Here is a 144,179-nt window from a genome sequence, read left to right on the forward strand (position 1 = left end):
TTGGAGCCTCATGTAGTCATCTGGTTTCACCAGTCCTCTGTCAAATCGTCCAACCCATGCTAGCATGGAAAGCGGACGTTAAACGATGATGATGATGTTCAAGATGCAAGTACAAGACTCCACCCTGAAGATGGGATGTCAGTCCATCACAGGGCTAACCCCTGGGTACACTGGTGCTAATTTTCTGCAGCACCTATTTGGGCAAAGTGATATTAAGCGCTTTGTTCAAGGACACAACAAACTAATCTTTTACCTTTTACTTGTTTCACATATTCAACTGTGGCCATGCTGGGGCACCACCTTGGAGAATTTTTTGTCAACTGAAGTGACCCCTAATAATTGAATTTTTATTTTTAAACAAGGTACTTATTCTATCAGTCTCTTTAACCAAACTGCTAGGTTACCGGGATGTAAACACACCAACACTGGTTGTCAAGTGGTGGTGGAGAAACACAAATGCAAAGACACAAGCACCATCATCATCATCATCATCATCATATATATGCAATGGACTTTTTTTCAGATTCATTCTACCAGACCCACTCTGTTAAGGGTTTCGCAGGCAGATCCATATGTAAGATAAGGATTAAATCTCTAGCATTCAAAGATTAGTTCTTATTAAGATAAACAATATGCTATAGAGCAGCAAAGGTTTCCAAACTGTACATCACTTACAATCTCTAGATGTGCCATGATAGTGAGTCAAATTTAAGACCAATGTTTGGCAGTGAATTATTTTTGAGATGTGACAACTCTTTGTACAGTTAGTTATACATAATTAGTGACATATGACATAATATGTAATTGTAAACAAAACTGAAATAAGGTATAAAGTAAAATTTTGTTTTGAAAAATTGTGTCACTAATTTGAAAAGTTTGGAAAGTTCTGTTTTAACCGTTTAGCATTCACATTATTCTATCAAATGCAACATCATCGTTTAATGTTCGCCTTCCATGCTGGCATGGGTTGGATGGTTTTACAGGGGCCAGCCAGGCAGAAGCCTGAACCAGACTTCTGTGGCTGTTTTGGTATGGTTTTTATGGGTAGATGCCCTTCCTAACACCAACTACCCAGCAGAGTGGACTAATGCAATGCCTATTTATTCACATTGTTTTGAATTAATCATGCATTATCTTGTAGCCTTGAGCTTTTGATGAGGTAACTGTTAATCTTTAGAATGATACTGTAGGAGAGGTCTGAGAAGCCAGATCTGGCCAGTTTGAACATAAAACAGGTACAATATTTTGGCTGAATATTGCCAGTTTAAATGCTAAAGGGTTAAAGCAATACAGCAAGCTTTACACTTTCAAGAAGTAAGGACACAAAGGGATGAACAATCTATAATAATTAAATACCATAACAAATTTCTGTGTGTCAGTGTGTCCCACTTTGACCCTATCTCACTGCTCAATGACACTTCTAGTATTCCTCATGTTGGGATGAGAGTAATAGTAGGCATAGAGATGGTGAGGGCAGTAGTAGATTGACTGTTGTGTTGGTAATGGGGTAATGGTAATAGTATGAGTTATAGTTGTGAGAGAGGCAGAAGCAATGGTGATGGTGGTGGTGGTGGTAGTTGAGGCGGTCAGGGACGACGGTGATAGTTAGCGATGTGAAAGACAGTGGTGATGGTGGTGGAGGGGAAGGCGGCGAAGTCAAAGGTGTTGATAGAGGTGGCGTCAGAAGTCTGAATGGTGTGTGTATGGCAGTTGTGGTGGCAATGGTGGTGGTACTGGTGATGTTGATGGTTGAAAACAATCAACAGAAAGAGAGAGAGAGAAAGAAAGGGGTTAGACAGAAAAAAAAAATGTACTGACCCCTTCCCCGAATGGGAAGACAAAAACTGTTGTTTATCCTGCAGCTTTGTAATAAGTTCCAAGTGGACAAATTATTTCATTGTTTTGATGAAAATTGTTCATTGCTTGAAAAATATTGGTCAAGTTTAATAAAATTTAATATGTACTCAATGCATCAAGATCCAATGAAGAGCCCTCCACAGGAGCTAGCTTAATGCTGCCTAATAGGGCGGCTTTTATTAGAAAAGTAATTTATAGAAAAGTCTTTGAAGCAGTAAAACTTCTTGCTGTGATAACATCAGAATATCTAATACTAAATCAGTCAGTATTAACCCTTTTGATAACAACCTACTCGAAACCACCCCTGGTTTTATGATACAAACTTCTTTTATGTTAATTTATGTCCCAAACACCAGATTATGAATAGTTCTTTCATAGGCGCAAGGCATGAAATTTGTGGGGAAGGGGCTAGTTGATATAATTGACCCCAGTGCATAACTGCTACTTACTTTATTGATCCCAAAAGGATGGAAGGCAAAGCTGACTTTGGTGGAATTTGAACTCAGAATGTAATGACAAATGAAATACTGCTAAGCATTTCACCTGGTGTGCTACCAATTCTGCCAGTTCGCTGTCTTTGCCAGATTATTAATAATGAAGTTATTTAATTAAATTCATTATTTTCAAAATTAAAAACAAAAACAATGTATTATTTTGTGAGAAATATAGTAACAAAAGGGTTAACTCAAAGAAACTCACAAACTGAATTTACTTCCTCAAATTATAGAATTTCTTGTTGGTTACCACCAGAGCAGATTTTGCATTGACACCTAAGACTTGGTTTTAGTTTAAATATCAATATATTGCCATGAGGATAACAGATTGAGTTACAGCCAGTACCATGGCTGATGACAGTACCACCTGACTGGCACCCGTGCCAGTGGCAAGTAAAAAGTACCATTCGAGCATGGCCGATGCCAGTGCTGGTGGCACATAAAAAGCACCATTCGAGCGTGGTAATTGCCAGTGCTGCCTGACTGGCCCCCGTGCTGGTGGCACATAAAAAGCACCATTCCAGCATGGGTTGATGTAAGTGCGGCCTGACTGGCTCCCATGCTGGTGGCACGTAAAAAGCACCCACTTCACTCTCAGAGTGGTTGGCGTTAGGAAGGGCATCCAGCTGTAGAAACTTTGCCAGATCGGACTGGGACCTGGTGCAGCCTCCTGGCTTGCCAGCCCTCAGTCAAACCATCCAACCCATGCCAGCATGGAAAATAGACGTTAAATGATGATGATGATGATCTGCACCACTAAAACTATGACCCCAGAAGCACGTTAACTTTCTCATCAAAGTCAAAAACAAAAAAGTGAAATCGTGCTTTCAGACACTTTGTTACTCATAATTCTCACCACTCTGAATATTGATCGAAAGACAGTATGATTGATAATAGACCATATTTTGTCCTAGAAAATTCGTTTGACCAAATTATCAATGATTTTGGCCTTGTTTACAAGACGACAGTTCACACAGTTTCAAGATCAGGTTTACAAAAAACCAAACAGAGTTGGACTTGTTATCAATAAGTGGCCATTGCCAGTATCACCTGACTGACCTTCGTGTCGGTGGCACGTAAAAGCACCCACTACACTCTCGGAGTGGTTGGCATTAGGAAGGGCATCCAGCTGTAGAAACTCTGCCAAATCAGATTGGAGCCTGGTGTAGCCATCTGGTCCACCAGTCCTCAGTCAAATCGTCCAACCCATGCTAGCATGGAAAGCGGACGTTAAACGATGATGATGATGATGATGATGATGATTGTATTCAGATGTCAATGCTTCCTTGACAGTTACGAAGATGCAGTTTGACACTAATCATTTACCACATTTGATGGCATAGAAAATGCATAGGCTTCAATCAATCAGCTTTCAACAGAGTTGAACAATTGATTTCAACCAGTCGGGATTCACAGTACTGGGTTGTATTATTTATCTTTTGATTGTTGAATACACATTGTGCCTTGGAAAACCTCTGTTTGGGTGATTTTCCTGCCTCCCCATCTTGGACTAAAGCAACAAGAAATAACGTGTTTTGCTAAAGAACGCAATGCATGGCTCACCTGGAAAATGAAACCACTATCTCATAATCACAAGTGCAACTGTTGCACTTATGAAATTTATTAAACAAACTCTAATTTCACTGGTGCATATTCAGGGAAAAGAAAAATGCTTTTGGTGTATTAAAGCATAAAATAGAGGCCTGATTTGCATTTAGAACTTAGGGTGATTTTTTTTTTTTTTTGAGACATTTTTGGGGTGGTAAAAAGTGTGATTTATATGCCTTCAAATACAGTGCTCTCACATCAAATGCAGAACTAATCATGCCATTCGTACAAACAAAATATCATGGATGATCATATTAATTGCTTGTAGGGACACCATAACTTGTTATGTACCTATAATATACTTCGTAGGTGCAGGCGTGGCTGTTTGGTAAAATATTTGCTTCCCAATCATTAGGTTCCAGGTTCAGTTCCAATGCATGGCACTTTGGGCAAGTGTCTTCTACTGTAGCCTTGGGCCAACCAAAGCTTTGTGAGTGGATCTGGTAGATGGAAACTGAAAGAAGCTTGTCGTATATATATATATATATATATATATATATATATATATATGCACATATATGTATATATATGTTTGTGTGTCTGTGTTTGTCCCCCCACCATTGCATGAGAACCAATGCTGGTGTGTTGATGTCCCTGAAACTTAGCAGTTTGGCAAAAGAGATCGATAGAATAAGTACTAGGCTTACAAAGAATAAGTCCTGGGGCTGATTTCTCTGACTAAAGGTGGTGCTCCAGCATGGCCAAAGTCAAATGACTGAAACAAGTAAAGGAATACCAAGTATAAAGGCTTATAAGTCAGTATCATGTCCTACTTGTGTTAGCAGTGCAATTCAGTCATTGTTTTTAAAGTGTTGGATGTGGTGCTGAAGAAGGAGTAAAAACTTCTGAAAACTCATATACATATTCGCATATAAAATGTAACAATCAGAGCTGGATCTAATTTGAACCGAAAATCTATAGAGATAACTTTAAAAAGTGACCATGTATGCATGCACGTCTTTCAAACAACTCTTTTGTTCTTATGTGAATACACATCCATCCCAGGCAATATATGAAGAAGATCATCATCATCATCATCGTCGTTTAATGTCTGCTTTCCATGCTAGTATGGGTTGGACGATTTGACTGAGGATTGGTGAACCAGGTGGCTATACCAGGCTCCAATCTGATCTGGCAGAGTTTCTGCAGCTGGATGCCCTTCCTAACACCAACCACTCTGAGAATGTAGTGGGTGCTGATGGTTAATTCCATTTCTACTTTGAGTTGGTTGCTTAGGGAATTCACCTGAGTAAATGAACAAATCAGAGAAAAACTTGGAAAGTAACACTAAGTTGAATAATCAGCTTTGAACATATACATAATTTCTATTTACGTACATTTTGTTTACACAACCAAATGTATATTCTTTTCTTGGATTTAGTTACTGGGCTACAACACAGCCATGCTAGGTCATGTCTTCAATTTTAGCAACTCCATAACTTATTTCAGTTTCATGTTTATTTTATTTTTTTAAAAAAGGGTCACCAGTATGGGAAGTTTAAAAAGTTTTGTTTTAAAGCAATACTCTTTTATTTGTTTCAGTCATTTGACTGTAGCCATGCTGGAGCACCGCCTTCAATTGAACAAATCGACCCCAGGACTTATTCTTTTGTAAGCCTAGTACTTATTCTATCAGTCTCTTTTGCCAAACCACTAAGTTATGGGGATGTAAACACACCAACATTGGTTGTCAAGCGATGTTGGGGGGACAAATACAGACACGCAAGCATACACACACACACACATATATATATATATATATATATATATATACATATATACAACGGGCTTCTTTCAGTTTCCATCTACTAAATCCACTCACAAGGCTTAGGTCGGCCCAAGGCTATAGTAGAAGACACTTGCACAAGGTGCGATGCAATGGGATTGAACCTGGAACCATGTAGTTAGTAAGCAAGCTATTTACCACACACCCTCTCCTGCACAGAACCTTTAAAGTAAAGGGATGCAAACTCACAATTAGTAAACATGTTTGCATATTTGCGTTTGTGTTGTATTTGCTCTTGTCACTGTCTCACTGTCCTCAATGTTCACTTGTTATTCCCAGCAGCTTTTTACTGCTGATGGCACCAGAAGTGGACAATATTATCATTAAAGGCATGAAATTGTAAGGATCATTTGGATGAAAGCTGACAAAGAATGAGCAACATCCTGTCTTGTGTGTGAATTTTCTGTCTGTTCCTTTGTTGTGTTTCTGTTTAAATTTTGTAACTTGTTTAATACAATGCTAAACACCATTCTTATTTGTGTGTGTGTGTGTGTGTGTGTATATTTATACATATAAATTTGACATGGGCAATTCTTTCTTGTCTTGGGATTCACAGTCAAACAGCTGGGTGGAATTGAGTGAAAAATTACAGAAATGTGTAGAATGATCCAGTGGTGATGCTGGGTTTTGTATTTTTTTCATAGCTCCCATGGTTACTGAGATAATCTACTATAATAATACTTTTGTGTTTATGAATGAGAAAGGAAGGGGTGATAGATGAATAAGGAAGGAAGGGGTGATATCATACTTGGTAGTGGGATGATGAAAATTGTACGCTGAAAAAAATAAATCAAACAGTGTTTCAACTCTGTGTGAATATATGTGTGTATGTAAAAGGGGGTATATGTGAATGCGTGTGTGTGTGCATGTGTGCGTGCAATGGAAGTAGGATGGTTCATCTTTGTTTGCTTAGTATTTGGGTTTAATTTTTTTGCTTTGGTTGAATCTTGGTTGTTTTTTTATTGTTGGTCAGTTATTTTTAGCATTTTGACAGAAAAAAGTCATTCTAAAATTGTTTTTTAACGTAAGCGTGCCCAAACAAGTCGAATGCTTACACAGATCAAGTTTTACAGCCACATCATCCAAACCGACCAGGTGAAACCGGGCTTAGCTGCTAGTAAAACTATAAGTGTGAGTGCGTATATATATATATAAATATATACACATACACACACACATATAAAAGGACATATATATATATTTTTTCTCTTTCATTATACCTACCTGGATTTGAGAGAGGCATAGCAACATTCGTATATCTATGATATGTTTTTTTTCTGTCCTCTGAAATATTGTGACATGCAAGGTTATTGATGACTTGCATAATGGAAAAAAAAAATGTATATGTTAGGAGCCTTTAACATCTGATACTGTAGTTATTGCAAGACACTGATGAGGTGAAGGGTGAGATTGCATAATGTTTCTGCCACTGTTATGTATAATTATTATGGCATTTTCTGAAACACGTGCATCTATATATATAAAAATGAGAATGTGTGTCTGTCTGTCTGTGTGAATCCCTAAAACTCGAGAACTACGCAACCAATTTCATTCAAATTTTACACATGCCTTACTTAGGGTTCCAGTTGTGTTTTAGTCAAAAAAATTATTAACTTCTTGCAGAGTTCGAGCACACGGCAACATAATATCTCCTCCACTATTTAAGTATTACGTGTCAAAAGTGAAACAAAAACACTCATGTCAAATACTTTCACTTTAAAAATGAAACTATTCCACTAACTGAAACAATCACATTTCGATACTGTAGTGACAGATACTTTCACAGAGAGAGAAAGAGAGAAAGAGAGAGACAGAAAGAGAGTAAGAGAGAGAGAGAGAGATGTATATGTATACATATACATGTATATGTACACCATTTCGATATTGTAATGACAGATACTTTCAGAGAGAGAGAGAGAGAAAGAGAGAGAGAGAGAGAGAGAGATGTATATGTATACATATAGATGTACACGTATATGTATATATATATAGATCTATACATACATGTATATGTATACATATGTGTAGATGTATATATATATATATATATAGATGTACATGTAATATGTACACATATATACATATATACATGCATACAGATATCTATACATATATACACCCATCACACACACATACACATGCACACAAACACACACATTAATCATTTGTTTTCTTATCCAAAACTACGTCAAAAGTACTGAATGGATCTTTATGAAATTTGGAAATTATATTCTTTGCATAACGGCCATAACTCCCATGAAAATTCATATATTTTTGATGTTGATGAAATTTTAACCCGAACATAACAGATGAGCATTATTTAGAAAATGATGTCACACGTTATTGAGGCTACCATTCTTTCTGGATGTGCAAAAGGGGATGACGTCTTTATTCCAAGAATTCCTCTTACCCCATCAGGAGCAGACATTCCTTTTACATTCAGAAGACTACAATTCCCCCTTCGTGTGACTTTTGCCATGTCCATAAACAAATATCAGGGTCAAACACTGTCTGTAGCTGGTCTTCTCTTGGAAGAGCCCTGCTTCTCACATGGACAACTGTATGTTGGCTGCTCAAGAGTGGGCAGCAACAAAAAACCTATTTGTATATGCTCCACAAGGGAAAACAAGGAACATAGTTTACAATGAGGTGTTATAATCACAACAGCAAGAAAGTATGTACATGATCACCTTCTTTTACGAAACTTCATTGACTTTCATATATTTATATTGATATACATATATATACGTGTGTTTGGGTGCATGTGTGCATATACATCTCTATATATAAAGATGATGCGTAGTCTAGACGGCGTTTTTAGATTTCATTATTCTCTTTAACCTGGGCAACGCCGGGTATTTCTGCTAGTATCCTATAAAGAACTGTTTTCTGTTAAGTTATTATTATTTCTATTATTTTGGTTTGAATTCCACACACTAAAATCTCACAAGGTTGAGGTGCTGCTCTGTAATACAATGGATAATGGACTAGAGTGCGGAACTCACTACTGGGCTTGATCGTTGGTCATGTGTTGTGCTTTGCAGAGCCTTTCATGTGTATGCGTGTGTGTGTGTGTAAGCCTTATATACACACAGCTGTATCATATGTAAACACATATATAAACACACACATATATATTGGTCATTTTACTGTCCACTTTTTCATGCTTTCATGGGTCAGCCAGAACTCACTGAGGTAGATTTTCTATGGCTACATGTCCCACCTATTGCCAGCATCCACTTGTTTCCAAGGAAGGTAATATATCACCATGAACAAACATCGACAACTGGAAACAAACGACGTCGCTTGTATGACAGTGATGCTCATTCACAACTATCATGCAATATGAAAATGAGGAGGCAAGTGTGAACACACATATTCATATATACATTTATATGTATGTATGTATGTATTAATTTAATTTAATAACTGCAAAATCGCCGATATATAGTTTAGTCTGTTTTTAAGAGGCCAGCTTTGAGAATTGCATTTCTTCGCGTTTGGTAAAAATGTGTTTATTATGGTAGTTTGACCTTAGAGTCCCTCATAGCTTGAGGCATTCATGTATAGTAATGCCCTTATATAAATAAATATATTTTGGGGAATAAATGATTTTTCCCTTATGAGTTTTTTTCACGCTAGCTACTTGATAAATTCTTATAAAAGATTTTATCCTATTATTGAATTAATTATATATATATATATATATATATATATATATGTATATATATCTGTTTATACAACTATTGACTTATTTCCTTCATTAATTTGTATCACTCACACATATGTTTGTAATCAACTAATAAATAGATATAATTGAATGTTTACTGGCTGGTGTTTGTCGATTGTTTATCCTCTCCATTTTCTTATTTGCCTTATAAATCCTGGGTAAATTTCTAGTTTACCCCCAGCCATACCTAGTACTCAATTGCAATATTGCCATGCAATAGTAAGCACTTGGTTATAAATACGTAGGTACACATCCAGTAGTATATTGGATATTTCATATCCCTTAAATGGTTTCTTAACCTCTAACTCATACAGAAATATATATTATATATACACAATAGGCTTCTTTCAGTTTCCATCAACTAAATGTACTCACAAAGATTTGTATGGCCTGGGGTCATAGTAGAAGACAGATGCTCAAGGTACCAAACTGTGGAACTGAACTCCAAATCACAGAGTAAACTTCTTAACCACACAGTCAAGTTAGTACCTAGCAAACTTTTTAAGAATATATAACTCGAAACAGTATGAGTTCATAACCAGACGGGCATATAACAACATGACAGCCAAAACTCAGGGTCTTTAGCCAGACACAACTTTATGTATAGCTGTACCTGATGAGACCCAGACTGCAAAATGGATGAAACACAACATGGTGGAAAGGAGTCCCAGCCATAAGGAACAGTAGCAGGACGGGTCAAAACGACCATTGTACAAAATAAAGATTAATTTACAAATCCATCTTCTCGTTACTTAAGAAATTATCATTATTATCTCAACTAACACTGTGGAATTCCTGAAGTAGATCCAACGAAAATATACCCCAACCACAGATGACATCAGGTAGCCCAAACTGTCCCAGTGTTCTACTCAACACTTCAATACACCCATAAGTGCAAAACATTAAATATATATATATATGAAATATGCTGTGCGTGAGAAGACCTGGCAAGCCAAGTGAGACCAAAATCCAAGGCCTCTGCCAGGGGTGTAGCCAGCCCACTCATGCGTACCTTTCCTACATTGGACACGAAACTCAGCTTGCGAAGACTTATTGGGGCAAGCGAAATCAGGATGGCACCTGTGCCCAGCGTTGCCTTTCTGGCACTTATGCCCGTGACATGTGTAAAGATTTTTGAGCGAGATTGTAGCTAGTGCCCTGGACTGGCTCTTGTACGGGTAGCACATAAAATACACCATTTTCAGCATGGCCGTTGCCAGTACCCGCCTGACTGGCCTTCGTGCCAGTGGCACGTAAAAGCACCCACTACACTCTCTGAGTGGTTGGCGTTAGGAAGGGCATCCAGCTGTAGAAACTCTGCCAGATCAGATTGGAGTCTGGTGTAGCCATCTGGTTTCACCAGTCCTCAGTCAAATCGTCCAACCCATGCTAGCATGGAAAGTGGACGTTAAACGATGATGATGATGATATAGATATAGATATATATATACACACACACATACATAATTGAATGTATGCTGAAAGATTGTCTTAGACAGTGTGCCTTTGGACAGTTGATTTCTGTAGTTATTATCAGTGTATTTTGGCGAATTAAATAAGAGTTTTGACTGTTATTTCCAGCAGATAGACATACCCAGTATATCCTTAGATTAATTTTAATTCTTCAGCTATATATATATATATACACACATTCGCCATGATAGATCGCTAGCCACTATACATTTTTCTATTTTCTCTCCCTGTTTATTTCTGCTGTAACTGCTGAGGACATACGTAAGCTCGCAAGGAATGAAGCCAGTATGCTCCGTTGGATGTGTAATGTCAATGTGAATACCCGTCAGAGTGTAAGTATCTTGAGAGAAAAGCTGAACATTAGAAGCATCAGTTGTGGCGTGCAAGAGAGACGATTGCGCTGGTATGGACATGTGGTGAGAATGGAGGAGGATAGCTGCGTGAAAAAGTGCCACACCCTAACAGTTGAGGGAACCCGTGGAAGAGGTAGGCCCAGGAAGACCTGGGCTGAGGTGGTGAGGCAAGACCTTCGTACATTGGGCGTCACCGAGGCGATGACTACGGACCGAGACCTTTGGAAATGGGCTGTGCGTGAGAAGACCCGGCAAGCCAAGTAAGATCGTTGCCAGTGCCCCTGGACTGGTTCTTGTGCGGGTGGCACATGAGATGCACCATTTTGAGCGTGGCCGTTGCCAGTACCGCCTGACTGGCTCCTGTAGGATTTTCGAGCGAGATCGTTGCCAGTGCCCCTGGACTGGCTTGTGCGGGTGGCACATAAAAGACACCATTTCGAGCGTGGCCGTTTTCGTGCGGGTGACACGTAAAAGCACCCACTACACTCTCTGAGTGGTTGGCGTTAGGAAGGGCATCCAGCTGTAGAAACTCTGCCAAATCGGACTGGAGCCTGGTGTTGCCATCCGGTTTCACCAGTCCTCAGTCAAATCGTCCAACCCATGCTAGCATGGAAAGCGGACGTTAAACGATGATGATGATGATGATGATGATGATGATTTCTGTGTTCCTTTCTGTCGAAGAGCGTTGGCTCGAAACGTAAAAGACTTTCTCACTTCTCGAGCATTAAACTAATACATCAGTTTGTTGTTTATACAGCCATCTTCGTCTTTTGTTTCTTTGTAAATTCTCACTATATACATATGTAACTTGAAACAGTATGATGAGTTTAAAAAGTAAATGAAATTTTTTTTTTTTGAATTTCAAAATACAGAGAAAAGTTATTTAAATGTATGAATTACAACACAAAATAAATTATTGAAATTTCTTTTTCTTTTTTGCTAATAACTTTTATTTGAAAATTTTCTTCAATTGTTTATTCCATTCTTTGTTTATTCTTAAATATCACTTAAAAAGTTAGTTAACCTGTTACTTTAAAGCGTACGTTATGTACCAATTTCGGGCAGAAAACAGAAAGTTTTAATTATTGGTCCGGTATTCTTGACTTTATCATTTTATCAAACTTAAAAGATCAATAACAAATGACTTAACCATTTCAAAAATTAAACATTCAAAATGAATGTTAGAGAGAGAGAGAGAGAGAGAGAGAGAGAGAGAGAGAGAGAGAGAGAGAGAGAGAGAGAGAGAAGGGAAAGGAAAGAGAGAGAAACAGGAAGACAGTGAGGGAGAAAGGGAAGTGAGACAGTGGTAGAGAGAAGAAAGAGAGAGGGAAGAGAAACAGCAAGACAGTGGGAGAGAGAGGAGAAAGAGAGGGAGAGAGAGAGAGAGAGAAACAGGAAGACAGTGAGAGAGGGAAGAGAAACAGTGAGACAGTGGGAGAGAGAAGAAAGAGATAGGAGAGAGAGAAGAAAGAGATAGGAGAGAGAGAGGAGGGAAAGAGAGAGTAACAGGAAGACAGTGAGAGAGAGAGGGAAGAGAAACAGTGAGACAGTAGGAGAGAAAGGAGAGAGGGGCAGAGAGAGGAGAAAAAGAGGGAGAGAGAGAGAGAGAGCAAAACAAAAGAAAGGTAAAGATAATACGCAAGAACAATTCCTTTTTTTCATTTGTATCCCAGAACTTCAATTTGGCAATTTTCTTAACAAGTTCATCTCCGTATCTTGACAAATTTGGACGAGCTGTGCTTCAAAGATTTCATAGCCATAGCTCTGTTGAATGACCGTTGTGTTTTGACATGTTTGTTACCAGAATTAACAACACCAAAAATGAAAAAACAGACAAGAAGTATAAAGAAACATACAATATATTGCATCACAGGGTGCTCAGGAATCTCTTTTATCTCTTTCAAATGACTTTCAGCCGGTGAAAATCCTGGTTTTAAGTCAAGAACATATTGGAAATGATCATAAGCTTTTGAATATTGTCCTGAAATTTTGAATATTTCTCCGAGTGTAAAATGCTGCGACCAGGCATTTTGATATGCTGGAAGATTCTGGAGAGATATCTTTGTTAAATGATATGCATCATCGAGATAGTGAAGTCGGAGAAATATTCTGCCTAAATTTAACAATACTTCTGGTTCTTGAGGTGTTTGTGACAATACCTTACGAAAGCACTCAATTGCTAAAAGAGTTTTTCCTTTTATTCTTAAGAAATTTCCAATAGAATTCATAACATGAATAGAATGAGGTTTCTGCAACAGAAAAGGAAAACATTATAAGAAAAGAAATAAATATAAATTAAAAAAAAAAAAAAGAAAGAAAGAAAAGACAGACAAAAGAAATCAAAAAGGCTACATAATAATGAATATGCAATTAGTCAACTAATTAATCTGTTTCAAATGGTGTTATCTTCTTACTCTTTGCCATCAGTATGACCATCCTTTTAGAAGAAGGATTCATAGAATCTATAACTAACGAGCATTCTTACTCTCTTTTAAAGTATACAGTGATTACAAAAAGAGACATTCTATCAACGTAGTTATATTTTAGTGAATCCTGAGATCTAATCACTACAATGCTATTTTGCTGTCAATTTCTCATTTTTTAATGCATTTTGTTTTGTAACAAAAAAAGGGGGGGGGGGCAGAATGCTAATGATGAATACATTCTACATAGAAGTCTAAAATATGAATAAATGCTAGAAGTTTACAGCGAGTAACTGGAAATGGTTCAGAAAATGAATACAAGTGTAACAGTCAGATATTATAAATTTGGTCACATCACAAAAATGATTAAAAATATGAAAATGACAAGTTTCTATTAGACAGTTATTATAAAAAAAAGGACTATTATCTAATTATAATGTTTTATATATATTTATATATATATATACATACACGGATCAAAATGGTTTGAGTCAAACTCTTTGGTACTCTGAGTTTCAAGCATGATACTAATCTTTGGCCATTGGAGTTTGAATGAGAGGGCAAGTGGTATCACAGTTCGATGTTGGGTATTTCAGCGACAACAATTACTTGGAAAATACTACATAGGGAATAGGAAATTGGTTGCATGATTGTGGGGGGGGATAGAAGGGGGCAGTGGATATGCAGGTATATATGTACATATGTGTGCGTGTATGCATGTGTATGTGTATACACATGTGTATGCAAGTGAGTGTGTGCATGCACATACATGTGCTGGTATGTATGTGTGCATGCAATGCATTGGTGCATTTCTATGTGCACATATGCACTTATATATGTGTATGTATGCTCGTGTGCATGTATGTGTGTGAGTACAAATACATTCATATGTGTGAGTGCACACACTCACATGAGTACAAATACATTCATATGTGTGAGTGCACACACTCACATAAATGCAGACACATACATGCATATGCATACATATATACTTGCACATCCACTGTCCCTTCTTACTTCTATCCTTACCCCTACCCCAACCATGTGGCCAGTTTCCTGTTCACCATGCAGTATTTTCCAGTTGCTATCGCTGAAATACCAACATCAAACTGTGACATCATATGACCTTTCTCAACCAATCGCAGGCTAACGTCCGTAACAAACATTGACTCTCTTCAACCATCCTCTCATTCAAACTCCAATGGCTGAAAATTAGCGTCATGCTTGAAACTCAGAGTACCAAAGAGTTTGAATCAAACTGCTTTGATCTATACATGTAACTCCCAATAAATGTGTTGAGTGCCCTTCTTTTGTTTGTCTTCTCACTCCTATATAACAGAATATTATTTAAGTATGTAATATATACAATGCAATATTATCTAAATATATTTCACAACCTAAATGTCTAAGTATTAATCCTTCAGTATTCAAATTACTCTGTCAAATGTAATGTTTATTTGTCTATATTGTTTTGAATTAATCATGGATTATCTTGTAGCTTCAAGATTTTAATGTGATTGTTTATTTTTAGAATGTCAAAGTAGGATAGGTGTTATTTCTCTACTACCCACAAGGGGCCACACACAGAGGGGACAAACAAGGACAGACAAACGGGTTAAGTCGATTATACCGACCCCAGTGCGTAACTGGTACTTATTTAATCGACCCCGAAAGGATGAAAGGCAGAGTCGACCTCGGCGGAATTTGAACTCAGAACGTAGCGGTAGACGAAATACCGCTAAGCATTTCGCCCGGCGTGCTAACGTTTCTGCCAGCTCGCCGCCTTAAGTAGGATAGGTGTGTGAGGCTGGACCTGGTCACTTGCAACATAAAACAGGTAGAATATCTGTAATTCAACCACATAACCAATAACAAATCTATGAAAATCACATTCCACCATTAACAAAGACAAAAACTGTAATTTAGTGCAACTAAAATCCTAAATTCTTAAGCATTTAGACAGACCATTGTTCAAACTAGCTAGATCCACCCTCTCACACCTACCCTACAATGTCATTCTAAAACTAAATAATTAAATCATTGAAATCTCAAAGCTACAAGATAATCCATGATTAATCCCAAACAATGTGGATGAATAAGGATTAGATTTGAGAAAATAATCTGAATGCTAAAAGCGTTAATGTAAATCATCCAGATTCGATTGTCAAAGACCATCAGGAAACAAATTATCACTTAACTCTTTAGCATTTAAATTGGCCATAACCAGTCTAAATATTCTACCTGCTTTATGTTCAAACTGCCTCTCTTACCTACCCTACAATGTCATTCTACAAACAATCACATCATTGAAATCTCAAAGCTATGAGATAATGTGTCATTATTTCAAAACATAGGGAATAAATAAGTATTACTTTTGACAGAGTAACCTGAATGCTAATCAGTTAAACCAGCCATATGTGGCCTCTCTCACCTACTCTACAATGTCATTCTAAGAATAAAAAATCACATCATCGAAATCTCAAAGCTATGAGATAATGTGTAATTATTTCAAAACATAGTGGTTAAATAAGTAATTACATTTGACAGAGTAACCTGAAAGCTAAGGGATTAAACCAGCCATATCTGACATCTCATACCTACCCTACAATGTCATTCTAAAACTAAATAACGCCTTTGAAATCTCAAAGCTACATGATAATGCATGATTAATTCTAAACAATGTGAATAAATAAGTATTACATTTGACAGAGTAAACTTAATGCCGGAGGGTTGATGTTGCTATAAAAGCTAGGCTTTTCTATTACTGAAGGTGTCTCTTGGTGATCTCACATTCTTAATATAGCAAAGACTAACCTTCCTATTCAGAACTAGAAAATACTTCAGTTCTTAACAACTATTAGCCATGTACAAAGATCAGGTAAGACCTATAATGTTGCCAAATTTGAGACAATGCTCACACACACACACACACACACACACACACACACACACACAAAACCTAAAATGCATCCACAAAAAGGCCACTTTTTCAAGAACCAAACACACTGCCAAGTCCAGGAATTGAACTCACTACCACATAATTGTGAGCCCAACACTCTAACCACTGAGCCGTGCACATTCATGATGAGGTAACTGTTAATTTTTAGAACGACATTGTAGGGTTAGTGTGAGAAGCCATATATGGCCAGTTTGAACATAAAGCTACAAAGATATTGCAAGATTAATTCAAAACAATATGAATAAATGTTACATTTTAACAGAATAATTTGAATGCTAAAAGGTTAATGCTTTTCTTGAACAACTGCAAGCTGATGCCAACTGATACTGGTAGTGAAAAGATTCCAGCAGGTTGAAGCTTTGGAGGAAAACATTTGGGCTGGATATGGCCAGTTTAAGTACTAAAGGATTAACCATTAATTATACTTATCATGTTTGTCTTGGTAGTTTCTGTAATCATGATGGGCACTGCTACTTTTTTCCAGAGTAGACCAATTGATAAAAATAAAAGCCCTCATACAAAACTTCCTTTTCACCCTTTAACGTAAGCTTTATCATTAGACTGGTGTTATTGTGTTAAATAACTTCTTAGCAGCTTGGAAATGATATGTGACAACATGTACTCTTCATACACGAGTCTACAAATTGTGGAAAGAAAAAGGAAAGGCTTTAACCCCATAAAAGACCCCCTTCAGTCATGAATGACCATGGGGTTGCATCTAGAAAGTTACCCTCCAAAGTACAAGTCTGGACATGGTTGTTTATGGAAGACCAGCAGTCGCCCATGCATACCAGCCTCCCTTCTCCATGCCACCAGTGTTATCCAAAGGAAAGGCAAAGGCCGATACAGCTTGGCACCAGTGATGTTGCAAATCATTTCTACAGCTCAGTGAACTGGAGCAACATGAAATGAAGTGTCTTGCTCAAGAATACAACACACAGCCCAGTCCAGAAACTGAACTTACTACCACATGATTGAGTGACTGACACTCTAACCACTGAACTATGTGCCTTTATCATATTCTGTCAAAAGTAATGCTTGTTTATTTCACACCGTTTTGTATTAATCATATATTATCTTGTAGCTTTGAGATTTTGATGATGCAATAAAATCTATTATTATCAGTACAATTGTTAATAGAAGGACAATCTAATGTAATGACTAATGTGACTTAATGCCACTTCCACAAACCTACCATCATACTGTCTATCATTCAAACTGTACAGGCAGTTTCATAGGTTTGTACTCTTTACCAAATTCTACACTGGTAACCCATCTCCTAAAACCCATTGGTTGTTTGGACAAGACTACTGAAAATAGTCTTTGCAGTAATGATTCAATGGTCAAACACAGCTTTCTGCAAATTCACAGGAGTATGCCGACCCAATGCTATAGTATCACAATACAATTTTACAATTAGAGTACTTTTATTACATAAAACTGAACACTGCATCAACCTGTCTACAAAGTTATGCAGTCAAGCCCATTGAGAGTATTTAAACAGCTGATCGTATTGATTTGGTTAGCTCAAGTACTTATTTGACCTTCCGAAACTCCTACGTGTAACACATCCACTCAGCAATATTTTTTTTCTATTTTATGTATACATGTAAAGCTATAAATTTTTCTTGTACAGAAAAATATCAATGACCAATCAATCACTGAATTAACATATGATTGTCTCCCTTATGATAGTTGCCATCTCTAGAGAAACTACGTGTATCTTCTGTTCTCTGAATATGTATAATTATATATATTTATATATAAATTGGGTCATCCCATAAATAATGTGTTTTTTTTTAATACTTCTTTCATTTTTCAAAATTAAGATAAAGTTCTTTTTTAATATAAAATATACTCTCCATTTTCTACAATACTCTTCCATTTATCCAGTAGACTTTCAAGGCCCCTTTTCCAAAATTCATTTGTCAGTGACAAAAAATACTTCTCCAATACTGTTCTGACCTCATCTACAGAATTCATATATTTTCTGTTCAAATGATTTTGAAGATTGCAGAATAAATGATAATCAGATGGGGCAATGTCTGGCAAATATGGTATCTGGGGCATTGTTTCCCATTCAGACTGCTCCAGCCTTTGGAATGTCATCCTTGCTGTATGTGGCTGAACATTATCCTGATGGAAGAACACCTTTTGTCTTGAAACCAAAGATGGTCGTTTTTCTTCTAGTACTCCCAAGTTGCTCACAGTAGATCTCCTTTGTTATCGTTTGGTTTGGATTTAAAAGTTCAAAGTGGACTAAACTCATATCCCACTGAACAGAAAACAACACCTTACATGAGTGAAGACCTTCTTTAGCCAGAGGTGCCGATGTTTCTTCTTTCCCTACCCACTGTCTTTGGTGCTTGACATTTTTATAGAGAACCCATTTCTTGTCACCAGTTACTATTCGGTCCAAATAAGGTTCATTTGTGAGATGCAACAGCAAAGAAGAGCACACATTCACTCTCTTAGACTCAGAAAATTTGTGAAGAATTCATTGACCCAATTTGGTGACTTTTCCAATGGCATGCAGGTGTTGATGAATGGTTGAATGATTAAATCGAAGGTACAAGGTAAAATTACAATCTGCTTTTATAGCAAGATGATGCAGGTAGTTTATCCCGACCGACCTCCCTCTGACTTAGTACATGCAATTGAAAAAAAACACATTATTTATGGGTTAACCCAATATATATATATATATATATATATATATATATATATATATGAAATTCTTCCATGGTCAACTTTCCTTTTCATCTTTTTGAGGTTGATAAAATAAGTACCATTGGGGATCATGAAATCACATTGTATAACCTGCCCTAAAATTGCTAGCATAGTACCGAAATGTGAAACTAATATTCACACACACACACACACACACATTGTGCTACTTACTTGGCTTCAGTTACACAAATACTACCTCGTTACTTTCGCTATGGAAAATACAATGAAAAAGTATGTCTTCACAGATGCCTACATACAATCAATAACGCTATAGTTCACAAATCAGATAAAAAAAATAAAAAAAATAAATAAATAATCCTCATACATCTGTGATTCTGTCTGTCTATCTCTCTCTTAACGAAAAACAATGGTTCTATCTTCTAAATTACAATACACTAGAGTGTCACTAAAACCTATTAGAAAACAACAGTAGTCTAAATACAAACTTATCAACTGAAACAGATGTTAATTTTTAAGACTACAACAGATTTCAACAAAAAAATTAATAGAAAAAAAAAAAGAAATCTATTTATTTATATATAATATATATTTAGAATATATACAAAAAAAAAAAAATATCGAGAAGTTTTTTGCATACTTCTTTTCTAGCTTTTATGAGTTTATTTTCAAATTTTTTATTGTCCAAAATTTTTTTAGTGAGAAATATGGCAACTTCTGGCTCAGCAATCTGTGGATGACTATGTCTGTGGTGGAGTCCTTTCAAGTGGTCATAAACAGTGTAATTAACTGGTTTCCCACAGGAGAGAGGCTGCGTGTTCTCATCACTCTCTGAATCCTTATGCTTCCTGAAACAGGAGATCATAGAACTTTCTAACTCAGAGTAAAATTTTTAGGCTATTAGAAAATAAATAAATAAGATATAAATATAATAAACAAGATAAAACGAGCATAAGTATTAATGTGCATGCATGAGAGAGAGAGAGAGAGAGAGAGAGAGAGAGAAAGTGTGTGTGTGTGTGTGTGTGTGTGTGTGTGTGTGTGTGTGTGTGTGTGTGTGTGTGAGTGTGAGTGAGTAAGACTATACATAGATGTATATGGTTTCTTTCTAACAGATCCAAAACCAAAAATTTCCAGCAGATCCAAAACCCAGAAAATTATGGGAAATTACAGAGGCATTTTATGAAAACCAGAAATTTGAGATATAAAGTCTGTAAAGTTAATTAAATACACGGATTTAGAGATTTCCTTATACATATTGATTAAGGCAATAAAGCACTTGAAATTCGCGACTCCTATTTCTCAGTGACCCTGAGACAATACTGCAAATTCAATGTACACATTGATAAGGAAACCATTAAACACTTGTTGCTTAAAAGATTACAATGTTAAAACAATATAATATTATGAAATGTAATAATATAATATAATCATCATTGTTTAACGTCCATTTTCCATGCTGGTATGGGTTGGACGGTTTGAAAAAGTTGGCCAGCTTCCTGCTTTGGACTACGGAGTCACATGCACCCCCATCGCTGAGAACACAGAGTTTTGTTGTCACCAGACACCAATAACGTGTGTGTGTGTGTACATAACATCATCATCATCATCATCATTTAATGTTTGCTTTCCAAGCTGGTAGGAGTTGGATGGTTCGATAGGATTTGGCCAGCCTGAAAGCTGCAGCAAGCTCCAACTGTTTGTACAGTTGGAAATCCTAACACCTACCATTTTACAAAGTATACTGGGTGCTTTTATTATGTAGCACCTGCCCAGGTGTACATATATATGTTAGTTCTCATGTCATAAAAACAATCTAACATTAAACTGAACAATTATTCAATGATTTTTGGTAAAATGTGTATTTATTAACTTCTACAAAGGAAAGATCAACAGTAACTTCTAAGTTTAGGCACATCACTCACTTTCATCAGGACTGTCTGAAGAAGGCAAGCAAACCAAAACTTTGAAGTCACCATCAACTTTTACATTGTGTGTGTGTGTGTGCGCGTGTGATAAGTACATATTGACATGTAATGAACAAAATTCAATGCATCTAAAAAAATAAAAATAGACAAGAAAAACACTGTAAAACATGGATTCCTCCAAATTTTCAACCATGATACATAATTTGACCCTTGTCGGATTGATAAAGTAAGTATCAGGGAGTGTATTGGAGTTGATAAAAGCAACTAAAACTGGTGATGGTGGAGCCCCCGTTGTGTGTGTGTGTGTGTGTGTGTAGCTAAACAGAGGAGTGTACCACACTTCAGCTAACTACCTTTTTACCAAGATATAAAACCACTCCACACTATCACCCCGCCATAATGTCTGCCTATCAGCCTTAAAACACTTCCTAGACCACTACCCCCCCCCCCCCCACTCCCTTTACCTAGCAGCACCATTACACTACTTCTTGGCACAGCTGAACTCGTTCTAAACCCGGAATTGGTTTTCCTTATCTAGAAACATTTTATAAACAGGACGACAGGGTCACCATGGGAACCAAAATGGACCTCAATTATGCAACCCTTGTAGGCAACACTGAGGAGCAAAATTTTTTTCTTTTCACAATTCACGAGACCCAGTCCAGAGCTGCCATATGATGCTACTACCCTCAGCAGGTAACAGCTTCATAGCTTCACCTCCACCTTCTCCAACACCTCCATTAGTTTTCTTACCGTATCCTTTACTATCAGCAATATCTTTCTGAAAGGCGGCGAGCTGGCAGAACCGTTAGCACGCTGGACGAAATACTTAGCGGTATTTGGTCTGCTGTTACGTTCTGAGTTCAAATTCCGCCGAGATCGACTTTGCCCTTCATCCTTTCAAGGTCAATTAAATAAGTACCAGTTACGTACTGGGGTTAACGTAATTGACTTAATCCCTTTGTCTGTCCATGTTTGTCCCCTCTATGTTTAGCCCCCTGTGGGCAATAAAGAAAAATATATCTTTCTGTTTACTACAAGCTTACTGACCCTCACTTAAAAATGCTACAGCTCTTCTCACTCCAAGTACACCAAGTCATGAGCAATGTTTCTTCCTCAACTGAGGATGTCTGTGATTGGTTGTGAACCCTGAATTAGTCAGCCCCAAATCATCAACTGTTCCACCGCTCTCCTACCCACTTTACACACAACTACAGATTGGATTTCATTGTGCCTCATCTCCTACCCCTCCATGGACCCACTGAAGCAAAATGCTCATCAGTAACTTCCAAATCCTTTCACAACCCCACCCCCCATCAATCTGCCCTGAACCACCTATCCTCACCTTCAAAAGGGATATGTCCTTCAACAACTTCTTAGTTATAAGCGCCATCCATGCCCTTCCACCCCAACAACTAAGTGCTTATAAATGCATTTGCTAATGAAGCAACGTGCTTGCATTAACAATGCTACAACCATCACTGGGCCTATGTCACTATACCACAATACCCAAAACTTCTGTAGCACATTTCCCAACCTCAAATATAGCATCTCTGCAAACTTTGTGGAGCATATAATATTGAGAAAACAGGCTGTTTGCCTTGCTGATCACATAATCAAAGCACAGTAAAAGCACACAGCTATGTACGCAGCACCAACCTGTTGCCACCTACTTCAGTACAATGGGCCATTCCATTATCCATTTATCAGCGTATGGTAACCCTACATGTCATGGAATTGCACACTTGGAAAAATAGAAAGAATGTTACAAATTCTGAATTCTAGAGACTGACAGAAAGGCAGGTAAACCGGTAGGTAGACAGAGCTAATAGTGATGGTAGTTTCTCAGCAGTACGAGAAAGACGGTTCTGCAGCTTCTTACTCAATGACCCCTGCATAAATGATTTGTTTATAGAGATCAAATATATGTGCTGTACATTAGTTCACCTCATTCCATCAAATCAACACATTCTGTACAGGTGTACGGTGTGCCATACATCAGGTGTTAATGTGATCTCAAGAGCAACATATCTATATCTATATGTGTGTGTGTGTGTATATATATATATATATATATATATATTTTGTTAGAATTTACAAGAGAAACAAAACAAGACAAAAGACGAAGACGGGTGTGTAAACAACAAACAGATGTTTAACTTTTGGGAAGTGAGAAGGTCTTTTACATTTCGAGCCTATGCTCTTCAACAGAAAGGAACACAGAAATAAGCAGAGAGAGAAAATTAAAAAGGTTTAATGGCTAGCAAGTAATCATGGTGAATGCCGGACAGAGGTGGTTAGACAGGAGAGCTAGAAAGAAGGGGAGATAATAAAGTGGTGGTGATCCCAAAACGAAGGTGCATGTGCATGTCTATGTGAGAGCATATATGTGCACGTGGATAGTAAAGTTATTTTGCATCGCAACACTAATGTATATTGTGACTTCATTTTTAAGAAAGCCTTCAACTGTTTAATAAAGTTAAATTTAAATTTAATTTCAAGCTTAAGCTTTGCCGAGAATTATTTTTATTATTAGTATTTTTATTTTTATTCATGTATTTAATTATGTTACATCAAATTAATGTACAATTTCTTTATTTTACAATTATTATACACACCGAACAGTATTTAAAATAAATTGTTAGCATATATACGTTATGGTGTATATATGTCTGTATATATTTATGTGTATGTATGTACTGTAGGTATGTATATGTATGTATATGCATGTGTGTATGTGTACATATATACATGCACGTGTGCATGTGTGTATATATATGTATATATACATATAATAATATTAGGGACAAAATCCAAAATTACAGGTAAAAACTCAATTATACTCATTTATTGTGCTTTTAATTGTTAATTTTTCTATACATGATAGTGGATTTTCATCGATGAGTTCTTGAAACTTGGTTATTTTCCCTAAAACTATATATTTTATATATATACATATATACATATACATATGCATACTTATATAAATGTGTATGTATATGTGTGTATACTTTTATATATGTGTATATGTATTTCTGTACACATTTTTGTATTTTTCTATATTTGTATGCATATCCATATGTGTGTATATTTGTATGTATATTAATCCTTATGTAGATATGTAATTTTATGTGTGCGTTTTTATGCGTTCCCTGTGCAAGCCATATGAAGTATCCAAATGTTGTTGGTGACTTTCAGGCGTCATTATGTATCACTCCCTGCCCCTTCCTAACGCCAACCACTCTGAGAGTGTAGTGGGTGCTTTTACATGCCACCGGCACGAAGGCCAGTCAGGCAGTACTGGCAACGGCCATGCTCAAAAAGGTGTATTTTGCGTGCCACCTGCACAGGAGCCAGTCAAGCGGCATTGGCAATGACCTCGCTCAAATGTCTTTTCACGTGCCACCAGCACAAATGCCAGTAAGGCGATGCTGGTAACAATCACGCTCAAACGGTGCTATTTACCTTTGATATTCCTTCTTGCAACATTTTGCTATTTTCCTTAGAGAGCACTTTTTTATAACCTGGTTGTTATCAAACCAGTCTCTATTCATTGCTGGAATTGTGCCAAGAATCTCATGAGCTGCATTCTAAAGTTCATCACTGACAACATTTCATGATGATGTGTCATTTGTTGTTGAAATATGTTTGTGTAGAATGTCTTGTACTTCTAGTGGATGTAGTTCTCTACCAAACACTTCGAGAATTTGACTCTACTATGAATTTTGGCAGCTGGTTTTATTACTAAATGTAGCCTGACTTACTAAAACATGGCCAGTCTAACATTCAGCACCATGTAAAGAATGGATATTGCAGACATCTTGCAAATCTTCTGTGGAAATCTGGAGAGCTGGCAGGGTTGCATCCAAGTTGTAACACAATCACACCTGTGTTTGAATTGTGTACTTGAGTGATATACAGGTGAAACTTGGTAACTAACTCCAGGAAAAGTCAACTTTACTGACATCATACCTTTCCAAGCAACACCACAGCTCCTAGGATTTTCTAAGAAGTTTCAGGTGTGGAAGTGAGGTCAAGAATCAAAGAGCCTTAGGGTTTATTTAGTAAGTAGGAGAACAGACAAATTATTAATCTCTTCAGATAGATGGCCCTGTTTGATGTGTAAAAAAAGGTGTACCCAGTGTAAGCTATGGTCACACGAAGTGCAGCAGTATAATAAAAGAGTTCACAGATAAAGTAGTCTTAGTGTACATTGTCCCTGCCACACACAAAGAATGTACAGGAAACAGACATGCTGAAATGGTGTGTGTGTGTGTAGGCGTGTGTACTTAGAAATAATAGATAGCTTCTGTTACCTAAGCAACCAAGTTAGTTGAGGAAGAGGAAGCTCTGAAAGAATAGATAAGGCTGGGCAAAGTTCAGAAAGCTACTACCTTTGTTGGTAATAAAAAGCTTCTCTCTCAAAGTGAAAGGCAGATTGAATGATGCCTGTGTACAAACAGCTATCCTACATGTCAATGAAACATGGGCTGTGACTGCAGAGGATGTGTGAAGGCTTGAAAGAAATGATGCCAGCATACTCTGCTACATGGATAATGTCAGTGTGCATGCATGACAAAGTGTAAGTGATTTAAGAGGAAAACTGGGTATAAGAGGCATCAGATGAAGTGTGCAAGAGAGAAGACTGTGCTGGTTTGGTCATGTGATGCATATGGATGAGGACAGCTGTGTAAAGAAGTACCGAGTTCTAATTGTGGAGGGAACCTGTGGAAGGGGTAGAACCAGGAAGACAGATGAAAAGGTGAGAAATGATCTTCAGGTGTTGAGCTTCACAGAGAAAATGACAAGGGACTGAGACTCGAAGCAATTTGCTGTGCTTGAGAAGAAACATCAAGCTAGGTAAAACTGTGGACATTCATACATACAAGCACCGTCTTTGTGGCCACGCCCCCATCCAACAACCCATCTTCCCCAAACCCTCACCACCCTCTCCATGCCCTCACATACCTCTCATACGCCCCCCCACCTCTCAGTCACTCCAATTCCTTTTACCACCACTTACTATTTCTAAACATTTCCTTTACACTCTTATGGAACATACTCCTCTGTCCCTTCTGCTACTTACACCTCATCCCCCACTGTTCCCAATGGGCAGGTCCTCTCTCTCTCTCTCTCTCTCTCTCAATTCGACTGTCTCTCTATCTTTCTAACTCTCTCCCACCTTCCTCTCCTTTGTCCAACTGGGGCAGCCAAGTATTTCCTCTACAATGATACAGCTACCGGCCCCTTTATCATACTCCAACCTCTCACCAAGGACATGACCACTTCTCTCGGTTCTTCCGCCTTTCCCAGATCAGACATTTTTGTCTTGAAAGTCACTTGTTGAACCTGCAGATCTTGGTGCCATGTAAAAAGCACCCAGTACACTCTGTAAAATGTCTGGAGCTAGGAAGGGCATCCAGCTGTAGAATATAGGTCTGTGGAGTCGAAGCAAAAAACTTCGACTCTGACCCCTCTACTATTGGAACTTCTGACTCTGACTCCTCTTTATGTAATTAAATGGTTGTGGTCTACACATCTCATAAAGCATATGTATACACTTGTACTTTGAGTAGGCCTATATGTTATAACTTGGTTTATATTAAAGAATAAAGACATTGTGAGTCAGAGTCGGAATCAGTATAGTTTTACCAACTCAACAACCCTATTAGAACAGACAATTGTCCAGCCCATGCCAGCATGGAAAACGGGTGTTAAATGATGACCACGATGATGATGATGAATTAAAGTTTCCAGGAAGAATAATTTTATCACAATCAGGAACAGATTGCAGCACGTTCTTTAACCTTTTAGCATTTGGATTAGTCTGTCAAATGTGGTGCTTATTTCTTTGCATTGTTTTCAATTGACCATGAACTGTCTCATAGCTTTGAGATTTCAATGATATGGTTGTTTTATTTGTAAGATGACATTCTAGGAAATGTGTGAAAAGCCAGATCTTGTTGGTTTGGAGATAAAACAGGTAGAATATTTTGGCTGAATATGGCCGGTTTAAATGCCAAAGGATCAAAGAGTCATAAAAATGAGTTTTGTAGCTTCATTAGTAGCAAGAGTGGGAGCATATACGCTTTCAAGAGTTGTACTTGGAATGAAGTGAAAACCAATCTTGTGACGTTGAACTTTGTAAAGGTTATGGCAACTGATTGCAGTAACATTTGGCAACACACTGTGCTGGATATAATCCACTCTCTTAACACTTTAAGCATCCAAATTCTTTTTGTCAACTGCAATGCTTATTTATTCACATTGCTTTGAATTAATGAGGCATTATCTCATAGCTTTGAGATTTCAATTATGTGATTTGTATATCTTTAGAATGACATTGTATGGTAAGTGACATAAGCCTGATCAGGCCAGTTTTAACATAAAAAAAGTACGATATATTTGGGCCAGAAATGGCTGGTTTTTAAGTGCTAAAAGAGTTCAGCAAGCATAGCAGAAAAAATGCTAATGAGGAAAGTGTTCTTGTTGCCTTTACCTTCTGTTCTCTCTGTACAGACTATCCCCAGTTTTCATTCTCTCTCCCCTTATTTCTTTACTGCCCACAAGGGGCTAAACATAGAGGGGACAAAGGGATTAAGTCGATTATGTCAACACCAGTGCATAACTGGTACTTATTTAATTGACCCCCGAAAGGATGAAAGGCAAAGTCGACCTCAGTGGAATTTGAACTCAGAACGTAGCAGCAGACGAAATACCGCTGAGCATTTCGCCCGGCGTGCTAACGATTCTGCCAGCTCGCTGCCTTTCTCTCTCCTCTGCTACACTCCACCCTCACCTTCCATCATTGCATTCACTCACTGCCCCCTCCTCCCCTACATCCACTGCCTCTTCAATGCTCTCTCTCTCTTCTCTCCTATCTCTACCTTCCTCCAACCCCCGTTCTCCCCCCCCCCCCCCGGGTGGCACTCTTCTCACTGACTTCCACCCTCACCCATTCCTCCCCTTTTCTCCTTCATTCATGTTCCTTTCTCTTCACACTTTCCACACATTCTTACCCTTATAAGATGAAATAACAGTGGATACCTCCTCTACACAAACCACTATATAACCGTAAACACTTTCTCCTCCCTTTTCTCACTAATACCAAATCCCAACTCTTCCTTCTTTACCCTGTCCCTTACATTTTCCCTCCCCACTACAGTGTATAGTCTATTACACTTTCCACAGACTTTTAGTCTGTTCCTTTCTTCATACTTTGTTATCCTATCTATTTTTTTATTTCTGTCACAGAGACAGCTCCCCCTCCTCCCCACACACTTTAGGGCTTTTAATATTGCATTTGCAATGCTACCTTAATAATAGTGAAGCCATGAAGAAAAAAATGCACCCAGAACACATAGTAGAATGGTTGGTGATAGGTAGAGCACCCTGTCATAGAAAACAAGTTAAAATACAGATATGGTCCCCTGACTCAGTAGATCAATACCAAACTGTCCAAACCCTTGTCAGCATAGGAAATAGACATCAAAATTTGATGATATTCATATATATGTGTGTGTGTGTGTGTGTGTGTGTATGTGTAAAATAACCAGTCATAAAAACTGAATTACCATCCCACTCAAAGCCACACACCTAAACATCCAAAGATGATTTCAACTCAACAAAGACATTATAAAGGCAAGACTCATTCTAATGCACCAAAGTCTGGTAATGGCTTAACTGGCCGAAAACTTTGAAGCCCCTGTCAACAACATTCTTGTTTAAGACTAATAAATTTGTACTCTACAAAAGTATAGAGTGACCCACCATTTTAATGTAAAATTGCTTTTGTTATTAAATCTGGATATAAAAACAAATGTTAATATATACAAAGTGAGTGCTGAAAAGTTCCTGGCTCTGGGTAAAAGAAAATAGAGGATAAGTTAATTATTATTTTATTCAACATATTCGCCTCTCAGATTCACACACTTATTGCAGTGGTCCTTCAGTTTTTCTAAGCTCTGTAAAAGAACTTGGACGGTTGGGCTTCCACCCCCTAGTAATGGACATATATATGTGAGTGTGTGTGTAAAATGGTTACCTTCCACAAATACAGGCTCATTCTTTCAAGCGCCGGTGTTGTGTAAATGCACCGGTACCGGTTGCATATAAAATGCACCCAGCCATAGAAACCATGCCACAACAGACAAATGGAGTCTGGACAGCTCCATGTCAAACTGTCCCACGCATGCCGGCATGGAAAGCAGATGTATAATGACAATGATGTGTGTGTATGCATATGTATAATGTGTCTGTATGTGTGTGTGTGTGTGTGTGTGTGTGTGTGTGTGTGTGTGTGTGTGTGTGTGTGTGTGTGCATGCACGCACATTCACTCTCACACACACACACACAAATCTAGACAGGAAAAGAATTCAAAGCTAATCATTTTCATGACCTGGACATCGCAATGTCGACAGATGTTCCCTAAACATATTTCACAGACTGTCAACAATTACCTGATCTATCAACTACAGATATCTGCTTGCATTTAAAAATTCAACAAAAACATTAAACCTTACACATACAGAGTTGACATAAAATATACAGAACATTCCACAGACAGCAGCGAATGTTCTGTATCTTTTGTGAAATTTATCAATAGGAATGGGACATCTTTCTAGTAGGTTATTGTATAGAAAGATTTAAAATGAGTTTAAACTGCTGTCTACATATATTTTTTACTTTTTCTTTTTTTAATATTTTATTGATTTACAATTGAAAAATGTAATATACTAAACAGGCATAAGTTCTTGCTGGTCGCCTGTGAAGCAACTGAAAAAGCAAAGCATACGACAATATAGCTGTATATGGTTCTGAGTGCCAAAGCAAACATGACAGATGGTGTTTTCCAGAGTGGTTGAGAATAAAGCAGTGAGGTGAACGACAAGCCTAACACACTTTCTTTTGCAAAGTATTTGCGGCACAGGTCACTCAATCGATGCACGGTATGGCCTTTATTGCAGAATTTCAAATGTTACGGATGTAATCGGAAGATTATGCATTTGGAGTCAGTCATTGCACCTAAATTTCAGCAACACCACCAACAAATAACATATTGTGATGCGGTGCCGAAATCTTGTAATTTATAAATGAAACAGTGATAACGTAGCTGTGACTAGGGCCTGTAACTGACAAGAAACAAGGCGGTGAGCTGGCAGAACCATTAGCACGCCGGCCGAAATGCTTAGCGGTATTTTGTCTGCCGTTACGTTCTGAGTTCAAATTCCGTCGAAGTCGACTTTGTCTTTCATCCTTTCGGGGTCGATAAATTAAGTACCAATTACGCACTGGGGTCGATGTAATTGACTTAATCCCTTTGTCTGTCCCCTTTGTGAGTAGCCCTTGTGGGCAGTAAAGAAATAAGAAACAATGTCAGGGATTGAAGTTCTGTTCTTAAAGCAATCGTATAAATAACTACTGAGACATGAAGATAATGCAGAGTAAGCACATAAAAAGAAAATTAATAACTATGACAGGTAAGTGTGTGTGTGTGTGTGTGTATGTGTACCCTTGTGTAGGTATCATCATCGTTTAACGTCCGCCTTCCATGCTAGCATGGGTTGGACGATTTGACTGAGGTCTGGCGAACCAGATGGCTATACCAGGCTCCAATCTGATTTGATGATAGTTGTAAATGAGGATCATTGTTAAACAAGTGATGTCGTCTAACAAAAACATGTCTAACCATGGGGTCATATTATTACTTTGCCTGGAAACAGGTAATGGTTTGTGACAGGAAGAGCATCTGGTTGAAGAAAATCTGCCTTCATACAAAGCAACCAATTAGAAAACAGCATGTCTTAGCACAAAGTCATCAATTTTCATAGCATTAAAATACACAACTGAGAAGAGTATTTGCAGACTATTTGCTGCAGATTTCATTCTCTCACCTACTAATTGCCAGTTCACACAAGTAAAGGTGGTGATGGGGAACAATTTGCATGGTTAGCCATGTGTCTGAATCACAAGGGATGGGAGTTTGGGGAATGTCTGCGGCATGGTTGCTGAAATTCAACTGCTATTGCTAAATCCAAAAGCATAATCTTCTAAACATAGTTTTTAATCGTCGACTTGTTTCACTCATTGGATTCTGATCGATCAAATTTGATGCCAGTAACCATTTTTTTTAAAGCCTGTTCCTTATTCTATTAGTCTCTTATGCGGAACTGCTACCTGTTGTCAAGCAGTGGAGTATGTGTGTGTGTGTGTGTAAGGGAGGGGGAAAAACACACATGCGCGCTTGCGATGCCAAATTAGACTGTAACTTGGTGCAGCTCTCCAGCTTACCAGTGCCAGTCAAATTGTCTAATCCATGCCAACAGAGAAAGCGGATGTTTAATGATGCTGAAGATCATATATATATATATATATATATATATATATATATATATATATACACACATATATATACATATATATATACATATATATACATATATATACATGTATGTATCTGCTGGGTTCGGCTGCTCTACATTGATAAGGAGCAAACACCCTGAAACTAGTCTGTAGATGCCAGACCAGCAAGGGAAAGTAGCTGACCTCCCCTGTTTGAAGGTTATAATGAACACAGGTTCATGTGTCATAGCTAGCTAGAGGCGATGGCCTCTTGGAGCTAATCAATGGCAGCATTCGTCCTATTTTCCTGGACTGCCATGTTGGCTTGGCGATGACTATTAATATCCAGTACCGCTGCCATAGTCTCCTTTAGAGAAACTTAGAAATATTAATATTTATATATATATTTATTTACATGTATATATATCATCATCATCATCATCATCGTTTAACATCCGCTTTCCATGCTAGCATGGGTTGGACGATTTGACTGAGGACTGGTGAAATCGGATGGCAACACCAGGCTCCAGTCTGATTTGGCAGAGTTTCTACAGCTGGATGCCCTTCCTAACGCCAACCACTCAGAGAGTGTAGTGGGTGCTTTTACGTGTCACCCGCACGCAAACGGCCACGCTCGAAATGGTGTCTTTTATGTGCCACCCGCACAAGCCAGTCCAGGGGCACTGGCAACGATCTCGCTCGAAAATCCTACAGGAGCCAGTCAGGCGGTACTGGCAACGGCCACGCTCAAAATGGTGCATCTCATGTGCCACCCGCACAAGAACCTGTCCAGGGGCACTGGCAACGATCTTACTTGGCTTGCCGGGTCTTCTCACGCACAGCACATTTCCAAAGGTCTCGGTCAGTAGTCATCGCCTCGGTGAGGCCCAATGTACGAAGGTCTTGCCTCATCACCTCAGCCCAGGTCTTCCTGGGCCTACCTCTTCCACGGGTTCCCTCAACTGTTAGGGTGTGGCACTTTTTCACGCAGCTATCCTCCTCCATTCTCACCACATGTCCATACCAGCGCAATCGTCTCTCTTGCACGCCACAACTGATGCTTCTAATGTTCAGCTTTTCTCTCAAGATACTTACACTCTGACGGGTATTCACATTGACATTACACATCCAACGGAGCATACTGGCTTCATTCCTTGCGAGCTTACGTATGTCCTCAGCAGTTACAGCCCATGTTTCACTGCCATGTAGCATGGCTGTTCGTACACATGCGTCATACAGTCTGCCTTTTACTCTGAGTGAGAGTCCCTTTGTCGCCTGCAGGGGTAAGAGCTCTCTAAACTTTGCCCAGGCTATTCTTATTCTAGCAGCTACACTTTCAGCGCACCCACCCCCACTACTAACTTGGTCGCCCAGATAGCGGAAGCTATCGACTACCTCTAGTTTTTCACCCTGGAATGAGATAGAAGTTGTTTCCTGTTTGTTTGCAGTCTTTATTGCACCTGAACATCTGCCACAAACAAAAACTAACTTGCTAGTTAACCTGCCTTTGATGTTGCTGCACCTCTTATGTGTCCATAGCTTGCACCGGGTACATCTTATAGAGTTACTACCTACTCCTTTTCTACATACTGAGCAGGGCCATCTACCTGAAGGGGTTTGTGTTTTATCTACCTTCCTACTTATTAGGATTTTGGTTTTAGCTAGGTTGACTCTAAGGCCCTTCAATTCTAGACCTTGCTTCCACACCTGAAACTTCTCCTCTAGTTCTGATAGTGACTCCGCAATTAGGGCAAGGTCATCAGCATAGAGGAGCTCCCAGGGGCAACCTGTCTTGAACTCCTCTGTGATTGCCTGGAGGACTATGGTAAATAAGAGGGGGCTGAGGACAGAACCTTGGTGGACCCCTACCTCTACCCGGAATTCATTGCTGTACTCATTTCCAACCCTCACCTTACTGGCAGCATCTCTGTACATGGCTCGCACAGCTCTCACTAACCATTCTTCTATCCCAAGTTTCCTCATTGACCACCAGATAAGGGATCGGGGGACCCTGTCAAAGGCTTTCTCCATGTCAACGAAAGCCAGGTACAGAGGTTTATCCTTAGCTAGGTATTTCTCCTGCAACTGTCTCACTAGAAATAAGGCATCAATAGTGCTTTTACCTGGCACGAACCCAAACTGCATCTCATCTAAATTGATTCGCTCCCTAATTAGTTGGGCTATGACCCTCTCTGTAACTTTCATAACCTGATCTAACAGCTTGATGCCTCTGTAATTATTTGTATCTAAAGCGTCACCTTTACCTTTGTAGCAGTTGACTATGATGCTGCTACACCAGTCATTGGGTATGACTCCTTCGTGTATCACCTGGTTCGTAATACAGGTGACTAGGCTATAGCCGACACTCCCAGATATTTTGAGCATCTCTGCAGTGATTCCTTATGGGCCGGGGGCTTTCCCGGTCTTCATACTCTTAATTGCTTTATCTACCCTGGTACTATCAACTTGGATAGCTGGTCCCTCTATTGGGTCGACATACGGCAGGCTCTCTTTCGCCCATTCATTCTCTTTATTAAGCAATCTATCGTAGTGGCATCTCCAGACCTCTTTCTTTGCATCCTCATTTAATGCAAGCGTACCATCATCCATGCGAACACATTTCTCTCCTACAACATCACTATTCTCTCTCCTACACTGTCTTGCAACACGAAATACCTCGAGTCTTTGGTCCTCACGGCGCAGAACATTGGCAAATCTTTCCTTATCTGCTTCCCCTCTGGCTAAATAAACCTGTCGCCTAGCCTCCCTTCTGGCACATTGGTACAATTCCCTGCTACCACCGTTCTTCCAGTCCTTCCAAGCCTGTTTCTTTTGTCTAATAGCCCTGTCTACCTCCTTGTTCCACCACCACGTTACTCTGGGTCGGGAGGGGACCTTACACCACCCACAAATCTGGTCGGTGGCTTTCAACAGGTTGTCCCGCAGAAATCTCCAATTGTCTTCCACGTTGTATGATGCTATATCCCCTTCTATTTCGTTAAATGCTTCAAGTAACTTGTCTCTAAGTCTCTGTCCGTTTGCAGGGTCTTTAAGCTTCCACACCCTTCTCCTCCAAGCCTGTCTAATTCTGGGCACCCATTTTGCCTTGATCCCAAAGTCGCTAACTACTAATCTATGTTGTGGGGTACATTCTTCGCCAGGGTAGGTTTTGGCATTTATAAGCCGCCCTCTTTCCCTATTTCTGGCGAGGATGTAGTCGATTTGGCTAGAGTGTCTGCCGGAGCGGTAGGTGACTAGGTGACTGGCAGGTTTCCTGAAGTTGGTATTGCAGACCATAAGATCGGTTGCATCACAGAACTCCAGCAGTCTGGTTCCCTCCTCGTTGCGGGAACCGAAGCCATAGCCTCCATGTATGCCATGGAAGCCTCCAGCACGACGTCCGACATGACCATTGAAGTCTCCAGCCACAAAGAGAAGGTCCCTGTCACTCGTCGACGAGGTAGTTTGCAAGAGGGTGTTATAGAATTGGTCTTTCAGACCATCTGGTAGCCCCGGTTGAGGTGCATAGGCTGAGATGACAGTAGCTAATCTATGATGAAGCACTAGTCTGATCTTAAGTACTCTGTCACTTACTCTAACGACCTCGATTACCTTATCCACCCATTTCTCCGCTAGAAGTATTCCTACGCCCCCAACCCCGTCAGTGTTCCCTGCCCAGAAAATCTTGTACCTGTGTTCTTTGCCTGTGAGGAACCTCGCAGAACCTCCTCTCCATCTTACTTCCTGGATGCAGCACATATCTACGCGTCTCCGTTCAAGCATCTCAACAATTTCACCAGATCTACCTTTCAGCGTGCCGACGTTGAGAGTGCCAATCCTAACAGTATGGGTGTTGGGGGTGTGGGCCTGTAGCCTGGGAAGGGGAAAAGCAGTGTCGTGTACCTGAAAAGAAAACTTGCAATTGGAAGAATTCATAAGCAAAACAGTACCTACAACCTGCAAACATTTCTCAAACTTAATGCGCTACCCAAAGGTAGGGGAGAGGATGGCCAAGGCCACTAGATGGGTTCCGGGAGACAGCCGAGGTTGACAGGATGACAGAGGAATGAACTTCCGGTGGAGGGGGTGGGAGGGCGGGTTACCGTCAGCGAGTAGATAGGGCTCTTAATTGTAGATTTTAAATATTTGAGAGACAACAATGCATAAATCGTAATTTTTAAAAGAGCAATGAATTTAGGAAGCTTAGAAAATGAATAAGTATGAATTTAAGACAACAACTGAATTCAATTGAATTTCATGGAGAGAAACAAGATAAATAATAGAGTGCAGACTAAAGCGCAAAAGGTATGAGATGTTGAGGCCGTAAATAAATAAAAATCTCTATCTTATCTGTATCTTGGAGATTTCGTTGTAGTATGTCAGCGAGATAATTTAGAATGGATTTCTCATTTATATATAGCCAGAACCTGAAGACCTTAAGGAAAAACTACGAGAGAGAGAGAGAGAGAGAGAGAGAGAGAGAGGAAGAAGGGGTAGACAGAGGCATGGCGGGAGAAAAGATCATCATCATCATCATCATATATATATATATATATATATATATATATAAATATAAAGAGAGAGAGAGAGGGGGGACCAGTCAAGCAGCACATCACGCTGTAATTCTTTGGCTGAGAAATCAACACTTAAAAGCCATAATTTTAAGGAGCAATAAGAATTTTTGAATAAAGGAAAATGGGTAGGGGTGGGTAGGTACCACCAGCGAGTAGATAGGGCTCTTAATTGTAGATTTTAAATATTTGAGAGACAACAATGCATAAATCGTAATTTTTAAAAGAGCAATGAATTTAGGAAGATTAGAAAATGAATAAGTATGAATTTAAGACAACAACTGAATTCAAATATATATATATATATATATATATATATATATACGGGTTGTGTCTATCACCCGATGAGACACGTCTGCACCGCCAGATGCTCCTGAACCAGTTGTTAGATGTTCCACCCATAATGGATTGAGGTTAGATGTGTCGAAACAACTCTCATAATTAATAATAAAAATTCTCATATATTCTATCTTGCATCTTTCATTTATCACACACACACACACACACACACATATATATATATGGCAAATATACATACATATATATATATATATATACACACACACACATGATGGCCTCCCACAGAGTTTCTGCCTACCAAATTCCCTCCCAAGGCATTAGTTGGCCTGAGGTTATAAAAGAGGGCATCTGCCCAAGATACCACCCATGCAGTGGGACTGAACCCAAATCGACATGGCTGTAAAGTGAACTTCCTAGCCACATAGTCATGACAAAATTATGCACCGGGCATCAGTTAACTGGACAACACAGAAAGCTTTGAAATGGTTTGGACGAAAAGTTCTCATGGGTTCACAAAAGAAATAATAATTAACAGGGAAATGCCTTTATTAATATAATAATTTCACTTTTGTTTAACTCCGAAAACCAGGAAAGTAAGTATCTCTTGCATGTTTACAAAAGACTAAAAAAAGATAATTTAGCAAGGTCGTCTGTAATACTGTGTTGTGCATATGAAAAAACAAGTTTTGATCAGAAAATAGAACTATTACAATAGTGAAACTAAAACACTGATAGAACAGCAAGAAATATGCAAATCATCATCATTATTATTATCGTTATTCAATGTTTGCTTTCTATGTTGGTATGGGTTGGATAGTTTGGCAGGAACTGCACCAGGATCCATAGTTTGGTTTGGCTTCATGTCCTTCCTAACTTCAACCACTTTACAAAGATTACTGGGTACTTTTTACATGACATTAACACCAGTACCTTTTACGTGGCACCATCACCAGTGCCTTTTACGTGGCACAATCACCAGTGCCTTTTATGTGGCACCATCACCAGTGCCTTTTACGTGGCACAATCACCAGTACCTTTTATGTGGCACCATCACCAGTGCCTTTTACGTGGCACAATCACCAGTGCCTTTTATGTGGCACCATCACCAGTGCCTTTTACGTGGCACAATCACCAGTGCCTTTTATGTGGCACAATCACCAGTGCCTTTTATATAGCACCATCACCAGTGCCTTTTATGTGGCCAAACTGGCAGCGTATCATTGGAAACATCAAGAAATAGATTCGTATTAGAAGAGAGTAAAAGAGTACAAAAATGTGAGACATCACAGTTGTATGTTGTGAATGCAAAAGGTATTGGTTTGTACATACAGAAGGAATACAAATTTTCATCCATCCATCTTCTCCACTCACTATCCCTGGGAAGGGTCATGGCAGGAGATGTCCCCAGGCACCTCCTCCATAGGATCCTATCAGAAGCAACCAATCATTACATTTTCTTGCTGGATTTCCAAGAATGACCAACTGAGATTATGGATATTATTTTGACCATCTCGTTCTTGGTCTCCAGCCAGTTGGATTGGCTTGAAGAATCTGTCTTTTGATTCTTTCTTGTAACATCCTAATATGTCCATAACATCAGAGCTCTGATCTCTCAATGATTCAAAAAGACGGCTCAACCTGGAAATAGTTCACTGACCTCTGATCCATGCACCCACCCCTTCAAATAACATTACTCTCAAGGTTCATCAGAGGAACCACATTTTGGCCACTTGTATTTGTGATTCTACTCTTTCACTCATTACTCAAAATCTGTCACCACAGGTTAGTATACGGCATGAAAACCAAAAATCAAAGATAGCAATTTTGGCATTTCTTTTTCTTTAACCAGCTTCTCCTCTTTTGAAGACTTATTACAGGTGTTGGCATATTACTGAGCCAACACCTGCAAGCAGCACCATGTCGTCTGCAAGTATCACCTGACCAATCTTACAACCAGAAATTGTGATACCACTTCCACAACAGCTGTACATGTCAATCCAATTCATAAAAATTATGAAAAAGGGAGATGAAAATACACACCCCCAGTTGAAGTCCAACACTCATGTTGAAAGGTTTCACCATGGCACCATTTACCCAAACACAGACGTATGAAAGAGGTTAATTGTTTCCAAAAATTTCAATGAATAATTTTTGCTTTGCCAGTTATCTCAGAGTTCAACATACTTGCTGATATGTTCATTAATATGCTGAATTGAAATTAATGAGTTTTTGATGTTATTTATGTTAAACAGCTAATGAGACATTATCAACAAGAACTTTATCCCTTTAGGATTCAGATTAGTCAAATGCAATGCTTATTTATTCACACGCTTTTGGAATTAATCATGCATTATCTTGTACCTTTGAAATTCCAATTGTTCAATTTTAGAATGACCTTGTAGGCTAGGTGCAAGTGATTGAATCAAGTGAGTTAGCAGATTAACCTTTTAGTATTTAAAGCAGCAACATCCAGCCCAAATTTTCTATGGGCTTCATTGCTTTGATTCCCAGTTATCCAAACTGCCACATAGTATGTGCAGCACTCCTGTGACTGGCAACGAATGACTTTGCTGCCAAAGTTTGTGTCACACCATTCAGATGTATTATTGAATAGTATTTTAAAAAAATCTCAGCTTCCAAGTGCCATCAGACTTCTTCTGATTTACAAAATCCTCAGCAAAAATTGCATCACAACGGACGGCAACAACTCCAATTGTAGTAGCAATCATCAATAAATATTTCACTGCAGCAGAATGTTTTATCAGCTCTCATGAATTTTTGGAGAGGCAGTTTCCATTACATTATCCAGTCACTCACTTTTAACCCTTCAGCATCCAGATTACTCTATCAAATGTAATGTTTATTTATTCACGTTGTTTAATCTCATAATCTTGAGATTTCAATGATCTGAATGTTTAGTTTTACAATGAAATTGTTGGGTAGGTGTAAGAGGTTGGATCTGGCTTGTTTGAACATAAAATGGATTGGATATTAGGGCTACTCTGTTAAATGTAATCCTTATTTATTCACATTTTTTTTGAATTAATCAGGCATTATCTCATAGCTTTGAGATTTCAATGATGTAATTATTTATTTTTAAAATAATATTATAGGGTAGGGGTAAAAGGCTGGATATAGCCAATTTGAACATAAAACAGGAAGTATATTTTGGCCAGACATGGCTGGGGTAAATGCTAAAAGGTTAAAGCAGCTAATGGTTGACTTCACAACCATTTTCTCATGTTTAAACTTGACCCAGTGCATCAGTTCTTTATAATTTTGTTATTTGGGGAATTTTGAAAATCTTTTTCATAAATTTCCAAATGGTGACAGACTTCTCAGACCATGTCCACTTGCACCAGAAGCAATATAGAAATATAGAAGCAACAATGGGATTGCTCGATTATCATTGGTTGCTCATCAAGAGTAGCTACTTGGGTTTTATCACACAAGTCACTGAAACCTCAGTATTGAGTATTGAGTATTAGTTTACCATATGTTAGTACAGGACTTGTTATGTGCCTTTAGGGTTCCTAATGAGGATGAAACTGTGGAATATAGGAATGAAAAGATCTAACTGGTCTTCCTCAGAGACACATAAGTCTGTCAGGTAAGCCTCCATTTCTCATTCCAAAGAATATGATTATTTACATCTCCATACCTACCCCCTTACTTTTTAGAAAAATAATCAAGTAGCAGTAAAGATTATTTGCCAACATAATGTGACAGTCCTGGTTAGGATGATTGTTACTGTTATTTAGTGTGTCACTTTGGAAAGTATATATTTCAAACAAGAGTTTAGTTGTGTCATCTCTAGCTGAGCAGTTGTTCTGTGCACAGATATTGCTTTTGAGCTGAGTGGGGATGCGAAACTCCTTTGTTCAAAAATATAAGGACGCAGATAGTGTGTCATATAGCCAGCAGGAGCTGATGTTTCCTGGGGCTAAATAACAGTAACAATCGTCCTAACCAGGACTGCCACATTATGTTGGCAAATAATCTTTACTCTAGAGTACTGTTAGGGTTAGTTACTGAATGTCTTTTGTTCAGAGATTTAGAAATAATTTTTCTATTAATTAAATAACAGTTTACCTATAGACTACATAAGCATTGGGCACTTTAAGAGACATAATGGTACTGAATATTGATAACAAAAATAAACTGATTATTATTTTTATTAATTACTAGCAGTAATACCAGTCATTAATTGGCTAATTACTTTTACTGTTTCTTGGGCTGAGAAGCTAGAAAAATGGGTATATCATATAGAAGAATAGCTTTATTTACATTATTTACATTCAACAGATATTTGTCCTCATCTTGTTTGTGGTTAAGACAACGTTTCAGCTGATATACCCTCCAGCCTTCTTCAGGTGTCTTGGGGAAATTTTGAACCTGAGTTCTCATTCCTAAGTTATTTTTCAATGTTATTATTATTATCATTATTATTATTATTATTATTATTCAGGTCACTGCCTAGAATTGAACTCAGAATCTTGGGGTTAGTAGCCCATGCTCTTAACCACTGTGCCATATGCCTGTAGGCATAGTGGTTAAGAGTGCGGACTACTGACCCCAACATTCCAAGTTTGATTCCAGGCAGTGACCTGAATAATAATAATAATAATAATAATAATAATAATAATAATAATAACATTGAAAAATATCTTAGGAATGAGAACCCAGGTTTGAAATTTCCCCAAGACCCCTGATGAGGGTTGGAGGGTATATCAGCTAAAACATTGTGTTAACAACAAACAAGATGAGGACAAATATCCGTCAAATGTAAATAATGTAAATAATGTACATAATTCCTCATCTCTTAAATATAGAACTGAACAACAGCTTTACGGAATCCAGTTGACTGCGATGGCACTGAAAAGGCTGCAGGTCAAGTGGAACATCACTGTTCATATAGAAAAAGCATTGCACACCATGTTTGTTTGACTTTTTTTTTAAATCTTTTTTCGGAGACATTTTTTAAAATTAGGAATATCAGTAAGTAATAGTGAAATGAAATTACAAATGCTGTGTCCTGTCAGTCAGATTTAGGTTTACTCGTCTTGTATGCGTGTATTATATAAGAGAAAAACATGAAATAACTGAAGCAGAAAAAAGATGGATTTCATAAACGAACTTATGTTTGTTGTTCAAATTGCAATCCAGCAACTTATAGTGTTTGGCCCTGACTTTTATTAATGCTCAAGGCAAAAGAAACACGGATAGGAAACTGTAAGGGCTTAAATTTGAATGTGAGGAACGAAGATGGAGTTACGTTTACCACAACCTGTGAGAATATTTGCTTCAATGCAGTTTGTCGTGGGTTTGTGCACAATTAGTGTTGCCTCCCTTGAACCACTCCCTTTCATTTTATGGGTCAAACACACAAACAGACAGAATCTCTCTTTTATATACTACTCTTTTACTTGTTTCAGTCATTTGACTGCGGCCATGCTGGAGCACTGCCTTTAGCCGAACAAATCGACCTCAGCACTTAAAAAGTGTTCAGAGCTATCAGACCATCAGGACATTATTTAACCCAATGAGGCAAAACTGATAACATACTTTTCTGATTTATTTTACTTGACTGAACAAGTACCAACAATGACAGGTCCACAGAATACACTACAAACCATGGCAAAGCTATGTGTGCAATTATAAAAGTCATTGACAAATAGTTGATATCACAACTTTCTTTTGTTTTAGGGCAATTATTATCAAATTATACTCTTTTAGTTGTTTCAGTCATTTGACTGCGGCCATGCTGGAGCACCGCCTTTAGTCGAGCAAATCAACCCCAGGACTTATTATTTGTAAGCCTAGTACTTATTCTATCGGTCTCTTTTGCCGAACAGCTAAGTTATGGGGATGTAAACACACCACCATCGGTTGTCAAGCGATGTTGGGTGGGAGGAGGGACAAACACAGACACACAAACACATATATATATATATGACAGGCTTCTTTCAGTTTCCGTCTACCAAATCCACTCACAAGGCTTTGGTCGACCCGAGGCTATAGTAGAAGACACTTGCCCAAGGTGCCACACAGTAGGAATGAACCTAGAACCATGTGGTTAGTAAGCAAGCTACTTACCACACAACCACTCCTGCGCCTTTTTCTTTGCTTAAAAAATTCAATTTCATTTTGTAAACCTTGTGTGTGCACATTTTTCCTTTGTGTCCGAGTTATAAAACGTGCATATCTTTTATCTTTTGCATGTTTCAGTCATTACACTGCGACCATGCTGGAGCACCAAATGCCTTGAAGAATTCTTAGTCAAATGAATCAATACCTGCATTTCTCTTTTCTTTCTTTTTTGAATCTGGTACTTATTCTATCAGTATCTTTTGCAGAAGCATGAAGTTACAGGGACATAAACATACCAACACTATCAAGCAGTGGTGGGGGACAAACAGACAGACAGACACACACACACACAATCATCATCCCTTAATGTGTGTTGTCCATCGTGGCATGATATATCATCAACATCATCATCATCACCATCATTGTTTTAATGTCCGTCTTCCATGCATGCATGCATGGGTAGGATGGTTCACAGAAGCTGGCCAGGTTGAAAAACTATCCTATGCACTACATATATGACCAGCTTTTTTTAGTTTCCATCAAACCAAATCCACTCACAAGGCTTTGGTCGACCCAAGGCTATAGTAGAAGACATTTGGCCAAGGAGCCATGCAATAGGACAGAACCCAGAACCATGTGGTTAGGAAACAAACTTCTTACCACACAGCCATACCTGCACCTATGGTCACTGACAAATAGTCAAAATCACAACTTTCTTTTGTTCTGGCACTATTAAGAAATTGTACAATTAATTTCATTAAAAATTTAATTTCATTTTGAAAACCTTATGTGTGTACATTTTTTCTGTTTGTGCTCTGGTTGTAAAAATGTGTGGATGTGCATTTGTATGTATGTGTGTTACAGTCTTCTTGCCATGATATCATGTAATAGCTGTAAACAAATGTCACCATCATACAAGAGGTGTCCTTCATTTCTGATCTTCTGTGGAAACATTCCTGGCCACAGGGAATATTATATTGCTTGGAGGTAAGAAGGTGAAGGTTGGTGACAGGAAGAGCATCCGATTGTAGAAAACCCATCTCAGCAAATTCCGACTGGCCCATCTGAGCATGGAAAACCATCGTCATCATCAACATTTAACATCTGCTTTCCACACTGGTATGGTTTGGATGGCTTGACAGGAACTGGCAAGGCAAGGGGCCACATCAGGTTCCGTAGTGGACATTAAAACAATGATGATGATGCCCAAGTGTACAGCTTAGAGGTAACACTAGCATGAAGTGTTCCACATTACAAAGAATTGTGACTGAGAGAATGAAGAAGTTCTTGGAAGAAATAACAACGGTAAAATGTTTGTGAATGACAGTGGTACAATTAATTTCATTGATAAAAAGACAAAAAAAAAAAGTTTTGGAAATGCTATTATGACAGATTGCATAAACATGGGGAAAATGGGTAGAGGAAAGAGGAACTATATCAAGTGAAAACAGAGAAACTAGTTACTTAAATCAACAGCTTTATAACCGAAAGGGCCATTACACATTCACCATTTCAACCAACCATATCTGGGAAAAATATCTTATCTGCATCATGTTCAACCCAACCAGATATGGCCTCTCACACCTGTCCTACAATTATCATTCTAAAACTATAAACGATCACATCATCAGATTCTTGAAAGCCATGAGATAATGCAGGATTCATTTAAAACAATGTGAATTAATGAAAATTACAGTTGACAGAGTAATATGTGAATGCTAAAAGGGCCATTAAGGGCAGTGAAGGGGGAGAGCATTCTTTACTACCTGACTGACTATATCTAATAAGGCCTAACCATCTAATTCATTCACTTCACAGTCCAAAACCTTTGTTGCTTTTTAGTCAATCCTGTACTAAAGTAATCTCCTTTGACTACAAAGCTCTGAAAAATCTGTTGTACCATATGTTCCCAACAAACATTGACTTGCAATTGTTGATACTGGATAACAATTGTTAGCTTCGTAGATGACAGATCCACACCACACAAGACAAGACTGTATCAGTTAGCTAGTCCTGAAACACATGATATCACACAAATTGTACTAACTTTGTTTACCTTCATTTCAGAGGAAGGGAGATGCTAATATAAAAGAGAAAACACTAAACTATTTTTCAAACATTCATTTTCATTCTGTAACGGAATCATCACATGACTGGGTTTTCCCCTCAAAAATTTTCAAACAGAATATCAAACATTAATCATACTAAACAACTTGCTATTCCAGTTTCTGTTGAGGAAAATATAACAAAGGGGGAGATCTGTGTGTGTATATATATGTGTGTGTGTGAAAAGGTTGAATTATATTTCATCCTTTAATTTGGAGAGTCCCAAAAGGCGAATTCTAACAAAGATTCCTCATATTTTGCTGGTAGCTTACTGGCGTAAGTTTTTGTGAATATGAAAATAATATTTGTATATGGTGTGTTATGAGAATTTATGGAAAGTTACCCCATAGAACTCAACAAATTTGTTAAAAATGGAAAAGAGATGTTAAAATTTGAAAGAATTTTAATTTTAATTCTTTGAGAACATAATCCAAGACCTCTACCATGGGTGTAGCCAGCCCACTCATGAGTACCTTTCCTTCATTGGACACTAAACTCCACGTGCGAAGACCTGTTGAGGCAAGTGAAAGCAAAATCGTGATGGCACCTGTACCAGTGGAGCGCTAAGAGCACCGTCTGAGCGTGATCATTGCCACAGCAGCTGTCTGGCTTCTGTGCGAGTGGCACATAAATAGCACCATTTGAGCGTGATCGTTACCAGCGTCGACTTACTGGCACTTATGCTGGGGGCATGTGAAAAGACATTCAAGTGAGGTCATTGCCAGTGCCGCAGGACTGGCTCCTGTGCAGGTGGCACATAAAGTACACCATTTTGAGCATGGCCATTGCCAGTACCACTTGACTGGCCTTCGTGCCGGTGGCATGTAAAAGCACCCACTACACTCTCAGAGTGGTTGACATTAGGAATGGCATCCAGCTGTAGAAACTCTTCTAAATCAGATTGGAGCCTGGTGCAACCTCCTGGCTTGCCAGTCCTTAGTCAAATCGTCCAACCCATGCTAGCATGGAAAGCGGATGTTAAACGACGATGATGATTTTCTCTTCTCTATTTTTAACAAATTTGTTGAGTTTCTATGGGATTCCTTTCCGTAAATTCTCATAACACACACTAATATATATATATATATATATATATATATATATATATATATATATCTGAAATTGAACTAAAAATATTCCACACTAACTTTGTATCTCCAAGGGCCGAACAAAATTATCCAGACAAATCAACTTAGAACTTCAGTTTTTAGAAAAGAGATTCTGCTTTCCTTTTATATTGATCAGTCATCAAGTAGAACCCATGAAGCACTGGGGTTGATGCAATTAACTAGTGCCCTCTTCCAAAATTTCAGGCATTATAATAAAAAAACATTATTATTATTTGCATCATCATCATCATCATCATCATCATCATCAGTGTGTCTTATACTTTTGAAGAATTACCATTTGCTATTTGGTCCCCCATTTGAATGGCTACCTCTTTCATTGACAATAAACTTAGTTAAGTTCTATGTAAAAATGAAGAGGTTACCCCCCCCAAAAAAAAATAAAAAAATAAAACAAACTTGCTACCTTCAGTTTGGTTTATACCTATCCTACCTATGGTCAGGAATGTTGGGTAGTGTCTAAAAGAGTAGAGTCAAGTATACAAGTAGCCAAAAAAAGGGTTCTTAAGGATTTCTGGAGAAATGTTATTTAACATGATGAATAATTTGGAGATCAGGGAGTCTTTTGAGATCAGGTCACTACTTCTCTGCATTGAGAGGTCACAGCTCTGGCACTATAAATTTGTGACTATAATGTCATGGGGTAAAAAAAAAAAAAACAAGTGCAAGATATATTCTTCAAAGTGATTCAACCAGCAGGAGACCTAGTGGTAGACAAAGAATGAAATGGTTGGATAATATCCATGGTCTCATTCTTGATTGGGGATCCAGGTGGAAAATATAATGATTGTTGTTATTTGTGATAAGCCCCTGTGGAGGAAGAGTCTGAGAACCCTTACCCACCAGGAATAATGGGTGGAGAAGATGGATGGATGGATGGATGGAATTACTATTCTCCCATCTCTCTCTCTCTCTCACTTACTTGTTTCAGTCATTTAGTCGAGCAAATCAACCCCGGGACTTATTCTTTATAAGCCTAGTACTTATTCTATTGGTCTCTTTTGCCGAACCACTAAGTGACGGGGACATAAACACACCAGCATTGGTTGTCAAGCAATGCTAGGGGAACAAACACAGAGAAACACACACACATACATATATATATACATATGTATATACGACAGGCTTCTTTCAGTTTCCGTCTACCAAATCCACTCACAAGGCTTTCGTCGGCCCAAGGCTATAGTAGAAGACACTTTCCCAAGGTGCCACGCAGTGGGACTGAACCCGGAACCATGTGGTTGGTAAGCAAGCTACTTACCACACAGCCATGTCTGCACCTACAGATTTTACTACCTCTTCAATCAGTTATTGTAATAATGAATACTGATTGGTTATTTCTTGTTGTTCCACTCCTCGTCCGTTTACTCACTTTAATTCCTTGACATCATCTGCCCGTGTTCCCTTCAGAACACGGGAAATTTGCAAAGCATGATAAAATGAAAAATAATTTCTTTAGCAAGATTAGGATGATTTTAGTTAACTTTAGAGTGGTCTTTCTGAATATGAAGTCAGTTTTGCTCCATCACATCTAGATTTCGATGTACAAGATACTCCCCACCCCTATTGATCAAATTTACAAAAATGTAATGCAGCATGCAGTATGTCAAGTGTTTTGTATTTGTCTTTTAAGAATGCCTTTGATTGTTCCTTTTTTGACAACTTTTAATGGTAGAGCAGCTGTAAATGTAACACATATTACACCATGTCTATTTTCAGAGCACTCTCAATAAAAGAGAGCTGTAAAAGTAGATATAAACATATTAGATCATGTCTATTTTTAGGACACTTTGATTTAAATACATGTTTCAAATGTTACTGACTTGTTGCACCAAATTGGTAATTGCTCTGTTCACTGAGGACGGGTGTTTTTTGTTTTTTTAGTCACTTCAATTTGCTTTAGTTTGCATGGCTTCAAGATGTGTATGTCACAATGACCCACATTACTTTTGCTACATTCGTGGGGAATACACATTGAAGGAATGTAGGAGAAACATTATGTCACTCGTACAAGGATTTACTTCACAATGAAACTTGGAGACAGGATAAATGTTTTGCTCCACATATTGTACATAAAGTTTGCTGTGATCTGCTTTCCTAGTCCAGTGGCAAGCTGAAGCAAATGCCATTTGCCTCTCCCATGACATGCTGAGAACAAAGCAACAATTCAAATACTGAATGCTACATTTGTATAACTTATATTGAGGGATTCAATACGAAAACTAAAAAGTATATGAAGTATCCTAATTTGCAGTGAGCTGGCAGAAACGTTAACACACTGGGCGAAATGCTAAGTAGTATTTCGTCTGCTGTTACATGAGTTCAAATTCCTCCAAGGTCGACTTTGCCTTTCATCCTTTCGGGGTCGATAAATTAAGTACCAGTTACGCACTGAGGTTGATGTAATCGACTTAACCCCTTTGTTTGTCCCCTCTATGTTTAGCCTCTTGTGGGCAATAAAGAAATTGAAGTATCCTAATTTGCCATCTGCCCTAATAGCACCACTGTATGAAGATGGAATTACTCCTGTGACAAGCAATCAACCATTGAGTGACTCAGCTGATGATTCCAATGTCAAAACTGGATGTGAAGAACAAATGGATGACAAAAATTTTGAAATTCCTCATTCATGCCCTAAAATAAGTAAAAAAAAAACAAAACAACTGGATCATTTTGTTCAAAACTTGGGATTTTCCAAGAATGATGCTCACCTGGCTGGAACAATGCTCTGAGAATTTGGTGTCTTAGCCCAAGGAACCAAGACAACAGCATACAGGCACAGAGAAGAAATTTGTTGAATTTTTCGATATACAAGGTGAACTGGGTTTGGTCTATTGTAAGAACATTACTAGTTTGATAATGGCACTGAGAATTTCCACTGATGTGAAGACAGACCGATGGATACTCATTGATGGCACCATTTCCAGCTTAAAGGCAGTTCTTTTGCAAGTTGAGAATGAGTATGTAGGGATTCATCATCATCATCATTTAATGTCCGCTTTCCATGCTGGCATGGGTTGGACGATTTGACTAAAAACTGATAAGCCGGGGGTGCTACACTAGGTTCCATTCTGGTTTGGCATGGTTACTATGGCTTGGTGCCCTTAACGTCAATGACTCCAAGAGTGTCGTGAGTGCTTTTTACATGCCACCAGCATGGGTGCCATTGATGTGACATCAGCATCGGCTATGCTCTTGAACAGTGTTTTTTTTTTTACATGCCACCAGCACAGGTGCCAGTCAACCTGCACTGGCATTGGCCACAGCTACGATTTTACTTGGTTTGATATGTCTCTCAAACACAGCATATCACACAACATTTGAGGGTGATTTTTATGAGCCAGTTAAACAACACTGGAATTGGCTACGATGACAATCTCACTTGGCTTGATGGATCTTCTCAAGCACAGCATATCTCCAAAGGTCTTGGTCACTTGTAATTGCCTCTATGAGGCCCAACATTCAAAGATCATGCTTCACGACCTCATCCCATGTCTTTCTGGGTTTACCTCTTCCACAGGTTTCCACACCATTAGTGTGTGGCACTTCTTTACACAGTTTTCTCTGTCCATACGCATCACATGACCATACCAGCACAGTTGTCCTTTTTACATACCACATTTGATTCTTCTTATGCCCAGCTTTTCTCTCAGGATACTTATACTCTGTTGTGTATGCACACTGATATTACACATCCAGCTTCTGATATTATACATACTAGCTTCATTTCTTACAAACCTGCACATGTCCTCGATAGTCAAAGCCCATGTTTCACTGCTGTGTAACATCGCTGTTTGCATGCAGGCATCATACAGCCTGCCTTTCATTCTGAGAGAGAGAGGCCCTTTGTTGCCAGCAGAAGTAGGAACTCTCTGAACTTTGCTCAGCCTCTTCTTATTCTAGAAGCTATGCTCTCAGAGCATTCACCCCTGCAACTGACCTGGTTGCCTAGGTGATGGAAGCTATTAACTACTTCTAGTCCCTCCCCCCGCCAACATTTGATGGAGTCTATTTTCTGTACATATTTAGTGTTAACTGTACCTGAGCACCTACTACACACAAAAACTATTTTCCCTGCTAACCTTCCTCTGATATTGATGCACTTCTTATGTGTCCATAGCTTACATGTCTGCTCTCCTACTTACTAAGATTTCGGTTTCTGCTAGATTAACTCTCAGTGGGTTATTTGAGGAAGGAAATAGATGCTAATTTCCTTGATCGGGTATAATGATTTCAAATGAAAAGTATAAAATGTAGACATGATGCAACAAAATGGATTTCATATTCACAAAGAACACCCTTAAATCAATCATTGAACAGCCAATACAATTATATTGAAAATGCTTCATTTTAGAATAAGACATAACTGGGCAAAATGCTTTGCTTATCAACAAGGAAAGAAAACTTTTGTATGATTTTGTATGATCTCACCCTTCAAAATTCACATTATTCTGTCAAATGTAATGCTTATTTATTCACATTGTTTTGAATTAATTATGCTGTTATGTTGTAGTTTTGAGATTTTGAAGAGGTGACTATTAGTTTCTACAATGATATTGTAGGATTGGTTTGATAATAAAACATGTAGAAAATTTTGGCTGAATACGACTGATTTAAACACTAAAGGGTTAAATACTCAAAAAATGTGTTAAATCATCCTCATTATGTCCACTTTACCTACTGTTCTTCCTTTTTTTTTTATTAATTATTCTTAGGTGATGGCACCACTTAAAAAGCACCTACGACAGTGCTGCATTAACACACCTGTGCTGGTGCTGCATAAATGCACCTCTGCTGGTACTGTGTAAAAAGACCCAGCACAGTCTGTAAAGTGGTTGGTGTTAGGAAGGGCATCCAGACGTAGAAACCATGCCACAACAGACAACTGGAGTCTGGACAGCTCCCTGCTAGCCAGCTCCATGTCAAACCGTCCAACTCATGACAGCATGGAAAGCGGATGTTAAACAAGGATGATGATGATGACGACTTCAACTTTTCAAAATTGTTGCACGCCATCAGTATCATCCATCAAATGCATGTTTAGACAAGTTTTGCTTCTAAGTGCTATTGAACGGTACTGCTCAGGTGTCAAAACGATAATGATATCCGTGGGGCAGCTGATGATGGAGATATGGATTGTTGGTAAGGTGGAATAGTATTATAACACATCCTTTTGATTGTATGATTTCAATCTGTTTGTACTAGTGTTTGTCCAAAAGTAGGGGTGGTTGAATAAAAGCATTTTATGCAGGATTTATTATGAATCTTATCAAATTTATAATTGCGGAATTTTTGCTATTTGTGTGTGTGTATATTTGTTTGTGTGTGTTTTGTGTGTGCATGTGTGTTGTGTGATGTGTGTGTGTGCATGCATGTATGCTGTGTGAATGTTATGTGTGACTGGTGTGTGCATGTTCCATGCGTGTATGTTATGTGCATGTTGCATGCATGTGCTGTGTGCATGCTGCATGTGTATTGTATGCATATTGTGTTCATGTTGTGTGTGTGCATGTGTGCGTACCAACATCTACTTTCCCATGCTTGCATGGGTCAGAAAGCTGGATGCTCTTCCTGTCTCCAACACACACACTTGGTTCTCAGTAAGATAATATTTCCTCTTGACTGGATATGTTTATGCATGGAAATGAATGACATCACTTCTATGACAATGCTTGCTTACAACTTTCATGCAATATCAAGACAAGGTCATACACACACACACACCAAACTTCTTTCAGTTTTACCTCTGCCAACTCCATTCACAAAGCTTTGGTCTAAAGTAGAAAGACACTTGCCAAAGGTATCACACAGCGGAACTGAACCTGAAAGCATAGTTGGGAAGTGAAGTTCCTTCACCCCACAGCCATAAATATAACAAAATTAATCAATCCAGCCATGAACCCACCCACCCATCCATCTTCTCTGCCTACAATTCTTGGGAGTGTTGTAGAGGCAGTGTCCTTAGGCACCTCCTCCACAGGGTCCTATCTCAAGCAATCGTCATTTGACTTTCTGCTTGGATTCCCAAGTGTGATCAATTGAGACTATGAATATTATCCAATCATCTTGTTCATGGTCTATACCTAAGTCTCTTGTTAGTCATCTTGGCTTGAAGAATCCGTCTCATGATTCTTTCGTAAGACATTCTAATCAAGTCTGTAGTCCAAGTGCTGTGACCTCTCAATGCAGAGCTGCTCTTAATACCTTTTACTATTAAGATGCTGCAATACATGTTGAAAGACAATACACAGCTTTTGAATCATCTATGATGAGACTGAATCAATTTACCATAAAAACCCATGTAAATTGCACACCTGTGTAATTAACACAGGTGATTTTCAGGATAAAAATTGTTAAAAAAATCTTCTACTCATGTAAAATTTGCACCCAAAAGTTTTCAGAATTGCCAATCTGGCCAGAGGGAAAAGGTTTTCAATTTAGCTGTTATTGAGCATAATTTAACTTACTTATGATTAGATTTTATTAAATTTTCATTAAATAAAAATAATTTCTGTTTAACAGGTATTAGATTAAAAGCTACTAAATTACGAAGTGCTTGTGTTGTCTATATAAATAAAATCGAGTTTGCAGGACTGACACATGTCAGTCCATTTTACCTGCTCAGTATACCCTCCTTTTCCCCCCTTATGAAATTGACAATGGCAGTCTGCTTTAGCCACTCGGTATACCCTCCTCCTCCATCAACATTAGCATTCCAATAATAAAAATAAATATATGAAAAATATGATGCTGATTGTGTGTGTGTGACTGTATGAGACTGTGTGTTTGTGTGTGTACACATAACCATATAAGATTGTGCATGTAACTGTATGAGACTGTGCTGTATTTGTGTATGCGTGTTTGTGTGTTTCCACATAACCGGAAATAATCAAACTATTATTTTACAAATTGTGAGCATGTATATATGATACAATGAAGGAAATTGTTGTATACAGTGCTCAGACGCACTACAAATTAAAATTTAAAAAAATAAAAGGCCATCAGGTAGGGCGGATTTCAGGAAGCATGGAAGTTTTGAAGGATGTAGTGTCTCGACAGCTAACCACTGATGTGGGTAGTTTATTCCACACAAAAGCACCCATTACACTCTCGGAGTGGTTGGCATTATGAAGGGCATCCAGCCATTAAAACCACGCCAAATCAGACTGGAGTCTGGTGCAGCTTTCCAGCTTACCAACCCTGGTCAAACCATCCAACTCATGGACAACAGATGTTAAATGATGATGATGATTATATATATATATATATATATTTATGCGTGTGTCTTTGTCCCCCCATCACCACTTGATAACCAGTAATGGCTTGTTTACATCCCTGTAACTTTGCAGTTTGGCAAAAGAAACTAACAGAATAAGTACTAGACTATAAAAAACAAGTTCTGGTGTTGAACTGTTCGACTAAAATCCTTTAAGGTGGTGCTCCAGCATGGCCACAGTCAAATGACTGAAACAAGTAAAAGAGAAAAAGAAAGAAACAAGATAGAATTATAACAAACACTTAGGCTCTTTCTAAACCATGTCCCAAATAGATTCTATTCTTTGAAAATTGAGTTTCTAAGTGTACATTTCCCCTTAATCGGAGAAGGCTGTAAAATATAGCAATTCTATTAAGTGTTTAGCATTTAAATTACCCTGTCAAATGTAATGCTTATTTATTCACACTGCTTTCAATTAATCATGCATTATCTCATAATTTGAAGATTTCAATGATGTGATTGGTTATGTTTAGAAAGACATTGTAGGGGTTGGTGAGAGAGAGCTTGTGTCTGGGCAGTTTGAACATAAAACAGGTAGAATATTTGAGCCAGATGTGACTGGTTTAAATGCTAAAGGACCAAATACGATATTAAACAGGCAGCTGTTATTCATGCTGGTCTGTCAGTTACTATTGAAACAGACACTACTGATGAAATTATTTCTGCAACATTTTCAGAAGATAGAAGGTCTATGACATCTTTCTGAAAGTCCTCACTTAAGTCATTCCAAAAAAAGTCTCTTGCCACACAGTCACAAACAGAACTTAGGTTAATTATGGATTCTGTAAGGAATCAAAAGCATTTCTTATGTAACATTTTAACCCTTTCGATACCAAACTGCCTAAAACTGTCTCTGGCAATGTAGTATAAATGTTTTGTTTTCAAAAGTTCTGAATTAAAATCTTCCACCAAACCTTAGTCACAATTTATGTTCCTAACACTAGCTGAATGATAACTAAGTTATTTTACTAAATTCTTTGTTATATTTAAAGTAATTGAGAGAAAAACAGAGCATCTCAATAGAAATACAGTACCGAAAGGGTTAAAATATATAATAGAGAAACAATTCTTAACCCTTTAGATACTAACCCAGCTAAAACCACCTCTGACTCTGTAGTACAAATGTCTTGTTTTCATAAGTTTTGAATTAAAATCTTCCACCAAACAAACCTTAGTCACAATTTATGTTCCTAACACTAGCTTAATGATAACTAAGTTATTTTACTAAATTCTTTGTTATATTTAAAATTAATTGAAAAGAAACACAGAGCATCTCAACAGAAATATGGTAACAAAATGGTTAATTAAGTAGATCAAACGTCCAGTTTACTCATGTCTGACAAAACCAGAGGGGGAAACAAAAATTGAAAATTGATAAAATCCAGTATTTGAAAACTTCACTCTCTCAGATCTGGGTCCCTGTGTCTAGTTTTACCCTTCACTTTGGTTCTCAAGCGAAAAAAAAAAATATTTGTCCAACCCATGCTAGCATGGAAAGCAGACGTTAAACGATGATGATGATGATGATTTGCATATACTACTCAAGAGTAAGCAAGCTAATGGGCAAAATCAGAAAAACATTCAGGAGAATAACAATAATAAGCCTATCTCGTCCCAACTACCATATTTGTTCACCTGAATCACTACTTTCGTCATCACTTTCACCAGTTTGATTGTCCAAGTTACTCATTTCTGGTGCAAATGCAAACTCTCTATTTGAAGAGTAAATATCATCAAGGATTTCCTGAACAGTAAAGAGTCTAGACCAGGCTTGGCCAACTCGATTTACGCTGTGGGCCACTTTAAATCACAGAAAGTTTTTTTGAGGGCCACTTGTATACTTTATGCTCTAACAGCCAATCAAATTATAGAATCAAAGATTTTTCATACTTGTCATTCATTTAAAATTGTAAAATTTCTAGGTTATTGCTTTACTGCCGCTTATAAATTTTAAATTCATTTTGAAACAAAAATGTTTTACACAAACAATTTTATTTTGAAATCAAACAGAAAGTATCAAGCTGGCCACAAGATAGGTCTGTGGGCCGCATGCAACCCACGGACCTCAGGTTGGCCAGCCCTGGTCTAGGCCTTGCACGTTTTACAAGACAACATACTGGGATCATCTTATGTTCATTTCATCACAAAATCATTTTCCTGGGTTTTTTTTGTTCAGTTAAAAAAAAATGAAAGTAAACAACGGCTGGGTGGGGGGGGGGCACCATTAACTATGAGTTATAAACACACTTGACTATGAAGCTGCAATGTGATCAGTTGTCTAATTTTAGTGTTTCATCTTCATTTTCTAAATGTGTTGTTCATTATGTTTAAGCTCTACTGCTACAACGGGAACACAGTATGACAGGGTTAACTTTGTCCCTCTCTCGTACACTACAAACTTAAGGCTGGCTCAGAATCTTTTGGCCAGTGCTGTCATTGGGTAGAGGCTCAATTCTGATCTATGTATCCTGTCATTTGCTGTCAATAAATAAATACATGGTCTGATCAATAAGTATCCGGACTGTTGCCATAGTAATGAAGCTAAAGCATGCAGAGTGAAGCCACTTGGCACAGGTTTACCTTGAGCACTGCCATGTATGTGCACTAAGTTTTAACGTTCTAACTCACTTCCACTGTTTACAGCAGTACTTGGAAGGAAGGTGTGTAGCATGTGGTTATTGCATTGACCATGACAGAGAAAGTTGAGCAGAGAATCTGCATCAAATTTTGCCAAAAGCTTGGTGATACCTGCTCGGAGGCCTATGCAAAACTTTCAAAAAGTTTTCAATGCTCTCAACACAATCAAGGAGATTTTGTGCAACTGAAACCCCGAAAGTCTTTTTGGTCAACTGAAAACAATTTTGGCACAAGCTTGGCAGACAAGCATCTCAAATCTTCAGTGATAATGGACTGAACTGAACTGTAACTAATCTACACATCTGATGAAAACATCTTAGAAACGTCTGAACCACTCATACACTTGTGTGTGGCTCATACACTCCTCTCCATACACCTTCTGCAACTTTGCCACAACAGCTTTCTCTGTCATAGTCAATGCGACGATCACGCTACACACCTTCCTTCCAAGCACTGCTGTAAACAGTGGAAGTGAGCAAAATTTTATGATTTGATGATTTCCCCTCACAGCTGCATGCACAATTGTGATGATGTTCTCAGTTCTGCTGGTTGCGGATGTCCCAGATGTTCGTCAATATCAACATTTCTTTGACCATCTTGGAAACATCTGAACTACTCATACACTTGTGTGTTGCTCATACACTCCCATCCATACACCTTCTGCAACTTTGCCACGACAGCTTTCTCTGTCATAGTCAATGCGATGATCATGCTACACACCTTCCTTCCAAAACTCATGAATCACATAAGGATCTCACTCAGTGGAAGTGAGCGAGAATGTTAAAACTTAGTGCACATGCACAGCAGAGTTCAAGGTCAATCTCTGCCAAGCTGCTTCACTCTGCATACATTAGCTTCATTATTATGACAACAGTCCGGATACTTATTGATCAAACCTTGTACAGTAAGGCCCAATGCATTGATTTGCCTGGGGGCCTACAATGCTGCTAAGGCAACCCTGCTTTTGGTTGCCATCTGTCTCATATTTGTGCTACAGCATCAACAGCTTCATAATTCCTCACTGTCTTGTTAGAAGAAGAATACTTCAATTCATAAAACATAAAATATAAAACAACCATTTTCTGCTGAAGTTTGCAATTTTTCAAAATTGATTTCTTTAGTGCCCACAGGTGGGATGGGGTAGTAAACAGAGGGGACAAACAAGGACAGACAAAGGGATTAAATCTATTACATTGACCCCAGTGCATAACTGGTACTTATTTAATTGATCCCAAAAGGATGAAAAGCTAAGTCGACCTTGGTGGAATTTGAACTCAGAATGTAACAGCAAATGGAATACCATTAAGCATTTCACCCGGCATGCTAACGATTCTGCCAGCTTGACACGGAAAAGATTTTCAAAATTAAGCATACCCATGCTAGCCCATCCAACCCATGCTAACATGGAAAACGAACGTTAAATGATGATGATGACGATATTATTGTTTGAAATATGTTTTACTTATAAAAGGTGGTGAAGAAATATCCACTTTTAATCCTTCTTTTACAGGATTATCCGCTGAAATCCACTGCCTTTGTTCCAATTAATTTGGAAAATAATAAAGAATTTACTAAAATAAATCATTATTAAGCAAGAAATTGGAACCCAACATTAAATTTTGATGGAAGTTTTTCGTTTAGACAACTTTAACCCTTTTTTTACCATATTTTTTTTGAAACGCACTGCTTTTATTTCAATTGTATTTGAAATAAATGAAAAATTTAGTAAAATATCTTATTAACCCTTTAGCCTTCAGATTATTCTGTCAAAATGTAATATTTATTGACATTCATCATCATCATCATCATCATCATCATCATTTAACGTCCATTTTCCTTGCTGGCATGGGTTGGACCGTTTCGAATTAATCATACATTCACTCATAGCTTTGAAATCTTGCTGATGTTTTTGTTTACTTTTAGAATGACATTGTACAGTAGGTGTGAGAGGCCAAGTGTGGCTGGTTTTAACATATGACAGGTAGAATATTTGGGCCAGTTGTGGTTGGCTTAAATGGTTACTTGGAACATGAGTTAAAAGGAAATTTTGCTAGATCTTAATTTAGATTTCTTTGGAACAGCAAGTGCTAATCATAGAACTAAGGGCAATTTGGGAGCAGGTTTTGTATCAAAAGGGTTAAACTTGGATAGCATCTTGGTGATACCTGCTCGGAAACAGCTAGTGGAGTGGAATCAGAACTTTTGGAGGATAATCCCAATCAAACTCATGTCAACTCAGTGTTGGATTAACTGTTAAGCAAAATAAACATGTACTTAGGACACCAAGGAAGGTGGTTGGGCATCACAGAAATAGTAAATGGTTTACAGCACAAAAGAAATCACTTTAAACTTACTAAAATAATCTTCAAAATGGTTTATATGAGTAGAAATATAATTTCTAAGTGTTCATGGTATGTCAGAGTGAGGATCTGATCAAAGAATTTGCGATTAAAAAAAAAGTAGGAGAAAACTTTCCAAACGTAAATAAAGTGTAAGTATACAAAAAAATAAACATTATTTTCCCTCTTACTGTTAGTATTGTTTCATTTTGAAAAATAAAAATGTTATTTTATGGTCTATTATTGCTTATATTTTGAATTACATATATATATATATATCATCATCATCATCGTTTAACGTCCGCTTTCCATGCTAGCATGGGTTGGACGATTTGACTGAGGACTGGTGAAACCGGATGGCAACACCAGGCTCCAATCTAATTTGGCAGAGTTTCTACAGCTGGATGCCCTTCCTAACGCCAACCACTCAGAGAGTGTAGTGGGTGCTTTTACGTGTCACCCGCACGAAAACGGCCACGCTCGAAATGGTGTCTTTTATGTGCCACCCGCACAAGCCAGTCCAGGGGCACTGGCAACAATCTCACTCGAAAATCCTACGGGAGCCAGTCAGGCGGTACTGGCAACGGCCACGCTCAAAATGGTGCATCTCATGTGCCACCCGCACAAGAGCCAGTCCAGGGGCACTGGCAACGATCTTACTTGGCTTGCCGGGTTTTCTCACGCACAGCACATTTCCAAAGGTCTCGGTCAGTAGTCATCGCCTCGGTGAGGCCCAATGTACGATGGTCTTGCCTCACCACCTCAGCCCAGGTCTTCCTGGGCCTACCTCTTCCACGGGTTCGCTCAACTGTTAGGGTGTGGCACATATATATATATATATATATATATATATATATTTGAAATTCCACGCTCCCCCTATTCCTCCCCCTGCATCGAGCCCACCCTTGCCCGCACCTCCCGCCTCATCATCCGTTCCACCCGTTCCCTCCTCCACTCCGTTGACCACCAACTCTCCCAAGCTTACCTCCTCCTCTCCTCCCTCTGCCCTCAACCCTTCACCCAACCTATCCTCCGCTTCCTCCTTAATCTCAATCACCAACTCCACAATTTCCTCACACACACAAAAAATAAAAAACTCCACCACCTCCTCAACCCCCACCCTTCCGCACCCCTGACACCCTCCTCTTCAGCTCCCCCTCCCGATTCCATGCTCCCCTCCCCGCCCATTCCACACACTCACACTCCTCCCACCCGGACATCCTAACCCCCACGCCATCACCTCCAACAACCCCAACCCCATCCCACCCCTTCTCCCCCTCCTCCCCCTCCTCCCCAACCTCTACACCTCCTCCTCCCGACCCTACTCACCCTACCACCCCGCTTCCTCACACGGTTGTGACTATACCACCCAATCTCCCCCTGTCCGCCGCTGAGCGCTCGCTCCTTGGTAGGGGCCTCTGCTTCACGCCTCTCACGCCCCACTGTGACGAATTCGGGACTCGCACTGATGTCAGCCAGTTCCTGCGCCGCATCAAACTGTGTGCGTTCTTCCATACGTCAACACAGCATCCCGACAATCGGGACTACTTCTCGGACCTGGGACGCCGCCTCCAGGCCAATTCAGTAGCCTAGACTTGTTCGTGGATGACTGTAAGGCGTTGGTCGAGCATTTCGACTTTAAAAAAAGACCCCTCCGGGCCAATCTCACCCGGGCCGAATCGGTCGCCCTCCGCAATCTCCGCCGCCGTGACGACATCGTCATCAAGCCGGCGGACAAATGTGGAGCAGTGGTGGTGTGGCGCGCGGACCTTTACAAGGGGGAAGCACTCAGCCAGCTTCACAATCCCCTCTTCTACCGCCTCCTCCCCTCCGACCCCACCCCCTCCTACCAACGGCTTGTGTCCTCCACAATCCATGACCTCATCTCCTCCTCTGCTCTCCCCGCTACCACCACCAACCTCATCGTCCGCACACCCCGCACCTCCTCCATCTACTTTCTTCCCAAGATCCACAAACCTAACAACCCTGGCCGCCCCATTGTCTCTGCTTGCAATTGCCCCACCGAACTCATTTCAAAATACCTCGACCATATCCTATCCCCGTTAGTTGCTGCCCTCCCATCCCACATACACGACACCAACCATGCCCTTCGCCTCTTCAATTCCTTTTCTTTCCCTCCCGGCCCCTCACACCTCCTCTTCACCCTGGACATCAAATCCCTATACACCGTGATTCCACACAACGATGGTCTCTCAGCCCTCCAATACTTCCTTGACCGCCGCCCTGACCCCACACCTAGCACCCCTACCCTGCTTCGTCTGGCAGAACTCCTTGTCCAATCCGCCCTCGCCCGCGCTCGTCGAATCGACCGCATCACCGCCCTCTCTCCTCCCCCACACCAATCCCCTAACTGTACCCCCTTCCCACTCCGTTTCCACCCTGCCACCCTACCCCTTCGTCGGAGGATCCTACGGGCCTTCCATCGGCTCCAGCTCGATCCCACTACCCACCCCATTTTCCTCAACCCACCCCTATCCGCTTTCAAATGCGCCCGCAACCTACGCGATCTACTGGTCCGCAGTACCTTCTCCTCTTCCTCCCCACCCCCACCCGGCTCCTTCCCATGCTCCAGATCCCGCTGTCACACCTGCCCCTTCATCACCAACACTACCTCTGTCACCGGATCGAACCTACAAACACTTCACATTCCACACAGTTTCACCTGCACCTCCTCCAACCTTATTTACTGCATCAAATGCACCCTATGCAACCAACTCTATGTGGGGCAGACGGGCCGCCGGCTGTCCGACCGTTTCAACGAACACCTAAGGGACGTTTGGCTAGGTTCGGACTCCCCCGTCGGCCATCACTTCCAACTGGCCAACCACTCTCCCTCTAACATCTCCGTTTTTGGCCTCGCCCTGCACCATGGGTCCACTCCCTTGCGGCTCCACTTGGAGCAACGCTACATTTTCAACCTTAATTCTTCTTTCCCCTTCGGACTCAACGCAGCCCTCTCTTCCTTATGACTCTCCCCTTTACGTTCCTGCAACACTTTTCTTTATTTTTTATTTTATTTTTTATTTTAATTCCCCCCCCCCCCTCGTCCCCTTTACATTATATCCATTATTCTCTTATTACACTCACTACTTTTTTCCACTTTTTATCTCACCCCTACCTACATGCACACATACCCACACACAAAAAATACACACACCCATACACACACATGTAAGCACACCTACCCCCAACACACCACACACACACAACACATATGCATGCACTCACACGCTCAGATTCGCCCACACACTTATACAAACGCACATACACACGCCCACTTGCGCATACACACACACGCTAACAATCACACAAACATACACACACACACCCAAGCATACACACCCTTGCACACATAACCCAAATATACCCCCATTCACAAATACCTCCCACACACCTGACAACCCATACATACCCCCATTCACACATACCTCCCATACACCTACACACACACCTCACACACACACACACACATACACAACACACATACACATATACACACATGCACATATACACACATGCACACACGCACACACACCTCTCACATACACAATACTCACTCATATACATAACACACACGCACACGGAAACACACATACAGACACACATAAACACACACACACCCGTACCTAACACTCACAATCCCACACACACATGCACATCCACACACATACACACACACGCACACACCCACATACACACACACACTTCTCACCAACACTACACACTCACACAGACACGCATACAATCACACACACATGGCCATAAACAACACACGCATATACAATAGCAAACGAACGCACACACACGTACACAGCAACGCACATACACACAACATACACATACACACAAACACACACGCACGCACAGAAAACATACACATACACACACGCGCACATACAAAATACACACACACACGTACACGTACCTAACACCTACAACCCCACACAAACACGAACACACACACGCTCAAATAACCACCTGTTGACCTTCTACCTACACTGTCTATAGCGTCCACTAACCAGTCCTGCTACTAATTTCTTCCACTACGTCATACACACACACACAAACACACTAACAGATAAACCATCAAACCATGCACACACACACACATACATACGCACACACACGTTCTGTTATCACACACACACTCGCAGACTTCCGCACACGCACAGATATTCATCTCCCTTTTTCACTCTCCTGTCTTAGAAAGAACTTTTCCCCCACCACCTCCTCTTCCGGTCTTTTCATAATGGAACCTCGTGGGCATCGGTACCATTTTCCTCTTTCTCCGTTCTTCCATTCTCCGAACTTTCCATCTTTCCGACGAAGGGCTACGCCCGAAACGTCATACACTCTCTGTTTCCTTTCCTGAGCATCCAATAATACTATCCATATCACGTCCTCACTTTGTTGTTCTTTTGTTTTTTTGTTATGGTTTTTTTTAACTATATATATATATATATATATATATATATATATATATATATATATATATATATATATATGTATATATACGGGCACAAAAATCTTAGAGCCTCTTCTATAAATGGCAGGGGAATAGCATTTTGTACAAAGCATTTAGCTCATTGTGGATGAAATGAGATGAAAGCATCTCACCTACTCACAACACAAGGCTAATCCAAACTAAAGAGGTAAACAGGAAACAAATAAAATCAATAATTAAATTAAAACCGCTTAATTCCCTTTGGCACCTTCATCTTATAACTCTAACTAAACCTCAAAGATTCTCAAATGTGCACTACTTTGTAGGTAAACAAGAATTTAGAAGCTGTTTGGAGTATTATGTGCACAGTATGGTGTACAAATCATGGAAGCAACATCTGACAAAGAGCTTTATGGAAATATCCCGGGGGTGTGGCTGTGTGGTAAGAAGCTTGCTTCCCAACTACATGGTTCTGGGTTCAGTCCCATTTTGTGACACCTTGGGCAAGTGTCTTCTACTACAGCCTTGGGCAAACCAAAGCCTTGTGAGTGGATTTGGTAGACGGAAACTGAAAGAAGAGAGCTCTATATACATATGCATATATGTGTGCGTGTGTGTGTGTGTGTGTGTGTGTGTGTGTGTGTATCAATGTTTGTCCCTCCCACCATCACTTGACAACCGATGCTGGTGTGTTTAAGTACCCATGACTTAGCAGTTCGGCAAAAGAAAACCAACAGAATAAGTACTAGGCTTACAAAAAATAAGTCCTGGGGTCAATTTCTTTGGCAAAAAAAAAATCCCCCTTTGAGGCGGTGCTCCAGCACGGTCATAGTCAAATGACTGAAATATGTAAAAGAATGTCAACAGTCATTCAAGAGCAGAAGACAAGAACTGCTGGTGACCGTTATCAAAATGAAGATGAATAAATGAGAGATCCTTATGCGATTCATGAGTTTTGGGGTCTCTTATGTCATCAGACAAACCTAGATTGATATATGTTGGTCAACTCTTTCATGATGTTGAGTTACAAAGGGGATATCTCAAAAATGTCATATAAGACAGGAACACTTGAAGGGAAATAGTGGTTTTTGATCCAGGCAGCCTGCCCCAAAATGATATAATGATAGATATGAATATTTAAATTGTGGTTAAATAGTAATTTTAATAAGTTGTATTTATGATTTTGTTTCTATTAGTCACATAATATCACTACTCCAATTAATAATCAATGTGAACTTGAAAACTAGTAGGTTTAATGACAATTTCCTGATGTGGTGCACGATGGAATCTGGGATGGCACTTGTTGCTTACAAACATCCTAGACTCAATCTGGAAGCCACTCATTTGACTGATCAATGAGGATTCATCTAGTCAAGATGCAAATACATCTGATCACATATTCAGTGTTCTCCCCCCTCTCTCTCCCCTACTTCCTCCCTCTATTTTAGCACAATTACAAAATACTCAGCAACTCAAAACTCATTAGTTGCTTACCATCTCCGTCCATTTTCCTTACTTAGAATAAAAATAAAGTCCATGGATTTAACCCTTTAGCATTCAGGTTTTTCTCTCAAATGTAATACTTATTCATTCACACTCGTTTAAATTAATTATGCATTATCTTGTGGCTTCTAGATTTTGATGATGACATTGTGAGGTAGGTGTGAGAAACAAAATCTGGCTGATTTGAGTATGAAACAAGAAAAATATTAAAGCCGGATATGGCCAGTTTAAATGATAAAGCGTTAATATTTTAACATTTTTAATAACTATTGAATAAAGAATGTATGATATGTGTCTGCAATACCAAGTATGTAATTCAAACAGTTAGTGGAATTGGAAGAACTTCAGGAATTTAATCCAAATTAAGCTCATGTCAACTCAGTGCTGGATTAATCATTAAGCAAAATAAGCAAGTATTTAGGACACCAAGGAAGGTGGCTGGACATCAGAGAAATGGTAAATGGTTTACAGCACAAAAGAAATCACTTTAAAGTATATACATGTAGTAACCATTTACTAAATAGAAAGGGAAAATGTTACAAGAGCTTCTTAACTGTGATACAGTTATGTCCCTTTCATCTTCTGGGACTGTACCAGTATGAAAGCAAACAACATCTCTTTTAAATAGATTATCTTCTTTTATCTTTTACTCGTTTCAGTTAATGGACTATGGCCATGCTTGAAGGGTTTAAGATTAACAGATCAACTCCAGTACACTAAGTTACAGTGACATAAATAAACCAGCACCAGTTGTTAAGTAATAGTAGTAGTAGTAGTAGTCGTAGTAGTGGGACAAACACATCTTGTGTGTGTGTGTGTGTGTAACAAAGGGACAAGAATTTGGTATCTGGGTAGGTACCTTACAAGCACTCTTTGAGGTGGTATCAAAAAATTCCCAGACTAGTTATTATGTTTGATAAAAAAAATAAAAAAATTTAAAAAAGCTTATTTACCTAAGTTTTAACATCATCTCCTTCGAAACAGTCACCTTGTGCAGCAAGGGTTCCTACCATTTTTGGAATCCAGCCTGGAAGTTGTCTTCTGTTAGCAAGTTGAGGCAATTCGCTCTGGATCTCAACAACACTGTTAAAACAACAACCTTTGAGTTGCATTTTCATTTTGGGGAAGAGATTGAAATCCACAGGTGTTAAATATGGTGAATAGGGTGGGTGTGGAAGGGATATTATGAGTGAGAAGAGCATTGTCTTCATGAAGAATCCAGTTTTTCACGCTCCATTGATCCGGTCACTTTCACTGAATGTCCTCCCTCAAACGCTTCAAAATATCACAGAAGAACTCTCAATTCATAGTCTGATCCCGGGGAATGAACTTGTGATGTACATTACCACATTTCCAGGGAGTGAAGCTTATGACAGGACTTCCAGATCACTCACCGTCTTCCAAGGACTCTTCCACTTTTGAAGTACCCATGCCTCTTGAAACATGGCATATATAACCCACTGCCCCATCGCTGTAAGCTTGCCAAAGCATGCTCAATGTCTCTGTAGTAGACTTCCCAAGTTTACTGCAAGATTTCACATTGACTCTTTGTTCCTGTCCATGACAAAATCACAGACAAACACAGTATACACGTGATCACAAAAACACAAATTTCACAACTTGCAATGTAAACACAGTGATGTCATTTGGCATGCTGCCTCATGAAGGTCACTGCTAGCTCTCACAGTGCACGTAATCATGTGCTGGCACCTGTTGTCACACTAATACTCCAGGAACGTTTTGATACCACAAGGTTCTGGTTAACCACACCGAATGATGTAAAACAACAGGAAATTGTTTAAGGTAAACAAGTACGTGGTAATTCACCCAAACGGTAAACCTTGAGTTTGCTTCTTTGAATTTTATACGGTAAACAGTGTGTATATTAAAGACATTAGAAATAAGAATGGAGAATCATACATCCTCAAAAGCTCGTTTATTACAGTTTCATACACAATACATTTGCTTTAAATCTCTGTCTGACACGTGTTTCTACTGCATAGATATCCTAAGTTGAGGCATCCATTTGCACCCTGTTGGCTCAAATGCATTATAAGTTCATCCAGGGTACATGTATCCATGCAGCTTTATTCAAGATGTTACAACTATGGGTATTTGAAGCAAACTGGATATTTTAGTATTTGGTGGTTTTATTGTAGGTATAATTTAGGTGTGGGGTATATATGTGCAGTTAAGGTAGAAGATGGCAAAGATTGTTGTGAAATATGATATGGCACTCTAAGGATCACACTAGGTTTAAGTGATAACAAACTTTATTGCCCTATTGTCTTTCACAATGACCTCTGCTATCTTCTACACAAACCACACATATCCCCCACCTAAATTATACAAGACTATTAAAAACCGAACTCTTCAGTTTGCTTCAAAAATCTGTAGTACTAAGACTTTGAATAAGGCTGCATGGATACGTATATCTTGGATGAACTAATAATGCATTTGAACCAACAGGATGCAACATCTTATATTTTTGCAGTAGAAACACGTATTGGACATAGATTTAACATGGATGTATTGTGTATAATACTGTAATAAACAAGCTTTTGAGAATGAATAATTCTCCATTCTTATTTTTAATGTCTTGTGTGTGTGTGTGTGTGTGTGTTGAACAGTTAATCCCTACACATTTTTTCTCTCTCTCCGTTTTTTTTTTTCTCATTTTTTTCCATTTTTTCCTCGCTCAATCCTTTTTGTCAAAGAGTGTAGGCTCAAAACGTCAAAGACTTTTCCATTCTTCCTGAGCATTAAACGAATACACCTGCTTGTTGTTCCCTCACCTGTTTTCATCTTTTGTTTTCTATAAATTTGAACAATATACAGGGTTGGCCAAAAGTCACCTGACAGTAAATCAAAACCATTTAATTTCAAGATTAAAAAAAAAAAAATAATTTTATATGAGACTTCGCTAATAAATAGACAAATGTTGAAAAAAAAAAAAAAAAGGGTGATTTTTAACTCACAGCATTCAATTATTAAACATTCATAATTGGAATGAATGAATATAATTGAATATTAAGTATTAATGGAATTTTGATTTACTGTCAGGTAATTTTTGGCCATTCCTGCATGTATATATATATATATATATATATATATATATATATATATATATATATATATGCATACAGGAATACTAGGTATAATTTAGGCGCTTCAATGTGGCATTCCAGCATGGCCACAGTCAAGTGACTGAAACAAGTAGAAGAATAAAAGAATAACAAGATCACTCAGAGTGCACAAACCTCTGCCAAAGCAACACCAACGTCCTCTCAACAATTAGCCAGAGATGATTTTTAAAATGCGAATAACTGAAATAAACTCAACTGCTCTCACAAACGAGAATACTAAAAATGAACCCAAACACTCTCAAAAATTAAGTAATAAAAAAAAAATAGGGAAATAATCCAGAATCCTTGTCTGGTACTGGATCAGTCCCAAAATCTAATTGGTCTGTGCCAGTCACGAGGCCAAACATCTCTGTATGCTTCATCTGAATCCATCCAGCAGTTCTTGAGATATCTTGTCTATGCACAAACAAACAAACAAACACAACTGAAAACAATACCTCCACCTTCGCTAAGGCAGAGGTAATAAACAAACAAATTCTGTTGATTTACTGTTCTGTTGGTATCCTTTATTATATTCCTCATTAAAAGAATAGCAGAATAGGTTAGAGTGAATTTTAAAACTGGTTGAATATTAAACCCTTTAGCATTCAAATTATTCTGTCAAATGTAATTCTTGTTTGTTCAAATTGTTTTCAATCAATCATGCATTATCTTATAGCTTTGAGTTTTCAAGCATGTGATTGTATACTTTCAGAATGATATTGTAGGGTAGGTGTGAGCAGCTGGATTTGGGTAGTTTGATAATTGTATTATCTGGATTTGGCTAGTTTGATAATAAAACAGGTAAAATATTTTGGCCAGATATGGTCAGTTTAAATGCTTAAAAGTTAAGCCAGCCATATCAGGCTCAAATGTTGTACCTTGCTTTATGTTTGAACAGTCCAGATGCAGCCTGTCACACCTCCCATACAATGTTCTAAAAACGTAAACAATCACATCATCGAAATCTCAAAGCTACAAGATAACGAATGATTAATTCAAAACAATATCAATAAATAAGCATTACATTTGACAGAATAATCTGTGTGTTAAAGGGTTAAAGCAGTAAATTCTGTTTTTAATAGGTTACGATTAAAACCTATTGATTTATTGCACAATGCCACTTGTAAAATTGATGACTAATCTGAACAAAGTCTCTTTAGCACTAACACAAATCAGTCAACAATCAAGGTTAGTAGAGTTTCTTAATGTAACACTGGTGTGTCTTTCTCTATGCTTTTCTCCCTCCCTCCTTCCTTCCTTCCTTCCTTCTATCCACCATCACACCCACAGCTGTTTGTCTGCATTCACCATCCACATCCTTTCAACTTCAATCCCTTCCCACTGGCAGTCACAACTTAGGTATTCCAAGATAGTTGGGTCTATGGTGTCCTGCTGTTTATACTACCAGCTGCTTGAACTACCCTGGTGGGCAGTTGAAGTAGGTATGCATGGGACAATAGAACAGAATCAATATCATATTGTGTCATATCTATTTTTATTTTTTATAGGACAATGACTGTTTTCTCAGTTTTTTTTTATTATGACAGTTTTCTAAAATACATTAAAAACAACAACATTAAAAGCTATTCACAAAAAAACAGCAGAAATAGTACTAAAAAATCAAAAATATGTTGTTGCTACAATAAGCATAAAAAACAAAAATCAACTGCAAAATTATGTCATTTAAATGCTGAAAGGACTTCTAAATTACTCTTTATATCCAATGACAGGACACAAGTCTTTTGGAATATAGAGTGAACAGCTGTTGCAAATGGCCAGCACCGGTTATAAATTACATACATGATAATAGATATTTTGGACTTGTGTTTATGTCATTGAAAGCAAACCAGAAACATATGTCTCAGTGTGTGTTGGAAGGGTGAGGGCGGTTGCTATCCTAGGCTTTTGATATGAGATATAACACCAAGTTTACATCATTTTTAAATATGTAACTGTTAAGAGTAAGTGAAGAAGTTAGGTTTTGATTAAGTAGTAAACCAAATGTAGAGGTGATGGAAGGGGGTTATGGTTGAGACGAATGTATTTTAACAGGGAAGGTGGGCATCAAACAGCATACTTTCTCAGAGTGTAAGGCTGTCTCTCAATGACTAGTGTTCAGTCAGCCACAACTTTATAATATTAACCAAATTAGAGAGAAATCTCTTCCAAGAGGAAACACCAATTTATCACAGCAACTATTCACAGACAGTTTGGTAGTCACTCTGGACAGCTGAGTGGATGGACTGAGGCAATATAGAACACTCTGGACAGCTGAGTAGATGGATGGACTGAGGCAATGTAGAATTTAGGTGCCCGGAATAAAATGAACACCTACAGTGCATCATTGTTGTTGCCATTGCTGCCGTCATTGTTATCATCATTTTAACATCTACTTTTCCATGCCTGCATGGGTTGGATGGAGTTTAGGCAAATTTTCTACAGTCAGATGCCTCACCTGTTACAAACCCTCCTGACGGCCAGACATGTTCTAGTAGGATATTGGAAATGAATTACACTTCTTGTATGACTCACAATCACTTTACATCTATCATACGATGTCAAGACAAAGAGACACAAACACACACACACACACGAGCTTCTTTCAGTTTCCTCCAACCAAATCCACTCATTTATTTGCAAGACTTTAGCTGCCTAAGTTGCCATACAGAGAGACTGAACACAGAACAAATTGGTTGCGAAGCAAACCACTTATTATATAACCACAGCTGCACCTATACGGATAAACTTTCCAAATAAAGACTTCAAGAGTTTTTACAAAGAAACTTTATGCTCTCATCAATTCCACCTCTTCTTCAAACAAAGTATGAATATAACATACATACAGGCCTGGCTGTGTGGTAAGTAGCTCGCTTCCCAACCACATGGTCCCGGGTTCAGTCCCACTGAGTGGCACCTTCGGCAAGTGTCATCTACTATAGCCTCGGGTCGACCAAAGCCTTGTGAGTGGATCTGGTAGACGGAAACTGAGAAAAGCTTAAAGATAAAGGCAGTGAGTTGGCAGAATCATTAGCACGCCGGGCGAAATGCTTAGCAGTATTTCCTCTGCCGTTACGTTGTGAGTTCAAATTCTGCCGAGGTCGACTTTGCCTTTCATCTTTTCAGGGTCGATGAATTAAATACCAGTTACACACTGGGGTCGATGTAATTGTCTTAACACCTTTGTTTGTCCTTGTTAGTCCCCTCTATGTTTAGCCCCCTGTGGGCAATAAAGAAATAGGAAACTGAGAGAAGCTTGTCATATATATGTGTGTGTGTGTGTGTATGTTTCTCCTCACTCCATCACTTGACAACCGATGTTGGTGTGTTGACGTCTCCGAAACTTAGCGGTTTGGCAAAAGAGACCAACAGAATAAGTACTAGGCTTACAAAGAATAAGTCCTGGGGTCAATTTATTTAACTAAAAGCACTGCTCCAGTATGGCCACAGTCAAATGACTGAAACAAGTACAATAATAAAAGAATACATACATAAGGATAAATTCAGAGTTTAAAACTTATACTTAGAGATATTTTGATGACTGGAATTTTAGTCTTGGAAACATAAAAGACGCACCACATGCTGGATCATGCATCATAAATGCATGTTGGTGGTTACAGAAAGCAGCAAGACATCATTCTATGTACATACACATACACACAAATATATACATATATGTGCATACACATGCACACATGTTTGCACATACATACACACACATATATACACACACACATATGCATATGCGCACATACATACATATATACACACACACATCATCATCGTTTTTCCATGCTGGCATGGGTTGGACGGTTTGACTGAGGTCTGGAGAGCCAGCGACTGCACCAGGCTCCAATTTGATTTGGGAGAGTTTCTACAGCTGGATGCCCTTCCTAACACCAGCCACTCCGTGAGTACAGTGGGAGCTTTTTACAGGCCACCAGCACAGTATACATATACACACACACATATACATACACACACAAATACATACACACATACATATATACACACATATATACATATACATACACAGACACATATATATACATATACACACACATACATATATATGTATATGTACACAATACACATATGCACACATATATGTTTATGTACACACACATGGACATACGCATATACATACACACAAATATATACACACACATATATACATATATATACATATATATATACACACACACACACATATATATACATATATACACATATATACACACACACATATATACACAAGCACACATATACATACACATATACATATATATATACACATGCACGCATATACATATATATACACAAGCACACATATACATATGTATACACACACATACACATATATATACATACACACACATATACATACATACATACACACTCATATATATATATATACACACACACACACACATATATATACAAACACACACACACACACACACATACACACCCTTGTTTAGTTTTATCTAGGAAATTAAAATGTGTGACAAACCAGAAATACTTAACATAAACACTGGGGCATGTGAGTGTGTGTGTGTCTGTCTGTCTGTGTGTGAGTGCAAACCTACATTTAGCACACACACACACACACACACACAGTGATTTACATACTTCTTTACATTGATAAGAATGAGCAAATATTGTTATCCATACCTGAACTTTGCAAACAGGTAGACCAATATAAACACAAAACACTTGCCAAAAATAAGTGGATACTACTTGTGCTACTGCTACTACTTTACAATTACGATAAAACAATGGTTGCCAATCAGAGCCCATAATCAGATTTTGTTGTTAAAATTTGTGTGTGACAAATCAGTTATAATGCTACATTACACAAAACATTATAGCAATTTTTGTTTTATATACAATTTCTAATAATATTCAATTATGATAATATAATAGGATTGTTTTAAACATAGAATTGTAATGGGAGTCCAGTTCACTAAAATAGGAATCAAAGAGGCCCATATGCAAAAAAATCGCTGAGAACCACTGCAATAAAGAAATGCAGTTATTCCGTGCAAGAAAAAAAGTCGAAATTATGAAAATATAGATGTTACTGAAATGTTTGTGGCCAGGAAAGTATAGCAAACTCTAGTGAACTTCCTCTCTCTATAATACATACATACATACGAACGTAGCAGGTAACACCTAACCTTTGGGTGCTGTTTTGGACCCCGTTGTGTCTACCACTCTGATTGGTTGGTATTGGTGCAATTTGTCTTTTACCTTATCATGTGCCAATATGCAACCTAACCAATCACAGCCTCCAAATAAATCACGTGAGACAGTCTGTTCTAAACTACATTTAAGCCTAACGTTAGCTATAAAAACTCACCTCCTCCTAGTCTCGGAGTCTGTTGGTTTCAGACCTTCTAAGGTCTAACCACTGTCCAGGTTACAGCGACCTCCATCTTCGTCGCCACCATCATGTCTCTCACCAATGTCGTCAGCGACATCTTTACACAGCACCAACAACACTGCACTGGTTCTAACATACCGCTGTTCGTGAGCTCCTCACCAGTGTTAACAGCAAACATACAACCTATGCAGATGCATGTAGATATATGAATAAATGTCCATTAACCACTTCCATTTATCATTCAGCTTGTGTACATATACGTGTGGCCGGCATTAAAGATATATAAAGTCACAGTCTTGTATATATATATTCTTTATACCGTGTTCCTGTCAAATGATACTACAGCCTCTACTGAGTAGAGTCACATTAGATGGGATACCTGTCAAATGATACTACAGCCTCTACTGAGTAGAGTCACATTAGATGGGATACCACCTATCTTTCTAAAGAAGTTCACCCAAAACTAGTTATGTTTTTGCTTACTCTTTTACTTGTTTCAGTCATTTGACTGCAGCCATGCTGGAACACCGCCTTTTAGTCGAGCAAATCAACCCCAGGACTTATTCTTTGTAAGCCTAGTACTTATTCTATCAGTCTTTTTTGCTGAACCGCTAAGTTACGGGGATGTTAACACACCACCATCGGTTGTCAAGCGATGTTGGGGGAGACAAACACAGACACACAAACATATACACACGCATACATATATATATATATACATATATATGACGGTCTTCTTTCAGTTTCCGTCTACCAAATCCACTCACAAGGCTTTGGTCAGCCCGAGGCTATTAGTAGAAGACACTTGCCCAAGATGCCATACAGTGGGAATGAACCTGGAACCATGTGGTTGGTAAGCAAGCTACTTACCACACCGCCACTCCTGCGCTTATTGTTAAGGAAATTTTCCTTTAAGTTTTGCAATAAGTCTTGAACACTTTTGTAATCTGCAGCACACTGAATTAGGTGCTAAAAGTGTTAAGACAAAATATCATCTTCTACAGTTTTGTTGAACAAGAAACCCATTTTAAATTACTAAAACCATTTTGAAATAGATAGGTACAAGCACTGCTCTTTTGTGGCAACGAAAAATAAATGCACGGATACCTTGCAATGAGTTTTGAAAAATATCCTGGGTATTTCCTGACTTAACTCATAATATTGCAACACAAGAGAGAGCTTGCAGTATAGTGACTGAAAAACACCTGCTTTACGCTGAACAAGAAAAATTACTTTGTTCTTGAGAAAAAGGGAGGAAAAGAAAAAGGAAAACATAAAAGTGGACTGCCCTGCTAACTCAAAAGCAACAGTAGTAGTAGGAGTAACAAAACATGTCAATGATTAAAAAAAAAAATCGTCCTCTTTATCACACACACACACACACACACACACACACACACACACACACAGTTTGTTTATCATCATAACCATCAATACATTTATAAGCTGCTAAACTTTCCATTCATTAGAGGCAGATGTATCTCTCAAATCTTGCCGACTATGATGTATTATCAGAGCACTCAAGTAAGACACCATTGCAGTGCAGTCTATGTTGTTTGTATTGTCTTGCCAGTGAAACCCAACCTTGAATTTCAATAGTTTTCATCCTGTTTGTTTAGAAAGTTAAGAACATATTAATTATCTGGGCCTCTCTTTCTCTTTCTTTCTCTCTCATTTTCTTTCTCTTTTCCCATTTGTGTTCAGTTGTCGCTGTGTATACTAATGCTTAACACATCCTACCATACGTAGCGTTCAGTTCTATGCTAAGTGTTACATGTGTGGAAACAATTTTCTCAAATATTTATCTTATGCTTAGAAAGCTTACAATATCGTTCATGTACATCTAGGTGTGCTTAACAACAACAACCAAGCTCAAACCTAGACTAAGCCAACCATTTTGCCCCAAAGACAAACTTATTTCAGCCAATGATGAGAACCTTTAATCTAGTGATTCCACTGTTTACATCGATCAGTTTATATCTAGCTTATATCAGGGTCTTATTTCAATTTTCACATTTCTCAATCACAAATGTTTCAAAAGTATCAACATGGCAGATTCCAATCTGACACACAAAAAACGGAAAAGCATGCCATTGCTTGTGACTAACTAACAAGCACAGTGATTCACAGATCACCGATTCCTTGAATGCATTTGAGTACTTTGTGATCATCATCATCATCATCATCATCGTTTAACGTCTGCTTTCCATGCTAGCATGGGTTGGACAGTTTGACGGAGGACTGGCAAAGCCAGGCAGCTGCACCAGGCTCCAATCTCATCTGGCAAGGTTTCTACAGCTGGATACCTTTCCTAATGCCAACCACTCAGAGTGTAGTGGGTGCTTTTTATGTGCCAGCAGCGTGGGAGCCAGTCAGGCAGCACTGGCAACACCCACACCCAAATGGTGCTTTTTACATGTCACCGATACGGTAGCCAGTCAGGCGGCACTGGCAACAACCATACTCAAATGGTGCTTTTACGTGCCACCGGCATGGGAGCCAGTCAGGCAGCACTGGGTCAGGAAAAAGCTGGAAGCCTCTGAGAGTGGATTCATCCATGGCCAAGAGAAATAAACATTAGCAATGATCAGACATTACCAGAACAGCTGAGTTTGCTTGGCATGTCCAGGAAATGAACAAAACAGTCCAGACAGGTTGATTAGGGCCACTGTCAAAAAGCTTAAAAGGTAGCAGTGTCAAGTCTCAGTCAAATGGTGCAGGAGGACAGTCTTATATGATGAGGAAACACAAGGGAATTGTGCAATCATTTGACTACCTTACTGACTAGTAAAAACCTAGACTGATTCATCTGAGACATTACTGGGGAGCGGATGGAATGGTTGGCAACACTATGATATCAAAAACTTGTTGAGAGTTACATTCATGGGTTTCAGGGGTAGCATGAATGAGGACTGAGTTTGATCCTGGTATGCACCAGCACTGTCATCATCATCATCGTCATTATCATCATCATTTAACGTCCGCCTTCCATGCTAGCATGGGTTGGACGATTTGACTGAGGTCTGGTGAAACCAGATGGCTACACCAGGCTCCAATCTGATTTTGGAGAGTTTCTACAGCTGGATGCCCTTCCTAACGCCAACCATAGTGTAGTGGGTGCTTTTTACGTGTCACCGGCACGAAGGCCAGTCACATGGTACTGGCAACAGCCACGCTCAAAATGGTTTATTTTACATTTACACGCCACCTGCACAGGAGCCAGTCCAGCGGCACTGGCAACGATCTCGCTCGAATGTCTTTTCCCGTGCCACCGGCACAAGTGCCAGTAGGGCGACGCTGGTAATAACCCATTTCTTAACGTATCTACTTCACATGTTTTGCTTTTCATGGTGCATGCTATTTCCTGTCAGCTATCCAGAGTTTTCACTTACCTATTGTTTTGTCCTTGTTTGCCTAGTAATACTTGTACATACTGCTATTGAGATAAGTGTGCTTATACAGAAAGAAATTTAATCATATGTACACGCATTCAAAAATATTACACACATACACACACACACACACATTCAAAAATATTACACACATACACACACGCACGCATTAAAAAATATTACACACATACATTATTGTTTTAAAGAATATTTTCTCATGGCTTGCATGGGACAAAATTCATTCAGGCAGATTTTCTATGGCTAAATACCTTTCCTATCATTGACCCTCACCTACTTCCATTAGGTTATTGTAAATTTTATATAATGTTACTGCCCATCCATCTAATAAGCTGACCTGCTAATTTTTGTTATTCTAGATTGAAGGGGACCACTGCAACAGCACTTTGAACACACTCTATTAAACATTACTTGTCACAACAGACTAATTTGCAGAGTGCAGTTGGGATTTTTGGAAGCTTGCAATGCAATAAAGTTTTGTGTTAACCCTTTTGTTACTGTATTTATTTTGAGATGCTCTGTGTTGCTTTCAATTACTTTAAATATAACAAAGAATTTAGTAAAATAACTTAGTTATCATTAAGCTAGTGTTAGGAACATAAATTGTGACTAAGGTTTGGTGGAAGATTTTAATTCAGAACTTTTGAAAACAAGACATTTGTACTACAGAGCCAGAGCCGGTTTCAGGTGGGTTGGTATCTAAAGGGTTAAGAATTGTTTTTCTATTATATATTTTAACCCTTTTGTTACCTTATTTCTGTTGAGATGCTCTGTGTATCTTTCAATTAATTCCAAACATAACAAATAATTTAGTAAAATAACTTAGTTATCATTAAGCTAGTGTTAGGAACATAAATTGTGACTAAGGTTTGGTGAAAGATTTGAATTCAAAACTTATGAAAACAAGACATTTGTACTCAGAGCCAGAGGTTGTTTCAGGTGGGTTGGTATTGAAAGGGTTAAACTGGGCAAAAATTCCACAGTAACTTATGAAATGTTCCAGACTGCTTATGGATTGACTTTTTTGCTGGCACAAGAGGTTGCAGAATGCTAGAGACGAGGTGAGAAGCAATGAGAAGTCTGGGAAGGAGAGGAAGGACTGACAATCAGAGATGTTTGAGAAAATGCACAACTTTCTGGAAGAAGACTTGTGTGTCTATAAAGAAAATAAACATACAGTTTTAGAGTTGGTGCAGCAACTGTAAATGGAATTATTCATGACAATCTAAACATGCAAAAAATGTGTGCCTAATTTGTTTCCAGGGTGCTCTGTGGCAAGCATCCTGGTAACCAACTACTTAATAAACTGTCCCTCACCCTCCCTGCCATTCAGACCACACTCCCTGTAACTTTTGGTTATTCTCCAGGCTGAAGGAGAAGATTAAGGAAGCTGTGATAGGGATCATGGAGCTTAAACAAAGGGGCTGGAGTGCTACAACATGTATATTGTAGTGAACAACCAACAAGTTTATTATATGGCTGGTCTATGAGACTAAAATAAACTCAGCCTCTCCCATGAAAAAGAAAGGGAAGAAAGAGAAACCAGGGCAGTCAAAAATATAAAATTGAACCCTCAGGTTATCTACAAATTTGCAAAATAATCCGTCTCAGTGCTACAAGATAGGGACACTATTTGAAGAAAATGGCTCACAGACTGCAGACCCCATGTAGTCAAGTAACATGTTAAATAAACAATCCCAAAGTGTTTCCATTTTCCCACTGAGAGATATGCAAATAAGCAAGCTTGATGATTCTGTAACACCACAAATGCACACAGGAGAGAGGCATCAACATAAAAGACCATTGGTGAAGTCTGTAATGGGCCCTGGTGGCCTTTCCAGTTATTCTGTTAAGAACAAGAAAGTTCTCACAAAGCCACTGCAAAACTTTTCCTCTGTTTTCTGGTCTGCAAAAAACTTTGCAAAGTATTAAAATGAAGGTATAATTATGCCTTATAAAGAGAAAGCAGAGCAGATGCTATCTCTTTGACTTCCCATGTGAACAAGGTAATGGAACAGATTGTCAGAAGGAAGCTGATCATGGTCCTAGAAGAAAATGACTTCCTCACTAACATGCAAAGGCTTCTGCCCAGAGAGGAGCCACCTTACATAGATACTACAAGCATTATGAGTGGGTGGTACTTTAACAACAGTGCAACCATTTACATATAGATATGATATATCTTGATTTTGTCAAGGCCTTCGATAAAGTTATCATGTAATGATATGTCACAAACAATATGACTTTGGAATAATTGGAAAACTACAGGAATAGCTGCATGACCTTTTAAAAGATAGGAGTCAGACAGTTACAGCTAATGGAGCTCTTTCTGAGGAGATATTAATTCTAAATGGAGTCCCTCAGGGAACTATACTGGGACCACTGCTGTTTTTGGTGGCTCTCTCGGACGAGCCGTCAATCAGACTGTCACAACGGAATTGAGAACCTAAAATCAAGGTGCTACGTAAGAAGCATTGATGCTGGTTCCATGTAAAAAGTTCTCAGTATGCTTGGTGGAGTGGTTGGCATTAGGAAAGGAAATCAAGCCAAAACAGACTATAGAACATCCTGTCGAGCCATCCAACCCATGCCAGCATAGAAAACAAATATTGAATGGTGATGATAATGACAATTTTATATATATATGTTACAATCGAGAAGGTGAATCACAATGACCTTTTCATGTGTACAGTTTGCGACAGACCATGTCTTTCTTTTGCTGGGCTCAAATCTCATTTGCAAACCCATGGAAAATGAACCTCCACCAATTATTTTGCCTATATGTCTGTGCACACCTTTCAATGCAGTGTATGGCAGAATGTCTACTATTCTCAAAAGATATTTTAAGATCCACAAAGATCAGAACTTAACTGCACCTCTTGGTGGTCCAAATCGGATATGCAACGTATGTGGGTGTCTTTTGAAAACATTGTCTGGTTTAAAAAGCCACATCAGATGCCATGATGGTTCTAAGGTGTAGGTACAGGAGGTGGTCAAACTCTGCATAAGGAGTAGGTAACCACCATATATATGAAATTACTGGACCAGTTTATGAATGTCACTGAAAGAATCATAGCCCAATTAATCAGATAGAAAGTAAACCTAGATCAGATGTAGTTTGGCAAATGCAGGGGAAGTATTTGACAAAATGTAAACCACAATACATAGCATTCATCGATCTGGAGAAAGTGGTGTGTGTCACTTCCGAAATTGTGTGAGAACCTGCCTGGCTAGGGGAAAATATCTTGCCTGGGAATAGGTAAGGGTTGGTGATAGGAAGGGCATCTGGCCTTAGAAAATCTCAACAAAATTCCGTCAGCCCAGGTCAGAATGAAAAAGTGCATGTTAAAACAATGACACACACAAAAACTAAAAGTTACTGTCAATATTTTCTTCATACAAATTAATATGAAAGTATTAGGTTTAATACTGCTGTTTAATGTTAAATTGTTTTCATATATAACTTAAAAACAAACATACATCCACACACACATATATACATACATATAAATACACACACATATACATACACATATTCATACACACAAACCCATATACATACACACACACATACATACACACACATACATACACACAAACACACATACATACACACAAACACACATACATACACATAAACACACATACATACATACACACACAAACATACATACACACCCACACAAACAAACACATATACATACACACAAACACATATACACTAACACATACTTATATACACAAACATATATACACACATACATACATACAAATAAACATATATACATACAAACACACACATATATGTACATAAAAACACAAACACATATATACCTACACAAACACATATACATACACATGAACACACACACATATTATATACTATAAACATATATACATGCATAAACGCACACACACACGATAGCTGTGACTCGATTGTCCTCTTAAACACGAACAGCACAGATATGGCTTTTTAATCCTCTAAAAAATTGTTATACACTTTTGTACAGATGTAGCAATAATGGGCACCTCTTGCAGTAGGTGTTACATTATTGCTCAGGTAAATCTTCATATATTTCTATCTGCCTCATGATGCACATTTTATCCCACTTTCCCTGCAAGATGAATACTATGCAACTTTCCTCTGTGTATGTGGCTTCTATGACAACTTCTAATGTCTACCTTACTTAGACAGACATGCCACCCCGGTTACAGGTGTATACCAACATACTCAGGTAAATCAACAGCAAAACTTTTACAAGTATCTCTTGCGAGCACCCTGCGCTCCATGACGAACAATTTAGAATCAAGTTTTCTCCTTCCATTTTCCGAGATTTTGACTTTCTCCAGTGTAGTTCTTATACCTAAATTTTTCCAGTGTAGTTCTTATACCTAAATGCTAGTCTTTTATAAGGGGTTAACTCTACATATGGAAATTGCTTAGAGATCTGATTGTCTTCCAGCCAGAACATATAACTACTCTAACATAATTGGTGCTGACGAACTAGAAGCTCTTTACTAGTAAACTGATAGTGTTCAGGCTTCAATGCTGCTACTTATGTATATTTGTCATGGGGTAGCCAGTATACAGCAGAGACAGAGCTGGTGAAATCACTCCAGCTTTTCCATATGTCTCAATTAAAACAATATACAAGTATTGCTGACTTTCAGTTTTGTCTCAACTGAAATTCAATGCAATCCAATTTTCCGAATACATCACTGGCTTGATTTGGTAAGAGATTTCATCATCAAGACTATTTGTCATGTTCACAATTCTGCCTCAAAACGCAAATCTATCCACAACATGCAATTTCTGTCCACACACAAAGATGTTTGGCCTAGAGTTAAGTTGTACCTGGAGCAGGTTGATATATCAGGACTCTCTTTTACAGGTGGTTGTCAGACCCAATGAAATGCATGCTGCCAAGGAATGCACAAGATGCTGCCCACCACTCTGGGAAACACCAGCAAGATCACAGTTGTCAAAATATAGGAATTTTCATATTAGTAATGAAAAAAGCTTTGATTTGACAACAAACCATCTTATATGCAACATTCTACCTATTGTTTGGTATCTGATGTAGGCCTCATATAAGCAACCCTCAAAAACCATTAAGAAAACAAAGTAGCAAAGTACAATATGATCAGAAATGGTGCTGGTATACCTCCCTTGATTAAAACCATTAAAACCATTTCCAGCATGCAAAATTGGACATGTACTTTTATTCCATCATGAAAACATCCAAGCACAGACACAAACTTACTAGGAGGCCCAAACTTTCTCAGAATGTTTCATAAGGTACTTCTATTCATGGTACCAAACTTCTTTGGAATGTTTCACAAGGTACTTCTATTCATGGTACCAAACTTCCTTGGAATGTTTCACAAGCTACTTGTATTCATGGTACCAAACTTCCTCAGAATGTTTCATAAGGTAATTCTATTCATGGTACCAAACTTCCTCAGAATGTTTCACAAGGTACTTCTATTCATGGTACCAAACTTCCTTGGAATGTTTCACAAGGTACTTCTATTCATGGTACCAAACTTCCTTGGAATGTTTCACAAGGTACTTCTATTCATGGTACCAAACTTCCTTGGAATGTTTCACAAGGTACTTGTATTCATGGTACCAAACTTCCTCGGAATGTTTCATAAGGTAATTTTATTCATGGTACCAAACTTCCTCAGAATGTTTCACAAGGTACTTCTATTCATGGTACCAAACTTCCTTGGAATGTTTCACAAGGTACTTGTATTCATGGTACCAAACTTCCTCAGAATGTTTCACAAGGTACTTCTATTCATGGTATCAAACTTCCTTGGAATGTTTCACAAAGTACTTCTATTCATGGTACCAAACTTCCTTGGAATGTTTCACAAGGTACTTGTATTTATGGTACCAAACTTCCTTAGAATGTTTCATAAGGTAATTCTATTCATGGTACCAAACTTCCTCAGAATGTTTCAAGGTATTTCTATTCATGGTACCAAACTTCCTCGGAATGTTTCACGAGGTACTTCTATTCATGGTACCAAACTTCCTTAGAATGTTTCACAAGGTACTTGTATTCATGGTACCAAACTTCCTCAGAATGTTTCAAGGTACTTGTATTCATGATACCAAACTTCCTCGGAATGTTTCACAAGGTACTTCTATTCATGGTGCCAAACTTTCTCAGAATGTTTCATAAGGTATTTCTATTCATGGTACCAAACTTCCTTGGAATGTTTCACAAGGTACTTGTATTCATGGTACCAAACTTCCTCAGAATGTTTCACAAGGTACTTCTATTCATGGTACCAAAATTCCTCGGAATGTTTCATAAGGTACTTCTATTCATGGTACCAAACTTCCTTAGAATGTTTCATAAGGTATTTCTATTCATGGTACCAAACACCTTAGTCAGATCAACAAAAACTTGGTACAGCTTCATAGTAACATGTAATGCAGTCAGGCCCTTGGCAACTAAACATACAAAGGAAGTACATATACTCTTTTACTCTCTTTTATTTGTTTCAGTCATTTGACTGCGGCCATGCTGGAGTACCACCTTTAGTCGAGCAAATCGACCCTAGAACTTATTCTTTGTAAGCCTAGTACTCATTCTATCAGTCTCTTTTGCCGAGCCGCTAAGTTAGGGGACATAAACACACCAGCATCGGTTGTCAAGCGATGTTGAGGGGACAAACACAGACACACAAACATATACACACGCATACATATATACAACGGGCTTCTTTCAGTTTCCGTCTACCAAATCCACTCACAAGGCTTTGGTTGGCCCAAGGCTATAGTAGAAGACACTTGCCACGCAATGAGACTGAACCCGGAACCATGTGGTTGGTAAGCAAGCTACTTACCACACAGCCACTCCTGTGCCTATATATATATATATATATATATATATATATATATATATATATATATATATATATATATATAAATAAATACACACATAAATATCTGTTGGTTCACCAGAAGTGATAACTCCCAAGACTCAATACAAATGTAGAACACTCTCTATTACATTATAATGGAAAGGCTCCACTTTCCAGTTCTCACAGTTGCTCATTTCCAATCATCAGCTGGTAAACCAAACCCCTGGTTTTCTTTTGTATAACCACTGCCTGAATATTTCATTGAAATTTGAAATGTAAGTTTGATGAGAATGCTTATTGTTATGTTCTTTTATGTAAAAACCTTTGTGAATGACCCATGCAAAAACAGCTGCCTCAAGCTCACCATTTTGATTTTGTTACTGGTTCTTGTGTTAATGTTATTATCAACATCTTAAACTCGAGACAGGCGAAGAAGTCATGAAATTGTGTTGCAGATATGCGCGCGTGTGTGTGTGTATGTGTGTGTGTAAGTGTATAAATATGTTCATATATATGTGTGTGTCCACACAGGCACATATAAAATGAATACCCACATACACATGCATTGTTTGTAAAAAAACATTGATTAAAAATAGAAATAATACATTTCTAAATCTCTCAGAGAGACTTATGCAGTAGTGATGTGATGAAGTATGCTGTCAACTTAATGTGACAGTCCCATGACGGGAATAATACTACTGCTATTTAGCCCTAGGAATTAGCACCACTTCCTGTCGGCCTTGACACATTTCCTGTGTCCTTATGTTTACAAGGGGGAGACAAGCACCTCCACTTAGCTAAGCCTGCATCCAGAGACATGTTTCTGAGTCTTTGCTCGTCGTCAGTCTGGAGTAGCAATGGCCTGCTAGTTGGAGATGCCTGTGAAGCTCTCTTAAACATATAATTCTAGTGAAACACATTCACTGATTTCAAAATTAGAACTGTGAGTGGATTTGGTAGACGGAAACTGAAAGAAGCTCGTCGTAGATATGTATATGTATATATATATATATATGTGTGTGTGTGTCTGTGTTTGTCCCCTCAACATCGCTTGACAACTGGTGTGTTTATGTCCCCGTAACTTAGCGGTTCGGAAAAAGAGACCGATAGAATAAGTACTAGGCTTCCAAAGAATAAGTCCTGGGATCGATTTGATCAACTAAAAGGTGGTGCTCCAGCATGGCCGCAGTCAAATGACTGAAACGAGTAAAAGAGTAAAAGAGTACATATATATATATATACACACACACACACACACACACACACACACACACACACACACAGAATATATATATCTAGGACTATAGCAGAAGATATTTGCTCACGGTGCCACACTAGTAATGGTAGCTCAAAGAATTTTCAAAATTTTTACCAATCCTTACCTCATTCCAAATGTGATTGGGGCAAAGTGAAATATCAAGATCAGAAAAAAAGGAAAAAGTGGGTATTAATATCAGGTTTTGGAAATGATAATGCCAATTATACGAAGACTAGGCAAATATGTTCCTGTAAACTATAGCTGATGGTAGCTGTTCTTTGTAGGCAATGCTTTCTGTGAGTTTATCGGTATTTTTGTCAAGGAAGGTTTAGACACTAGCTTGTCTTTTTCACCTATCAAAATGCAGTGTATAGTTGGCCCTGTGCAAAAATGGACTCTGGAAGGCAGATTCCCCAGATCTTTACTTATTGTCACTGTAAGCACAAGAATGGCAGTGCGGTCCAGAAGATTGCTTTCTTTTAACTATGCGGTCTTGGGTTTGGTCCCACTGCATGGCATCTTGGGCACATAAGACTAAAATGCAGGTCAACTAAAACATTGTGAACGGATTTGGTAGACAGAAACTGAAAGAAGGCGGCGAGCTGGCAGAAACGTTAGCACGGTGGGTGAAATGCTTAGTGGTATTTCATCTGCCATTATGTTCTGAGTTCAAATTCCGCTGAGGTCGACTTTGCCTTTCATCCTTTCTGGGTCGATTACGCACTAGGGTCGATATATTTGACTTAATCCGTTTGTCCTTCTTTGTCCCCTCTGTGTGTAGCCCCTTGAGGGCAGTAAAGGAATAAGAAACTGAAAGAAGCCTGCATAGTGTATAGATATATGTGTGTGCACGGGTCTGCGTGTGGGCATGTATGTGTGTGTGGTCTAGGCATCAAGTGATGATTGTAAATGAGCATCATTGTTATACAAGCAACAATGTTCCTTCCCAATATTCTGGGAGAACATTTCTGGCCAAGGGGCAAATATTATTTGCTTGGAAACAGGTGAGGGTTGGTGACAGGAAGGGCATCCAGCCATAGAAAATTCTGCTTCAACAATTTCTATATCACCAATGCAAGAATGGGAAAAGGGGATTTCAGTGAGGTGAGAAACAAAGGCAAACACACACACACACACACACACACACACACACACACACAGATGTATATACATATCTATATATATAAATAAGTAAATAAATATTAAGTAATATAAACATACAAACACACAAATATGGCAGGTTCCTTGTCATTTCTGTCTATCAAATCCATTCACAAGGCTTTGATTAGCATGAGGCTATAGTAGTGACACTTGGCCAAGGTACTACACAGTGAGACTGAATCCAGAACCATATGATTGGAAAAGCAAACTTTTTACCACACAATCACACTTGTGTCTATATATATATATATATATATATTGTTAGCATTCCGTCGCTTACGATGTTGAGGGTTCCAGTTGATCCAATCAATGGAACAGCCTGCTCGTGAAATTAACGTGCAAGTGGCTGGGCACTCCACAGACACGTGTACCCTTAACATAGTTCTCGTGGATATTCAGCGTGACATAGTGTGACAAGGCTGGCCCTTTGAATTACAGGTACAACAGAAACAGGAAGTAAGAGTGGGAGAAAGTTGTGGTGGAAGAGTACAGCAGGGTTCACCACCACCCCCTGCCGGAGCCTCGTGGAGCTTTAGGTGTTTTCGCTCAATAAACACTCACAACGCCCGGTCTGGGAATCGAAACCGTGATCCTATGACCACGAGTCCGCTGCCCTAAACACTGGGCCATTGCGCCTCCACACACACACACACATATATATATATATATATATATACACACACACACACATTCATATACAAACATAAACGTACATATACATACAAATACATATATATGCTTATGCCCACACACACATGTGCACTTGCATATTTGTACATACATATGCTTCAACACACATGCCTGTACACTTGTACACATTCACAGAAACATGTAAACACACACACACACACACACACACACACACACAAATACTTAAGAGACTTACATGGAAATAATCCCAAAACAACACAAACAACTAACAAAAATCGAAAGTTAAATTATTTTCGTTTCATAGTGGAACGAAGAAATCTCCTTGTACAAATATCTTGTATTTTGGACCCTTCATTCTTAACCCCTTAGCTTTTAAGCTGGCAATATCTGGCCCAAATATTCTACCTTGTTCTATGTTCAAATTGACCAGATCTGTCTTCTCACACCTATTCTACAACGTCATTCTAAAAATAAAGATCATCAAGGCTATGTAATAGCTTTGATGATATGATGTGGGTTGGCTATGTCCTGTTTAACACTTTTGCTTTCACATTATTCTGTCAAATGTAATGTTTATTTACTCTCACTGTTTTGAATCAATCATGCTGTTATTTCTATTTTGTAACTTAGATTTTGATTATGTGGCACCTTAGTTTTAAAATGACATTGTAGGGTAGGTGTAATAAACTAGATCTAGCTAGTTTGAACGTAAAACAAGAATATTTGGGCCAGATATGGTCAGTTTAAATGCTAAAGCATTAAACTGGCTTATTTAAAAAACGGAGAAAAGTCTGATTAGAGAGGCCAGGGGAAGTGTTGGGTCAAATATGAAGAAATGGTTGTGGTAATAGGATGGAGTTTAGGAGAGATAACATGGAGAGATGGAAGTGAAGGGAAACAGATGTAATATAGTTGGTGTAGGGCAGTGAAATGGCAGACATGATGGTGCCATTATGGTGCTGGTGGTTTTAGCTACAGTTGGGGTAAGAGAGTGAAATGTGCTGAGATTAGATCTCAGAGCCATGGATGGTCACAACTGCAGAGGTAGTGGAAGAGAAGGAGCTGGGAGGAAAGAATGGTATGTTTTGTGTGAGTGAGGGACGGGATAAGAGGAAGTCAAGAGAGGAGTGCAGGTGGGTGGGTTTGTAGAAACAAGTGAATTCTAGGGAAGGATAGTAGATGAAGATCATGAATAAGTTGAGCTGTTCAAGAATGGGACATCTGGTACTCGTATAATAATCCTTTCTATTAAAGGCACAAGGCCTAAAATTTGGGTGGAAGTGGGGGGGGGAATTATTAGATTACATCAACCCAGTGTTTCACTGGTACTTAATTTATCAACCCGAAAAGGGTGACAGGCAAAGTCAACCTTGGTGGGATTTGAACTCAGAATGTCAAGGTAGACAAAATGCTGCTAAGCATTTCACCTGGCAAGCTAATGATTCTGCCAAGTGGTAAATCTGGGCCATATTTTAGTTATGTTATATTCCTTTATTTTGTTAGAAATAGCTAAACAATCGACTGTGTACAAGCTTATGTCCAAAGAGTGAGAGCTAAATTTTAGCTTACTTAGGACAAACAATTCGAACAGAACTCAAACCTCTGCTCCACCAAAGCAACCCATCATGACATCAAATGAATTGTTAATACCGTTTATCCATTTAGGGCAGTGAGCTGGTAGAATTGTTACTATGAACAATATAAAAAAAAAGTGCCTAGCAGCATTTCTTCCAGCTTTACACTTGAGTTGGAATACCACCAGGGCTGACTTTGCCTTTCACCCTTTTGGGATTGATAAAATAAGTACCAGTTGAACATTGGGTTTTGATGTAATCAACTTACCCCCACCCCCGCCATCAAACTCACTGGTCTTGTGCCAAAGTTTGAAACCAATATCATTCTTCCAAGCAGAGTTGCTGCTGAAATGCAGAGATTTCCTGGAAATATGGTCCCGTTCTGACAACTCCAGTATTACCAGTATTACAATATATCTTTTTAGATTCTTGGCTTATGGTGGAGAAGGATGTTAACTGGATGATTTAAAGTGAATGACAGCAGTTTTTAATATTGTTTAAGTAGTTAGCTGGACAACAAAACAGAAGTGGCACAAAGGTGGTGAGCTGGCAGAAACGTTACCCTGCCGGGTGAAATGCTTAGCGGTATTTCGTCTGATTTACGTTCTGAGTTCAAATTCCACCGAGGTCGACTTTGCCTTTCATCCTTTCGGGGTCGATAAATTAAGTACCAATTACGCACTGGGGTCGATGTAATCGACTTAATCCCTTTGTCTGTCCTTGTTTGTCCCCTCTATGTTTAGCCCCTTGTGGGCAATAAAGATATGAGAAGTGGCACAAAGGCAGTAACAGATGTCAGTATACATAGGGTCAAGAAGAGCGTATTGAGTACAGACAGTCTGATGCAGACTGTTATAAGCCTAGTGAAGGGGGAGGAGGGTAGCATAGTGATGAAGATATGTTTGTGAACATACATGGCTTAGTGGTTAAGGTGTTGCATTCATGATTGTGAGATTGGGAGTTCGATTCCCAGACTGGGTGTAGCATTGTGTTCTTGAGCAGAGCACTTCAATTCATGTTGCTCTGCAATCATTTTGACATCTGACATGTGGTACCCATTGCACCTGTACAGGTAATGTTGATTTGATGGAAGGAGTGAGCTTATGTCTACACAAACATTCGATCACTATAAACAAATCATCTGTGTGGTTGTTCGATAAGATATTGTTGAACCCTCATATGTTGTCTAACGACAAGAGAGTCCATCACACACACACAGATATATATTACAGGGTTCGGTGGGTAAATTGTCGCCATTTTATATTTTTACTTTCACTCATGCACATTGTTTTTGATTTTGACTACACCATATAGTAGGGTCAGTTGGGCACCGTCTGTGAGAAAAGCAGCGCCATGGTGCAATTCAGTCTTCCAGAAATTTAGAAACAACATACTGTACTGCTTGGCATTCATGCCGGAAGCTCCAATATAAATATATGGTAAACACACAGAACAACTATTGGCTTGCTGTGTCCTCAAAACAAATGTACCAAGAGTGATGAAAATCAAACATCCAGTCAACACCATGGTGTTTCAAGTGATCACTAGTGCATAACTTACATTTTGCTTAAAACTTCATCTTCTAATGTTTACTTTCATTTTATGATACACTGCTTATGCACAAAATGCTTAGCTTCTAAATTCTAATTGGGTAAAAATGGTCAAATTTTGAACCTCTGTAACATTTTTCTTAAATTATTCTGGAATGAATTAATCACAAACTCAGATTTATCAAGAAAGAGTACATCCATATACTAAATTTTAAAATTTGCACGTAATTTAAAAATTTTTAAATCTGTAGCAGCAACAGAAAAGATTTCTCTCTCTCTCTCTCTCTATTTGTCTATCTCTTTCATTTTCTCATGGAAACCTTTCTCATTTTCTATAAAAGTATATTGTTTGATGTGTGTATGCATGTCTGTAAGGAATTTCATTAGGATGAGAGAGCAATTTAAAAATGGTATGTAAAAGGTAATTTATTTTAATAGCATACTTTTAATAAATATGTTTTTTTTTCAGACACACACAAAGTCACTTGATGCAGGACGGTGTTGAAGATTTTTTGTTGTTTAGGGGAAAAAAATATTGAAAAACACCACTACATGTCAGAATGTAAAAAAAAAATAAAACGAAGAAAACAACAGGTGGTCATGGGATGTGCTAGAAACAACAGCTAAATCTCCCTTAAATCACCTTTAGATCTGAAAATTTATTTTGAAATTATAAACAGACACAAACTGTAGATTTGGCTTGTGCATATTTTAAAACTATGATTAAAAAAAAAAAATTTTGAAAAAAAGCCAAAGTTTTATGATCTATGAAATTTAAAAAATTTCTACGTTTATGTATTCATTTTGCAAGATTCCTGATGTGAAATCATGTGTTGAAAGAGATATATTTTAGGAAGGTCTTTTTTTTTTCCTTATTTTATTTTTTTTTGCCAAATAAGTTTCACTATTGTTTTTAAATTACATTTCATTTTCTGTTTGAAAAATAAGAGATTATAATGGTGATCACTTATTTCCCACTTTCTTTTTTTTTTTTAAACCTTCAAGACTTCTCCTATCATCTTAAGTGTCTAGTACAAAAAAAAAACATATACTAAAATTAGTACAAAATTCATCTTTTTTTTTTTTACCAGAGGTATCTCCCACTGTTTTTTTTTTTTTCGTGCAAAGTGACAAACAAATTGGACAAAATCCGTCTGGAAGGGATTGGGGGAAGAGGGGTTTCCATATATTTTCAAAAATTTTTTCCATAAAAAACTTCGCCTAATTGTTTGTAAAAGTATGGTGAAAATATTTGAAAAATTCCAGAGAAAATTCAACTTTCAAAATTTTAGTTTCCCCTGTCCCCACCACAATTTCTTAATTTGTAAATTTCTTTGGAATTTTTTAATTTTCTTTTTTTTATCCATATAGAAAATTACAGGGATTATGAATCTAGGAAATATATATCTTTTTAAAGTTTAATTTTTCTTAAAGAAACAATCAATGCCCCTTCATCCACCTTGCTTAACCATTACCTACCTACTTTCAAAACACTCAATGTTTCACTTTTGTCTGATGTTTTAAGCATGCATAGAATTGTACTGAAATAGCAGATGTAAAGAATACCAAACCACCACCAGAAAACCTGACATGCTAGAAACAACAGGTAAATGACATTATTTTTGAAGAAATTTCCCTGCTTTCCAAAAAGCTAAAAGTGAAACATTGGGAGTTTGTAGCTTTTTGAAAGTGGTGAAGTGATGGGTGGATGTTGGTGAAGGAGATTTTAGTGTTTCTTTAAGAAAAAAGGAAGAAAATTCTTAAATATTCTTGTAGATTGCCAAGAAAAAAAATTTGGAAGAAAGTAAAAAGAATGAAAAAATTGGGGTGTGCTGGGGAGGGAGAAAAAATATAGGAAACGTGTTTTAGGGGTGAAATCCTAATCCTCTGTGTTGAAAACATAAGAAGCAGAAGTTTAGAAAAAAATAGGTGGGGGACACAAATGTCATCTCAGATATGCTAGAAACAACAGGTAAAGAACAGGATTTCTGGGCAAACTTTTTAAGCTTATATCGAAGATCAGGTTTTTAAATATGTTCATCAGAAACACAAATTACAGAATAGAAAATGGTCATTTCAATTAGATTTGAGCTGAAATTTTGCACGTGCACACAGCAAGGAATAATATAATTCATACAGAAATTTTACCTAATGTGTGTGCGCATGTGTGTGCCAAAGAAAGTTATTTTATGGCATTCTTTCATTTGAAGCAGCAAAGTTTTCGACTCGATCATATGGGATAATATGATTGTTCGTTAATTTCCATAAAATTTTGTTATTTCTTTATGCTTTGAAGAGAACAGAAATTGAAAGAGGAGAAAGTGAAAAAACGACATTTGCTTTGAAGTGACAGCAGAAAGTGAAAGATATATGTATGTGTATATGAAATGGACGTGTGTGTGTGCATGCGTGCATGCATGTGAAAGAGAGAGAGAGAAAGAGAGTGAAGGTGTGTGTTGTCATGCATGTATTTTTTTACATTTATGTGTAATACTCATTCGATTTTTCTCTCTCTCTCACACACACATGCACACATTTTTCATATACATGTACATAAATACATCTGCATAATCTCTTTTGCATGTATGTATGTGTGTGTGTGTGTGTGTGCTTGTACATGTGAGAGAGATAGTGAGTGACTGTATTTCCTCATAACATAGAGAAATCGATGTCTTTTAATGGAATTTGTTTGGTTGTGAATTATTTTAATACAATATTCATGTGTACATTTTCATAAATGTTTGTCTGAGTAGAATTCTACACATACGTGAAACATTAGAAGCAAATAGAAATATTACCCCAAAATGACCTCAAAATTGTGCAATCTGACCTTGTTTCTGAGGTTATTTTAAAAGTAAAAAAGAGAGTTGTGCCAAAAACAGTTTATTTGGTAACCTTTATATATAGAGAGAAACAATAAGCAGCTATCTTTATTACAGTACAGATATGACGAATTCAGAGAAACAGTACTTTCATTATTCACACATTTTCACTCTCAAAATGCAACACATTGTAATTTTAGTTCACATTGAAAATGTGAAACTATTTTCATTCTCTAATGAAACTTGGTCGTTGTAGAATAGTGTCTTTCAAATAACTATAGCTGGTTGTTGAGATAACGCAGAAAATATGTAAATGAAAGTAAAGTTTATTTACTTGGTGGAAGATTACTGAATTTTTTGACACCCCATATGTCAAAATCAGCAAGGCAGTTTCCGAATGCATAACATTTGCACACACACTCTCTTTTATATATATAGATATACATATCATCATCATTAAAACATCCATTTTCCATGATGGCATGGATTGGACAATTTGACAGGAACCAGCCAGATAGAAGACTACAGCAGGCTACTGGGTCTGTTTTGGCAGGGATTTTACAGCTGAATGCTCTCCCTAACACCAACTACCCTGCGAGATGGACTGAGTGTATTTTTTATGTGACACCAGTACAGGCGAGGTCAGTTTTCGCATCAGTTGTCAAGTGATGGTGGTGGGGACAAACACACACACGCACGACAGGTTTCTTTCAGTTTCTGTCTATCAAATCCACTCACAAGGTTTTGGTCGGCAAGTGGTTATCATAGAAGACACTTGTCCAAGGTGTCACGCAATGACACTGAACCTGGAACCATGTGGTTGGGAGGCCATACTTGCGCCTTGCATATAACCCTTGACTGTTTTCCCAAATAAGGCATCTCATAACCCACACAGCTTTGGAATCATAAAGTGAGTGGATGGTTGCTCATGGGAAAATTAACAACAAAGCTAGTCACTTGTTACATTTGTAGACATACACAGAAATATATTCACACATACACAGAAATATATTAACACACACATACACAAATATATTCACACACACACACAAACATACTGGCTCCCTGTCAGCTAAGATGAGTTTCCCAATTGATCTGATCAACAGAACAACCTGCTCATGAAATTAACATGTAAGTGGTTGAGTACTCCACAGACATGCATACCCTTAACGTAGTTCTCAGTGAGATTCAGTGTGACACAGAAGGCGACATGTCTGGCCCCTTTGAAATACAGGTACAACTCACTTTTGCCAGCTGAATGCACTGGCGCACTGTGAAATAAAGTGTCTCGCTCAAGGACACAATGCATCCCTAGGAATTGAACTCATTACCTCATGGTCTTGAGCCTATAGTAGAAAGGATTATTAATTTTTTTTATAACTTGCATTGTTTTGGCTTTAAAAATATTTAAAAAATTAAAATATTATATAGCCACACACACACACACACACACACACATGTATAATGTTGATGTCACAGGAATTTTATAGACTGACAGAATATGAACTAATTCCTTTTTTTTAGAATATCTTGAAGCAAACCCATAAAGCTATAAAGAACACTATGTAAATACTGGGTTTAAAAACCCTTGAAATGAAAATATCAAAGGCTACCTATGGGACTGAAACCCACAGCACCAGTAGACATGACAGGTGTTCTACCATTATACCAAAGCAATCCTTCAAATTTCTCTATCCCTTTTAGAAACTTACTAGTGTGAATTGTATGTTGTGGACATCATAGAATTTATAAGCTTTCCAGAGAACATGAATTTGTTCGTTTTTGGTATATCTTGAAGCACACACATTAAGCTGTAAAAAATAGTTTTGAATGTTGGCACAAGGCCAGCAATTTTGGAGCAGGGGAATAAGTTGGTTATATCAACCCCAATGTCATACTGGTTACTTATTTTATATCAACCCCAAAAGGATGAAAGACAAAGTCGACCTCAGTGGAATTTGAACTCAGAGCATAAACAAGGATGAAATGTTGCAAAGCATTTTGTCTGGGGTTCTAAAGATTCCGCTAGCTTACCACCTTACTGAAAGCTATAAATAACAACATATGAAATATTGGGTTGGAAAAACCTTTTGAATAGACATATGTACATATAACTCATGTTTAGCATAACATCTTTCTCTATGCAGACATATACCTGTAACAAATTCACTAACTTTTCTATTGAGGAATCAGTGGTGACCACCTAACCCTAATTCATCTGAATTTTTTCCAATGTATAGAGCACATAATTTCATCAAGAATCTTATGAACTGTGGTTCTACCCTTCTCTATTCATCCAAAATAGATTTTAAACCTGGTTTTAGATGAACACACCTTTAGACATAAAGGATAGCAGTGATCCACAGGTGCTCTAAGATCTATATGCATATAAGCGTCCTTTGTTGGTCACCTGGCATAAGACTTTTTATGGGCAGCGAAACCAGCTTTTAAAAGTGTAACACAACCACTGACATGAAAGGCTCTCTCTCTCTTGAGCCTTTACCATGCATACTTCCAACATCCAGCAGTTTTCAGGCATTGTGTTTCATTATTCGATGGGCAATACCATTTTTCGCAAACAGCATCTTCCTAGTCATAGCTTACCATCTGTTTAACCCCTTAGCATTTAAACCAGCCGTATCTGGCCCAAATATGCTGTCTGTTTTAAGTTCTAGCCCCAGCAGATCCAGCCTATCACATCTACTCTTCAATGCTATTATAAAATTTACGATCACATCATATTTTTAAAGCTACGAAATAATCTATGATTAATTCAAAACAAAAGTGAATGAAACAGTATTGCATTTGACAGAATAATCTGAAAACTAAAGGATTAAGGACTTAAGTTTTTTTTAAATTTTTTATGTGGGTTTTTGCAAGGGACACATAGTGAAAACTAATTCAACATAAAATATTTATTTCTGAAGCCTGAAATCTAAAATTGGATGACACAGTCAACCTAAAACATTTATCATTATTTAATGTCAGTTTTCCATGCTTGTGGACAGTGTGACAGGAGCTGGTAGGACTGCACCGAATTCCAATGTCTGCTTTGCACTTTGGCATCATTTCTATTTCTGGATGTCCTTCCTAACACCAACCACTTTACATAGTGTACTGAGTGCATCATCACCATATATATATATATATATATATATATATATATATATACATATACACACACCCACATCGCATATATATATCATCATCATTGTTGTTTAATGTCTACTTTCCATGCTGGCATGGGTTGGATAGTTTGACTGAGGGCTGGACCAGGCTCCAATCTGATCTGGCAAAGTTTCTACAGCTGGATGCCCTTCCTAATGCCAACCACTCCGAGAGTGTAGTGGTTGCTTTTACGTACCACCGGCATGAGGGCCAGTCAGGTGGCACTGGCAATGACCACGCTCAAAGGGGTTTTTTACACGCCACCTGCACAAGAGCCAGTCTGACGGCACTGGCAACGACCACACTCAAATGTTGTTTTTTCACATCCCACCGGAACATGTGCCAGTAAGGTAATGCTGGCAACGACCATGTTCGAATGGTGCTTTTTACGTGCCACCAGCACGGGAGCCAGTCAGCGGCCCTGGCAATGATTACGCTCAGACGGTGCTTTTAACGTTCCACTGGCACAAGTGCCAATCAGGTGATACTGTCATTGGCCACGTCAGCGACACATACATACTCACATTGCATACATATATATACATTTATATGATGGACTCTCCAGTCGAAGCCGACATATGAGCGTTCAGCTTTTTGCCGAACGATCTGCACAAATGGTTTGTTTATAGCGATCCAATGTATGTTCTGTACATTAGTTCACCTCCTCCATCAAATTTATGAAGTGTATGAACAAGTGCATGGTGTACCATACATTAAGGGTGTTGAAGTGATTGCTGAGCAATGTGAGATGAAGTGTTTTTCCTCAAGAACACAACTCACCACCCAGCCTGCTCTTTCAAACACCTCTGTTGTTGAGTGTAAAAATGTTCCCAGTCTATTTCAGGGACATTTCTCTTATTTTAAAGTAGAGTCAATGAAATTCATGCATGAAATGAATATGGCAAGGAATATATTGACACAAGCATCATGGATGGGAAATTTGGTGGATAGTTTTGTGTTCCTTTATTACCAGACTTGTTTCTCTAGTGTCTGTCCCAAATGCAAGTGGAGCCTCCTCAATGTGTAAGTTGGTTTCAGAATTGAGGAATCCATTCTTGGAAACAGAACTACCAAGATACACAAAAGAAACTATTACATTAAGTCTGATCCTTTAGACAAAGTATATTCAATTCAACATCACTCCTGGTGCAGGTGTAAACATCGCCTTAGATTTGCTTCAGTCCAAGAGCAGAACAGATACAGGAAGACAGGTTTATTAATTTTTGAATATCTTGTTCAAAGTGAGCCACGAGATCATTATTATCAGCATAGAACAAATTGTGAACTAGAGCTATAAATGCTTTCAGTTTAGCCTTGAAATGACCCAGATTTAAAAGTTTAACTGTTGTATTATAACGGACAAAGATCACACTCCTTAAATACATGAGCAATTTCAACTGCAGGATAGATGTAGAATAAAGCTGGTGTAAATATATATACACATATATATATATCCCCGTTTAGCATCATTATTACATAGACTGGTTCTGACAGGGCACCAAGGTAGACTTTCATACCTCTGTATAGTTACACAAACATATCAATTGACAAATGTGGTTATCCCAACTTTAACCAAAATTCCACAGTGCATTTTAACTCATCATGTAAAAGGCTTTTTGATTGATTAACAAAAACCTGATAAAGGAGAAGTTACTGCCCTAAGACCTTCTGCAACTGCCCTGCACTGGCACTAAAGATCATAACTGTGGCACCTCTATCAGATCTGAATCCACAATGAGACTCTGGGACAATGATTGACTATATCTGTGTGTGTGTATCTGTGAGGATTCAACAAATGTCTGGCAAATATCTTATCACCATTACAAAATAAGGAAATACCAAAGAATTTACTAGTTTCAGTTGACACCATTTCCCTTGTTCAGTGAACTGTGGAACTGGCAGACCTATTCCAAGCACTAACAATTAGTGTGGTCACAAAACCAGTCACAGCATCCCCACTTTGCTTACCATGTTAATTGCAATGACTTGTTACTGGAACTTACATTTTTACAATAATTCATAATTAAACTTTTATATTTAGAAACCTATGTAATTTAATTATCCTCAAAATTATGTCAAAGATACAGAAATGTACTACCAGAGGTGCATATGGCAGTTGTATGAAATTTGCAATAAACTACAGGTGGTATATGTGGAAGGTAATGTGTTAATAACCTCAGCCGACATACCATCAATTCCTGGAGTTTTTCCCGAAGTTGCTCTGATTGCAATTTTGACTTTTCTTTTAATAACATGGGGCTTTGAAAGGTTTTTTTAATAACTTTCTTACCTGTGTTTGATGGATTGTGAAAAACATCAATAAAAGGTTCAGAATAACATCATTATCAATGGTTAAGGTGGAGCCATTTCTGGGGCAGTATTTGATTAGCAATAACCAAATATATTTTAACATTCTATACATTGCTTTGGAGTTTGTTTTATCAGAACCGAGTTGGATATCGGAGAATATGTTCGACTACTACACGTTCTTCACTAGTCTTTGCAAAGTTGATTAATTATTGATGTTTCAGCACTTCCTCTCCCTTTCAACGTCCCCTGTAAATTAGGATTGTGCGAATCATGAGTTAATTGATGTCTGGAAGCTCAGTCGTTTCAATGAACCATTCTATGTGTTGGCGTGGCCCATAACACAAAATACTGCCAATAGTTACAAACTTTTAGCTTAAATTCTCACCACGAAGCAACTGACAACGTATTTTGCTTGAGCTTCACAAGAAGAGGCAGATGCCGCCAAATCTGCTTCCGAGTTTGTCAACAACCAGTCAGTTTAGAACCGTAAATGTTATTTGGTGTAAACTTATAACGAGCTGCATCACTGGAACATTGTTAGTACCAGGTTGTGATCCGCCCAACACATAGTCCGCATATTTATAATAACAAAACACTGTACATGAATAAGCATAACTATATATATATACATAAACATACTTATGTGCGACCCATAGAGTTATAAAAACACACATATATTTATAAATGTAACTATATACATACGCATATATATATATATATATATATATATATATATATATATATATATATATATATATATATATATATATTATAATATAGATACACACAAAAATATACATATCGCACGACGGTGTAAACTGCATATAAATACAAAATATATATATATAATGTAAACATAATTTATACATATAACAATATAAACACTGCATGTACATAAACACAACAATATATATATACACAAACATAAAACTATAATCAAATAACTTTATATATCTAACACAGACCTCGTCATAAGTTGATGTAAACATTTGAATTATTAGCTAATAAAAATACAAGCAACATGTAAGCAATATAAACTTTATATATATATATATATATTCTCATTAAGTGGTGTCTTGCACCGTTGGCCTTGTTGCGACCCAAACTTTGTGTGTAAAAATTGGCCAGACAGACGGACACTGTTCAAGTAACCAGTCGGACGAACGAAGTGCGCCTGGTAAATTCTAAGTGCCAACCCTCGTCACACACCATTATGTCATGCGAATTCTTGCTACGAATTACACAATTAGGGGTACACGTGTCCGTGCAAAACACTTAATTACTCAACGTGCCAGTAATTCAACAACGACGGACCGGTCGAGTAATTGGAACACTCGTATTCGAAGCTTACGGAAATTCCGTTTACTCAAATTCATATATATATATACAGAAATATATATATATATATATATATATATATATATATATATATATATATAAGCAGGAAGAATACCAAAAGACAGATATGTTTAAAGGTTCTGTCCAATAAAGGAATAAACTATCCACGTGTACTAGAAATATATACATACTTTTAAAAAGTGTTCAATGTGCAAGTGAATAAACATGAGCAATGAAAATAAAACGAAAAGACACGAAATAAAACTTACTTCCACGCAGACTGCTTCTTCTTTCGATTATTATCTCTTATTTCCTGAGTGTGTAAATTCACTGACCATCTTCCTTCGTTGTCAATAAGTTTGGTAGTAAGTATTTCCATTATCTGGTCTATCTCCTCCGTTTCTTCGTGTTCGCTCTCTCCCGAAGACGAGGAAGAGGAATCGCTGTCGCCACCATCTTCTTCGCTGTCAACGAGAACCACTTTCCCAAGTTTAGATTCCAATCTCCAGTGTGAGGAACTTCGCGTTTGGTGTTGGAGAAGCTGCAGGAATATCAAGTAGAGAGCAATATAGACGGACGACGAGGACACGTACTGGGGTAACTCGTAGAACACCATGTCTACGATGGTGGGGGAGGGGATTCCAGGAGAGGAAAAAGAGAGAGAAAAAAAAGGCGGCTCGACCAGAACGCCTGAGAATAAACAAAAACAACAGGAACGGCGTCGCCTGTCGAAATTTGTAACCATGCAAAACGTACAACCGGAACCACGTCACTTATTAAGAGTAACAAGATACGAAACAAACCCCCCACACACACACTACTAACCCGATCGCTTCGCCACCGCCGCCTTATACGTGAAAGAGGAAAAATAAACAAATAAAAAAGAGAGAGAGAGGTAGAAAGACAGAGAGAACCGTACACAGATACGCATGTACAAGAACAAGCATACTCGGCAAATATGAACACACACAAACACACACATTTATATATATATGTATATATATGTGTGTGAGTCAGTGTTTTGTTTGTAAATAAATATACGCGGAAGATTGTCGATTACGAGCACACACCTACTCGTACATACATACACACACACACACACACATATATATATATATATATATATATATATATATATATATATATATACGTGTGTGTGTGTGTGTGTATATGTATGTATATTATATATTATGTTATATCATATATATATATTTATACACTCATATTATATACGGGGCTGTCTTCGTAGCATTATAAAACCCCGGGCAAATAAATGCACGAGGGCCCTGTAGTATTTAATTATTGACAAGAGGGCCACCACATACATCGATCAGAATCGAACCCTTAGATCCGTGAGGCCCCCGGGAAACTGTTCATTGTGTCTCATGCTTTATGACGGCAGTGTGTACATACATACATATATACATGCATACATATATATATATATATATATATATATATATATATATATATATATATATATATATATATATATATATATATATATATATACGTGACACTTGCAAATGTCATCATTTTAACGCACGCGGATACATACATATATATATATATATATATATATATATATATATATATATATATATATATATATATATACATACATATGATATATATGAACATTGTTGTCGCCAAGTCTTGCATATATATTCATACTCACAAATACTCGTACGTGTATATGTATATATATATATATATGTGTGTGTGCGTGTGTGTGTGTGCTGTAAAAGATGCTTGTAGTAGCAGTAGCTGTTCAGCTCGAGGTTAGCCTTCAGTGTGCGAACCTTTATGATGTAAGATCTTCTAGTTGTCACCATCCCATCGTTCACTGTGTCCATCCCTTAATTTAAGACGGCAAGGTATTTTTAAAAGGGAATTTTAGCAGTTATTTCTAGCATTCTACGTGGTCATGGGACGGTTCTCTAGGGGGTCTGCATCTATAGTCTCTCTCTCTCTCTCTCTCTCTCTCTCTCTCTCTCTCACTCACACACACTCGTATAGTGTATGTGTGCATGTATGCATACACATAAATACTCATTTATATTCCCTGTACATATTTATATGTCCGTTTCTTTTTCTGCTGTATTTTTTTTTATTGTTTCATTCAAATGTGTATGTATATTTATGTTTGAAGTATGTATAAATATATGTTATCTATACATAGCGTTTAGACAGGTATGTGTAAAATATGCATGCATGCATGTATGTATGTATGCATGTATGTATGTATGTATTTTGCTACGTGTAAGTTTTATCTATATGTTAATGTATGTGCTTGTGGATGGAAGGATAGAAAGATATATAGATGGATCGATAGATAGATAGATAGATGGATAGATATATAGATGGATAGACAGATTTGAGCTGAAATAGAGACAGTTTCAATTTAAGACTGAGCTTAATGAATTTGAGTGTGTGTGTGTGTGTGTGTGTGTGTGTGTGTGTGTGCGTGCGTGTGTGTGTGTGCAAGTGTTGTTTAACAGAATTCTTCTCAATTGCTTTAAGCGAAGTACACGTTTATTGAAAGGGCGCAGAATCTTTGACACATGATAAAAAGAGTATATATGTACGACTAACTCAAAATTATGTATATGTGTGTGTTTGTATCTATCTATATGTGCGTGTGTGTGTATTTATATATGTATATCTGTGTGTATATGCACATGTGCCTATATATATGCATGTATAATCTATACATAGATGTGTGTACGTGTGTCTGTACGCGCGTTTATTTGATTGAAGTGTGAAAGTTTTGACACAGGAAACAAGTGGGATGCCTCATATATTTCGTGTGTTTACATAAGTGCGTGGTTTGGAATGTACAAAGTTCCAGTACTTAGCAACTCGACTATGTATAGAAGGGTCGAAAACTTGAGTTCTTGTTTCGGAAAGTCCGAAATGGTCGCAAATAGAAAATGTAATAAATTTCGAAGTGTTTATTCGGTAAGCAATCAAAAAGTAACACTGAGACACACACACACACACACACATAATCATAATGTGAAATGGTTTGCCTGTCAAGTGAATTCTGCTAACTCGATGCTGCTTTGTTAACAGTAAAACTAAGCTCAAATCAGAGAGTCTAAATTTGCCACCAGAAGTCAATATAAATCGTGGTTGGTGAAGCACAACCTATGAGATTTCCAAGAAAGGGTTAATCTACAACAAACTGAAAGCAAATTCGTACTTTTGAGTCACAGATATCAACATTGCTCGCTACTTAGACAAAGGTAATTTGATCCATACTTATCAACACTTAAATCATATGATTATGAGTCACGTTGATAAAAGTGGCTCAAATTAATTTCGTAGAGTACCATAGGGGTTCAAACCCCAGCCACAAGATATTCAGTCGGGGATCATGAGTAAACCACTACAGTTTCATATGATTAATCTATAAATCAATCGATCAATGTGAAGCTGCAGTATGAAATGGCTTCTTGGATGATATAAAATTCGACCCCTTTTTCACACTATGAAAACCGTTTGGTGTCTAATTCAGCCAGATGGTCTTAGGCTTTCACGTAGACCACCCTGGACACTCACAGAAAGCAGACTGCTAAGACCAGACCACCTTGAGCAAGAAATGATTTTGGACAGTCGCACATACAATGCACCACAGCTAGACTTCTACAAGACACAGCACAGTTCTCTCCTCCCCGTTGACAGTTATATTATCAGCTTCTTTCTTTTCTAAACAGCCTATGCAATTAATCATGTCCAGAAATAAATGTATCCGCAGTTCATGAGGTTCTACATTTATCATACATGCAGCCAGTTAGACAGCATGATAGTGGTCTTTAATAATACAACACATGTTACCACAACACTGGTGACCAAATAACCACATGACAGTAAGTGTAACTCAATTAACTTTGTAGGGCGCTGGAAAAAAATTTGGCTGGTAATATCATGGAAGGTACCCAATTTCTGCATACTTGGCCCACAAGAATGAAAGGTCTAGAATTCAAAAAAGTGAGAAATAACAAAAAACATAGGTTTACACTGGTGCAGGAGTGGCTATGTGGTAAGTAGCTTGCTTACCAATTACATGGTTCCAGGTTCAGTCCCACTGTGTGACACCTTGGGCAAGTGTCTTCTACTATAGCCTTAGGCCGACCAAAGCCTTGTGAGTGGATTTGCTAGAGGGAAACTGAAAGTAGCCCGTCGTATATATGTATATACATATGTGTTTGTCCCCCCAACATCGCTTGACAACCGACGCTGGTGTGTTTACGTGCTTGTAACTTAGCGGTTCGGCAAAAGAAACTGATAGAATAAGTACTAGGCTTACAAAGAATAAGACCTGGGGGTCAATTTGCTCGACTAAAGGCGGTGCTCCAACATGGCCGCAGTCAAATGACTGAAACAATTAAAAGAGTAAAAGAGTTACTAGCCAAAGTGAGTGCCATTGTTTCCAAACGTCACTTGTGTAGCAAAACAAATGCTTGGGTCAATATGTATGGCAGCCTGGTCTTGTATTCTGTTTCAATTTAGTCTGAGATAGAGGAAGGAGTTCCAACAGGTCTTTAATTGTCAACAGTCTTTCAGGCAAGTGGGTGAGATGTAGAAATGAGATCTTTCTCAAAAAGTGCAATTTTCCAAGCATTTTATATTTATTATCTGATTATGGCTCTTGATAAGATTGTTATATATCGTTGTTGGTACTCCGTCGCTTACGACGTCGAGGTTTCCAGTTGATCCGATCAACGGAACAGCCTGCTCGTGAAATTAACGTGCAAATGGCTGAGCACTCCACAGACACGTGTACCCTTAACGTAGTTCTCGGGGATATTCAGCGTGACACAGTGTGACAAGGCTGACCCTTTGAATTACAGGCACAACAGAAACAGGAAGAAAGAGTGAGAGAAAGTTGTGGTGAAAGAGTACAGCAGGGTTCACCACAACCCCCTGCTGGAGCCTCATGGAGCTTTAGCTGTTTTCGCTCAATAAACACTCACAACGCCCGGTCTGGGAATCAAAACCGCAATCCTATGACCGCGAATCCGCTGCCCTAACCACTGGGCCATTGCGCCTCCACTCTTGATAAGATATGCAGTAAATAACTTTATTTAGTCTCAGATATTGTAGCTGAAGCATTTTTCTATGGATCCATTGCAAAAAAAAAAGAATAATGATAAATTTTTTAAAAAACCCCAAAACATTTTTCCTGTTGTTTTGCCACAGTCAAAATACTTTGCTGCTGATTTGGTATGGTTGAGAAGATGTCAGACATATTGTCTCGGTCAACATACCTTTTATCTTTTACCTGTTTAATTTATTATATTGCAACCACAACTGGAGCACCACCTTTTTTTTAATCTGGTATTTTTCTATCAGTCTCTTTTGCTGAACTGCTAAGTTGTGAAGACATAAACAAACCAACTCTGGTTGCCAAGTGGTAGTGAGGGACAAAAACCAACACGCTCACATACATATATCATCATTGTCAATGCCATCATTATCATCATCATTGTCATCATCATCATCATCATTTAACATCTGTTTTCCAGACAGGAGCCGGCAAGCCAGAGGACTGTACCAAGCTCTGCTCTCTGCTTTGGCATGGTTTCTACAACTGGAAGCCACTCCTAATGCCAACCACTCTACAGAGGGTACTGGGTGCCTTTTATATGGCACCAGCACTGGCAAGGTCACCAAGGAACTTGCAAGACAAGACTCCTCAGCTGAAGGCATGGGAGTAGTATTGAGGGAGGAAGGTTTGTGCCACGAGGGACTAAAGTAGGAACAGGATAGAACACAGGTGTCTTGGTATAGAGCAAATAGATGGCTGCCCTAGCTGGAAAAGAAAGGGTGAGAGAGAGAGAAGATAGCAGAGATGTGTTGGGGTCTACCATCAAGGTACTGTGGGGTCAATACAAGTAAAATGTTACAGAGGATCAGGCAAGGTGAGTAGGCAAGAAGTTCACAAGGATGAGAAAGTAGAGTGGGAGATATAAGGAATGGGACAGGCTTCTATGCAGTTTCCATCTACCAAATTCACTCACAAGACATTAGCCAGCCTGGGATTGTTGTAGAAGAAACTTTCCAAAGGTGCTGTGCTGTGGGACTGAACCCCAAACCATGTGGTTGCAAAGCAAGCTTCTTATCCACATATGCACTTGTAGGATTTAGCAGCATAGTTTCTCAGAAGTAACCAACTGTTTTGGTAACCTAAGCGTAGTTCCTTCCGTGTGCTAGTTCTACAGTGGTACAAACTGAATCAGCTTCAGTTGTTGCAGAAATACTAAACAGGACTACGAAAAAGGGCCATGATTGTGTTTTTAATAGTGCAGCCTTTGGTTGATGATGGAACCTTTGTGTCATGTATATGCTGACATCCGAATAGATTGGTTAATGTTCAAAAAGGACTAATTCATACTGCCATACCTCAGTTATGTAGGATAATAGAAGAAAAACATTGAACTGAGAAATCCAGTTTTCTACTAAAGTTTATGCTGCTGTCTATGTCATGGCTATGATTTACTCATTATGGCAGAAGTGGAAAGAATTCCATTCAAGTTTATGTATGTGCATTGGAACATAGCATCTGGTAAGGCAAATCTACCAACCAAGAGGTGCCTTTTACATGTTGGTTAACATGTTAACATTTCAAGCATGTTGAAAGAGTATGGGTGCCTGCATATTTCCATTCTATTTTTGCCAGTGCTCTGTAATCCTTTCACCAACATTAAGGGCTGTTTATCCTCTATAGGCTAAATGTAGCGTCTCTGCATTGCCCTTCCAAACACCTCATGAGTTTTGAAGGATAATGTATGGTCACTACTATTAACCTTTATACGAGGTGGTGCTGAAAAGTTCCTGGCTTTAAGGGTATCAGGAAAGGCCTGGTTGGAGGCCCAACCCTCCAAGTTATTTTCACAGGGCTTAGAAAAACTGAAGGAACACTGCAATAAGTCTATGGATTTGAAAGAGGAATATGTTGAATAAGTTGATTCTCCTGTATTTTCTTTTACCCAAAACCAGGAACTTTTCAGCAGCCCTTGTGTGTGTCACCATCATCATTTAACGTCCGTTTTCCATGCTGGTATGGGTTTGACAGTTTGACTGAAGTTTGGAGAGCTAGCGGCTGCACCAGGCTCCAATCTGATCTGGCAATGTTTCTACAGCTGGATGCCCTTCCTAACGCCAACCACTCCGAGAGTATAGCGGGTGCTTTTATGTACCACCAGCACAGGAGCCAGTCAGGAGGGCCTGGCATCAGCCACATTTGGATGGTGCTTTTTATGTGCCACTGGCACAGAAGCCAGTCAAAGGGTACTGGCATTGGTCATGATCAGTTGGTGCTTTTTACATGTCACCAGCATGGGAGCCAGTCAGGTGGACCTGGCATCGACCACGGTAAGATGCTGCTTTTTATGTGCCGCCAGCACGGGAGCCAGTCTGGGGGTACTGACATTGGCCACATTCGATTGGTGCTTTTTATGTGCCACCAGCATGGGAACCAGTCAGGCAGACCTGGCATCGACCACATTCACTTTAGTTGCCGGGTCTTCTCAATTACAGCATATCTCCAAAGGTCCTGGTCTACTGTCATTGGTTCTGTGAGGCCCAATGTTTAAAGGTCATGCTTCTCTACCACATCCCCTGCCTTCCTGGGTTTACCTCTTCCATAGGTTCCTTCTACAGTTAAGGAGTGGTACTTCCTCACACAGCTATTTTCATTCATATGTATTATTATTGCCTGTTCTAATAAAAGAAAAATTAACAAATATAAAAACAGCTGTAATAATAATAACAATAACAATAATAATAACAAGATAAGCAGCAGCAATAGGAGTATATATAATACTCAGAATACTGGAACACCTAACAATGATATTGATATAAAAAAAAACCCAGCAACATTCTAACTACCATACATATGAAAATATACAAAATGTTTTAGTTAATACAACACCACAAGTTAATAAAAATAAAAATAATAATTCACAACTCTATGATAAATAATACTACAATAAATTCAATAATAATACCATACACCACAAATAATCACCATTCATCTGAATAGAAATATAAAAATAAAAATAAAAACTGCTCATGTAAAAATAAAGAATTATGCCCTTTAAAAGGCAATTGTAGAAGATTTAACGTAGTATACAAATGCATAGTTACATTAACTAATAATTCACATAGTATGGTATATATAAGGAGTTCCGTTAATTTTAAACAAAGATTTTTAGCACATATACATTCCTTTAAGCCGAATATAGTTACTAAAACGGCGTCATTAGTTACATATATACATAAACTTAGGAAAAACAAAATTAACTATAGATTAGATTGGTCAATAATAGATTCAGCCATACCACACACACATAAATCTAATAGTTGCTGTCTATGTATGAAGGAATGACTATATATATTATTATATAAACATAAGAACTTAATAAATTGTCAATCAGAAGCACTTTCAACATGTAAACATAGGTTTTATAAAACCTTTAAAAATATTATAAGAAATCTAATAAAGATTTAGATTAGTGACTATATATATCAGGTTTTTTTTGTGATATAAGGTGATACTTACAAATAGATTGATAGATAAGTTAATTAGAATTATTTGACTATACGCACATTTACACGACATAAATTATACATTAAATAAATATTGAATAGGCATTCTTAAAATTAGAACCCATGCACATCTAATCTATAACAAATGGACAGTTACAATTGCATTAAATTTAAAGATTTAAAAATTTAAATTGGCATCTTCCAATTATACAAATACAAATATAAAAGAAATACTTTGACCAATTTATAATTTTATAATTTCACATAAAATTTCGCATATATTTTATTTTATATTATTTAAATCTATGAACTATATTTGGAATACAGGACAATATATTGGGTTTTATACATAATTACTATGGATTACTGCAGAAGACTTACCAAGAAGGCATATATGATTTGAAGATTCTCATACTAAAGTGTACTTACCAAAATCAAAAGCAGTAATTTTTAATTTATATTTCAAACAAACAACATTTTCCCAGATTACTTCATATTTAAAAAAAAAAAGAAACTACCATTCGATAAATTATACAAATTTCACAGTTTATATCGCTGAGGAGCAGAAGTGTTGTCCATAAATGCTTATCAATATAGGATTCAATTATAGGTACAACACTTCTGCGAAACGATCATAAGATATATATTTACATATATTTATATATATTTATACTTTTAATACAACAATTATTCTATGCACATATATATCTTTCTGAAGAATTTTCTAATATTGATTACCTGATATTATTAACAATATATTATATAGCATATATATATATATATATATATATATATATATACGAGATGGTACTGAAAAGTTAATGGCTTTAAGGGTATCATGAAAGACCTGGTTGGAGGACCAACCTTCTGAGTTTTTTGACAGGCCATAGAAAAACTGAAGGGCTGCTGCAATAAGTGTGTGAATCTGAGAGGGGAATATGTTCAATAAAATCATAACTAACTGATCCTCCTGTATTTTCTTTTACCCAAAGCCAGGAATTTTTCTGCTCTCCCTCATAGGAGAAACAGCCCCTAGTGTAGGTGAAAGGATTACAGAACTTTCACAAAAATACATGGGAAAGATGCAAACATCCATACTTTTTCAATATGGCATACAGAAAGAAAATGGATCAATAAAAATTCTTGAAGTAAAACTTCTTTCCACACATCCAAGAGATCTAACATTTAGATTTTGGTAGAAAGACTAAATAATATGGCAATACTCAACCACCACTTGATACCACAGTAATACAAGATTAAAAAATATGATTACATGAAAGTACAGTTAACTCATGCACACATGTGTTTCTATATTGGCAGCAACAAAACAAAAAGTATGTTAAATAAATAAATATAAACCAAAACCATTACTTGATGACAGTTCCCACTCTTGCCATGTGTTTGGAACATAACTTAATAGACAAGAAAAATAAGAGTTGGTAAATCAAATTCATTTGAAAATCTAAAATTGTTGAGAAGGTCACAGGAATGGTACAATGAAAAGTTTCTGGGAAAATATAATTTAAACATGTGACAAAAAATGATGAGTGTGTTTGTATACATTAGTATGACTCCTAATTATATGACCCTAATAACTTCAAGTGGTTTCAAATCAAAATTCTTGCAAATAATATATGCCTATGCTCCCCCCTCTCTCTCTCTCCCCTCCCTCTCTCCCTCTCTCCCATCTCTCCCCTCTCTCCCTCTCCCTCTCCCCCCTCTCTCTCCCTTCTCCAATTGCTAAATGTCCTTTAAATTTGAAATCTCAATTGTTGATATGACATGGTATGTCATAAGTGTCTGTATATTGTCTTTTTTGTCATTTTGGTTATAAAATAAACTGATTAATCAACGGAATACAGTGTCTGCAAGTTGATGAGTGTCTCATATTCCCCTCCATTTTCTTATTGCTATATATATATATATATATATATATATATATATATATATATATATATATATATATATATATCTGTCTGTCTGTCTGTATGCATGTATATCATCATCACTTAACATCCATTGTCCATGCTGGCATGGGTTGGACAGTTTGTTAAGAGCTGACAAGCTGGAGAGCAGCACCAAACTCCAATCTGATTTGGCTTGGTTTCTGTGGCTAAATGCCTTTCCTAACGTCAACCACTTTACAGAATGCGCTGGGTACTTTTACAAGGCACTACACAAGCGCTTTTATGTGGCACCGGCAATATATGTATATATATATGTGTATATATATGTGTATATATGGGTAAATTGTGACCATTTTATATTTTTAATTTTGTGCATGCACACTGTTTCTTTTTGATGACTAAACAGTATAGTAGGGTCAGCTGGGCATCATCATCTGTGAGAAAAAGAGCACCATGATGCAATTCACTCTGTCATAAATTTTGAAACAACATGCTGTATTGCTTGGCATTCATACCAGAAGCTTCAATATGAACATTTCAGAGTGTTAATCAGAGGACAGTGCAATCAGGACATGTACCAAGAGTGATAAAAATCAAACATCCATTCAACATCATGGTGTTTTGAGTGATCACTAGTGATAGCTGCATTATGGCTCCATTCATTTTCCCACATGGCCTCAAACTCAACATGGAGGCTTACTTCAAGTGCCTGAAGCTGTTGAAGTTCACTTACTGTCACAGGACTTATTTCTTGGGGGTGCAAAGAGGTCATGGTAAAATTATTTAAATATTCTATACAATAAAACTACCCCAAAAAATCTATGAATTAAATAGAGTAGCTGGAAGTGTTATAATCATCTACAGTTCATCACATTCAAGAATACGGTCGTCAATTTTCAAGCACAACACATGCTGAGTCAAAATAAATACTACCTTACACACAGATGACAGGCTTGGCACTGCACGAACAGCAGTGTTTTCTCTAACCAGTATGCCGGTTCTTGCCTCAGTCATGTCCACATGCGCACAACTGCCAAACACCACATCATTGGAATTGTGAAGCACACAGCCCTATACAAGAATTTTTGTAATTTTTCATGAACGAGGGGTGGGGCTACTAGCATTAAGCTTAAGGATTAAATAATGTACAAGCATAAAGATAAAGATAGGGAGAGATATTGACGGACCAAGAAAGGAGGCCCAAGACAAGAACCTTCATGCATTTTTAACTTTGGTTGACTTCATAGCTATTTCTAATGGGACGGGAACGAAATGCGGTCAGAATAGAGCTGCTTTCAACGATTCAAGTAATGCTTTGTTCATATTGCACCTGATGGTCTTCTCTAAAACAAATTAACTAGCCAGTTTCATTTTCAATGATTTTAAAGACTTTTTGATGTTGTTACAAATAAACTACATTATTAAATTTATTTTTGTTTTATATAAAAAATAAATGGCTATGCACTGCATGACTTGCATAGCTGAAACACACCACACACACACACAGACACACACACACACACACACACACACACACACACACACACACACATATATATACATATGTGTATATATTATACACATATAAAAATTTATATATAGATTCAGATGAATATGATACCTAAGTTGAGGCACCAGAAGTAAGTATGGTATTATCCACACAATTTCAAAATAAGGTGATTAAAATCAAAATAAGCAGGAAGGATATCCAGAGGTAATGCAGTACGACCGTTTCATGCAACTCCATTTAATTGAACAATGCAACCATTAAATCAATTTAAAATGCAGAGCAATCTAAGCTGAAGTGAAGACAGCATGTTCTTTGTCTATCTCCTTACCTTCTTGGAGATTTTAGGTAAAATTATGCTAATGTGTCCATCTGTTTTAATTTAATTAAACTCTATGTCTTTATGCAGCTGAGGATTGCTCTGCATTTTAAATTGATGTAATGATTGCATTGTTTAATTAAATGGAGTTGCATGAAACGATCATACTGCATTACCTCTGGATATCCTCGTTACTTATTTTGATATATACACATATATATATATATATCTATATATCTATATATATATATATATATATATATATATATATATATATATATATATACATATATATATATATGTATATTTCTTTTCTATTTGAAAATTAGTTATGAAACACGTGTAATCTTTTTATTATATTTATCTTATGATATTTACTTTATTTTATATTATACTCATTTATTGTGCTTTTAATTATTAATTTTTCTATATGTGATAGTGGATTTTCATCGATGAGTTCTTGAAACTTGGTTATTTTCCCTAAAACTATATATTTTATATATATTTTATCTATAAAGCTCAATTTAATTTTTATTTTTTATAAATTGATTTTAATTGAGTTTTTACCTGTAATTTTGGATTTTGTCCCTAATATTATTATTATTATGTATATATATATATATATATATATATATATAAAACAATAATAAATGAGTATATGCATATATATGTACAGGTATGTGCATACCTACATCTACCTGTATATATAGGTGCATATCTGGGTACAGGACATTGCAAACAAAACGTAGACAAGAAAATAATAATAACCAGAGTACAGAAAACACACAAGCCACATAGAGAACATTTTCCTTCATCAGCTACCCCTCAGCTACCCCCGTTTTAACACCGGCATTTCGAAGAGTTGGGCAGGGCGCATCGTTAAAATGGCTCTTCTCATGGACCGCAAATTAAATTTGTATACACAAATTAAACCTGTGCCATGGAGGAATGTAGTGGCGGACAAAAAACAAGACAGGAAAACAAATGGAAAAGGCTGTATGGCCAGACGTGAAAAATTTGTGTATATGTGTATATATATATATATATATATATATATATATATATATATATACATATATATATATATATATGTATATATTAAAAATGGGGAAGGCCGGTTTATGGGATCTGACAATACATCATAAAGCTAAACCTTTTATAGACAGGAAACCTAAGGTAATCCCATAAATCAGCCTTTCCCATTTTTAATATATACTGCTCTACATCTTAGAGTGTGCTTCTTTTTTCGGATCTTTGTTTTTTTTACAGGCGATACATACATACACGCAAGTATGCATACATACATTGATGCATGCATACATATATACATACATACATCCTTACATACATATATACATGCATACATACATACATACATACACACATACATACATACATACACACATACATACATACATACATACATACATACATACATACATACATACATACATACATACATACATGCATACATACATGCATGCATGCATGTGTGCGTGCGTGCGTGCATGCATGCAGAGTGTTTGGGCTAAATTTGGCAATTTGTGTAAAGGAAAAAGAAAACACATCATTCCATCCAAAAATAAAAGTTTTTTAAAAAATCAAAAAATATCAAATTAGATTATGGCTGGGAGGTAACAGTTTACTCAAAATAGCCACTCTCAGCTTCTAGCATGGCCTCAAGATGGCCCTGGAACGCATGCCATGCATTCCTCACTGTACCCCTGGGAAGTTCTTCCAACACCCTCTTGATCTTGGCTATCAGCTCAGCTTTGATGTCACAGGCAGAGTGGTCGGTTGTCTTTGTCAACCCCACTCCACACATAGTAACCCATGCAAATTCAATCAGAAGGATTAGTTGGCCAAAAGCTGGGACTGGTGAAGTTATAGAAATTCTCTAACAACTACTTCTGACTCTTTCCAGACTTATGGCAAGGAACCAAATCCTATGCCACACATATGACCTTCCAGTGGCAACCCTCTCCAACCAAAGTTTCTCTGCAGTCTACCACAGCTTCACTTAGCCATCTGACTTGAACCTAAGTCTCTTTTCAAAGATATGGGGTAACAGAATGTCACAGCAAAAGACTACTATAGTTTGGAGGAACTTGGTCTTCATAATGTCCATGTCTTATAACCTTTACATAGTGTTTCCCAACCTTTTGTTATGCTCACATTCCTAAAATATTTTTTACGATGTCTTTGCACCCCTTAAAAAATTAATAATTTATTTAACGATAATGAGGGTGAACTTACACTAGATTTGAGCAACATATTTATATTTGATTTTTATACAAACTAAACAAATTATAACAAATTAAAATAAATTTTACTAAAACAAATTTTATTTTTACAAAATAGAAAATCGAAAGAACTCAACAAATTATAACAAATTAAAATAAATTTTACTAAAACAAATTTTATTTTTATAAAATAGAAAATCAAAAGAACTAACGCTCAACTGTTCATAAATGAATTTAAGTTTAATGAATCTTTTGTTCCTGATTTTTGGTGATGAGTTCTTCAAAGCATGACATTATGTTGCTGACAGCAAGCCACATGTTTGCCAGTGCATTCAAATGATTTGTAGACTTTGTCCTGATTGACAAAAGAGTACTAAATCTAGACTCACATAAGAATGTTGTTGCAAATGGGATGAGTGCAGCTGGTGCTTTTTCACCATGTCTTGGAAACATATCCGCAGCCGAACACCAATACTCTTCCAAAGTCTTGCTTTCAAACTGCATTTCAAGAACCTGATTTGCATGCAGTCACATTAAGATCCTTTTTCTGCTTCCCATCATCTGACATATTATCCAATTTGAAGGAGTGTGGATTCATAATCCATTCTTCAGAAGTTTCCAGTTTTCCTGCTGCAAAATATCCATCAAACAACTTTGACATTTCCAAATGATCCACAATTTCTTCATGCATACAAGGAATTATAGATTCATTATTATTGATCATTTCTTCAAGTGATGGAAAATTTGATAGATTCACTCTTTTCACTTGTTGACACAAAAGAGCTAATTTTTCTTTGAAAGCATTTAGCTCTTCACAGTGTTTCAATATGTTTATGTTTATTTCCTTGAAGAGACAGACTCAGAGCATTCATACCAGTGAAAACGTCTGTCAAATAAGCTAGCATTTGGTTGAATTCTTGTGATTCCAACTCTCCAAGTAAATCATAGTCATGTTCCTCCAGAAAAGATTTGATTTCTTCTCGTAGTTTGAAGAAGCAAGATAAAACTCTCCCACATGAAAGCCAGCAGACTTCTGTGTGGAAAAGCAAAACTATGTTCGTTTCCAAGATCTTAACAAATCGACTTAAAGAGGCAGTTGTTCAGAGCATGACTTCTGATCCAGTTGATGGTCTTTACAGAAGTGTTGAGAACTTTCTTCAACTTTGGAGGCAATGTTTTCGATGCCAAAGCATGACAATGAAAAAAAAAAAAAAAACAGTGGGTGCCTTGCAAGTGCAAAATCTCCTGCTTCACCAGTGCAAAAAATCCAGATTTATTTCTTAGCATAGCAGGGGCACTGTCAGTACACACAGAACCAATAATATGGATAGTTAAATCATGCTTTGCAAAGAAGTTTATCACAAACTGGAACACATCTTCTCCTTCAGCGGTTGTTTTTAGATCTTCACAGAAGAGGAAATTTTCCTTTACAGCACCATCATTGACACACCTCACTAAAGCTATGAGCTGATAGCAACTTGAAACACCAGTTGTTTTATCAAACTGAAGACAGATTTTCAAGAGACTAAACTTGACACATGAGATAACTTGATCCAAAATATCCGAACTCAAATAGCCAATTTAGCTCTGAACAACATTATTATAACCTTATTTCCTGCTTCTTTTCCCAGAACATTTGTTGCCATTTCTAATGCAGATGGTTTGATAAGCCTTTCTGCAATTCTATGGGGTTTCTTGGATTTGGCTATTTTATACACACACCACTTGGTACGAAGCCATCAGCTGTGGTTTGTCAACAGACACAAAACTTAATTTTGGAAATGTTACTTGAGAATCAACACAGGCTCTTCTAGCTTTCAACAATTCAGTGTCATGGCTCCACTGTGCCAGTTGTTGAAGAGTCCTTGCAGCTTAGACAGCTTCAAATTTGCATTAGAAAACACAGTATCACAAAGCATGCACTGTGGCTTTTGTAAATCCTGTTTTTCCCATGCAAGCAAAACCAAAACACACATAATCATAATTCCATTTCCTTTTGTTTTTTGACATGATGATTAAATTAAGATCTGAAAAAGGAAATAAAAATATGGATATGGTTGACTGCAAGAAAAACAGGGAACCTAACGCATTGACAATAATACCATTAAATCCAAGAATAAGTGTAATAGAAATACTATTAATAAAAGCAAAAGAAAAACTAGGAACGCATGCATAACCATGGCGACAGCTGCTAGCTTCCAATTCCCTAATCTAAAGGTAGGTTTAACCTCGGCTAGACTAACTTAATTTGAACGCACAAAAAAAAAAAAAAAAATGGTTAAAAAGAACTGTTACTCGCAGTTATATAATATTGAAATTGATAACACAATGTTAATTTCACATCTACTTCATATATTTTCACAATTAACAGGTCTTTAATAAATAAAAAAAAAAAACGTTTTTCCCAAAATGAACAGATAACAAAGTTATCACAATCAGCTGTTTAGGTAAATAGATTTAAAAAATTGTCGTGAAACAATATTCATGACTGAATTTATGACCATTGTTATTTGCAAATTGCTTTGTTAATGTAATTTTCTCTAGCATGTGTGATCAAAGGTGTTCGATATGCTGTACTTTCATGACTATCGTTTTTCACACTTCACTATTGTTGGTTGCGAATTGATTTGTTAACATATAACGAAGATGATAGATAAGGAAATGGAAACATGATATACGATGTGAGGTTAAAACTGAACTGGTAAGTGACGGTTTATTCTCCGTTATAAAATACAATGATTGCCATACATGAAATAGAATAACATAACAGGTTACAACAAAGATGTGTGAGAGAACTTCGTAGTTAGGCTGAACTGTTGATCTTTTGTAGACAAAGTCGATGTAATGTTTGGTGGTGTGTAGAAGCAGCCGTTGGTCTGTTGGTCGTGCGATGTTCATACAGCAATGACGTAAGCAGGAGTCTGGTGGAGAAGATAAAAGTAGAGACTGGCTGGTGTCAGATACATCATTGTTGGAGACGAGCTACATATGGTCAGAGGTGCATGCCAAAGACCTAGAGCAGTTGAGAGCTGCCATTCTTATAGAGATCAGCAGGCTCCCAGAAGCTGGTGATTAATTTCCCGTGTAAGGAAAGACAAACTGTTGCGTCAACATGATTGGACGGCTGGAAACCGACCAATACAAACAACAGGTTCGTTTAATGACGAGGTCATGTAACCTACTGGAACGAAAAGGCCAGTGGAACTGATATCCAGATATTTAAGCCTAAACAACTGTAACGCAAACATCTCACACATAATGACAGTGTAAATCACTTCTGCTGCAAACATATTCTTCTGGGGGCAGCCAGATATCACGATATATTATTTCCCCCTTTTCTTGACAAAATATTAACGTTTTCACTTACAATTTGTTGCAAGAGAAAACGGTGAAACCACAGGAGAGTATTATACAAATTAAGTACCTGGCTGTAAGGCCGGACACTTGCACTCCAGGTTCAGTAGCCATAATGTCAGCATTTTGATACCTGGCACAAAACATCATGATACAACTAACTCTTTTCCAATATTCAGATGGGTTAAGGTGACAAACTGGTAGAACTGTTACCATGTTCTACTAGTAAAATGCTGTTTGGCGCTTTGTCCGTCTTCACATTCATCATCATCATCATCATCATCGTTTAACGTCCGCTTTCCATGCTAGCATGGGTTGGACGATTTGACTGAGGACTGGTGAAACCGGATGGCAACACCAGGCTCCAGTCTGATTTGGCAGAGTTTCTACAGCTGGATGCCCTTCCTAACGCCAACCACTCAGAGAGGATGACTTAGTGTTTCATCCTTTCAAAGTTTATAAAAATAAGTACCAGTTGACAAGTGGAGTCGATGTAATTGACTTACTCCTCCCCTGAAAATGCTTGCTTTGTGATAAAATTTGAAAAGATCGATTGTTAGATGGTTTCCAGTCCTTCATGTCAGCTTTTTCACAACTACAACTTAATCATTATGTTCTTCAATGCTGTTGAATGTTCACCAATACATCAAGCTGTCATTGAAAGAAGGCAGACATAAGACATCATCAAATTTAACCTGAACATCCCACAAATACATACATACATACATACATATATATATATATATATATATATATATATATATATATATATATATATATATATATATATATATTATAAGGTTTTTAACTTTTAAATTTTCATATTCAAAAGAGACAGAGACTTCCTCTGAAAAAAATTTATATATATATACATATATATATATATATATATATATATATATATATATATATATATATATATATATATATTATTTACATTATTTACATTTGACGGATATTTGTCAAATATCCGTCAAATGTAAATAATGTAAATAATGTTAATAATTCCTCATTTCTTAAATATAGAACTGTATTATATATATATATATATATATATATATATATATATATATATATATAATACTAGGGAAAAATTCCAAATTTACAGGCAAAAATTCAATTTAATTTATCAAAATCAAATTAAATTTCACAATATATAATATATAAAATATATAATTTAGAGAAAAAAACCCACAATTATTTAATTCATCCAAGAAAACCCACAATCACATATAGAAAAATTTAATAAGTAAATACACTAAAAAGACCTATAATAACAATCAAAAAAGTACAAAGTAATAAATATTAAAATACTTATAAAATTTTTTTATATGTGATTGTGGGTTTTCTTGGATGAATTAAATAACTGTGTTTTTTTCTCTAAATAATATATTTTATACACACATACACACATACACACACGCACACACACACACACACACATATATATATATATATATATATATATATATATATATAATATATATACACATATATATGTATATATATATATATATATATATATATATATATATATATATATATATATATTTATATTCTTATTCCTTTATTCTTTTACTTGTTTCAGTCATTTGACTGCAGCCATTAAAGGGCTTTAGTCAAAGAAGTTGACCCCAGGACTAATTCTTTGTAAGGATCTTTAGTCAAATGTATTGACCACAGTACTTATTTCTTTTTAAGCCTAGTACTTATTCTTTTGGTCTCTTTTGCTGAACCATTAAGTTACAGAGACAGAAACACACCAGCATCGGTTGTCAAGAAATGGTTGAAGTTGGGCGGGGGGACTCAGACATACTCACATAAATATATACATATATTAATATATATACACATACACATATATACATTTGGATTATTTCAGTTTCTGTCTACCAAATCTACTCCCAAGGCTATAGTAGAAAACACTTACCCAAAGTGCCATGCAACAAGACTGAACCTGGAACCATATGATTGGCAGGCAAGCTTCTTACCGCACAGCCACATCTGCACCTATGTCTGATTTGTCATAATTTTCTATGGCTGGATGCCCTTTCTAACACCAACCACTCTGAAAGTGTAATGGGTGCTTTTACGTGCCACCAGCACAGGTGCCATTTGTGTGACACCGGTATCTTCTACGATTATGATTTTGTCTGGCTTGATGGGTCTTCTTCTCAAGCACAACATGTTACCAAAGGTCTTGGTCATTGCCTCCATGTGCCCAATGCTCAAAAGGAACTAAGTCAGCTCGCCTTCATAAGGCCCAATATTCAAAGGTTGATTTTCTTACCTGCCACTAACACTGGTGCACTTGGCTTGATGGGTCCTCTTAAACAGAGCACATTGCCAAAGGTCTCAGTCACTAGTCATTGCGTCTGTGAGGTTCAAAGTTCGAAGATCATGCTTCACCACCTCATCTCGTGTCTTCATGGGTCTACCTCTACCACAGGTTCCCTCCACAGTTAAAGATTGGCATATATATATATATATATATATATATATATATATATATAGTACCGCCGGACTGGCCCTCATGCCGGTGGCACGTAAAAAGCACCCACTACACTCTTGGAGTGGTTGGTGTTAGGAAGGGCATCCAGCTGTAGAAATTCTGCCAAATCAGATTGGAGCCTGGTGTAGCCATCTGGTTTTACCGGTCCTCAGTCAAATCGTCCAACCCATGCTAGCATGGAAAGCGGACGTTAAATGATGATGATGATGATGATGATGATGATATATATATATATATATATATATATATATGTTCAGCTATAATAGAAAATAATTTTGCATTACTCTATGTTTTTGTAGTGGACAAATTTAATTTGCCAATAGTTCAGCTGTCCAACACTTCAAGGTCACTGTCAACAACATTATTGCATAAGAATTATATATACACAGGTTCAGGAGTGGCTGTATGGTAAGAAGCTTGCTTCCAAGCCACATTGTCCTGGGTTCAGTCCCACTGCGTGGGACCTTGGGCAGGTGTCTTCTACTATAGCCTCAGGCTGATGAAAGCCTTGTGAGTGAATTAGGTAGATGGAAACTGAAAGAAGCTCATTATATATATATATATATATATATATATATATATATATATATATATATATATATATATATATATATATATATATATATATTTTTATATGTCTGTGTTTGCACCCCCTCCACCATTACTTGACAACCGATGTTGGTGTGTTTCTGTTCCCTTAATTTAGTGGTTCGGTGAAAGAGACCAATAGAACAAGTACTAGGCTTACAAAGAATAAATCTTGGGATTGATTTGTTTGACTAAAGGCAGTGCTCCAGCATGGCCACAGCCAAATGACTGAAACAAGTAAAAGAATAAAAGAAAAGAAGAATATATATGTGTGTTGTGTGTGTGCACATACAAACACATGATGAGGATGATGATGACGATGACGACAAAAACGACATATATATATATATATATATATATATATGTATGTATTTATGTGTGTGTATATAAATTTATGCAGTTGGAGATGTTGTATTCATACATACAAATATACACGAAGTATTTACATGTGTGCATTAAAATACCTTTCCTCCCCATCATATGCAAATTTATGCATAAATGTATATATCTATTTATTTATGCATGCATTAATTAAGCTGGACCAAATAATGAAGCTTATGAATATTCCATCCAAAGTAGATCTGGAATTATTCTGGAAAGTATCCTGAATGCAAGAGTTCTATCATTACCATGATGTTGCACTATCAAACGTGATCATTATTCTTTGTTATAATATTCTCCTGGGATATGAATATGAATCATACAGAAGTCTAAGTAGTAAAGACATTTATGAATTAAACTAGGTGAAATCAAGTTCATGGTTGGGGAGTGGTGGTGCTGTTATGTGGTCATTTAGTATGTTAGATATTGCAGCTGATCAAACCAACAACAAAGTTTGTATGCGGTTGCTCAACATGCTAGAAATAGCAGCAAAATCAAGTCAATCTAGAGTTTGTATATAGTATTGAACAGCATGTAATTACTTGAGGCAAGGTACATCGAATTCATAGGATGCAGCATATTGGATGTGAGATATTTGACAAATAAATCTTAGTGAGTCAATGGTGAACATTGCTAGATGCTGAGCAGATGAATCAACAACAAACGATTAACAGCCAGAATCGACCAGTTCAGTTAGCAAAATACTGTTATCAATTGTAAGTATAGCATGCAGAGGTAAGATATTTCAGTTAGTGAATGACCAGTGTGGCTAAAAATCAAGCCAGATGTTTGAATCAATGGTGAATATCACTATATGCTGAGAAGATGAATGGACAACAAACTGTCAATAGCTAGTATCGACCAGCTCAATTAGTGAATTATATCTATCGTCTATAATCATGGAATTCAGAAATGAGATATTTCAGTTAGTGGATGACCAATGTAGCTAAAACCCAAGTCAGATGTTTGAATCAATGCTGAGCAGATGAATGGACAAGAAATTGTCAATGGTCAGGATCAACCAGTTTATTTATTGAACTATTGCTATCATCTGTAGTCAGGGCATGCAGAAAAGAAATATTTCAGTTAGCAAATGTCTGATGTCACTAAAACCCAAGCCAGATGTTTGAGTCAATGGCAAATATTACTAAATGCTGAGAGGATAAACAGACAACAAACTAACAAGAGACAGGATCAACCAATTCAATTACTGAACTACTGCAGTCATCTGTAATCATAGCAAATGACCAGTGTAACTAAAATCCAAGTCAGATGTTTGAGTCAATGGTGAATATCAGTAGATGCTGAGTGGATGAACAGCCCAGAAGCAGTCAATGGCCAAGATCAACCCGTTCAGTTAGTGAACTACAGCTAGTAACTGTAATTGTAACATGTGCAGATGAGATGTTTCAGCTAGCAAAAGATCAATGAAACTAAAACACAAACCAGATGTTTGAGTCAATGGTGAATATTACTAAAGGCTGAGAAGATGAACAGACGTCAAACTGGCCATAGTCAGGATCAACCAGTTCAGTTAGTGAACTACTGCTGTCATCTGTAATCACAGCAAATGATCAATGAGTCCAAAACCCAAGTCAGATGTTTGAGTCAATGGTGAATATTACTAAAGGCTGAGAAGATGAACAGACATCAAACTGGCCATAGTCAGGATCAACCAGTTCAGTTAGTGAACTACTGCTGTCATCTGTAATCACAGCAAATGATCAATGAGTCCAAAACCCAAGTCAGATGTTTGAGTCAATGGTGAATATTACTAAAGGCTGAGAAGATGAACAGACATCAAACTGGCCATAGTCAGGATCAACCAGTTCAGTTAGTGAACTACTGCTGTCATCTGTAATCACAGCAAATGATCAATGAGTCCAAAACCCAAGTCAGATGTTTGAGTCAATGGTGAATATCAGTAGATGTTGAGTGGATGAACAGACAAGAAAGAGTCAATGGCCAAGATCAATCAGTTCTGTTAGTGAACTACAACTAGCAACTGTAATTGTAACAAGCCAGATGTTTGAGTCAATGGTGAATATTACTAAAGGCTGAGAAGATGAACAGACATCAAACTGTCAATAGTCAGGATCAACCAGTTCACTTAGCCAACTATTGTTTTCATCTGTAGTCACAGCATGCACAGATGAGATATTTCAGCAAGTGAAAGACCAATGTGACAAAAACACAAGCCAGATGTTTGAGTCAATGGCAAATATCACTAGATGCTGAGTGGATGAACAGACAAGAAATAGTCAACGACCAGGATCAACCAGTTCTGTTAGTGATCTACTGATATCAGCTGTAATCATGCTATGCGTAGATAAGATACAAGGTAGTATCAAAAAGTTCCAGGACTAGTTCTGTAGTGCACCAACAGATGGCAGCACATGGATGCTTGTACAGCAAGAGCTAGCAGTGACCTTCATGAGGCAGTGTGCCAAGAGACATCACTGTGTTTGCTTTGCAAGTTGTGAAATTTGTGTTTTTGTTATCACATGTCTGCTATATTCTGTGATTTTCTCATGGACAGGAACGGAGACCCAACATGAAATTTTGTGTTAAACTTGGGAAGTTTTCTACAGAGACATTGAGCATGATTTAGCAAGATTACAATGATGAGGCAATGGGTTGTATGCAATGTTTTGAATAGCATAGGTACTTCAAAAGTGGAAGAATGTCTCTGGAAGACCTGCCATAAATGTCACCTCCAGAAATGTGGTATTGTGAATCAAAACTTTGTCCCCCGGAAGTAGACAATCATTTGAGAGTTCTGCTGCAACGTTTAGGAGTGTTTGAAGGAGGACATTTGGTGAAAGTGACCAGATCTGTGGAGCATGAAGAATTGGATTCTTCCCAACGACAATGCAGCATGTGACTGAACTCTCCTCATTCGTGAGTTTCTCACTAAAAACATGGTATCACTTCTACACCTGAAAGAAGCCCGTCATATATATATATATGTGTGTGTGTGTGTGTGTGTGTGTGTGTGTATGAATATAGGAGTAGCTGTGTGGTAAGTAACTTGCTTCCCAAACAGATGGTTCCGGGTTCAGTCCCACTGTGTGTCTTCTACTGTAGCCTCGGGCTGACCAAAGCCTTGTGAGTGGATTTGGTAGACAGAAACTGAAAGAAGCCCTTTCATCATCATCATCATCGTTTAATGTCCACTTTCCATGCTAGCATGGGTTGGACGATTTGACTGAGGACTGGTGAAACTGGATGGCAACACCAGGCTCCAATCTAAATTTGGCAGAGTTTCTACAGCTGGATGCCCTTCCTAACGCCAACCACTCAGAGAGTGTAGTAGGTGCTTTTACGTGTCACCTGCACGAAGGCCAGTCAGGCAATACTGGCAACGGCCACGCTCGAAATGGTGTCTTTTATGTGCCACCCGCACAAACCAGTCCAGGGGCACTGGCAACGATCTTACTTGGCTTGCCGGATCTTCTCTCGCACAGCGCATTTCCAAAGGTCTCGGTCAGTAGTCATCGCCTCGGTGAGGCCCAATGTACGAAGGTCTTGCCTCACCACCTCAGCCCAGGTCTTCCTGGGCCTACCTCTTCCACGGGTTCCCTCAACTGTTAGGGTGTGGCACTTTTTCAGGCAGCTATCCTCATCCATTCTCACCACATGTCCATACCAGCGCAATCGTCTCTCTTGCACGTCACAACTGATGCTTCTAATGTTCAGCTTTTCTCTCAAGATACTTACACTCTGACGGGTATTCACATTGACATTACACATCCAACGGAGCATACTGGCTTCATTCCTTGCGAGCTTACGTATGTCCTCAGCAGTTACAGCCCATGTTTTACTGCCATGTAGCATGGCTGTGCGTACACATGCGTCATACAGTCTGCCTTTTACTCTGAGTGAGAGTCCCTTTGTCGCCAGCAGGGGTAAGAGCTCTCTAAACTTTGCCCAGGCTATTCTTATTCTAGCAGCTACACTTTCAGCGCACCCACCCCCACTACTAACTTGGTCGCCCATATAACGGAAGCTATCGACTACCTCTAGTTTTTCACCCTGGAATGAGATAGAAGTTGTTTCCTGTTTGTTTACAGTTTTTATTGCACCTGAACATCTGCCACAAACAAAAACTAACTTGCTAGTTAACCTGCCTTTGATGTTGCTGCACCTCTTATGTGTCCATAGCTTGCACCGGGTACATCTTATAGAGTTACTACCTACTCCTTTTCTACATACTGAGCAGGGCCATCTACCTGAAGGGGTTTGTGTTTTATCTACCTTCCTACTTATTAGGATTTTGGTTTTAGCTAGGTTGACTCTAAGGCCCTTCAATTCTAGACCTTGCTTCCACACCTGAAACTTCTCCTCTAGTTTTGATAGTGACTCCACAATTAGGGCAAGGTCATCAGCATAGAGGAGCTCCCAGGGGCAACCTGTCTTGAACTCCTCTGTGATTGCCTGGAGGACTATGATAAATAAGAGGGGGCTGAGGACGGAACCTTGGTGGACCCCTACCTCTACCCGGAATTCATTGCTGTACTCATTTCCAACCCTCACCTTACTGGCAGCATCTCTGTACATGGCTCGCACAGCTCTCACTAACCATTCTTCTATCCCAAGTTTCCTCATTGACCACCAGATAAGGGTTCGGGGGACCCTGTCAAAGACTTTCTCCATGTTAACGAAAGCCAGCTACAGAGGTTTATCCTTGGCTAGGTATTTCTCCTGCAGCTGTCTTACTAGAAATAAGGCATCAGTAGTGCTTTTACCTGGCACGAACCCAAACTGCATCTCATCTAAATTGATTCGCTTCCTAATTAGTTGGGCTATGACCCTCTCTGTAACTTTCATAACCTGATCTAACAGCTTGATGCCTCTGTAATTATTTGTATCTAAAGCATCACCTTTACCTTTGTAGCAGTTGACTATGATGCTGCTACACCAGTCATTGGGTATGACTCCTTCGTGTATCACCTAGTTCGTAATACGGGTGACTAGGCTATAGCCAACACTGCCAGATATTTTGAGCATCTCTGCAGTGATTCCTGATGGGCCGGAGGCTTTCCCGGTCTTCATACTCTTAATTGCTTTATCTACCCTGGTACTATCAACTCAGATAGCTGGTCCCTCTATTGGGTCGACATACGGCAGGCTCTCTTCCTCCCTTTCATTCTCTTTATTAAGCAATCTATCGTAGTGGCATCTCCAGACCTCTTTCTTTGCATCCTCATTTAGTGCAAGCATGCCATCATCCATGCGAACACATTTCTCTACTACGACATCACTATTCTCTCTCCTACACTGTCTTGCAACACGAAATACCTCGAGTCTTTGGTCCTCACGGCGCAGAACATTGGCAAATCTTTTCTTATCTGCTTCCCCTCTGGCTAAATAAACCTGCCGCCTAGCCTCCCTTCTGGCACATTGGTACAATTCCCTGCTACCACCGTTCTTCCAGTCCTTCCAAGCCTGTTTCTTTTGTCTAATAGCCCTGTCTACCTCCTTGTTCCACCACCACGTTATTCTGGGTCGGGAGGGGACCTTACACCACCCACAGATCTGGTTGGTGGCTTTCAACAGGTTATCCTGCAGAAATCTCCAATTGTCTTCTTCTATTTCGTTAAATGTCTTCTATTTCGTTAAATGCTTCAAGTAACTTGTCTCTAAGTCTCTGTCCATTTGCAGGGTCTTTAAGCTTCCACACCCTTCTCCTCCAAGCCGGTCTAATTCTGGGCACCCATTTTGCCTTGATCCCAAAGTCGCTAACTACTAATCTATGTTGTGGGGTACATTCTTCGCCAGGGTAGGTTTTGGCATTTATAAGCCGCCCTCTTTCCCTATTTCTGGCGAGGATGTAGTCGATTTGGCTAGAGTGTCTGCCGGAGCGGTAGGTGACTAGGTGACTGGCAGGTTTCCTGAAGTTGGTATTGCAGACCATAAGATCGGTTGCATCACAGAACTCCAGCAGTCTGGTTCCCTCCTCGTTGCGGGAACCGAAGCCATAGCCTCCATGTATGCCATGGAAGCCTCCAGCACGACGTCCGACATGACCATTGAAGTCTCCAGCCACAAAGAGAAGGTCCCTGTCACTCGTCGACGAGGTAGTTTGCAAGAGGGTGTCATAGAATTGGTCTTTCAGACCATCTGGTAGCCCCGGTTGAGGTGCATAGGCTGAGATGACAGTAGCTAATCTATGATGAAGCACTAGTCTAATCTTAAGTACTCTGTCACTTACTCTAACGACCTCGATTACCTTATCCACCCATTTCTCTGCTAGAAGTATTCCTACGCCCCCGACCCCGTCAGTGTTCCCTGCCCAGAAAATCTTGTACCTGTGTTCTTTGCCTGTGAGGAACCTCGCAGAACCTCCTCTCCATCTTACTTCCTGGATGCAGCACATATCTACGCGTCTCCGTTCAAGCATCTCAACAATTTCACCAGATCTACCTTTCAGCGTGCCGACGTTGAGAGTGCCAATCCTAACAGTATGGGTGTTGGGGGTGTGGGCCTGTAGCCTGGGAAGGGGGTAAAGCAGTGTCGTGTACCTGAAAAGAAAACTTGCAATTGGAAGAATTCATAAGCAAAACAGTACCTACAACCTGCAAACATTACTCAAACTTTATGCGCTACCCAAAGGTAGGGGAGAGGATGGGCAAGGCCACTAGATGGGTTCCGGGAGACAGCCGAGGATGACAGGATGACAGAGGAATGAACTTCCGGTTGGGGGGGAGGGCGGGTGTACCATCAGCCAGGAGATAGGCCTCTTAATCGTAGATTTTAAATATTTGAGAGACAACAATGCATAAATCGTAATTTTTAAAAGAGCAATGAAACCTAGGTGAATAGAATATATAAGTAGCATGAATTTAGGAAGCTTAGAAAATGAATAAGTATGAATTTAAGACAAAAACTGAATTCAATTGAATTTCATGGAGAGAAACAAGATAAATAATAGAGTGCAGACTAAAGCGCAAAAGGTATGAGATGTTGAGGCCGTAAATAAATAAAAATCTCTATCTTATCTGCATCTTGGAGACTTCGTCGTAGTATGTCAGCGGAGAAGAGATTGAGATAATTTAGAATGGATTTCTTATTTATATATACCTAGAACCTGAAAACCTTAAGGAAAAAACTACAATAGAGAGAGAGAGAGAGAGAGAGAGAGAGAGAGGGACTGATTTAGAGAGAGATGGGGGGTAGATGGAGGCATGGCGGGAGAAAGATCATCATCATCATCAACATATATATATATATATATATATATATATATATAAAGAGAGAGAGGGGGGGGACCAGTCAAGCAGCACATCACGCTGTAATTCTTGATATATATATCTATATCTATATATATATATATATATATATATATATATATATATACACACACATGTATATATACATGTGTATGTGTGTGTGGGGGGGGGGTCGTCTTTGCTTCCACCACCACTTGACAACAAGTGGTTGGTGTGTTTATGTCCCTGTAACTTAGTAGTTCGTCAAAAGAAACTGATAGAATAAGAACTAGGGTTGATTCGCTTGACCAAAAATTCTTCAAGGTGGTGCCCCAGCATGGTCACAGTCTAATGACTGAAACAAGTAAAAGATACGAGGATACAGATAAGCTTCCTAATAATGAATAAGCTTGACTTTTTGTTTCCCCTCCCCTCCCTCCAACAATCCATCCTTGCCCTCCCAATCCTACTGGCTTAATATCTGAACTGGTCATCTCTATACACTGGACAAAAGCTAATTCTACTTTGTAAATTGATAAATCACCATCCGGCAGATTGATTAATGATTGTTAGAAGTGACAAAATACGGTGTTGTTATTGTTGTGGTGGTCGTCGTTGTTGTTGTTGTGGTGGTGGTGGTGTTGTTGTTGGTGGTGGTGGTGGTGGTGGCGGTGGTAGTGGTGGTAGTGACGGTAGTGGTGGTATGAGTGGTGTTTGTGGTGGTGGTGGCAGTGGTGGCAGCGGTGGTGGCGGCGATGGTTGTTGTTGTGGTGGTGGTGGTAGTGGCGGTGGCGGCGGTGGTGGTGATGGCGGTGGTGGTGGTGGTGGTGGTGGCAATTGCTTTTTTGCCCTGCTCTTCCTCAAAAGGATCTTACTTGTTGGTCACTGTTGTTTTTTATCTCCAGATCAAAATAGACAAGTTTGTTGTTGTTGCTGTTATTTGTTGTTGCTTTTGTTGTTGTTGCTGCTGTTACCTCTGTTGTTGTTCTTGTATTTGTTGTCGTCACCTCTGTACTTGTTCTTTCTGTTTCCGTTGCTGTTATTGTTCTTTTTGTTGTTGCCATCGCTGATTCTGTTGTTTTTGTTGTTGTTACTGCTGTTGCATGGAGGCACAATGGCCCAGTAGTTAGGGCAGCGGACTCGCGGTTTCGATTCCCAGACCGGGCGTTGTGAGTGTTTATTGAGCGAAAACCCCTAAAGCTCCACGAGGCTCCGGCAGGGGATGGTGGCGAACCCTGCTGTACTCTTTCACCAAAAACTTTCTCTCACTCTTTCTTCCTGTTTCTGTTGTACCTGTAATTCAAAGGGTCAGCCTTGTCACACTGTGTCACGCTGAATATCCCCTGAGAACTACGTTAAGGGTACATGTGTCTGTGGAGTGCTCAGCCACTTGCATGTTAATTTCACGAGCAGGCTGTTCCGTTGATCGGATCAACTGGAACTCTCGACGTCGTAAACGACGGAGTGCCAACAACAACAACAACTGCTGTTGCTGTCACTTTTGTTCTTATTGTTTTTGTTTTTGCTGTTGTTGTCATTATTGCTGTTGTTGCAGATGCTAAACCTATTCCATGTCTTGTTGGAATGGTCAGCATCGATGCAGATAGAATAGATGTTATTATTGTTGTTATTTTTCTCTAAATCAAAAACAGACAAGAAGATTGTTGTTGTTGTTGTTGTTGTTGTTGTTTTTGTTGTTGTCATTGCTGCTGCCACTGCATACAATCTCTCTTTGTTGGTTTAAAGCAGCATTTCTCACCCCCCCCCTATGGACCTCTTTGGCTCCTTTTTCATTCAATTGGAATAGAGCCCCATAGCCATTCAATGTAAATTTAGAAAAAAAAATTCCTTCTGTAACTGTATTTCTATAATTAAATGTAATTAAGAATTGCATAAAAAAGAAAAAGTCCTTAAAATATTTTTTATTGGAGTGGCTGTGTGGTAAGTAGCTTGCTTACGAACTGCATGGTTCCGAGTTCAGTCCCACTGCATGGCACCTTGGGCAAGTGTCTTCTACCATAGCCTCAGGCCGACCAAAGCCTTGTGAGTGGATTTGGTAGATGGAAACTGAAAGAAGCCTGTCGTATATATGTATATATAAATATACATATATATATGTATGTGTGTGTGTGTGTGTATGTTTGTGTGTTTGTGTTTGTTCCCCCAACATCGCTTGACAACTGATGCTGGTGTGTTTACGTCCCTGTAATTTAGCAGTTCGACGAAAGAGACCAATAGAATAAGTACTAGGCTTACAAAGAATAAGTCCCAGGGTCAATTTGCTTGACTAAAGGTGGTGCTCCAGGATGGCCATAGTCAAATGACTGAATCAAGTAAAAGAGTAAAAGAGTATTGTAGAAATATAAGCAATTTATTGCAGATAAATCTTCAGAAAATCTTATATGGACCCCCCCCCCCCCCCAGGGCCTATATGGACTCTGGATGAGACCCACCGAGTTATAGTAAGTGTTGTTAGTGTCGAAGGGGATAATTGTTAATGTTATTAATCTCTGAATCACTCCTGATCACATGAGTTCTTATGAAAAAAAAAAGAAAAGATTGTGTCTTTGATTCAATACATCCTTTTCTCCCCCCCCTCCCCATTTTCTTTTTCTGTTTGTTTTTGCTAACTGTTTTGTTTGTTAGTGCTTCTCTCTGAAATGTTTTCCTCTTCAAGTGGTACTTGAAAAAAAAAGCTTTTCAAAGGATTGGTTGAGCGAAAAAGGAAAATCCATGGGGCTTGACCAGAGTGAAAGAAAAAAAAAATCCTGTCCTTGGTCAATCTCTGTCATATCAAAACACCATAGTTTCTGTTGCCGATGACGTCATTGCTGTATACACCAGTGAAGGCACATGGTTTAGTAATTAAAATGTTAGACTCTCAATTGTAAGATTGCGGTTTCAATTCCTGAACTGGGCAATATGTTGTGCTTTTAAGCAAAGCATTTCCTCTCATGTTGCTCCAGTCCACACATTTGGTAAAAATGAGTAATCCTTCGACAGACTGGTGTTCTGTTCAGGGAGGAATATATACACCAGAGGCAGTGGCAGACTGACCAGGTTGCCAGCTTGCTTGATGGCAAGTGGGCCCCTACGCCATTAGAATCCATATATGGGGGCCCATGTTAGTATCTAAGAGGCCCATCCCCTCAATTTTGAGAATTATTTTATTCACTCCTGGAAGAATGCATTAATTATTTCAGCCGGGCTGTGTTTGTAGACAGTTGAAGTGTGGTAAGTAGCTTGCTTACCAACCACATAGTTCTGGGTTCAGTCCCACTGCGTGGCACCTTGGGCAAGTGTCTTCTACTATAGCCTCGGACCGACCAAAGCCTTGTGAGTGGATTTGGTAGATGGAAACTGAAAGAAGCCGTCGTATATATGTATATATATTTATGTGTGTGTATGTATGTGTGTCTGTGTTTGTCCCCCTCCCCCCACCACCACATCGCTTGACAACCGATGCTGGTGTGTTTAGGTCCCCGTAACTTAGCAGTTCAGCAAAGAGACCGATAGAATAAGTACTAGGCTTACAAAGAATAAGTCCTGGGGTCCATTTGCTTGACTAAAGGCGGTGCTCCAGCATGGCCGCAGTCAAATGACTGAACCAAGTAAAAGAGTAAAAGAGTAAATGATAGCATTGTTGTGGGTGGGCCCCCTTGTAGTTGCGGGTGGGCCCCTTAGTCTCCTGGCAACCAATATTTTTAGACCCAGTCTGCCACTGACCAGAGGAACCATGGAAAGTGGCCTTATGCTCCTCATTGAGTAATATGGACCAATCAATCAGCCATATACACCACCCAAAGAAAAAGAAAAAAGCTGCCTGCCCTCCTTCCAAAGGAAGGAGATGGAGCAATTTCTCCTGATGGATTCTGCTGATACCTAGCTCTTCTTACTTTACAATAACTGCTCAACAAATCAATAATGTTTTTCAGAATGGTAAACGTATTGATATTCTATCATGTTTTACACCGTTTTCTTTTTTACTGAAAACGTCAAAGAATTTTTCTCCTCTTTGTAATTTTATTATTTATTTTTGCAACCCTCCCTCTTCACTTCTTTTTGTTTTTTGTTTTTTTGGATTTGATTCACTCATTGGACTGTGGCCATGCTGGAGAACCACTTTTAGGGCTTAACTGAATGAATTGACCCCAGTATTTTTTTTAAAGCCTGGTACTTATACTATCAGTCTCTTATTGTCAAACTGGTAGGTAACAGGGACATAAACACACCAACACCAGTTGTCAAGCAGTGGTGGGAATAAACATGGAAATGAAGGCTTACACACACGCGCACACACACACACACATACATAATATATACATATACAACTCTCTCTCTCTCTCTCATATATATATATATATATATATATATATATATATATATATATATATATATATATATATATATATATATATGAGAGGCTGTAGAAACTCTGCCAAATTAGATTGGCGCCTGATGTAGCCATCTGGTTCACCAGTCCTCAGTCAAATCGTCCAACCCATGCTAGCATGGAAAGCGGACGTTAAACGACGACGGTGATGATGATGATGATGATGATGATGATGTATATAAGTATGTATATAAATACATACATACATATCTGTCTGTCTGTCTATGTACACTAGAGTGGCCTTTAGCAATAGGTAATTTTTCAAAATTCACAATTTTTTGCTACTCTCACCCCCAAATCCTGTTCCAATAAACTAAACAATGAGGTGTGCAAAATTTCAGCTTAATCGGACAACTGCTAAGCAACCCTCAAACTCCTTGAAGTTGGAACATAGTATACGCAACGATTAATTCTGTCTAAAAGCAGTATACTGTTCCCTTTCTCGACCATTTTCTTTTTTCTTGTTAGAGAAATTTATGTGGAAACATCAAGGCAACCCCAGCAGATGTTTAAAAACGTTCTGAATCAAGTTTACCCATAACTATTATGAAAACGTTTCTGAAATAAGATGAAAAACTTAAGAAATATTACGTTTTCTTAATAAAGCACACAACTTCTATAAAAGAAACGCATTTTTATCTACAACAATAATTCCTTTAGAACCAAAAACATAAAATGAACACTAAATATTGAAACTTATTTTTGCATAAGAGAGGATTGAGTGGCAGTTGGTTATGTTGTACAGTTTTTGCTAACGGTCTGTAAAACAAATTGTTTCTCAGTTTCCTCTTATGTGAGAATCTTATTGTAATCTTGAATGAGTTTGACACCTCTTTCTGCAACATCATTCACAACAACTGTCTTCTCAAGTTTTTCAAGTCCACTTTTGTAACCAGGATCATCCTTCTGTGTTGAAGGGTCTTTATCATAGAAATCGGTGCTGATAGAAAATCTTGTGAAGAAAGTTTTTGTACCAGGAATTACAAAATAGAAAGCTCAATGTTTGTAAAGGAAGAAAATTCATTTTGGTGCAGAATGTATCTCTTTAGTTGATTTTTTTCTTCCTCCTCTTCTTCACTTTTGTCTGCTACCTGCATAACTTGAGCAATATTTTGCTTTCACTTCTGTTGGAACATCGTCACCAAATATGAATAGAACCACAGTTTCAGGAGCTAAGAACCAGAAATGGATGGAAATTACAGCAGCCTTACTAATTTCTGGATCAATATCCTGATAACTTATCAGTTGACACATGAATAGGAAATCATGATAAAGTGCTTTAATTGCTTCTGATGACAGAAACCAGGCTCAAACATACACTTGAGCAAGAAAAATACATATTTTTCTTAAAGAGTTCTTCTCCCAGGAGATAAGTGAAATTGAACTTGAAACAGATATATCTTGAAAGAGGTAATATAGCTTTTGATATCTGCCTTGCATGACTTACAGCTCCTGGTGTATGGGACGATATCCCATTCTTCAGAATGCCGCCAAGAAAGATCATCGTTAACTCCAACAATTCTCGGTAATCATTTCACTGCTGTTTCTGCATAGAAAGGTGGTATTCAAGAAATTCAAGAATAGTAGAGCAGACATCATCAGGCACTTCATTGCTACTAGTTATGTAAACCTTCTTGTTGAGTTTTGTCCAGGTTTCTCTGAGACTGATCCTTAAGTTGAAATTAAACGGACGGAATAAGATTGAAGCTATTAACACCTGGGTGGTTTCACTCCTTAGATATGGAGCAGAGGTAATTGCATGGACAGTAGACGAACTAAACAGCTTACACAGAAAAATAAGGAAGTTACTAACTAGATATGGGACACTCCACAGCATAAAAGTGATAAGTGCAGAATCTGTGGACAAAACGGTGAAACCATATGGCATATTACCAGCCAATGTACACCACTAGCCCAGAAGAAATATAAGAGACGCCATGACAATATAGCCACGCTTGTCCATTGGACACTTTGCGACAAGTATGGACTTGACAGAGCAAAAAATTGGTACGACCACAAACCTGAAGGCATTGTCGAAAATAAAAATGCAAAGATCCTATGGGATTTTATGATTCAGTGCGGTCATGTGATAGAAAATAGGAAGCTGGACATAGTCTTAATTGAGAAAGAAAACAAACTATGCTGGATCATAGATATAGCATGCCCAGCTGACAACAAAGTATGCGATAAGGAAGAAAGAAAAGTTGAGAGATATGACAGGTTAGCTTGGGAAGTTAAGCAGTTGTGGTCGATGAAAAAGGGGTAGTAATGCCAATAATTGTTGGAGCCTTGGAAACAGTGAGCAAAAATCTCAAGAAGTATGTGGAACAAATAAGGGCTACAATAAGGGTGGAGAACTTGCAGAAAACAGCACTGCTTGGGACCGCTAGAATACTCCGGAAGGTGCTCGAAAAATAAGAGATGTTACTTTAGTTCACTGGTAGTACATCTCCAGCATTAGAAGCTGTGAAAAGGCAATGATAATAATAATAATAATAATAATAATAATAATAATAATAATAATAATAATAATAATAATAATAATAATAATAATAATAATATCAGCAAAAAATACCTTAGGAATGAGAACCCAGAGTTGGGTTTAAAATTCTACCAGGACACCTGATGAAGGCTGGAGAGTAAATTAGCTGAAACATTGTGGTAACAACAAACAAGATGAGGACAAATATCTGTCAAATGTAAATAATGTAAATAATGTACAGAAGTTGCAGCCAACAGTAAGTCAAAACAGCTCCTAAAAACTAGCTCAAAAATGTGATGAAGGCAAGGGTTGTGATTGAACAACTTTTCTAGATTTGTACTGGCACCATTCACTTGACTTGTGTTGCTTGCTGTTGTATCACAGCAAAGTGCCTGAATTTTGTCAGTTATATACCACACTTCTCCCCTGATTAGTAAACAGCCATGGCTTGCTGTTCTCCTAAAGATGTTGGAATTTCAGGGACTCTCAACAATTGCTCCTTGCCTTGAAAAGTTACTATTATTGCCATTCTATCAACCTTTACAATGCCTGTGAGTCCTGGGAGCAGCTTCTCGTCCCAGTGCAACAATAATTCTTGACAGTCATTTAGGTTAAATCTGTGTTGTATTTCTGTGTCTCACTTCTCTAAATTTTGTTCTAAGGCATTGATAATAAATATACAAAGCACATAACATAATTAAGACGGAGAAGTTATAAACATGGTATTACAAATTTGTCTGGGCTACCAACACAACAGGGAAAGATCTATAATGCGCCACAACAAAATGAATGAGTGATTACAAGTTATTACAAATAATTTAACTTATATCTACAAATGTGGACAAGTCATATTAGTTCACTGTTTATCACTAATGTATATTGTGAAAGTGCATGGCTCAGTGGTTAGAGCGTCGAGCTTACAATTGTGAGATTGTGAGTTTGAATCCCGGACCGGGCTGCCTGTTGTATTCTTGAGCAAGACACTTTATTTCACGTTGCTCCAGTTCACTCAGCTGTAGAAATGAGTCGTGACGTCACAGGTGCCTTTCCCTTGGATAACACTGGTGGCATGGAGAAGGGAGTCTGGTATGCATGGCGACTGCTGGTCTTCCATAAACAACCTTGCCCGGACTTGTACCTCAGATGTGAACTTTCTAGATGCAATCCCATGGTCAGTCATGACCGAAGGGGGTTTCATATTTCTTAATATTTTATTTCTCAACACTACCATTAGGTGCAGTACAATTCTTTCAACAGATGAATGCAGCTCACAACCTCACTCGCTCACTGCTGGCCCCCAACTGGATGACGATGAAAAATAGATGTTTGCCCTATACCTATGCTCTGTCCCCAGCTTTGCAAGTTGCCTTCCCCATTATATTTATTGTCACTTACCTTTCTATTACCAAGAATAAGTCTGAACAAGTTTTTAATTCAAGAGAAAATTATATAAGTGATAAAAAATTTTTATTTGAAAAAAATGATTTTCTGGGCGAAAACTTCAAAATTTCAGTCACCTTGTAGTTGTTTGACTGAGCTAAAATTTTGCATAGATTTTTTTTTTTGCTAATTGAAACAAAATGGGGGGGGGGGGGGGGAGTTAACTTTTAGAAAGCTGAAAAATAAGGGTCACTCTAACATGCACAAACACACATGATGATCTCTCAGTTTCTGTATACCAAATCTACTCATAAGGCTTTGGTTGCATCAAAGCTGATAGTAGAAGATACTTGCCCAAGGTTTCATGCAGTGGGACTAAACCCAGGACTATGTAGTTGGGAAGCAAGCTTCTTACCACACAACAATGCTTGCAACCATTGGTGACTTTCACAATAAAAGAGTCACCGAACATGAACCATAACGAAATTCTTGTCAGGAGTAAAAAGCAACAAAAACAACAAAGACTTGTGGAAAGTATGTGAATGAAACATGTTTGGTTGTCAGGTGAGAATTCTGACACAAGCAGGGAAGCTTTTCATAAATCTGTGCCCTTTTAACATCAGTGACAATATTTTCAACTGTCATTCTCTTTGTTGGAATTTGTTTAATATTAAATATTTAGGTTTGTTTGGGATTAACTGACATGACAAAGAGAACAATATTATTGGTATTTTGACAGATGTCTTGTCTTTTGTTTGTCAGAATGTTAAGTGGTGAACCATCAAAATATTGCTAAAAGTGGTGATAAGTTCTCCTGCATCACCAAATATATATAAAAAAAAAGATAAAATAAGCAAAAGTCATCTACCAAGTAGAAAAACATTTGGGTACTTTTTGGTTATCACACGTTCATTAAAAAGTTGCCATTAAGAAATTGGGTTATAATATTCAATAAGATGTTTAATTATTTCAATTTTCATGTCTATTAATTTTTTTTAGTTTTTATGTTTATTAATTTTTCCTTCTTTTATTTTTGTTTTATTGAGGACACTAAACTCTGCTTGCGAAGACCTGTTGGGGCAAGTGAAATCGAAATCGTAATTGAACCATATTCAATGACTGGCACCTGCGCCAGTGGAGCACTAACAGCACTGTCCAAGCATGTTCATTGCCAGAGCAGCTGTCTGGCTTCTGTGCTAGTGGCCCGTAAATAGCACCATTTGAGCGTAATCGTTTCCAGCGTTGCCTTCTAGCACTTGTGTTGGTGGCACGTTGGAAGATCATTCGAGTGAGGTCGTTGCCAGTGCCGCTGGACTGGCTCCCATGCAGGTGGCATGTAAAAAAACACCTTTTTGAGCATGGCCGTTACCAGTACCGTGTGACTGGCCCTCATGCCGGTGGCACGTAAAAGCACCCACTACACTCTCAGTGTGGTTGGCGTTAGGAAGGGCATCCAGCTGTAGAAACTCTGCCAGATCAGATTGGAGCCTGGTGCAGCCTTCTGGCTTGCCAGTCAGTCCTCAGTCAAATTGTCGAACCCATGCTAGCATGGAAAGCAGATGTTAAACGATGATGATGATGATGATGATGAGGGTTAAACAATTCTTTTAGTTGAAGGAGATGACCGAAAATACCGATATTTCTCGTAAAACGGGGAGAGACAACAATATTTTTTAATGGGGGTGAGATAGCTAAAAAGTACCAAGATTTGCTTCATCATGATGACCATTCTTCCAACCACTCTTCTTTGTCTTTTTAACAATACTCTTTCTGAATTTTTAAATGCATATTTCTTTTGTGTGTTTTTTTTTTATCTAGATTCTTTTCAGTTTTCTTTTTCTCTCTGAAAGTCATTTATTTAATAAAACCTGAGTGGTTTATTCTAAATACAACCATTCCCTAAATTGAAGTGCCAGTCATCATCATCATCATCATCATCATCGTTTAACGTCCGCGTTCCATGCAAGCATGGGTTGGACGATTTGACTGAGGACTGGTGAACCGGATGGCTACACCAGGCTCCAATCTGATTTGGCAGAGTTTCTACAGCCGGATGCCCTTCCTAATGTCAACCACTCCGAGAGTGTAGTGGGTGTTTTTACGTGCCACCGGCACAAAGGCCAGTCAGGCGGTACTGGCAATGGCCACACTCGAAATGGTGCACTTTACGTGCCACCTGCACAGGAGCCAGTCCAGTGGGACTAGCAACGAACTCGCTCGAATGTCTTTTCATGTGCCACAGGCACAAGTGCCAGGAAGGCGACGTTGGTAACGGTCACGCTCAAATGGTGCTATTTACGTACCAGTCATTGTCTAAAATTAAATTCCATCTGTTTACTTCAGTTCTGAGCCAAAAGTTCTCTTAAGTTCTGTACCAAACAATTCTCTAAAGTTGCATATCAAACATTTTCTGCAGCTGTGTACAAACTATTCTCTGAAATTAAGAACCAAGAATTTTCTACAGTTATGTACCAACCACTTCTCTAAGGTTATTTACCAATCTGTGTCTAAAGCTAAATTCCAACTCACCATTCTTGACAGCTGTATGCTGACCATTTTGTACAACTGTGTATCAATCATTTTCCATAGCTGTGTACCAACCATTCTGTTATATATTGTTATATAAAGATCAGAGTCTGAGATGCCAGATTCAAAAGGTTTATCTTACAGCTGTTTTTTTTTTTTTTTGTAACCTTAGATCAGCTCTGACCAAGATGACCTATTATAAACAAATGGTCAGTGAAACAACTAGGTGTGTTTCACATATTTGTTTCTCCAATGAAAAAATATTTCTGCCTAAAACAAAAAAAAATGGTACTCGTAAGTAGCTTGCTTACCAACCACATGATTCCGGGTTCATTCCCATTGTGTGGCACCTTGGGAAAGTGTCTTCTATTATGAGCCTTGGGCTGACCAAAGCCTTGTGAGTGGATTTGGTAGACAGAAACTGAAAGAATCCCATCGTATATATGTATATATATGTGTGTGTGTGTATATGTTTGTGTGTCTGTGTTTGTCTCCGCAACATCGCTTGACAACTGATGGTGGTGTGTTTACGCTCCTGTAACTTAGCGGTTTGGCAAAAGAGACCGATAGAATAAGTATTAGGCTTACAAAGAATAAGTCCTGGGGTCGATTTGCATGGCTGCAGTCAAATGACTGAAACAAGTAAAAAATAAAAGAAAGAATAAAGAATTAGTTAAATTGACAAGAGTTCCAGTTGATTCAATGAATGGAACGGCCTGTGCATGAAATTAGCCTGCAAGTGGCTGAGTACTCCACAGACACATGTACCCTTAATGGGTACATGGTCAGCCCTTTGAAATACAGGTACTACTGAGTGGACTGGAGCAACGTGAAATAAAGTGTCTTGCTCAAGAACACAACACAACACCAGAAATTGAACTCAACCTTATGATCATAAGTTAGCACTCTAATCACTGTGAAGATGCATGGCTTAATGGTTAGAGTATTGGACTGATGATTGTAAAATTGTGGTTTCGATTCCTGGACAGGGCAACGCATTGTGTTCTTGAGCAAAACACTTCATTTCACGTTGCTCCAACTGGCAAAAATGAGTAATCCTGTGATGGACCAGTGACCCATCAAGGGTGGGGGTATGTATATGCCATGGAAACTGGGAAATTGGCCCTTAGGAGTTGGCATGACTTGATAAGGTAACTTTACTTTTGTAGAGACACTTGGTTTAGTGGTTAGGGTGTGGAATCACCATCATAAGACTGTGGTTTCGATTCCTGGACTGGGCGACACATTGTGTTCTTGAGCAAGACACTTCATTTTACATTGCTCCAGTCCACTCAGCCGGCAAAAAAAATGAGTAATCCTGCAACAGATTGGCATTCCATTCAGGGAGGGGATACATACACCTGCAGAAACTAGGAAACTGGCCCTTAAGGGTCAGCATGACTTGAGAAGGTAACTTGACCTTTACCTTTGCCCTAACCACCAAGCTACATGCCAGGTCCATTCTGCAGTCACTGACATGCAGAAGAATATCATACAGAGAGAGAGAGAGAGAGAGAGAATTTAAAGAGAATTTAAATCCTGTTCTCCTGTTGTTTCTAGTATGCCTGAGGTGACATTTGCGCCCTTCCCCTCATTTTTTCCCTAAATTTCTTCCGATTCTTATGTCTCGATAGAGGAGATTAGGATTTCGCCCGAAAAACACATTGTCAATCTTTAAATTCTAACCCACACGACCCCAATTTTTTCATCTTTTAATTTTATTTCGAAATTTATTTCTTGGTAATCCAAGGAGAGAATAACAGAGAATACGAATTTTTAAGAATTTCCTTCGTGTTTTTCTTAAAGAAACACCAAAATCTCCTTACCCAGCATCCACCTGTCACCCCACCCCTTTCGAAAAGCTACACACTCTCAATGTTTCACTTTTAGAAGGTTGGAAAGCAGGGAAGTTTCTTCAGAAATAATGTCGTTTAACTATTGTTTCTAGCATGCCAAGTCCATTCTGCAGTCACTGGGCTTCTTTCACTTTCCATCTACCAAATCTACTCACAAGGCTTTGATCAGTTCAAGGCTATAGTAGAAGGCACTTGCCCAAAGTGCCACATAGTGGGATTGAACCTGGAACCATGTAGTTGGGAAGCAAGCTTCTTACCACACAGCCAAACCAGTGCCTGTGATGATAACTGAACTAAGCGGTTGTGAATAAACACAGCCTGAGGGAAAGTAAACATCAGTATCCGTTTGCAGATCATTGGAAATCAAATGAAATTAAGGAAGATATGGAAGAGGGTGACCCACTTTCGATTCTATGACTCAAGACTTGTGCACATGGACAGTCATCATCAATGACGTGGGGGGATTATCACATGACTCATTAGCATGCTGCACAAAATGCTTAGCTGCATTTTGTCCGTCTTTATGTTCCACGTTCAAATTCTGTCTGAGGTCAACATTGCCTTTCATCCTTTCGGGGTTGGGGAGGTGGGGGGGGGGGTCAATGAAATAAGTACCGGTTATGCACTGGGGTTTAGGTAATTGACTATCTATCCACAGCAAAACTTCAGGCCTTGTGAGTATAGTAGAAAGATCATCATCATCATCACCATCACTACTATTCTCCTCCTCCTCCTCCTCCTCCTTATCATCATCATCACTATTCTCCTCCGCCTCATCATCATCATCACTACTATTCTCCTCCTCCTCCTCCTCCTCCTCCTCCTCCTCCTCCTCCTCATCATCATCATCATCATCACCACCACCACCACCACCACCACCACCACCACCACCACCACCAACACCAACACCAACACCAACACCAGCGGCCAAGGTCTTAGTCACTTGTCATCACTTCCATGAGACCCAAAATTCAAAGACCATGCTTCACCACCTCATCCCATGTCTTCCACAGGTTCCCTCTATATATACGGTATGTGTTTGTGTTTGTACCCTTGTCTGCAAAATGTGAACAGTTTACCCTGTTCATGCTATATTATTAGCATTATCCTGTGTTTGAGAATAAAATTATTTCCTTATCTTTCAATATATCTCAACGCTTCTAAAGCAAACTTTGTTGACTTTCACCGTAAGTTGAATTTAATGTATGATAGAGTCTTATAAATCTAGATTTATATATCTTAAATTTGTAGAAGAATTTGTGGTTGGGTCAGTTTAGCTTTAATGTAAGGCACTGTGACGCGTAATCACAGGGATGTGAGTTCGAGTCTCATGGCTGGCCACCGACACATTTTTCTGCAAAATATGGATAGTTTATCCTGTTCATGCTATATTATTAGCATTATCCTGCATCTGAGAATAAAATTATTTCCTTATCGGTACATATATATATATATATATATATATATATATATATATATATATATATATATATATGTATATATATATATATATATATATATATATATATAGAGAGAGAGAGAGAGAGAGAGAGAGAGAGACAAGGTGTGCGTATGCCACTATATATATATATATAAATAATACAAAATGGGACAAGAACGCAAAACATCCAGATAGACGATACAAAGAAAACAAAGATAGGTCATTCAGAATTTTCTTTCCTCAATATATATATATATATATATATATATAATCTGCTGTCTGTCTGTTCCTAATGCATTCTCAAACGCCTCAACCAAATCAAATCAAATTTTACATGGTAATACTATCAGACCCTGTGAGCGTCAACATCCAATTTTTTTTTGTCATTTGGACTGAAACAATGCAACATTGGCACTGGTTTGGTATTACATGTCAAAAGTCAAAGAATAAAAGTGAAAGAATAAAATCTATATTGTAAAGTGATATATTGTTTCACTTTTATGCTTTTACTTTTAATTCTAACCATGACAACAACGGCGATGTCACATTTTGTATCTGTCTGTGAATGTATGTCTCATAGCGTGTATGTGTGTGTCTCATAGCGTGTATCTGTCTGTGAATGTATGTCTCATAGCGTGTATGTGTGTGTCTTTCTGCATTAGGTACATTATTAAACAGACTATATGTATGTGAGGGCTGGTTAGTATCAATGCGAAATTTTATTTTCCATTTGATTATTTTCATTTCAATTAAAACAATATAACATTTCATAGAGGTAATCTTTCTATTGTCAACAGGGCATTTTATATCACAATGACAAGGACATAACATTTTATATACGACTGTATCTGTCCGTGAGTGTATGTGTGTAAGTCTATGAATGTGTATATGTCTCATTGTGTGTGTGTTTTTCTGCTTTAGGTGCATTATTAAACACACACACATCTACACATACATATGCATATGTGATGACTGATATGTGTGAATGTCTGTCTGTGTGTGTCTATCTTACTATATGTATGTGCTGGCTGGCCAGTGTCAATAAAAAATTTCATTTTCCTTTAGATTAAAACAATACAACATCCCATAGAGATAATCTATCTATTGTCAACAAGACATTTTATACCACGACAACTGCGTCACATTTTATATATAACTGTGTATCTGTCTGTGAATGTATGTGTGTAAGTGTATGAGTGTGTATATGTCTCATAGAGTGTGTCTTTCCATGCTAGGTATGTTATTAAACACACACACATCTACACATACATATACATATCTATATATATACATATAAACATACCAACAAACCCGAAGACTGCACCAACAAAACAGCTTCTTGCATTGACTTCAATATCAAAACATATTCTCCAATTAATCCTACCAACCACACTGTAAGCCATTACATCTTATTATTTCCAGTAATTCATTACTATATATTCTCATGTAACTGCATAGGCTCAGTTTATGTTTCTTATTCTACAGCCACACCAGCAATCCAATGTCAACCCTTCACCTTCTGCAACACTTCAACAATTCACTTCCCGATTGTTGTCTCCCTTTGCAGCCCATTTCTGGAATATACCCATTTACATACAATATCTCCATTACACCTCCATTCATTTCACTGTCAACCATATGATGGGTCACGTTAGATGCAGCGCTGACCGCCTCAGTAGGTTCAGCTTTTCAGTGGGTTACATACCCCACCACTCCCAATTTTCCATGACAGGTTAGGGCCTGAAATCCTCCAAACAGACGTATTACATGTCGCTTAGTTAAATTAGACAATCATTTACTCCACAAATGTTTTGTCATCAATGCTGCACTTCCCCGTAACACCTATTTCAACTTAACTGTAATATTTATATACAAACTATACCATTGTAATCCCAAGCAATGCCGGGTATCTCTGCTAGTAAATATATATATATATATATACATTGGCCACTTGATAAAATCGATATTTAAATATTGATCTTATCCTTATTTATATAAATATACATATATATATATATATATATATATATATATATATATATATATATATATATATATATATATATACATACGTACAGGGTGCGGTGAATAAATTGTTGTCTAAATTGCACAAAAATGAAAGTAATGATTACATCTAATTTTAACTGATATATTTCACCAAAATTACATAAAAATATCTTGAAATACTAAAGAGTGAATTTACTCAATAAAATCGCCATTGGTTTCAACCACAGCCTCCACACGATTTTGGATTCTCCTGCCATTCTTCTGGATGGTCTCCTTGTTTAAGTTGGTGAATGCTTCCATAATTCTTGCCTTCAGTTCATCTTTGGTGTAACAAGAAGTTTTGTTGGTCTCTTACTCAACTGCATTCCACACATAATAATCAAGGGGGTTGCAGTCGGGAAGTTACGTGGCCAGATGTTAAGGGTAATGTGGTTGCAGAAATTGTCTGACAGCCATGACTGGGTTCTCCTGCTTGTGTTGGATGGTGCAGAGTCCTGTTGCTAGTTATAGGTTTCTCCAGCAGCCACCCTCTTTACCCAGGGCAGCACTAACTCCTCCAGGCACTTCTTTCTGATGAGCCCCAGAAATTCAAAGGAACTTCTTTCCTTTAAAATCTCAAATACGGAGGTTCATCTCGTCCTATGATGGAATCAATCTACAAACATTATTTTGGACTGATGAGCTCCCAGAAATAGCTGTTGGACTTGTAACACTTCTCTTCCATGCCCTGGACCTCACAAAGGCAATGACTGAGGCCTTTGGCATTATGTTATGCTTGAAAAAATCCCATCAGGCCAATTAAAATCACAGTCATGACAGATACCAG

General features: G+C 38.1%; 1 protein-coding gene across 1 annotated transcript; it reads right to left on the bottom strand.

Annotated features, from left to right (window-relative positions):
- Window positions 1–12,217: 12,217 nt before the first annotated feature.
- Window positions 12,218–99,631, bottom strand: LOC106869661 (uncharacterized). Its single transcript, XM_089365489.1, has 3 exons — window positions 98,960–99,631; window positions 20,012–20,219; window positions 12,218–13,550 (listed from the first exon to the last, which is right to left on the bottom strand). The coding sequence occupies exons 1-3, from the start codon at window positions 99,433–99,435 to the stop codon at window positions 13,005–13,007; spliced, it is 1,230 nt and encodes a 409-aa protein (XP_089221615.1). The 5' UTR covers window positions 99,436–99,631; the 3' UTR covers window positions 12,218–13,004.
- Window positions 99,632–144,179: the final 44,548 nt, after the last annotated feature.

The sequence above is a fragment of the Octopus bimaculoides genome, chromosome Z, assembly GCF_046866305.1.
Source record: "Octopus bimaculoides isolate indiv1 chromosome Z, ASM4686630v1, whole genome shotgun sequence".
Classification (NCBI taxonomy): Eukaryota; Metazoa; Mollusca; class Cephalopoda; order Octopoda; family Octopodidae; genus Octopus; species Octopus bimaculoides.

Coding starts and splice junctions, on each gene's coding strand:
- LOC106869661 (XM_089365489.1), bottom strand. CDS start 99,435: ATGGTTACAAATTTCGACAGGCGACGCCGTTCCTGTTGTTTTTGTTTA. Junction 20,220..98,959: donor AAGAAGCAGTCTGCGTGGAA/GTAAGTTTTATT, acceptor CTCCTGTTTCAG/GAAGCATAAGGATTCAGAGA. Junction 13,551..20,011: donor TCATAAAAGCTAGAAAAGAA/GTATGCAAAAAA, acceptor TTTCTGTTGCAG/AAACCTCATTCTATTCATGT.